We start from the raw sequence: 144,179 nt of genomic DNA on the forward strand, positions 1-144,179 counted from the left end.
TGCAATTTGGGAAGAAGAATAGAAGCATGAACTATTTTTTAAATGGGGAGAAAATTCAGAAATCTGAAGCACAGAAGACTTGGGCGTTCTAGTCCAGGATATTCTCAAGGCAAACTAGCAAGTTGAGTCAGTAGTTAGGAAGGCAAATGCAATGTTAGCATTTATTTTGAGAGGATTTTACTAAAAAAAAGGGATGTACTTCTGAGGCTCAATTCGGGTCTGGTCAGGCCATATTTGGAGTATTGTGCATAGTTTTGAGCCCCTTATCTGAGGAGGATGTATTGGTCCTGGAGTGGGTTCAGAGGAGGTACATAAGAGTGCTCCCAAGAATGAATAGCTTAACGTATGAGGAACATTTGTGGACTCTGGGTCTATACTTGATGGAGTTTAGAAGGATGAGGGGGAATCGAATTGAAATATACAGAATACTGAATGATCTGAACAGAGTGGATGTTGGAAAGATGTTTCCATTGGTAGGATTGACTAGGACCGGATGGCACAGCCTTAGAATGAAGGGAAGACCATTTAGAATGGAAATAAGGAAAACCTTCTTTGGCCAGAGAGTAGTGAATCTGTGGATTTCACTGCTACAGATGGCTGTGGAGGCCAGATCATTGAATATATATAAGACAGAGATAGATAGGCTCTGATTGTCAAGGGGATCAAGGGTTATGGGGAGAAAACGGGAGAATGGGTTTGAGAAACTTATCAGCCACGGTTGAATGATGGAGCAGACTCAATGGGCTGAATGGCCTAGTTTCTGCTCCTAGGTCTTATAATATTTTCCCTCTTTTGTGTTCTTCATGGAGGATGGTATTCCTATTAAACTTGAATTTTGATCCATCACCATACTTGGAGAACCTCTGTGATGAAATGTATGTGACTTTGTATATATATATATATGTATATATATGTATATAAAAGATTGCTTTAGAGTTTGGATTTATATCTGATGGAATACAGGTGTTGGAGTGTTAATGAAAGTTTGTTTATCTTGTCAGGGTGTCTGACAGGAAGAAGAAAGCATTGAACAATATTAGCTTGCTTTTTGGGCTGGAATAATCACAGATTGATTTTAACTCAGAAAATCTAGAGATTGGGAAGATTTTAGGCAGGTTGAAAGAGTTATGACCGAATCAGATGTCAGTATAGTCTCTTCTAGAAAAAGGGATTGACCAGAGCAATCAAGGAAATAAGTTAAATCAGTGAAATAGTGTAGTTTGTATGAAAGGCAGGAGTGTTTGGTTAGAAATCTGTATGCTATTCAAAGCGACTGGTAAGAAATTATTTATATGAGGAAACAACTTTACAACTCACAGGACAGGAACTGAGGAAAAATAATTTAAGTGAAAATTACAGATTTAATAGGGAAAGGAAATGTTGCTGGTTTCTATGTAACTGTAAAATATTGATGCTGGGAATAGATGAGTTTTTGTTTTGTCACTTCTTTTAAAGTCTTTCAAACTGTGTTATGTTTAGAAACATTGATTTATTTTTAGTTTGTTTGTCATAAACTTCTGTTTGAAATCTGGATTCACTGAGTTTAAGAGGGATCCTAGTCTATTTGAACCATTTGGGTGCACAGATGTTCTGGACATAAAATAATTGTCCTGTGATGAAGTTTATTTTCAAAAGTTTGAAATGGCTTTCATTGTAACGAACAAGAAAAATCTGTGAATAGAAGACATAATAGTCAATTGCTTGAAATCTTTGACTAATGCTAAACTGAGAGAGTGAGCAGATAAATTGCAAGTATAAGTAAATATACAATCTAAAAAGAGTAGATGCTTAGGGTCTTTTGCCCGAAATGTCGTTTTTCATGCTCCTCGGATGCTGCCTGACCTGCTGTGCTTTTCCAGCACCACTCTAATCGAGACTCCAACCTCCAGCATCTGCAGTACCCACTTCCGCTTAGTGTAATTATACAGCATTTAGAACTGGAAGAAGAGAAATCTGAAATTGAGATGTAACAGCAAGAACTAGCTGGGAAACAGAGGGAAATGAAAGACTTAAGCTAGAAGAAAAAAGAGAAAGTGGGGGAGCACTTTGGGGCCAGCTACCATAATTCTATTCGTTTTAAAATAGTGATGGAAAAGGATAGACCAGACCTAAAAGTTGAAGTTCTAAACTGGAGAAAGGCCAATGTTGACAGTATCAGGCAAGAACTTTCAAAAGCTGATTGCAGGCAGATGTTCGCAGGTAAAGGGACGGCTGGAAAAAGGGAAGCCTTCAGAAATGAGATAACAAGAATCCAGAGAAAGTATATTCCTGTCAGGGTGAAAGGGAAGGCTGGTAGGTATAGGGAATGCTGGATGACTAAAGAAATTGAGGGTTTGGTTCAGAAAAAGAAGGAAGCATATGTCGGGTATAGACAGGAGAGATCGAGTGAATCCTTAGAAGAGTATAAAGAAAGTAGGAGTATAGTTAAGAGGGGAATCAGGAGGGCAAAAACAGGACATGAGATAGCTTTGGCAAATAGAATTAAGGAGAATCCAAAGGGTTTTTACAAATATATTAAGGACAAAAGGGTAACTAGGGAGAGAATAGGACCCCTCAAAAATCAGCAAGGTGGCCTTTGTGTGGAGCCACAGAAAATGGGGGACATACTAAATGAGTATTTTGCATCAGTATTTACTGTGGAAAAGGATATAGAAGATACAGACTGTAGGGAAATAGATGGTGACATCTTGCAAAATGTCCAGATTACAGAGGAGCAAGTTCTGGATGTCTTGAAATGGGTAAAGGTGGATAAATCCCCAGGACCTGATCAGGTGTACCCGAGAACTCTGTGGGAAGCTAGAGAAGTGATTGCTGGGCCTCTAGCTGAGATATTTGTATCATTGATAGTCACCCGGTGAGGTGCCGGAAGACTGGAGGTTGGGAAACGTGGTGCCATTGTTTAAGAAGGGTGGTAAGGACAAGCCAGGGAACTATAGACCGGTGAGCCTGACCTTGGTGATGGGCAAGTTGTTGGAGGTAATCCTGAGGGACAGAATGTACATGTATTTGGAAAGGCAAGGACTGATTAGGGATAGTCAACATGGCTTTGTGCGCGGGAAATCATGTTTCACAAACTTGATTGAGTTTTTGAAGAAGTCACAAAGAGGATTGATGAGGGCAGAGCAGTAGCTGTGATCTACATGGACTTCAGTAAGGCGTTCGACAAGGTTCCCCATGAGAGACTGATAAGCAAGGTTAGATCTCATGGAATATAGGGAGAACTAGCCATTTGGATACAGAACTGGCTCAAAGGTAGAAGACAGAGGGTGGTGATGGAGGGTTGTTTTTCAGACTGGAGGCCTGTGACCAGTGGAGTGCCACAAGGATCGGTGCTGGGTCCTCTACTTTTTGTCATTTACATAAATGATTTGGATGCGAGCATAAGTGGTACAGTTAGTTAAGTTTGCAGGTGAGACCAAAATTGGACGTGTAGTGGACAGCGAAGAGGGTTACCTCAGATTACAATAGGATCTTGACCAGATGGGCCATTGGGCTGAGAAGTGGCAGATGGATGTTTAATTCAGATAAATGCGAGGTGCTGCATTTTGGGAAAGCAAATCTTAGCAGAACATATACACTTAATGGTAAGATCCTAGGGAGTGTTTCTGAACAGAGACCTTGGAGTGCAGGTTCATAGCTCCTTGAAAGTGGAGTCGCAGGCAGATAGGATAATGAAGAAGGCATTTGGTATGCTTTCCTTTATTGGTCAGAGTATTGAGTATAAGATTTGGGAGGTCATGTTGCGGCTGTACAGGACATTGGTTAAGCCACTGTTGGAATATTGCATGCAATTCTGGTCTCCTTCCAATCGGAAAAATGTTGTGAAACTTGAAAAGGTTCAGAAAAGATTTACAAGGATGTTGCCAAGGTTGGAGGATTTGAGTTATAGGGAGAGACTGAACAGGCTGGGGCTGTTTTCCCTATAGCGTCGGAGGCTGAGGGGTGACCTTATAGAGGTTTACAAAATTATAATGAGCATGGGTAGGGTAAATAGGCAAAGTCTTTTCCCTGGGGTTGGGGAGTCCAGAATTAGAGGGCATAGGTTTAGGGTGAGAGGGGAAAGATATAAAAGAGACCTAAGGGGAAACTTTTTCACGCAGAGGGTGGCACGTGTATGGAATGAGCTGCCAGACGAAGTGGTGGAGGCTGGTACAATTGCAACATTTAAGAGGCATTTGGATGAGTATATGAATAGGAAGGGTTTGGAGGGATATGGGCCGGGTGCTGGCAGGTGGGACTAGATTGGGTTGGGATAACTGGTCGGTATGGATGGGTTGAACCGAAGGGTTTGTTTCAATGCTGTACATCTCTATGACTCTAAAAGCCATGGAAAGGGACATAGAGTAAGGAAAACGCAATTTGGAAAGTTGATTTTCAACAGAAAAAAATAGACAAAAATGAAAAGTGACAGATAGGTAAACAGAGACTAATGGAAAAGAAGATGGAATTAAAAAAACTTGAGTTCCAAAGGGATAGGGAAATTGGATAATATGACTCAAACATAGAGAATCTTGGAAAATAATAAGGAAAGAATGGGTACTAGCTCAGAAGATGATTCTGATTCCAATGGCGAATTTGCTAAAATTAAAAACCTACAATTAGTGGTAGAATTTACTGAGGATGAATTTGAAAGGTATTTCACCCTATTTGAGAATGTAGTCAGACAGATGAAATGGCCAAAGAGTGTTTCACCACTAATTGTGCATTAATTAAACATTTAATTAACTACAGCTGTGTACACGTTTGTCCGAACAACAATGTACAGATTATGAAAGTGTTAAAAAAGCAATACTCGATACCCATGAGTTTTTCCCTGAAGGTTCACAATTAAAATTAGACCCCAAAAAAATCTGATCAGAAGTTTGTAGAATTTACAAGGGAAAAATAAATAATTTAGATTAGATTCCCTATAGTGTGGAAACAGGCCCTTTGGCCCAACCAGTCCACACTGACTCTCCGAAGACTAATGCACCTATTCCTATGGGCAATTTAGCGTGGCCAATTCACCTGACCTGCTCATTTATTTTGGACTGTGGGAGGAAACCCACACAGACATGGGGAGAATGTGCAAACTCCACCCAGACAGTCACCCGAGGCTGGAATCACAACTTGGGACCCTGGTGCTATGAGGCAGCAGTGCTAACCACCGAGCCACCCCTAGGATCAGTAGTTTCAATTCGGAATGCTAGAGAGCATTTTGAGAACATGAATGAAATTATAATTATGATAGAATTCAGAAATAACTTCCCTTCAAGACTAAAACTTATCCAGATATGCATCAAGCATTAAAGCTAGAGAAGCAACATTTCTTGTATATATTTCTGTTAGCTCACATAGTTATAAATGGGGAGATTGCCATACAGGAATCCACAAGGTTTATAAGGAAATTAAAGCTATGAACTAAATATTCAAGGATCTATGTAGATTTTCAGAGGGATAGACAGGAAGGAATGGGTAGTGCATAATTTTCTTAGTTTGAGAGGGAATGAGTACAATGACAAGAAATGATCTTAGGATCGGAAGAAATAGAAATCAAAAGAATAGAAGGAGTTAAGAAAAAACAAGTGGAGGAAGAAACTGATGGGAGTAGTCACCACGCCCTCGAACTGTATCTATAGTGTTAGAGAATAAAGAGTCAGTAATGAGGGCGTGTACAAAGGCCAATACATTAATCATAGGTGATCTCAATCTTCACTAGATTGGGTAAATAAAATCTGTGGACGTAGCCATAAGGAAGAGTTCATTTGGGACAATTTCCTTGAACAGTATGTTGTGGATCCAATCAGGGTATTTTAGAGATGGTAGTGTGTAAGTAAGCAAGTGAATAAAGAATCTTAGAGTGGAAGATCACTCAGGAAATAGTAAATATAATATGCTAGACTTTAGTATTCAGTTTCAAAGTGAGAAATTTGGATCAGAAACAACTGTGTTAAACTTAAATAATTACATGGAAATGAAGGCAGATTTAACTGGAGTAGTCTAGTGAAGGAGCTTAGTAGAAAAGACGGTTAATGATAAATGGCAGGCATTTAAGAAGATAACTGATGACTCCCAACAAAGGTACATCTCAGTGAGGTAGAAGCATCCAGAAAGGAGATAATCCAACCACGTTGAAAGCAAGTTAAGGGAAGTATCAAATTTAAAGAAAGAAAAAATGCAGCAAATATTAGTGGTAAGCCAGAGGATTAGTAAAGTTTATAAACCAACAAAAGATGACCAAAATGAGTAAGGAAAATCACCATTCAAGTAAACTAATAAACAATATCAAAATGGGTGATAATATATTCGTAAATATTTCAATGGAAGCGAGAAGCCAGCATGAACATAATGCCCTTAGAGAATGAGGCTGGGAGATAATAATGGGGACCCAGAAAATAACAGAGGAGTTGAATAAATATTTTCCATGGTAAAAGATACTAGTAATATTCCAAATGTACTAAATGTAAAGGTCAAAATTGAGAAGAAATAAATACAATAATCATCACTAGAAAAAGGGTACTAGGGAAAGGTGTGTTATACACTGAACCACAGCTAATATGTGCAAAGACAACATCAGGTTTCCATTACTTTTGTGATATCTGTACTATCTTGTAATCATGTTTCCTCTGATAATGTGCCTCTGGTTTCACTCTGAAGCAAAATCCACCTAGTTCCTGTTTTGGATTTATTTGATTTTGATGAAATGCTGACTATCTTTCAGACTTGAAAGCCACTATTATTGCAATGGTTTGTATTGCTTGATTATATTAATGTATACCGTGGAGTGTCAGAGGCTGAGGAGTGACCTTATAGAGGTTTATAAAATCATGAGGGGCATGGAGAGGGTAAATAGACAAGGTCTTTTCCCCAGGGTATCCCCGAGTCCAAGACTAGAGGGCATGAATTTAGGGTGAGAGGGGAAAGATGCAAAAGGGATTGAAGGAGCATTTTTTTCACACAGACGGTGGTGAATGTATGGAATGAGCTGCCAGAGGAAGTGGTGGAGGTTGGTACAATTGCAACATGTGAAAGCATCTGGGTAGGTAGATAAATAGGAAGGGTTTAGAGAGGTGTGGGCCAAATGCTGGCAAACGGACTGGACTAATTTAGCCTATCTGATCAGCATGGACATGTTGGATCAAAGAGTCTGTTTCCATGCTGTACAACTCTACGGCTGTATGTGGATTCAAGACCAGACAGATGGTGTACCTTTAAGACAGTTACACGAGTTTCAGACACGTGATGGTCTGGTATAAAGGTTCTCAGTTTTCGTTAGTTCTGACAGAGTACAATGGAATCAGAGTTGTATGCTCAGTCAGTCAGTAATGAATATTTAATGGAATGGTCAAGGTCATTAAGCATAGAACTAAGACTATTTGCAAATCTGAGACAGTGTAATAGAATAAATGGTTAATGTTGTTAATAAACTTCAAGACATCTGCCTCATCAAGCACTGAATCTTTGTGGGATATGTCCCATGATCTAACATATGGGGAAGCAAAAGCACCTAATCAAGAAAACACTTCAGAAACAATGGAAGGTGTACTTTGTGTGAATAACTGGGATGAAATCACAAACAGGTTTCTTAGGTAGATATATCAATATAACAATGACTTGTGTCTCTGTAGTGTCCTTAATGTTTTAAATGTCAAAAGGCATTTTGCAGCAAAGTATGAAGTCAGTAACTTCGCACTGAATCATGTTTGGATTGATGACCAAAAAAAATTGGTCAAAGAGTCAAATTCTAAGGACAACCCTCAAAGAGAAAGGGAGAGGTAGAGATGTGGAGAAGTTGTCAAACTGAAAGAGATTGTAGAGATAGAGAATGGGGAGCCATGAAAGGATTTAAAAACAAGGTTTTTTTTTCGTAGAAATGAGGAATTGATACCTGGAACACTATTGATGAGGACAAGAGATGATGAGCAAGTGGAAATTGGGATGAATTAAGGTATGGGCACAGAGTTTTCAACAAACAGAACGTTTGCAAAGTATTGCTGTGAAATACACTTGGAAATTGTTGCGACATTTAATTTTACTGCAGACTACTGGTCACTCTGCAAAAATTTTAAATTGTAGATATTTTGTAATCGAGTGCGTTCTGTCTGGATGTATCATTACCTGGTATAGCAACTGTACATTCAAAATCAGAGACGGTTACAGAGAGTGGTGAACTTGGCCCAGACAGTCACAAAGGCCAACCTCCCATCTATAGAATCCATCTACCAGGCCCACTGTCAAGGAAAGGCCGCCAGCATCCTCAAAGATCCATTCCACCCTGGGAATGTTTTTCTACAACCTCTACCATCGGGGAGAAAGTACAGAAGCCTGAACACACGCACCAGCCAGTTTCGAAACAGTTTCTACCCTACTGTAGTTAGAATATTGAATGGACTCACAAACTCTTAGCATTCGCCTGTACCTTTGTTTTGGTTTTTGCCGCTGTTTACTTTTCATTTACTTATCTATGCCATTTAATGATGTGATCTGCCTGTATTGTTTGCAAGACAAAGCTTTTCACTGTGCCTCGGTACATGTGACAATAAATTCAATTCAATTCAATCTGAAACTGAAACACAAGAGTGGAAACATTGAATATTATGTTGGCATCCTGACATGGCTTGCTGCTTAACAACTTCCTTTGTGCTCTGCTTCCTGCAATTGTTAATAGATTTCATTACTGGCCCCATTGAAGTAGCTCAGCAAAATAGAACTTTACATAAAAACTACCAGAGGAAATTAACACCTTAAACAATTTTGCTGTTTTGCTTTTACATATTCTTTACCTCAGAAGCAATTAATCAACATGGCACTCACTGCTTGGATGATAGTCTGTTCTATTCTGTGGGGGGATTAGAATGTCTTTTAATCTCTGTGGTTGCTTAAGGCTCATACATTTTATATACATGTTCTCTGGTCCTTAATGCACAGTTCAAGTTGGATAGCTCCCCCTGCACCTATGTTATCCATTTCTCTCAGGATATTAAAAGATCTTGAATGTGCCTCATTACAACAAGCATGCAGTATGTTTAGCTTTACCTCTTCTCGGTACAGTGACTGTGAGGTTATTTTGCTGGACGAGTAATCCAGAGGCCTGGATTAATAAAATGGAGGTGTGAGTTCAAATCCTATCATGGCAACTATGGAATTTAAATTCAGTTAACTTAATAAATCATAACTAAAAGCTTTTTATCAATAATAGTGAAACTATAAGGTTGTTGTACAAACCATTAATTCTCTATCAACTTTTAGGAAGGGAAATGTGCTGCTGCCAACTGCCTGGGCCTACATATGACTCCAGACCCCCAGTCATGTGGTTGGCTCTTAATTATCCTCCTAAACGATCTCCTACTAGATTCTCTGCAGGAAGGTAGTTCACCACTAACTTCTCAAGGGCAATTATTGGTGGGCAATAAATATTTTTCTTACCAATAAAAATAATCCCACAAAAAAGTCAAAACAAACTTTGGAGCTCAAAATCCTGCATCTTCCTCTTACCTCACTCCATTCCCTCTTCTACCTACTCGTGACTCTTTGAAATACCCAAATTGGTCATACTGGTTCAAACAATGGAGCAGACCGTAATCCATTTAATCTGTAGTTTTTGATAGTTCTTTGAATTTCCAGGATTTAGGAAATAGAGTCTTTATTTTCTCAATGTATATTAAGGCTAACTTTAATAATATGTAGGAGTTGAATCAGAAAAAGAATCTCTAAAGAGCTGAGTGATTTGTCACAGGAGTTGTACTTTGGCACCAGAATCTTACCTTCACTACACTTTTAAGGTCATTAGACCATCATCTCTGTTGCTTTGTTGCTGGCCTTTCTCACCAAAGATCTCCCAGGAATCTGATGGTTAAATTATGAAGAGATGTTATATATGGGATGCATGTAATTTAAAGAACACAGATGATTAAAGGGTGTTTTGATTGAGTTTGTTTTGTATTTGTTTCAATTTTGAAGGAACGTGTCAAGTAAATAGAGAAAGAAAAGTTTGTTGATGGTTGATGGAGAGTCAAGAACCAGAGAACATAACCTTAAAATCAGAGCCAGATCATTCAGGAAATAAATCAGGAAACAAATTGTCATACAAAGAGTGCTGGAAAAGTGAATGCTTTTCCACTGAAAGCAGTAACTGTGAGCTAAACCAACAATTTTAACTCTAGGATTGATATAGATTTTCACTAGACATGTCTATAACAAAAATGTGGAGCCAAGGCAGCTAAATGGATACTGAGCAGCTATGGGGGAAATATACTTGAAGAGATGAATGATCTTAATCCTGATCCTATGCTTCTTCAGTGCCAGCAGTTTTGCCTTTTGTGAACCTGATTTCTTGCAAGGGTTTCTTGAGAAATCTGAGAACCACGAAGCCCTTCCAGTTCCTGATCTTTCCTATCCCTCATGAGTGAACCACTGCTGCATTGAAGATATTTGTTATCTTTTTCTTTCTCTCCGGTTCTGAGAGACTGATGTCGGACTGAATCATTCCTCCAAGTTGTCTTTCCTTTTACTTCTGCTGTGTGTCAGGATATTGCTGGCTTTAATGCCACTAGAGCAAAATAAAAATCTACTGGTTATATCACATCCTGTCTGCTTTAAAGATGCAACAAAGGCGTGATTAATCTTCCCCACTCCCCACTCCTACATTTAACTTTAGCTGTCTCTATTGTCTTCCACATCTCATCAGTGATTGATGAACTGATCTGAGTCAGCCCAGAGGCTAGCGAGTAATGCTCTGTCTAAATTGGAGCATGTGATTTGCAAAAAGTTTTGCAGTTTAACCTGTTCTGCAGCAAAAAATATTATTCGTTTTGTGATCGCCAGTTATGTAATGTAGAGCACTTAAAGCTGAATGGGAGAAGTACTTAAGCAAGTTCCTCTTTCTAGGTGTCAGGTAGGCAATTTCAAGGAACCTCTGGGAATCCAGAGAAAGCAACATTTGCTGAGTAACTTAGGGATGGATCATTCAGAGAGATGGTTTTCATCCCTGGAGCCACTTGCCTTTGTGTGAAATATAGATTGGCATAACTGCATTCGCTGCAAATATATCCCCGAGCTCAGCAAAAACTAGAAGATGGTTGATTTGACTTGCTGGATTTCTCAGGAGATCTTTTGTTTTACTTTGAAGAATGAAGCTTTTTGTTTGGGAAAAAAAAAATTCCGATGCCTGACAGCAGTTTTGGTTACTCTGACACACCAAATGTAAAATGAGTTTGCACTCGTTTATAGCAACTGATGGGAGATGCAAGGTCAGATGTGGAGAGGAAATATTTTAATACCAATTCAAAAATTGCTTACCACTTTGACCTTCTGCTGAAATCAGTACAATGGAATCTGTGAATCAAATCACCAAAATGGAATGGGTGCAATGTCCTACAGATCCGCAACTTTGAAAGCAGAAACTTTCTTCAGTCACAATTTTATCATCCAAATGTTAGTTGCATTATTTATGAATAACCCCAAGATGTTGCTGCAAAATGTGTTAGGAGCTTTAAAATGTTATTTATTTTCATTTATTATTTACTCCCAATTTGGTCTATCAGATAAATTTTGTATGCCAAATCACTAAAAGGCTCCTCGCCTGATTTCAATAATGTGGGATTCCCATTTTCTGTACAGAGCAAACCTCAACAAAATTAGAAGTGGGATTCAGTTGTTTCAAATGAACAATAGATGGCACTAGAATACCAAAAATAACTTTTTCTATGACAGACCAACATACAGCTGTTATCACCCGCCAGATGGTGCAAATCCAGTTTCTTTGCATATAATTGCAAAATTTTGTCAACCATTTATCAATAAAGGTTTGCATTTAAATAGCACCTTTCATGACCTTTAGGATGCCCTAAAGTACTTTACAGCCAACCTTTGAAGTGCACTGGCATTTGTCTATCTTGGAGACAATGGACAGGGCCCAGGATGTGTGTGCGGCTGGACTAGTAACCCTGAAACCAGGCTAATGCTCTGTAGACAGGTTCAAATCCCATCGTGGCCGATGGTGACATTTGAATTTAATAAAAAGGTGATCGTGCAGCCACTATTGATTGTTATAAAACCAATCTGGGTCACTGATGTTCTTTAAGGAAGGAGATCTGTCATCTTTTCCTTGTCTGACCAACATGAGACTCCAGGCCCACAGAAAAGACCCACAGTAATGTAGTTGATACTTAAATCCCTTCTCGACAGTCAGGGACAAGAAATAATTGCTGGCTGAACCAGTGATGTCAAAATATCATGAACGGCTAAAACATTCTTCTGGTTGAATCACGTTTTATTAACCATTCATCAGTAAGGTTTGCATTTGTATAGCATCTTTCATTACCTTGTGGTTCTAGAATGGAATTTGTGGGAAAATGCAGTAAAATGGCACTAAGCTTTGTTGAACATTGAGACCAAATGGGCTCCTTCCGTGCTGTAATTCTCTGTGAATCAGAAGAAAGGAGTAAACTCTACATCAACATTTCTCTGGTTGACTCCTTTCCCTGTAAAGTTACTCTCTCCAATTCTCTGCTGAAGAGCAGGAAAACACCTCTTAGAGAACCGGAATGAAATAATTCTAAATTCAAAGGAAAAGGATATGATCCATGTTAACCAATTAGTCAGTGAACCAAAGACTGTAAAGTGATCATCCACTGTACAGATAATATCGTGTTTTCATTGAAGGGTCAAAAAGATTGAGTCAACCCATCCAGTTTTATGATCTGTACTGGTGATTCAGAACTGTGTTTCCCTGGTTATATTTTTCCCTCATCCCTAATATTTGTCTCTTGTCTGTTACTCACGGTGTGTCTGTTTGGGAAAAAAGGGTAAAGTTTAAAAATGTATTATCAGAAATTAACAATTCATTTTTACTTTTCTGCCATTGATTAAGAAGATAAGTTTGGTTGTTATAAGTAATTATTTTCTAGTCAATGACAAAAAAAAATCAGGTATGTATTTCTTTTAATGTGAATCTAACAGTATGGTAATTTGGGATGTTTGATTATTTTAACTATGTTTTCACAATTGGGGAGCTTGATATCAGTTCGAACTCCCAAATGAGTCATAGCAATTAAAAAACAAAATCATGTGAGGAGACATTTAGACAGATGACTGAATGCTTGGCCAAACAGACAACTTTCCTAAAAGGAAAGTGACAAGGTAACAAAGACGTTTACAGAAGGAATTCCACAGCTTAGCATCTAAGTAGTAGAAGGCATAGATTTTAAAGCAACTTAAAATTTGAGAAACATCAGTTCTGAAGAGTCCAGAGATGTCAGAGGGTTGTGTGGCTGAAGGATATCAGAGTGATAGAATGAGGCATGGCCATAGAGATATTTGAAAACAAGGGTAAGATTTTTACAGATTGAGGTGGACCCAAACTCTAAAAACTGATAAAGGGCACAGAACAAGGAGGTGATGGATGAATAGAACGAGGTGTGAATTAGGATACAGGCAGCAGAATCTTCATTGAGTTCAAGTTAATGGAGGGATGCAACCTTAACCAAGGAGTTTTACCTCAGTTGCAAATATATAATTTAGAAAATCTCACTATCCATGAATTAACCACAATATGTTTGTACAAATCTATTTAAAATGCAAATAACAGAATCATTGGAGGGTGCCCTTTGTCATACCCCTTTCCTAATGCTTCCTGAGCTGGTTGAAAGTGTGAAGATGGCAATCTGTTCAGAAGGTACTGCCAAGTGACACAATTCATGGGTTGTTAGAGGTAACAGGAGGGTAACTGAATGAAGGCTGCGTGGCAACAGTGAAGCTGAATTCAGGGAATCATCAACTCCTCTCTTTGCTGGATGAACAGGGAAAGCTTTTTCTAAAACAGACTTTTAAAGTATATGTTGGCAATAACACGATTACATTGCCAATACTTTAAGTGTATTTGTATTGCACGATTTTTGAACAGCGCGGGGTCGCACAGGGATATAACTAATGCGTAATAGCAGAACCACCAATGCACAGGCACCATTGCAATTCGGAGTCTGAGTAATTATCTCTAAGGTGTGTTACAATTGTACGTGGCCATTCAAAACCCAGATCTCAGATTTTAAATAAACTACTTACTGAAGTTAAATACTAGCCTCTCTGCAATGTAAGGAGAGCTCATTGCTATTGCTTAGTGGCTGTTTTGTGTTATTGTCAAATGTCCCATGTAGTTGTGTGCTAGTGCCTTGATAGCGGCAAGGTTTTCTCTACTTCATTTTCAATCAGAAAATCAGAAGTTGCCTACCAGAATAGAAATACATTTCTACCTGTGGGGGTTTTGCAGCAAGAATATTAGGTGGCAAAGCTCATTTGCATTCATTGAATAATCTGAGTCATCCATTTCTGCTTAGGTACTGCTACACTTTGTGATTATTTTTGCAATTGCTCTACTGATTGTGATTGAGTACAATTCCGAACAACATGATGTCAATAGTTAAAGTGGAGTAAATGCATGACACTGTGGTATTAAACGTGGTGGGATGTGGCGTTGGAGTGGATGACACTAATTGGATAGTTCTGACAAAAAGATAGTATGCTGACCTTCTTCTCTCTATGAATATCTGACACTGCTAAAACATTACCAATTATTATAAACCCAGCCTGAATGTAAGAACTAAAGCTTTCCCCTTGACCAATAAATATTTAACGTGTCATATCATTAAGAAAGAAAAAAACAAAATCAATCCAAATGGGATAGTTCCCATTGAGATTTTCTGAGAGACAGAACAGCTCTCAAGTCAAAGAAGATGTATTAAAACTGGATCAGAATAAGTACTTTAGAGGAAATAACTTTGATCTTATAGAATGAATCAGATTTATTTCATCGTATAAAGCATGCAACAGAATTCTACATGCAAAGCTTTCACTTCTGCTTGAAGGATCAATGAAGAATACCCATTTCTGCATTATGCTGTACTTGTTGCTTTTTTGGAGTTTTCTATCCGAACCTCAATACATGCTGGCAAGAAAGATTGCTGATTTGACAGAATTTCCTGAATCCTGTTTCAAACGATGAAGTGAGACAGGAATATTAGCTTTCCAGATATTTAAAAAGCTTTTCAGAAGGGAAAGAGTCACATTGGACTTGAAACGTTAACTCTGAGTGTGATCTGAAAGGGGCCTGAATGGTGAGGGCTTGGAGAAATCTGGGGAAATGCATGAAATGTCATGTGAGGTTTCTTCAACGTTGGGAGGAACTTGTTGCATTGTCAAACAGACTCCTTGGCGTCAAGGTGAGATTCTCACTTGGCAGTGAGATGACCAGAAATGATTGGTTGTTAATAGCCTAATTAATTACAAATATTGCCTCAATAATATACAATATCCTATCTTAGCACCTGCAACCTGTGTCAGCAGCTTATGTGATAAACACATTATATGTGCTTCAAGCCAATGGTCATGTCTTAAAAGTCTAAGGGAAGTAGCTCCAAATGAAATCTGTGAAGGTACTCATCAGTCAGTGGGTTCTGGCACAAGGGGTCAAAGATACTAGTGCAAAGGATTGGCCACTGGTTTGGTGTGCAGTTTGGGTGCTCTGGGGAGTCGGTCACTGTCAGCACCATGACTCCTTAGCAGTGATGTTGAGAGTTAGTATGATCAAAATCAGAATATCTACAGGTATTAGTCAGGGGTCCAGGCACTCTTCACTGTGACTATCACTTAGATTGCTCAAAGGCGTGGGCCACAGTCAGTCCTTTGGATCTGTCCAGTACAGACAAAGGGTAAGGGGGATGAGGATTAAAAGGGGCATCTGCTGCATTTATATAAACAAAGGGAACCTATTTGTGGGAATTGGGGACTGCAGGCTGGTAGACAGGGGAAATAACAGGGAGGGATGGGTGGCGAGCGCATGGTAAGGATGCGTTGGAACAAGGGATTATAGGAAGGGTGTTCATCCACAGAGTGAAGCATTATGCCTTCCAGAGGGGACCAGTGGCAGGTTCCTCAGCCCTGACATGTTCCACACCTAAGGCATGGTCACCTCATATGCTGGCTGAGGGGAGTTGGTAGGCAGGTATAGGCTACTGCAGATAGGTTAGGAGGAACCCAAGATAGCGTGAAGTGTATCACATTGATAATGTATATTTTCAGGAAAGGATTTAATGTGAAGGGTCTCACTGATACATAAGGAAGGAGCTTAGACATTACTTTCTGAGCATCAGGAATAATTGGGGACCTGCAAGAATGTGTAGGTCTACAGGGAAAAGAGGTGAATTCCCCATTCTAAGAGCTGGCCCAGATTAATTAAGCCAAATGGTCTCCCACTGTGCTGTAACAACTCTACAATTCTGTGAAATGTCAGCCAGAACATTGCAGACATCTCTCATCTTCAAACTTGTGATATATTTTCATTCATATTTATCTGAGAAACAGATGGAGTCTTGGTTTAACATCTCCAAAGTCAGCATTTCTGTGAGTGCAGCACTGTCCCAGTACTACGCTGCAAGTGTTGGAGAAGATTATTTGTTCCAGATTAGACTTGAATTGATAACTTTCTAACGCAGTAGCAGGATAATTACATACGCAGCGAGTGCTGGTATCTGACAAAACGGATCACATTCTGTTCTCTGAAGAAATTGGATCTTGCCTGGTAAGGTCTCAATTCCAAAACCTGAGGACATTTCACCACAAAGCACGATGATTAATCAAAACGCAAAACATGTGATTTAAGTCTAATGTCAATAACAATTCAAGGTAGAAACATATTGAAGAGCCAGTTAAGTTTTGGAAAAAACAGCGGAAAGGCAAGTGAAAGAAGGTGAGAATAATTTGGTGTAGGTACTGAGGATGATTGAATGCTGTGAATAACATTAAAAGCACAGATATTGCTAGAGAAATTCAGCAGGTCTGGCAGCACATGTGGAGAGAAAATGGAGTTCACCACCATCTGCAGTTCTTTGTTTATATTTTTAAAAATGAGCCAGCAATTGAGGACACTAATTGGTCCATTGATCTAAAAACAATGGATTTCCCCATTTTCTTCTGCCTGCCTTGCTCACAGTAACAGACCAACAACAAAGTTCTGAGCTCAGTAGCATGTGGTTTTGTAATCTTCTGGTTACAGAACAATAACATCACACAGAATGACCAAGTAAGCAATTCTGAGGTTCCTTCAGGAAATAAAAACTATATTGAACAGGAAAGGTTGAGAGGGATATAGGCTAAACATAGGCAAATGGGACTAGTTCGGTTTCTGATACTTGCTCAGTATATTGGATTGAAGGGTCTGTTTCCGTGCTGTATAGATTGTATAACTCTATGATTCTATTGTGTATTGTGGGAGAGCCTTTAAAAGGTCAGGTATCTAGTACATCACTCTTTTGTGTCATAAGTCCTGATTTGGGCATTTGACAATGGGGTGGATTTTAACTTCTGAGAAAAAAAAGGCATTCCACACCATGGCCATCCTGTCTTTTCTGATGGTCAGTGTTCAGGCAGATAGTCTGGATGTTACCTGGTTTGATTACTGTATTAATTGGCTACACATCTGATAATTGGACAAGTTACCTCACTGAAGCCCCAGCTGGAGCCTGGAGGAACTCCACTGTGCTTTTGGTGCCTAGTTTCTACCTACAATCCCCTCTGGTACGCCTCTATGAATCCCCGAGAGGGAAGACGTCACTGTGCAGCCTGGTTTCTACAGTAATAATTACCTCAGACATTGAAAATAAAAATAACAGAAATACAGAACTCCATCGTAAGAGTAATTGCTTACTTGGTCGTGATTTTGTGAGTCAGAGAAAAAGTATTTTATACTTATGGTGCCCTGTGTAACTGGATGCCCAGAGTACGTCCTAACCAGTGAAAGATTTCCAAGAGGCGAAGAACTGGTGTAATGTAGTAAAAGCAGCCACTAAAGTGTGCAGATTGCGGGCCAACAAACCGACAGTAAAAACATCATCTACTTCCACTGATATTGGTTGAGGGACAAATATTGGCATTGTGGATTAATTATGGACCCATTCACTGCACTGGCACCGATATCTGGAAATAAGACTCTTGCAACCAACCCCATCTGCCACGCATCCACAGAATAGGATCTCTTTCTGTTAATTAAAATGGTAAAACTCTTTGTAGACTTGCAGTCGAGCATTGACAATTGAAATCAAACTCCTGAAAGCTGGCAGTAACAAATTATTGTTCTGTCGTTCTCACTGATTGCTGCTTATCGATGGTGGGTGCAAAACGAAAGAGTGATGCTTCCAAAAAAAAAGAAGCAACTTGGCAAATGGCTTTGCATATCAATGATTGATTAATGGTTACACTAGCTTTATGTGTATTTGGTAGCGGTGGCAGTAAGGGAAGATTGTGTGCACTATGTCAGTGTGATTGAAGCAGAGAACAATTGGGACACTTACTCAGCACCAGAATATACATGGAATGTAGAGCAAGGAAGAGGACATTTGGCCCAACAGATATATGCTGTGGCAAGAACAAATGCTGTGGATGGTGGAAATCTGAAGTGTCAACAGAAGATGCCAGAAATGCTCAGCAGGTTTGGCAACATCTTTGGAGGGAGAGACAGTCACAATTTAATCCAGGTGAGAGGTGTCTCAAACATTGGCTGAAGGGCTGGGAAGAGCTCTGGGTCACTTCTCCATGGGGAGGATTGCAGCAGTGCGCCCATCAAACACAACAGGCCAACAGCAAGCCTTCCCCGTCTCAAGGATTCTGAAGATGGATGGTCAAGAATTCCAAGGGGGATTGGCCAGAGGCTGGCTGCTTTCCATTGCTCAGCAGTGCTATTGGGAATAGTGGCTGCTGCTGGTAATGCACCCACCTGAGGCCCACAATCACCTGGGTTCATAGGAGTAATGGAAGTGGTGGGGATCATGGGGGAAGGTTGTGCTTCTTAGTGGCTCCTACTTCATGATGCCATCAATCAGGCACTGAGAGCCTTTGAATGAGAAACCCCTTCCCCCAAACCTGTAACTGCTTGCCAAACAATGAGTCCCCCAACTACCACTGACTTAATATCAATGACTGCAGTTTAAGGCTCTTAACTGGGGATTACTTGGCAGTTTAAGGGTCTGACTTGGTGGCGGGGTAGGAAAGCCATTCATACCAATCCTACCATGACTTATGAAGGCAGAACCTGTAAGATGTAAGCCATTACATGTCATATCGTGTATAGAGATTTGCAGTGCAGCTAAACTTCCTTCAACCCATTATATCTGCACTGGTCAGAAACAATCACCCACCAATTCTAATCCCATTTTCCAGTACTTGGCCCATAGCATTGTATGTCTTAGCGTTACAAGTACATATCTAAATACTTCTTTAAAGTTATGAGAGCTTCTGCCTTTATTACCTTTACGGGCAGTGAATTTCAGATTCCTACCATCGACTAATTGAAAAATGTTTCCCTCACATCTCCTCTAAACCTTCTGCCCCTTACTTTAAACCTGTGCCATGGTCATTGATTCTTCTACTAAAGGAAAAAGGTTTCTTCCTGTTTATCGTATCTATGCCCCTCATAATTTTGTACGTTTCAATCATGTCCCCTCTCAATTTTCTCTGCTCTAAGGAAAACAACCCCAGTCTGTCTGATCTCTCTTCACAATTGAAACTCTCTAGCCCAGGCATCTTCCTGGTAAATCTCCTCTACACTCACTCCAATGCTATTGCATCCCTGCTATGCTGTGGGTGTCAGTATTGCACACTCTAGTTAGGGTGTAATCAATGTTTTACATATTTCCAATATAACCTCCCAGCTCTTATACTCTACGCCATGACTAATAAAGGCAAATATACTATATGTCATCTTAACCACTTTATCCACTTGCCCTGATACATTAAGGGACAGTACTTCTCAATTTCTTACCATTCATCATGTATTCTCTTGCCTTGTTTGTCCTGTTCAAGTGCATCTCCTCACATTTTTCTGGACTGAATTCTATTAACCACTACTCAGTCCATCTGACCAGCCTGCCTATATTCTCTTGAAGTTTGAGGCTATTCTCCTCACTAAATACCACCTGACCAATTTTTTTTATCATCTGCGAACTCATTAATTGACCCTCCTGCATTCATTTATATAAACCACAAGCAGCAAGGGCCCCTTGTTCAACTCCACTGGACACAGACTTCCATTTGGAAAAAGCACCCCTCAATCATTACCCACCTCTTCTGCCAATCAGCTAATGGTGGATCTAAATTGCTCAATTTCCTTGGATCCCATTGTCTCTTACTTTTGTTATCAGTCTCCCACACGGCACCTTATCAAAAACCTTGCTGAAGTCCAAGTAGACTACATCAAAAGCATTGCCCTCATCTGCACACATGGTTATTAGATTAGATTCCCTACAGTATGGAAACAGGACCTTTGGCCCAACCAGTCCACACCAACCCCCCAAAGCACCTATCACTTTGGGCAATATAAATGGCCAGTTCACCTGACCTGCACATCTCTGGAATGTGGGAGGAAACCAGTGAACCTGGAGGAAGCCCACACAGACAAGGGGAGAATGTGCAAACGTCACACAGACAGTCGCCCGAGGCTAGAATCGAAGCTGGGACCATGGTGCTGTGAGGCAGCAGTGCTAACCACTGAGCCACCATGCCACCCCTATCTCTTAGAAAAATTCAACCAAGTTGGTCACATGACCTCGGCTTAACAAAACCATACTGACTGTTCTCAATTGATCCCTGCCTCTCCAAATGCAGATTAATTCTGTTCCTCTGAATTGCTTTCAATAGTTTCTCCACAACGGCGGTTAGACTGACCTGTCTGTAGTTTCCTGGTTTATTCTTCACTCCCTTCTTGAATCCCTGCCCTACCTAAGAATTGACCTAACCTAAATAAATAATCTAAGAAATAACCCTAAATATGACCATATTGCATTTGGGAAAACAAATTCCTGGAACTCATTGTGAGTTGAGTTTACACTGTTGCTTTGCATGTAGTGGGGGAGGAGAACTAAGAAACCATGGCACCAATACATGTCTGCAGAGTGACATACATCCAGCAATAAATAGCTGATTGGTTTGCGCGGTTGTCACCAGTTTTTCTTTAGATTAGATTCCCTATAGTGTGGAGTCAGGCCCTTCGGCCCAACAAGTCCATACCGACATAACAAGAGCAACTCACCCAGACCCATTCCCCTACATTTACCCCTGACTAATGCACCTAACACCTACAGGCAATTTAGCATGGCCAATTCACTTGACCTTGCTCATCTTTGGACTATGGGAGGAAACCGGAGCACCCGAAGAAAACCCACGCAGACACAGGGAAAATGTGCAAACTCCACACAGACAGTTGCCCGAAGCAGGAATTGAACCCAGGTCCCTGGTGCTATGAGGCAGCAGTGCTAACCACTGTGCCACCGTGCAAAGTCATCAGTCTGATGACCATTACCAGTTGGCTCTTGGGCTGGTGACTAGCTCATGGTAGAAGGGGAGAAGCCTCTGGATTAAAGAAAGTGAATTATTTTTTCCTGCCCATTACTGCAAGCTATTGCCTTTAACTAGTTACAAAATCATTATAGTTAGTGTACCAACTCTCCCTTGTCCCATGTAGAAGTGAAAGAATCCCAAAAATAGTTCAGACAACAGAAAATCTCGGAAAGAAAGGGCAACATCTCATCAAATTCTGTGGACTGGTGCAATTGAACTGTATTTCTCCAGTAACATTTCCTCCACCCATAACATCATTTTTGTTTGATTGTGCCTGTCTGTGTGTCTGTAGGGAGTTTAAATGAGGGTTAAAGTTCCATCTAGTGAAGTTATATGTAAACAATTCACATTTTGTTCTGCCTGTGGTTAGCATTTTCTTCATTTGTTAAAAACATGGCAGTTCTTATTAGATACAGGAACCTTGTCAGTGTTTTCTGTTAAGCTGAAAGGCAAATTAGGACCTTCATATAGTTTGAATACATCATTTTCTCTTGTGGTGAGCCCAGATATAGTGGGGCTTGAGTATCAGTGCACTTTTCCAAGTGCATCATTGCAACGCAAAGTAACTGGTCCTGTGCTCAGAAAGGAAGAATGATTTGACATGCTGCATAATGATAAGTAATGCCACAGCGACACTCTTAAGGTCAACAAACAATGTAAATGTACACCGGTGGAGGGCTGTCATACAGGAGACTGGGCTGCAGGCCTTACTATCAGATGGAACATGCAGACTGAATGTATGGGAGCCATTTCACACTGTGGATTTCTACAGACTGGCATGGAAATCAAACAATCATTGAGAGAGCTCAGGAGCTGTCACAGTCATGCATGTTTCTTATGGTTAAGTGTACATTCTATATTAATCTAGCGGAGTATTTAGAAGTGCATGGTCAAAAAGGACTGAGTCGGCACAGCTTCATTAAGGGGAGGTCAAGCCTGACAGATCTCTTAGACTTCTTTGAGGAGGTATGGTATCACAGTGATTAGCATTGCTGCCTCACAGCACTAAGGACTTGGTTCGACTCCTGCTTCGGGTGACTGTGTGGAGTTTGCGCATTCTCCCTGTGTTTGCGTGGGTTTCCTCTGGGTGCTCTGGTTTCCTCCCACAATCCAAAGATGTGCAGGTTAGGTGGGTTGGCCATGTTAAATTACCCATAGTGTTAGGTGCATTAGTCAGGGGTAAATGTAGGGTAGGGGAATGGGTCTGAGTGGGTTACTCTTCGAAGGGTTGGTGTAGACTTGTTACACCAAATGGCCTGTTTCTACACTGCAGGGAATCAAATCTAATCAGGTAACATGCAGTTTAGACAAAGGAGAGCCAGTGGATGTGATTCATTTGAATTTCCCAAAGGCCTTTGACAAGGTGTCATTGGGAATAAAGTAAGACCAAGGATTTGGCATAGGTAAAGGATTGGCTGATAGGCAGAAAGCAGAGAGTAGGTACCAAGGAGTCTTTTTCAGGATGGCAGGTGGTGACTAATGGAGTTTTGGGAAGGTCTGTTTTGAGATTACAACTACTCAAGTTTTATGTTAACAAAATGGATGAAGAAACCGAGTGTATTATTGCTCAGTTTGCAGATGACACAAAGACAAGTGAGGGACAGGTAGCGCTGAGGAAGTGGGGAGACTGTAGAAGGACTTGGAAGGCTAGAAGAGTGGGAAAACAGGTGGCAGAGGAATAAAATGTGGGAAAATGTGAGGTTATGCACTTTGGTAAGAAGAATAAAGGCATGGACTATTGTATGAATGGGAAAAGGTGATGAAACTCTGAAGGAAAAGGAACTTGGGAATCCTTGTTCAGGATTCTCTTAAGGTGAACATGCAGGTTCAGTTGACAGTTAGGAAGGCAAATGCAATGTTTGCACTGACTTCAAGAGGGCTAGAATACATGAGTAGAGATGTAATGCGAAGGCTGTATAAGGATCTGGTCAGACATGTTTGGAATATTGTGAGCAGATTTGGGCCTTATATCTAAGGAAGGATGTGTTGGTGTTGGAGGGGGCCTGGAGGAGGTTTACAAGAATGATCCCAGGAATGAATGGTCTGTGACATGAGGAGTGATTGAGGACTCTGGATCTGTACTTGATGGAGTTTAGAACAATGTAGGGGAAATCTGATTGGCATCTACATTGGCTTGGTCCATGGAGGAATCGTCATGGTGGGGGCATCGGTGGAGGCGAGGTTGGGACCTTAGCCACAAGGCCCATGGCCCATGGTGGAGCACTTAACGAGAAGGACTGTAAAGTCAGACACTTTTTTCTTCCATATTTCTTTATTTTTCTGCCTTTATATTCTATGCTTTTGTTTATTTTTCTGTGTTTTAAGATGGCTCCGGACAGTGACTACATTGTTATAACAAGGCACACTTGACAGCAAATGAATCAAATCAAATTATTTCTGGTGCCGTTTTTTCATCCGCAGGGAGTACACATCAAGAATTGTGTTAATTTTTCAAACATGCATTTTGCAGGTAGTTGGTCAGAAAATCATGCACAGCCGAATATCTTTAATGTGACCCCAGTAGGTGATCTGCCAGAGGGGTAAATTATCCTTGAAAAGTTTCCATTTCTAATTTCCACCTATACTTGTAATTTATGTACTAATTTTAGTAGCCTTGGGTTAAAAATTGCAATTATAAACATATCAGACTTACGCAGGAATGATTTATTGTTGCGACATTCATGTTATTTCCAGCATCACAGTCAGTGAATTAAACAAAGTATTGAGTAACATTTGCAGCACATCTAGTGCCAACTTGTGTGGGAGCAATAGTGACCTTCAAGAAGGAAAAGGACTGGTTCCTGACTGGGGCAGAGATTATGTCGTATGGGAAGATTTATAGATCACATTTGGTTTGTGTCATCTCCCAACCTGGTTTCGATCCCATGAGGCGGTTAAGAGAGCAATTTTGGTGCTCTTGGTGACTTTAGTGAAGCTATCATCGGGAACTCCGTGCTACCATTGTTATGTTGAATGTTTCCGTGACTCGCTACTCAAAGCTAAAGTGCCCAGCCTGGGCACTCTATAAAAACTCCTCCTTGGAGACTTGCATGATTCAACGCAGCAGTGTGATGTCCTGCTCATTATCCATCTGGATGGACACTCATGGAAGAAGCTCAACGCTGGCCGAGACAGAAGTGTTTGACCCTAAACTGAACATGCATCTCATTCCACCACTTTCCACCTCCTTCAACTATCCAAGCAATGTGGCTGCAATATCTGTACCTAAAGCAAAAGGTCCCACGGTGGTCCACAGACTTTGCTTCCTTCGCACCACTATCTTTCCTCTTTCTTCTCTCGGTTAGTGTTGTCCTTTACTGTGGTTTCTCTGTGCTCATGTTCTCACAGTGCTCCTGCTCTCTCTTTTTGTCCTAGAATCTTCACATTTGATCCAGAGTCCAGCTTTTCAGTTATCCTTGAAGAAGAGAAGGTGGAGAGGAGATTTGGTAAAACCATTCAAGAGCTTTATTGGTCAGAGTATTGAGTACAGGAGTTGGGAGATCATGTAGCGGCTATACAGGACATTGGTTAGGCCACTGTTGGAATATTGCGTGCAATTCTGGTCTCCTTCATATCGGAAAAGATGTTGTGAAACTTGAAAGGTTCAGAAAAGATTTACAAGGATGTTGCCAGGGTTGGAGGATTTGAGCTACAGGGCGAGGCTGAACAGGCTGAGGCTGTTTTCTGGAGCATCGGAGGCTGAGAGGTGACCTTATAGAGGTTTACAAAATTGTGAGGGGCATGGATAGGGTAAATAGGCAAAGTCTTTTCCCTGGGGTTGGGGAGTCCAGAACTGGAAGGCATAGGTTTAGGGTGAGAGGGGAAAGATATAGAAGAGACCTAAGGGGCAATTCTTTCACACAGAGGGTGATACATGTATGGAATGAGCTGACAGAGGAAGTGGTAGAGGCTGGTACAATTGCAAAATTTTAAGAGGCATTTGGATGGGTATATGAATAGGAAGGGTATGGAATGATATTGGCCGGGTGCTGGCAGGTGGGACTAGATTGGGTTAGGATATCTGGTCAGCATGGACGTTGGACCGAAGGGTCTGTTTCCATGCTGTACATCTCTATGAGTCTATCTGGATAGAGTAGGAAGGGAGAAATTGTGCTCTCTGGTACATTGAGGAGACAGGATACAGATTTAGAGTAAATGGAAAACGAAGGAATGATGACAAGAAGAGAAATATTTTCAGACATCACGTAGTTAGGATCTAGAATGCATTGCCTGAAAGAATGGTAGACAAACAGGAGGCTGGAAGAACACAGCAAACCAGGCAGCATCAGGAGGTGCAGAAGTCAACGTTTTAGGTGTAACCCTTCTTCAGGACTTTGGGTGGGTGTAAGGGGAGCTGCAGATAAAGGGATGGAGTAGAGTTGGGATAGTGAGGTGGGGAAAGGTGAACACAGGTAGAGGGTAGGACTTGGTTGGTCAATGGAAGGGAAGAATCTGGTTAGTAGCTGGATGGAAGGGTCGATCAGAGGAACGGAAGGGAGGGAGAGGGACTGGGATGTTATCTGAAATTAGAGAACTCAATGTTGAGTTCTCAGCCGAGCCCTCAGGGGCTGACCTGACCTCCAGGTCACTGCCCATTTTAATTCCCCTTCCAACTCCCTTTCCAACATGACTATCGTTGGCTTCCTCCATTGACACAGCGAATCAGACTGCAATTTGGAGGAACAGCACCTCATCTTCCACCTGGGCAACCTACACCCCAGATGACTTAACAATGAGTTCTCCAATTTCAAATAACCCCCTTTCCCATCCCTGACTCCCTTCCCAGCCCCTCCCCTTCCATTCATTCCTCTGATCGACCCTTCATTTCAGCTACCAACCGGATTCTTTCCTCCTATCAACCAACCAGGCCATACTCTTTACCTGTGTTCATCTATCCCCACCTCACCACCCAACGACCCCTTCCCCAATACTCTCCCTTTATCTGTAGCTCCCCTTACACCTACTGTGAGCCCTCAAGAAGGGTTACACCTAAAATGTTGACTTCTCCACCCCCTGATGCTGTCTGGCTTGCTGTGTTCTTCCAACCTCCTGCCTGCCTGCCTTGGATTCTAGCATCTGAGGTTTTTTTGTCTCTGAAAGAATGTTGGAGGCAGGTTCAATTAAAGCATCAAGAGTAGTCAGTCAAGAGAAAAATTGGATCATTGTTCGAAAAGGAAGAATGTGCAAGGTTATGGAGAGAAGTCAGAAGCTCATGGTGACTTGCTGGACTGGAGAGCCAGAACAGATGAAGGAACAAATGGCTTCCTTCTGTGTTGTAAGAATTTCACACTTTTATGAAATGCTTCACCCCATGAAAAGGTATTAAAAATGTGGAACTGTCTCCCACAAAAAGCAGTAGATGACAGCTTAAATATTGTCAACATATCTTTGCTAGCTATGAATATGGTGGGGGGGTTAAAGTTCCTATAGATCAGCCATGATCTTATTGAATGGGAAAAAAGAAAGTTTGAGGGACTGAATGGCCTCTTCCTGTTCCAATGTGATTAACAAATCAATGTGGCATCTCTTTAACAAAATCATAAATTGCTGGACAAACTCAGCAAGTCAGGCAGCATCTGAGGAGAGAAAACAGTTGCTGCTTGACCTGATGAACTTTTCCAGGAATGTGTGATTTTATTTCTGATTTCCAGCATCCACAGTTCTTTAGTTATTTGTTCAGTGACATCTCTAGAGTGGTTCATCTTTTGCCATTTTCTAACATGACTTCAAGACTAAATGGCACCTTGCTTTGGAGTAAAGAAGGAATTCATTGCTAATGTTCACTTTATTGCTTAAATTGACCTTAAACCGCTGGGGGTTGAACAACATAGACTGTAAAACCAGTTTTCTGTGAACTGAATTGCAGTGTGTGACAAAGTATCTAATTTAAGATGGGGAAAACTGCACTCTGTACATTGTACATTAAATAATAAGAAATAACATGCATTGCTTTAAATTACAGAGCATGGAGTGAATTTACTGCATAAAATCTCAAGCAATTTATTGCACCAGTTTCAAAAAACTCGAGCATTTTTGCATTCATACACTATTCCCATAGCCTTTGCTTGTCAAGTTTCAATTGTACCTTCTCCATTTCTTCCCATTGCTGAGCAGGTTTACTTAGAATATGTATCATAGAGCTAATATAGATGGCACACTAAATGATGATAGGCAATAAGACCATGGCTTATTGTGTGAATTGCTTTAGGTTTCTCAATCAATTTTCTTTGCAATATAGAGGATATTCTTTTGCAGGTCACTGATGATGGAATTTATCCAATACACCAGAAAGATCAAATTGCTCTCAGGGACAAGCAAGTCTTCACTGGTGGAATAAATTTCAAACTCAGTAACTTACCATTCAACATTCTGATTGCAAAAAAAAAGTGAACAGTTATCTTAGAAGAAAATGCCAGTTTGTGTCATTTGTCATATATAGTGACTTCACTGTGTTCTGGCCTTATGCAAACATGGCAAGTTTAGCAATATCTCCCATGAGGAACAAAGGCATAGTGGTAATCTATGGGGCCAGTCTACTGAGTGACTTCAATCCAAATCCGGCCATAGCAACTGATAGCGCTTTAATACAAATTAACCAATGCACCTGAAATATAAAACTAGTGTCAGTAATGATTTATGATTGTAAAAGCCCAGTGTTGTCTTTCAGGGAATGAAATCTGTCATCCTTACTTTTTTCTGACTCACACTCATGTTGTTGATCCTTAATTGCCCTCTGGACTGACTGAGCAAACCGTTCAGTTCAAAGGTTAGTGTGGATGAAGGGATGAGTAACAAACGCTGGTCTTATCAGTAATACCTGTATCCTATGAAAGAAGCAAGGAACCATTGGCCTGCATCCACTTTGGAGGAGTTTCCTAGGCTTGAAGGTTTATCATCTGAAGCAGTCTAGTCCAGTCAACAAATCCAAATCGATAGCAGCAGATTGATTCAACGCTTAAACCATGTCCTCTTTTTCAGTAACAAAAGCAGAAATTGCTGGAAAAGCTCAGCAGGTCTGGCAGCATCTGTGGAGAGAAATCAGAGTTAACATTTCGGGTCGAGTGACCTGCATTCTGTGATTTAAATATGATTGACAGATTTGACAGCTACTTAGAAAAGCCAAGCGTGCGACGAAAATGAGAGGACAGGCTGATAGGAATGGGTAAGATGGAAGTGTGCTGTGTCATGAGGTATCAGGTGGGTGACAAGGTCCAGATGCCAGGAGAGTGAGGTGACAGTGTGACAGATGTGTAGTAGCAAGATGGCAAATTGGAAAGGGTCAGGGTGGCAGGTGGTTAATGTTTAGATATTAGCTCATGTGATATCAGGGTTGCTGGGTAGACAATGGGTCTAGAGTCATAAGTAGGCCAGATAGGGTAAGGATGACAGATTTTCTCCCCTGAAGGTTACGTTAATGAACCAGAAGGAGTTTTACAACAGTAGACAGCAATTGTACGCTTACCATTAGGCAATGGGTGCAGATAACTGGTGACTGTAGAGGTACAAGTGAAATATAAGTAATTTGGTGGGGTGCCAGGTAGATGGGGTCACAGCTGCTTAGTGAGTGGGTGTAGGGTGCCAAGTTGTTTGGAGACACAGGGTGGCAAGTAAATGGGTGATACCTTTGGGTAGCTCTGGAGGGAAAGAGTGCAGTTTTTGAGCTGCCAAGGGAGGTCTGTGTGGGCTGGGAGTCAGGGGGTCAGATCCGTGGGATTTGGGAAAATTGGTTGCCCTATGGTGGATTCAGGGATTCAAGGGGAAGGAATGTGGTGAGTGGTGGTCAGTCATCAGTCGAGGTGGGGGAAGGTTAGTTAGCTTAAATCTTAGCCAGGAGTTAGCAGAGATTTTAATTCCTCTACAATTGTCTTGCTAGCTATTCAGGTAAGTAAGTCAGAACTTTCCAAACTCTCTGACTCTAACTCAAGGTTGGGATTTTTTTTGGAGGGTTCCAGATACTGGGGAATTGCTCATCAGAAATTTCAAAGTTTTGGGCAATTTCTTCAGAGTCAGATGAACTGGGACTTCTGCATGCTTCTATGCGGAGCTCTAACTCATCAGCTTCAGCATGTCTATCTTCCTATCACTGTATATTGGCTGATGTCTTTCTGAGAAGCGTCTGTGCAGTAGTTTTGTACTAGTTGACAAAGAAATTGTGCTGAATCTCGCTAAAGAATTTATAACAAAATTTACACTGATCTCCCAGTCAATAAGGTTCACCATAATTTCTTACTGACAGTCACTAGAATCTTTTAACAATCAGCATTTTAAACAAAAGGTTTTCATTTTTATTATATCTTGCATGACCTCAGAACAGCCCAAAGTGCTTTAAGCCAATGAAATACTTGATGAAGTATAGTCACTGTTCCAATGTGTAACAGCCACTTTATGTTCAACAAGCTCTCACAAATAGTATTGTAACAAAGACCGGAACATCTCTTTTTAATGATGTTGGTTGATTGATAAATATCGGTCTGGATATCAGGAAGAAGAATGCTATAGCTCCTCTTTGAAATAGTGGCGAAAGAATCTCTTACAGAAATCAGACAGACCCTGGGTTTAACATCTGAATAGCACAGACAGTACAGGACTTTTTAATTAGATTTCCAGTGTGGAAACAGGCCCTTCGGCCCAACCAGTCCACACTGACCCTCTGAAGAGTAATCCACCCACATTTTCCTCTGACTAATGCGCCTAACACTATGGACAATTTAGCATGGCCAAATCACATGACCTGCACATATTTGGACTGTGGGAGGAAACCCACACAGACACGGGGAGAATGTGCACGCTCCACACAGACTGTTGCCCAAGGCTGGAACTGAACCTGGGAACCTGGTGCAGTGAGGCAGCAGTGCTAACCAATGAGATACCCCACCACTCCTTTCTCTTGACTGTACTAGGAATGCCAGCCTGGGCTTTGTTTTCCAGTCCTTGGAAAATGGGACTCAAAGAAAAACAACAAGGAGCTGAGGGAAACACAAACTGACACTATTTTTTTTTAAATAGTCCATGAGCTTGGAAATTAATGTTTGAAGCCATCTGATTTGGCAAGTCAAAAACAACAAATGCTATTTGTGAAAATATTTCAATTTTCACTCCAGATCTTTCTAATACTTTCAAAAATATTTGTTAAGAGAGAGTAATAAATAATGTAAACCTGAAAACGTAAAATGCCAGAAATGTAATGTGCTTAAAATAATAGGTGCATGTCCACAGTATAGTCAATTTTGGCATAAATTAAATTTGGTAGTGTGAACCACAAGACATGAGAATAGGGTGGTATCAGCACACAGTGGGAAGTATCAAATAATTGCTTTGCAGATTTAGAACAAACAGAGTTAGAACAACAGTAAATAAAGTTCTAGTAGAACTGGGCACAAATCACTTAAACTTTAATCTTCTCAACCTTTTTTATGCCAAAAGCTGGAAACAAAATATTCCTTCTTAAAAACACTAAATTCGCACAATCTCTAGAAGTGAAATGCCTAATACAAGAAGGCATGCATTTAAGGTAAGAGAGGGAAAGTTCAAAGGAGATGTGAGAGGCAAGTTTTTTTTTCAAAAAGACTGGTAGGTATCTGGAATACACTGGCAGGGGTAGTGGACCAGGCATATACAATAGGGGAGTTTGAGGGACTTTTAGATAAGCATATGAATAAGCAAGGAATGGATGGATAAGGACCATGGGGAGGCAGAAGGGATTAGATTAACTTGGCATCATGTTCAACACAACATCGTGAGCCGAAGGGCCTGTTTCGTGCTGTAATGTTCTATGTAATATTTACTCCCTATCTAGCTCTATCTGTCTGAGAAAGGATATTACCCACAATGATCCACATGTTTGCACTGGGCTGTTGAAATTTCCTTGCTCTTTGGCATAGGACTGGCTGTCTTCCACAAAGGTGGGTCTTGCAAGTTGACAGATCTTCTCCTGGGTCTTCTTGGGTCATCCCCAGGATAAAGAAGGATACTAAAGGGAGTTTGAGGCAACCATAGCTGACAAGGGATGTTGGGACAGCATAAAAGCAAAAGAGAAAGCAAACTGCATGGCGAAGGGCACTGGTAAGCCAGGGCATTGGGAAGCCCTACAGAGACCAACAGAGGACAATGGCAAAAGAAATAAAGGGGGAGAAGATTAAATATGAGGGTAAGCTAGCCAGTAATATGAAAGAAGATTGCAAGAGTTTCTTTAGATATATAAAGGGCAAAAGAGAGGCAAAAGCGGATAATGGACCATTGGAAAGTGATGCTGGAGAAGTAGTAATGGGGAACAAAGAAAGATCCGAGGAACTGAATAAGTACTTTGTGTCAGTCTTCACGGTGGAAGACACGAGTAATATCTCAAATATTCAAGAGACTCAGGGGGCAGAACGGAGTATGGTGGCAAGGAGAAGGTGCTAGAAAAACTGAAAGGTCTGAGGTGGATAAATCACCTGGACCAGATGGACTATACCCCAGAGGTTGGAAAGACTTGGCTGAAGAGATAGTGAAGGCATTAACAGTGATCTTTCAGGAGTCACTGGAGCCAAGGAAAGTCCCAGACGACTGGAAAATTGCTAATATAATCCCCCTGTTTAAGAAGGGAGTAGGCAAAAGATGGGAAATTCAGGCTAATTAGCCTGATCTTGGTTGTTGGTAAGATTGTGAAGGATGAGATTTCTGAATATTTGGAAGTGCATGGTAAAATAGATCAAATTCAGCGTGGTTCCCTCAAGGAGTGGTCATGCCTGTTAGAATTCTTTGAGGGGGTAACGAGCAGGTTAGATCAAGGAGAGCCAATGGATGTAATCTACTTGGACTTCCAAAAGGCCTTTGACAAGGTGCTGCACAGGAGTTTGTTGAGTAAGGTAAGGGCCCACGGTGTTAGAAGCAAGGTACTAGCATGGATAGAAGTTTGGCATCTGGCAGAAATAAGAAAGTGGGAATAAAAGGCTCCTTCTGAGGATGGCAGCCGGTGACAAAGCGGTGTTCTGCAAGAGTCAGTGTTGGGACCACAACTATACATTAATGATCTAGATGAAGGAACTGGGGGCATTCTAGCTAAGTTTGCAGATGATACAGAGATAGGTGCAGGGACAGATAACATTGAGGAGGAGGAAAGTTGCAGAAGGATTTGGACAAGTTAGGAGAGGGGGCAAAGAAATCGCTGATGGAATACAACGAGGGAAAATGTAAGGTCATGTACTTTGGTAGGAAGAATAGAGTCATGGACTATTTTCTAAGTGGGAGAAAATTCAGAAATCTGAAGTGCAAAGGGACTTGGGAATTGTAGTCCAGGATTTTCTCAAGGCAAACAAGTTGGGTCAGTTGTTAGGAAGGCAAAGGAGAAAGTGAGGACTGCAGATGCTGGCAATCAGAGTCGAAAAGTGTGGCACTGGAAAAGCACAGCCAGTCAGGCTATCAGGCTGAGAACCGACATTTCAGGCATAAGCCCTTCATCAGTTAGGAAGGCTAATATAATGTTGGCATTTATTTCAAGAGAACTTGAATATAAAATCAGGTATGAACTTCTGAGGCTTTATGAAGCTGCAGTCAGACCACGTTTAGAGCATTGTGAGCAAGTTTGGGCCCTAAGCCGCGGGAAGGATATACTAAGCCCTGGAGCAGGTGCAGAGGAGGTTCATGAAAAGCTTAATAACAGATGAGAAATGTTTGAGTTCTCATGGTCTATACTCGATGGAGTTTAGAAAGATGAGTAGGGATCTAATTGAAACTTATAGAATACTGAATGACTTGGACAGAGTGGACATTGGAAAGATGTTTCCATTGGTAGGAGAGATAAGGACGTGAGGGCACAGCCTTAGAGTAAAGGGAAGACTCTTTAGAACAGAGATAAGGAGTAACTTTTTCAGGCAGAGAATGGTGAAGGTGCAGAATTCAGAGCCACAGAAGGCTGTAGAAACCAGGTCATTGAGTATATTTAGAGCAGAAATAGATAGGTTCTTGATTGTCAAGAGGGTCAAGAGGTACAAGGAGAAAGTGGGAGAATAGGATTGAGAAACTTATCAGCCATGATTCAATGGTAGAGCAGATTCAATGAGCTGAATGGCCTAATTTCCACTCCGATACCTTATGGTGTGCTGTCTTATGATTTACTGCACGATCTTCTGTCATGAGTCTTGCTGCGAGTCTTCTCTGGCATGTCTTTGCTGAAGGGATGGCTTCCAGATGTGTGCCGTCTCACCCCGATCTTCCAGAATGTTCTGTGGCCTCTGGCCAGTGAGGTCATGAGCTAAGTCAAAATAAATCAATGGGGCCACACAACACCTATCACTGTTGCCATACCAGGATGTGTAATGTGCATATTGTTAGATAGTCAAAATGCCAGAAGGTCAGATTGATACTTCTCCGATACACAGCACTTGGGTTGGTTTGATCTGGTTCCCTCTGGACCTTTGATATCCCTTTGATCTTGGTTTCAACTAATCTCTGTAGCTGATAGCTGCTGACAGCTGGTTAATTTTGTTTGGCCCAATTTCTATTAGGCCTGATTTCTCTGGATGTGGGTCAATTTAGAATATCCAATTTTAAATCTGTGGTCGCTCAAGCAAACTCTGTTCGAGACCATGTTTGACTCATATTTAGGAAACTATATTATCATCAATGTAAGATTTATTGAGCACTTCCACAGTTTGAATCTTACTCATCTCACCATTCTAGTTGAATTGTTTGAAGAAATCATAAATATGGTGGACATGGAGGTTTCAATGGAAGGTAACTGCATGGACTCCCAGAAATCTCCAACACAAGTAGTTATTCATAAAATTGGAAGCAGATTGAGTTGGTCGCAACATTGTGACATGAATTAATAACTGGAAAAGGTCAAGGCTTTGTAAAGAGAAGTAACAGAAAGGCTATACTTTTTAAAACAAAGAATGACCAAAGATGCACGTGGTAATGTTGCTTGCGAGTGAAAGGAGCTTAAAAATAACACATTATTTTCCAAACAGAACTTTAATTAACTACTGATAAAATGAGCTCTCAAAACCTGGCAAAGTCTTGCAATCTATATAATTTCTGAATGTTAATACTTAATCTAAAATACAACATGTGATGGTGCAAATTCTTGAAATCACGGAAAGGTGCAGCATGAAGCATCTGCTTAACCCATTGTGCATGCACTGGTTATTGAAAGAGCTACAAGGTATAGGTCCAATTTCTTGCCCTTCCCCTTCCCCACATAGACCCCAAATATTTTCTCCTCATGAATCACAAACATGAAAGAATGAAATGTTTTTGCTGCAGTAATTTGTGAAATGAATAAGTAGTCACACATATAAATGAGTGAACATCTCTTGTGTCTAATTGGTGATAGCATTTTCCCTTACTGGCCTGTCTTAAGGCCAAACTAGCATGGAGGGAAGCAGCTCAAAGATTAGCAGCTGCTGAAGTGTAACAGGAGAAAATACTAATGGCCCACAAAAGGCACATGGTGCAGGCCATTGGAATGGAGCCAATGAAGGCTTGGATTTGAAAGATATTGGGCATACTGACAGACCACCTGTCACCACACTAAACAGAGCTTACTGTAGACTCGTCATGACTGGTGTTAGGAATTGTCGAATTACAACAAAAAAAACACAAAGAAACTGAGAACTGTGATTGTTGATCTGAAACAAAAACAGAAAGTGCTGGAGAGAATAAGCAGGGTCTGGAGAGAAAATAGAGTTAGTATTTCAGGTCCAGTGACCCTTCTACAGAACTGAGATGCTGGCAGACCTGTTGAGTTCTCCAGAAATTTCTGTTTTTGTTGTCGAATCAGTGAATGGTTACATCACAGGAGGCCATTCAGCCCACTGTGTCTGCATTGCTTCTTTGAAGGGATAATACATCTAGAGCCACTGCCTAGCCTTTTCAAAGTAGCCTTGCATGTTTTTCTTTTTCAGATAATAATCTCGATCCCCCCTGAATTCCTCAATTAAACCTACATCCATCATACTCTCAGGCAGCACATTCCCGATCCTGTTCACTTGTCTCCATTGCTTCTCCATTGCTTCTTTTGCCTATTGTCTTAAATCTGTCCTGAGCCTTCTACTAATGAGAAAATGTTTTCGTTATTTACTGTGTCCAGAACCCTGATGATTTTGAATAACCCGAATAAATCTCCTCTCAATCTTATCTTTCCCGAACTTTCAATTGACAGGATGGGCGTTGTGTTGTATAGGCCAGCATTTATAATTGTCCTTAGTGTTGATGAGCTGAGTTTCTCTGTAGTGAATGTATTCCAAGTACCCCACCTTTCTAATGCTTAACATTATAAATTATTTAACCAGACAATGAAGTTCAGAGGTGTTTATTGGCTTACAGAGGAACCAAGCATACAATGATTACTATCACTAATAAGTGCACATATACTTATGCTCATATGTACAATACAATACCAAAGCATCCAGTGTATTACATGTTGACAGCTTGAGAGCCAAGACTTATCCAATTTTGTTCTAACAATCCTATTTATTGGCAGCATTGGCTCATCGTCAAGCACCATTTTAAAATTAAAATTTTTATCTTTGTTTCCAGTTCTCTCTATGGTCTTGCCACACCTAGGCTTGACTGATATTGTGCTATGGGATCTGTTTATCCACTTCAGAGGACATTAGTTTTACATCTTCTCCAAATATGCCACCTCTGACAGTGCAGTGATGCCTTAGTACTGCACTGGAGCTTCAACCTAGATTAGTTGCTCAAATACATTCAATTAGATATGGAGCCACATAAGATCATAATGGACCAGATGGTCCACAGATTGGTAGGAAGTTGAAGAGATAGAATACATAAGAAAATAAATGGGAATACCAACAGCTACAAGTTCCTCTCCAAGCCAGTCACCATCCTGACTTGGAAATGTATCGCTGTTCCTTCACTGTTGCCGGGTCAAAATCTGCTGGAATTCCCTTCCTAATGACATTGTGTGTACCTACAGCACATGGACTGCAATGGTTCAAGGCAGCTCACAACCACCTCCTCAAAAAGGCAATTAGGGATAGTCAATAAATGCTTGCTGGACAGTTTTGTCCAATAAAAAATATCCCTACTGAGGGACTTGAACCTTTCAAACTCAGTGATACCAACTGAGCTGCTGCTGTAACGATTTCACTGTGCACCACTCTCTAACACTGATCAAAACATTCACCAAGAAACAGTTGCATGGGTTTGATAATCATCACTTGAGCAAATTTCTCAACAATGTTTCCTAAGGAGTTGGCCTTGCTTATCGCTGGAATATGTGGCACCAGTAACCTGTCGACTATCTCACTGCTGCCTGCCTTATGGAAGTGATACTGCAATCTCAGCTAACAAAGAGCAGCTTGATTTTTACTTCTCCTGAACTCTTATCAGCTAAAACATGGCTTGATTTCCTATTTCCAGTGAAATGATAACTGACATTTCCTACCCGCAACAGAAACTCACTTAAAAGCTGAAAGCCAAAAATTAATAGAAAATAAATCAATATTAACCCTTTTCCTAAACTAGGAATCATTTTACAAGAGCAGTCTGTGCTCAGTGTCGTCTATCAGCTGGACACACACATTGGGAAATAATCTTCAGAGAGCCATGATTTCTTCAGATGTGTTTCCAGCGGGTTGAGCCTACAAGGTAATGATAATAACAATCTATATATATATATATATATATATATAGCATCTTTCATGTTATATAATAATAGAACATGCTTCTCAGGAAAGATGTGGTATGGAGTGACAGAAGTCATTCTCGGCCAGATGGCCCACAGATTGGTCAAGGGCGTAGATTTTAGGAGGCATCTTTAAGTAAGAAGGATGGGTAAGGAATTGAAGAGGTTGAGGGAGGAAATTCCAGAACTTAATTTTTATTAGCAGCTAAAGGCAAGGCCACCAATGGGGGAGCAATCAAAATCAGAGATGTTCAAGTGACCAGACAGTTTGTCAGTTGTCATGAAGGATTAACTCTATTTCTCTTCACGTATGCTATCAGGCCTGCTGAGTATTTTCAGCATTTTCTGTTTTTATACAGTATCTGAAATGGTAACTCTGTCTCTTCCTTTGCAGAAACTGTCAGACTGACTGAGTACTTCCAACATATTTTGTTTCTATTTCAGATTTCCAGAATATGCAGCATGTTGCTTTTATATCAAGACAGATTCTTGACTTGAAGTCTGAAGGTGCAGTGGACACTGCTCCTGGCTCTGAGTTAGAAGCTCTAGTCTCAGGTTCCACCCTAGGACTTTTTGGTCAATGAATATATACTCATAACACAGCCAATAAGCTTGAATATCAATCTTCAAACATGCCAATTTATGCATGTGGCAGGCAGTAGGAGAGACTCCTTTTCAGGCATGTGATGGCATGGAGCTTGACAGAGAGAGAGAGAGAGAGAGAGAGAGACTTTTACTTGTCATTTCTACCATATATAATTGATACAGTAAGAATGAGACAACATTCCTTTAGGATCAAGGTGCTACATGGACAACACAAACTACACAGGGCGGCATAGAGTGCAGAGAAGTGCAAAACTCACAACTTACACTGTAATAAAGGAATGATAATTCATGAACATTGTTCTAGCAGCAATTTCGGAGTTATGCAAAGAATTTCAAATGGAAAAGAGTCCAATCATACAGTATTAAGGAGCTTGATGGCTTGGGGGAAGATACTGTTGCACAGTCTGGCCGTGAGAGATAGCTTTATCCATAGCGCCTCACTACAACATGCACGTTGTCATAGCAACCTGGAGTTCCTGAGAGATCTGCAGCACATAATTACCAGATATTTAACTTAGGAAGCCTTCGCATTCCATTCTTTGTGTTTGTCCACCAAGAAAAGACTTAAATCCTTTGCAACATTTATAGATATTTTCCAGTCAAGCTGTTCAGAGATATTATTACATACCTTTGAAGCTGGTAGCATTTAAACCTGGGCCTCCTAGCTCAAAAATAGGGACACTACTGCTGTGCTACAACAGCCCTTTTAGCAACGTTTATAAATAATTATAGTTTAACTTCACAAATGGATGTCCTATTCCCCCAATGTTTAATTACATTGCCCAATTTACCTAGGCATCCTGTGCTGCTTGAGATCTGAGGGAAAAGTTTGAGTTGCGGACTTTTTAAAAGACCCATTAAGGTCTGTTAACATGCATTGTGACCCAGACAAAGTCATTTGTTTCACCGCTGCCAAGGTAGTAATGATCTGTTCAGCTGCCATGGCCCCTATTGCTTTCCTAAATGGAGGTACTAATGGGAGATAAAGTTTATCACCCTCGTGGTTTTCAGATCCAAGTGACAGATAGATTTGGAATTCAAGCCCAAGTCTCATTCAATAAAGCTGTTCTGTGGCACAATGGCAACTGCAATAAGGTAGATACCTTCCAGCTCCTGTTTGACCAGCTGTCAAGGGAGTCATTGATTCAAATTAATCCATGAGACAGACACTCAGCAAAGGATCTACATTTTAGCGGCGAGCCCAACATTTTCCATTCCACAGGCTTAGTTGAGTAATGTCCTCTGGCTGTGAAATCTAAACAATAAAATTAGGACTAGCTCAGGTATTTAGGCTGATTACACAGCTTTATATTCTATAAGCACAGTTCAAATGAATCAGAAAGTGCATGAGGCTTAATAATGGGTAAACAGCAAGCAGCCTGACTGAATCTGGTGCAATTAGAATCCATTGCCGAGCTCATTTTAAACTGCTCAATTAATCCACAGCTGGAAGTCAGTCAATGGCATTGATATTGCAGTAAAATGAGGTACAAATCTTTCATTAGTTTAATAATCCATCTTTTGGATGGGATTTTGAAACCAAGGATCCATCTCCATTCTGCTGTGAATATAACAGATTCTACAACACACATGTATACGTGCACACACACATATATAATATACATATGCAACAGATAGTAGCAGGTGTATACCATGTAGCCTGTCAAATCTGATCTGCCATTCATTATGATCATGGCTAATCTCACTCTTCAAATCCACTTTCTTGGCCACATCTCATAACACTTTCTACCCTGTAAGACCAAACGTCTGTCCATCCGAGACTTAAATTTATTCAACAATGCAATGTTCATAACCCTCTGTGATGGAGAATTCCAAAAATACACAGTCATTTGAGTAAAGGAACTTTTCCTCACCACAATCCCAAGTGATCGTCTTCTCGTATTAAAACCTTGCCCCATGTCCTGACTCTCACAGCCAGCAGAATCAAGCTCTCCGTATCTGCTCTGACAGCCCCTTCAGAATTTTGAATGTTTCAATGAGACTGCCATTCATTCTTCTAAATTCCAAAAACTATAGGCCCAATTCAGTTAACTTTTTGTTGTAAGATAACCCCATCACTCCAGGGATCAATCTAGTGAACCTTCGTCGCACTGTCTGCCAAAGCAAGTCAAGCTTTTCTTAAACATCGAGACCAAAATTGCATTCTAAATTTGGTCTCACCAAAGCTCTGTAAATTGTAACAAGACTTTTTGTTCCTGCTTATTATATCAATTTTGAACAAAAACAAGCATGTTCTCCCAGTGTCTGGACAACATTTAACCTGCAGCCAACATAATTAAAGTAGATTATCTGAACATTATCACACTGCTGTTTTTTTGGCATTATGCATATGTGCTCAGGGACAGCTACATTTTCTATAGTGGCTTCCCTTCAAAACTCTCTCATTGGCTGTAAAACACTTTGGGATGTCCTAATGTAGTGAGCTGTGGTAATGCAAATTCTTTCTTCTTTTCCTTTCACTAAATATTTTGGCAAATCTGCACCTGAAAAAAATTATCTAACCTATGAAGAAAATTGTTGTTTACTGTTTATTTTCTTCATGGCCTGTGTGAAAAAAGAATTGCTTGTAGGTGAGAATTTTAACTGGGTGCAATCAATATTTACTGACTTTCGGATTTTCCAATCAGATTGTATCTCAGTACTTTCCTGATGAAGGGGTTATGCCCAAAACGTCGACTCTCCTGATCCTTGGATGCTGCTTGAGCTGCTGTGCTTTTCCAGCACTACACATTTCAACTCAGACTCCTCCAGTATCTGTGGTCTCTCAGTCCTAACTCCTGACAAATGTTTGCAAGGTCTAGTCGGGAATAGTATTCTTGTATTTGTTTTTTGACTGAACAGAGGATATTAAGAACTGTAACTCCCTTTGAGCTAAATGCATAGCTCCTATTGGATGTTCAGATATTCAGTTCGCAATGATGTCAACAGAGTAGGTCTGATTAGATTAGATTACCTACAGTGTGGAAACAGGCCCTTTGGCCCAACAAATCCACACCGACCGTCCAAAGAACAACCCACCCTGACCCATTCCCCTACATTCACTCCTGACTAACACTACAGGCAATTTAGCATGGCCAATTCACCTAACCTGCACATCTTTCTGACTGTGGGAGGAAACCGGAGCACCTGGAGGAAACCCACGCAGACATGGGGAGAACGTGCAAACTCCACACAGACAGTTGCCCGAGGCAGGAATTGAACCAGGGTCCCTGGTGCTGTGAGGCAGCCGTGCTAACTACTGAGCCACTGTGCCACTATTATAGACAGAAACAGTAGAATCCGATAGCTTGGATGCCTATATGTATAGCTCCTGTTGGGAGTTAAGACGTTTGCCCCACTTGGATGCAGAGCTGATGTTATTTCTGCTAAAGGATCAAAAGGTAGGGAGAAAAGATTCATAATAGAATTAGAATGGATGGCAAATATTAACTTCAAAGCAATTTATGAAAAATCTATAGCATAATAGCTGAAATACAGAAGTGATTACATTCTTATCTACGTATCGCTGTCAGAAATGTGTAAGTTATTACTGCCAAAGTCAAGACATTTGCACATAACAATGTTTTCTTGATCTTTCCATTTTGTCCTTCTTGACATTGTCATGGACTGAAGGTATTTCTGAGCAAATGTGGTAAATTATTACAGAGTGCTCTAGATTGTAAAATTCTTTTATTCAGCAAGTTATGATGATTCAGAATGCACTACCTGAAATGGAGGTGCAAACAGCTTTAATAGTAACTTTCAAAAAGAAATTGGGTCTCTAAACAATTTGCTGGACAGTGGTGAAAGAACAGAGTGGCAGGGGAGATTGCCATTATTGGATAATTCTCTCAGAGGGTCAGCAGGAGCATGATGGGCTGAATCACCTCTACCCGTGCTCAAGGATTCTATAAAACATGAGCTGACAAAAGATGACTATCTCTATGTGATATCCTGTTGCCCAATTTCCCAGAACTATTTTTTTTCTGAGTAATGTAATGTACCTTTCACTTTAGCTTTGCACTGGGATAAAGTTGGCAATGAAAAATCCTTTGTCACAGAAATGAACAGATGGACAATTTGCAAGCAGATTTATCTAGACAATATGAAAAAGTATCTGTCCATTTCTTTAGAGACTAGCTGAAGCATAGTTCACTGGAATGTATTAGTCCAACAGTGAAATAATAAATAATGGGTAAAGATTACTCACATTTGAGCTTGCAGAGACTACATCTGGCTCTTCTCCAATTTTGTAGACAATGAAAAATGCAACATTCAAAAATACACCAGGCTGCAAGATGAATATCTAACAATAACAGTTCCTCGTTATGAATAAATAAATGTGGCTTTGATCAGTGTGAAGACATGGTAGTCGCAGAGATACCAACACACAGTCTGGGGAGATGGTAGCATTCTAATCAATAATTAATAATCCCATGACACAAATAATGCTCAGTTAGTTTTAAAAATAAATTAAAAGCTAATCTAATGATTTGACCACAAAATTATACAATTGCCTAAAAACCCATCTGGTTTACTAATTTCTTTAAGTGAGGAAAATATGCTGTTTTCACCTAGACTGGATTATAGATAACTCCAGATCCGAAGCGATGTGACTGACCCTCAAATGCTCTCTGCCTTTGCCTAGTGCTGCTACGTAGTTTGATAAGAGGAAGGAAATTAGACTGACCACTCAACATTGATGATGACACTGCAAACACAGTCTTGTTGACCCTTCAAAGTCCCCCTTACAAAGAAGTGGGAGAATGGTCCACAGACTAGTCAAGCAACAGCCTGACATATCCATTGTCACAGAATCATATGTTACAGAAAATGTCTCAGACACAACCATTGCTGTTACAGAAGTGATGTTACAGTTGGAAGGAAGTTGCCCTTGGAATTCTTAATATGAACTGTGAGAAAGTGAAGACTGCAGATGCTGGAGATCAGAGTCAAAACATGTGGTGCTGGAAAAGCACAGCCAGTCAGGCAGCATCCGAGGAGCAGGAGAGTTGGCTTTTCAAGCATAAGCTCTTCATCAGGAAATATGACATCGATTCTCCTGCTCCTCGGATGCTGCCTAACCAGCCGTGCTTTTGCAGCACATTTTTCAACATGAACTGTGGAAGCCATGAAGTTTCATGGTATCAGGTCAAACATGGGCAAGGAAACTTCCTGTTGACCATCACCTATTCCCCCACAACCCCGTCCATTAATATTCTTCCTTGTCAAACAACACTCTGAAGAAGCACTGAGGGTATCAAGTGCACAAAATGTACTCTGGGTCAGGGACATCAATGTCTGCCTGTCACCAAGAGTGACTCAGTAGCACCACCACTGAATGGGCTTGTCTAGCCCTGTAGGACATTACTGCTAAACTGAGTGATGAGAGAACCAACAAGAGGGACAAACATATTTGACTTGTCCTCACCAATTTACCTGTTGTAGGTGCATCTGTCCATGTACTGTTAGGAGTGATGACTGCACAGTATCTATGAAAATGAAATCATATTGTGGATATCCTTCATTGTGTTATTTGCATGACCACCACATTAAATTGGATACATTTCAAGCAGAAATTCTAAGACTAGCAAATCCAAGATTGTGAACCATCAACAGTATATATTCAACCATGACCTATAACTTTTTGATGTAGCATATTTCCAACTCTGCCTTTACCATCCAGTCAGAGGATCAATCCTAGTTTAATGAGGAATGCAGGAGGGTATGCCAGGAGCAGCACCAGGCATACCTCAAAATGAGGTGTCCACCTGGTGAAGTCACAACACAGGTCTATTTGCATTCCCAGGAGATAAATATCGTGTGATATACTGAGGGAGAGATCCCATAATCAATAAATCACATTGAAGCTCTGCAGTCCTGCTATATCCAGTTGTGAATTGTGGCAGACCATTAAACAACTCACTGGAGAAAGAGACTCCACAAATACCCCATCCTCATTTCAGTCACCCCCTGAGATCCCCAGCATTATTAATAGCTGTCTTCAGCCAATTTGATAGAGTCCGCATGATATCAAGCTGAAGACACCGGGCACAGGAGGCTCCTGATTTACAAATATCTGACTGATGAACACTTGTATTTACAATGTGATCTCTTAAAGACCTGGCATACAAACATTTTGTGTACTTACAAATGGCTCCTTTATATTCTCCTGCACTGTGTTCAGACTTACATACAAATTTACTTGCGAATGGACCCCAGAATAGAACTTGTTCGCAACCCAAAGACTGCCTGTACTACAAAGACTATAAAGCCTGGCTACTTTCCAGCAATAATATTGAAGAGTTGTGCTCCAGAACTTGGCACATCCCTAGCCAAGCAGCTCCAGTACAATAACAACACTGGCATCTACCTGACAATGAGGAAAATTGTCCAGGTACGTCTGATCCACAAAAACCAGGAAATATCTAACCCTGCAAATTATGACCCGAACAATCTACTCTTAGTTATCAATAACGTATTGGAAGGGGTAATCAACAGTCCTATAAAGCACACTTACTCAATAATAACCCAGTCACTGAGACTCAGTTTGGGTTCAAGCAGGGCCACTCAGGAACTCCTGACCTCATCAGGGCCTAGGGTTCAAACATGGATAAAAGAGCTGAATTCCAGACCTGAAGTGAGAGTGGCTGCTCTTGACATCAAGGCCTGACAAATTTGACAAAGTGTGGCATCAAGGAGCCCTAGCAAAATCAGAGTCAATGGGAATCAGGGGGACAAATTCTCTGTGAGTTGGAGTCATACCTGGCACACAGGAAGATGGTTGTGGTTGTTGGAGGTCAGTCATCTCAGTTCCAGCATATCACTGAAGCAGTGCTTCAGAATAGTGACTTTGGCAGTAGATGCATGAGAACATCATCACCTGCAAGTCCCCCTTCAAACAACTCATTATCCTGACTTGGAATCATATAACCATTCTTATACTATCACTGGGACAAAATCCTCAAGCTTCTTTCAACTCAGCACTGCACCCCATCTTCTGCAGTGGTTCCAGAAGTCAGCTCAGTCCCTGCTTTCTCAGGGCAATTAGGAATGCTAGCCTAACCACTGCTGCCCACATCCCTTGAATACATGTTTGAAAGCTGCTTCATCGTTGACGTCTTCTGCTGCTTCATCGTTGACCTTCATCATAAGTTCAGAGTTGGGGATATTCACTAATGATTGCAGAAAGTAAGAGCCTAAAACCAGAGGAAATAAGAACAGGAGCAGGCAGTTCTGCCTCTTGAACTTCCTCCGCCATTCCATCAGATCATAGCTGATCCAATATTCATCATGTCTATTTTCCTGTGCTTTCCCTGTAAGCCTTGATTTCCCATAATGGTCAGGAATCTATGCCTCTCAGCCTTAAGTATGCACAAGATTCTGCCCAACAGGTCTCTGTGACAAGGAGGTCTAAAGACTCACAACCCTCAGAGAATTGGAGGATTGAGCCCTCCACTAATCATCTGATGAAGGAGCGTCGCTCCAAAAGCTAGTGTGCTTCCAATTAAACCTGTTGGACTATAACCTGGTGTTGTGTGATTTTTAACTTTGTAAGCCCTCAGAGAAGAAATTCCTCTTAACTCAGTCTTAAATTGGTGCCCCTTTAATCTGAGACTGTGCCCTCTGGTCCTAATCTCACTCATGAGAGGAAACATCCTCTCAGCATTTACCCTGTCAAGCCCCTTAAGAACCCTAAATAATGCATTAAGATCGCCTCTCATTCTTCTAAACTCTGGAGAGTAGGATCCCAGCTTATTTAGTTTTTGGTCATAAGACAATCCCTCCATATCTGATATCATTCTTGTGAACCATCTCTGAACTGTCATTAATGATATTATATCTTTCCTTAAATAAGTGGACCAAAGCTGCTCACAGTGTTCCAGATGTTGTCTTACCAGCACCTTGTGCAGTTTAGTAAAACATCCCCACTCTTATAATCCAATCTCCTTGAAATGAAGGCCAACATTCCATTAGCCTTCCTGATTACTTGCTGCACCTGCATGCTAGCTTTCTATGTTTTGTGCTCAAGTCCCCTCAAGTCCCTTTGTGTTGCAGCCTTCTGCAGTTTTTCCACATTTAAATCATTTTCCAAATGAACAACTTCATATTTTCCACATTATAATCCATATGTAATTTTTTTGCAATTCCTTTAACCTCAATTTCTCTCTGTAAACTGTACCTCTTTTATAACCTGCTTTGCCACCTATTTTTGTGTCATCTACGATTTGACTACAGCACATTTGCTTCCTTCCTCCAAGTCATTTATATACATTGTAAACAGTTGTGGTCCAGCATTTGTCCCTGTGGAACTCTACTGGTCGCAGGCCACCAATCCAAAAAAGAACCCCTTACCCCATCTTGCTGTTTCCTGCCCATGAGCCAATTCTTTATCTACGCCAATATATTATCCTAACTCCAACACCATGAGCTCTTTATTCAAAGCTATTAACCATTCCTCAGATACTAAGGTAGTCCATATCCAAATGAAGTCAGACCTGGACAGTGCTCAGGCTTGGGCTGATAAGTGTCATTTAGCATTTGAACAACTCAAGTGCCAGGCCATGACCATTGCTGACAAGAGAGAATCCATCTTCTCCACATCATTTTTAACAGCATTACTATTGCTGAATCCCCAACACTTAGACCCTAGGCAGATGTAACCACTGATCTGGGATTGGACTAAACCAGCCATATCAGTACTGTGGGTACATGAACAGGTCAGTGACTGGGAATTCTGTGGCTGGACTCTAAGCTCTGAAACTCCTTCCCTTAAACCTCTCTGCCCTTCCAGGTCACTTTCCTCTTTTTAAAACATTCCTAAACATTCCTAAATGCCTATTTTCTTTCTGCTCAAATATTTAATATCATTATATTGCTTGTTGTTGGATTTTGTTCAAGACTTTTCCTGTGAAGTACTTTGTGACATTTTACTCTGTTACAAGTGCAAGATGTTGTTGATCCATACTCTTTGTAGCCTTGGTGGATTGTAATCCCAAGCAAGCCCTGACACTGTGTCTACTACGCCATGAAAATGCTGACATTGTGAGGGGGTTTGATAGTCTAAGTAAGTAGAACCCATTCCTTATTCAATCCCCTAAATGAATTAGACTGAGACTGAGAAGATCTGTGTTAAGTACAAATGACAAGAGTCACAAATCTGGAAATAAGTATAGTTAGTAAATTGCTGAATTGTTGCCAAATTGAAGAAACTTGGGCATATCAGAGTCCATTAATAAAATGTAGTTGAACAACTCAATTAGCCAATATCTATTGGCTGACTACAACATCAATTCTATAAATCAACACTCAACATCTCATTTGCAGTTTGTTTTCAGTAATAGATTAGATTCCCTACAGTCTGGAAACAGGCTCTGAAGTGCAACCCACCCAGACCCATTCCCCTACACAACAGGCAGTTTAGCATGGCCAATTTACCTGACCTGCACATCTTTTGGACTATGGGAGGAAACCGGAGCAAACCCACTCAGACACAGGGACAATGTGAAAACTCCACACAGGCAGTTGCCCAAGGCACGAATTGAACCCGGGCCCCTGGTGCTGTGAGGCAGCAGTGCCAACCACTGAGCCACCATGTCAAAAAACAGTAGCGTTTTAGCCATTATTTATTGTTTGCCTTTAGTAATTGGATTAACCTGGTCACAATAGACAAACAACTCAGGCCAATATATAATATATAGCGCTCTCCACCATAAACTCCCTAATGTGTAACTGCCTCTGTCAAAAGCAGTTTGTATTTTCTTCCAGTGACATGCTCCATATATTTTACATTATTTTGAATTCCAAAATATAAATTTACACAAGTGCACTCTAATACTCTCACACAGGATGGAATCCTTTAAGTGTTTGCTATGACAATACCTAAGGCATTCTTGAAATAGGTCTGATGGCATTAAAACAGTGGGAATAGTATTTTTTACAGAATGTTTTTTCTACCTGAATATCATTATTTGTGTATTCAGAAAACCTGAAGCCAGGTATTTTGACTTGATTGTGTCACTGTTTTTGGTGTCACAGGTACCAGAATGGCAGGGGCTTGCTCCCGATGATTCAACAGCTTTTGGGAATATGAAATCATAAATGTATATGGGGAAATTTGGAAGACTAGTGGAAGGAAAAAAAACATAGGATCACCTCATTGCCCATTACACAGTTACAGGAATAGGATGAAATGAGGTTTGAGTTGGTGCACAAGACGAGAACATTGTGTGGCTTCAGCAATGTCGGCTGTGGAAGATTTGCTGTAATTTTGAACATTGTCTCCTCCAAGAGGGAGAGGAGTTCGAGGCATCCCATAGACAAATTACTGCTCCATGCTGATATGGGCCACTTTATTTTCAAGGGATAGAGAACGACGCTAGTGAGTGCATTGCACTGTGCTTGAGTGATCTGCCTTTCTTAGATGAACAACTGGAAATATGAGATGTCTATAGGATATGGGTACTTGAAGCAGAAGTGAATGTATTAAGGTGAATTGCAGCATCTGAGTGTTCGGCTTGAATCATGGAAGATTATTGATGGGGTCTGGTGAATCGAGCATTGACAATGTGGTAACTAGTGCACTGAGTCGCAGATGCATTTTAAAATGTTTTTACTTACCTCCAACAATCTTATGAGGTCATTGAGCTTTACACAGAAGTGCACTGTGTCTTTGGGGTTACAGATCTCAAGAATGTCTGTGGCTTTCTGCCTTTGCAGTGTGTGTCTGAAAGGACTCCATGGCCTTTGTAGAATGGATCTTTATTCAATGTGCTAACCAAGCTGGCCAGCACTTCCTCAGAGAACATACACGTCCCCTGTCTGGCCTGTCTTTCCATTTTCCCTCGCTCTTCCTGTGGACAATCTCTTCCAGACATTTCTAGCCTCTGATGCAGTCAGAATTCTTCTTAAAAATGCACAATAGTTTTAAGAGATTAGTTCATTCACTTAAGCCTCTGCCCAGTGGATGTGCAAGCACATGGCAGTAGGTGACATCCCAGGGTCTTGGAAATGACTAGCGAGTGTGAAGGGCATGTGCTGGATTAGGATAGTTCACCTTGCCTACGATTGGGCTTTAACAGACCTTTGCCTTAGGTTTACAGTTATCTTGTAAACCTTCTAATGCAAAAATCTTAACTCCATGACCTTAGCCATTTCACTGTCACAGCAAGGTCTCAGAGAAATGCAACTTATATAAGTAGATCAATGTTCAATCTATTTATTTATTGGGAAATTAAGAGGCAGAGCTCAACACCCCTAAGGGGTCATTCATAATTCACAACAGGGGGAACTGCATAATTCAGCAATATCCTAATTTGTTTTTAAAAAAGTCATACACCTCAACAAGCGAGCAGTTCCTTCAGATCGTCTGATTCAGTTTCCTATGAGTAGAAATATATTTCCCTCGCCTCATTAAATTCAGCTGCTGCCTCTGCAGATTGCCTCACCTTTCAATCCAGTGGAACTTTTCCACTCTTTGCCAAACAAAATCAAATCTAGCAACTCAGAGCCTCCTTCTGCTGACAGTGGCACTCTTCAGCTCTGGTCACTGTCAGAGGCTGAATGAGACTATTTACAATTTTGGCACCTTATTCGATCCTGAGATGACTTTATAAATTCGTAGCCGCTTCTCCATCAATGCCTTCTAATTTCCAGCCCTGTAACAGCTCTCATCCCATCCCCCTCCCCCAATACCCCTTCTCAGCAGATCCACTGCAAAAGCCCTCAATCGGGTGTTGTTTATTCCTCAACTCTTCAATACTCCTGTCGTTCACCTCCCACCCTATTGATGAAAATTTAATTGCCTATAAAATCAGTAAGTGCTGGAAAAGCTCAGCAGGTGCAGCAGCACATGTGGAGTAAGAAACAGAGTCATCATTTTCATCTAATATATGACTCTTTGGGACTGTTTTTTTTAAATTCAATCATTACTGGGATTTGGATGGTCACTGGCTAGACTAGCATTTATTGCCCAGAGGGCAGTTTAGTGTCCACCACGTTGCTGTGGATCTGTTGTCATAAGTAGGCTGTGGATCTAGAGTCATAAGTAGGCCAGTCCAGGTAAGGATGGCCGTTTCCTTCCCTTAAGGACATTAGTGAACCAGGTGGGGGTTTTCCAATAATCAACAACAGACTCATGGTCGTCATTAGACTGTTCATTCCGAATGTTTTGTTTTTTATTGAATTCAGATTTCACCATCTGCCATGGATTCAAACTCGGCTCCCCAGAACATTACCTGGGTCTCTGGATTAACAGTCCATTGATAATACCCCTCGGCCGTTGTCTTCCTATTAATGCTGAGGATCCAGGGAAAGGGGAGGTAGACAAAAAGAGAAGATCTGGAATAGACAGGGGAAAACTGAGAGAGATTAAATAACCAAGATGGCAAGAAACAAAAGGCAAAAGCCCTTTCCTAATGGCTGCAGGAAAGAAAAGAATGTTTATTTCAGTGTAAGTGTAAATGGCAGAATAACAAACAGTTCTATCTGAAAACAAAAATGTGAAAACAGAGTCTATAGATTGGCGATTGCAAAAAAAAGGCAGTGTTTGTTGGCTCTGGCAATTGTGGTAAATTCCATATGTGCGATTTAAAACAAAACATGAATCAAAATGGAGGAAAGAGGTCATGCGCTGAAGTTGTTAATCTCAATGTTGAGTGCTGGAGGTCCAGGATAAAGTCAAGAAGTGTGGCGCTGGAAAAGCACAGCAGGTCAGGCAGCAACCCAGGAACAGGAGAGTCGACGTTTCGGGCATAAGCCTTTCATCAGGAATGTTGGGGGAGGGGGGGGGTGGCCTAAGGGGCTGAGAGATAAATAGGAGGGGGGGGGGGTGGAGCTGGGGGAAGTTAGCTGGGAAGGCGATAGGTGGAATAAGGTGGGGGTGATGGTGATAGGTTGGACCGGAGGATGGAGTGGATTGGTGGGAAAGAAGATGGACAAGTAGGACAGTTCAAGAGGGTGGTGCTGAGTTGGAGGTTTGGATCTGGGATAAGGTGGGGGAAGGGGAAATGAGGAAACTGGTGAAATCGACATTGATGCCATGTGGTTGGAGGGCCCCAAGGCAGAAGATGGTGACCTATCACAAGCACCCCCCACCTTCATCTACCTATTGCCTTCCCAGCTACCTTACCCCCAGCCCCACACCCCTCCCCATTTATCTCTCAGCCCCCTTGCCCTCCCCCATTTCTGATGAAGGGCATATGCCCGAAATATTGAGTCTCCTGCTCCTCGGATGGTGCCTGACCTGTTTTGTTTTTTCAGTGCTACACGTTTTGACTCTGACTCTCCAGCATTTGCAGGCCTCACTTTCTCCTAGTCCAGGATAAAGTGCCTGTTTGAAGATGAGGTGCTGCTCATCAATCTTGTGTTAAGCTTCTCTGGAACACTGAGGTCGGCCAAGAGCAGAAATCCGAGTGTCATGGCAAAATGGTGATTGAGCATGATGAGCAACTGGAAGATGAGGATTACGCTTGTGGACTGAGTGAGGGTTCTACAAAGTGATTACTGAGTCTGGAGATGAGACTGCATTATGAGCAGTGAAGACTGTTTGTTGCATGTACCTTAATACACATTGAACTCTGTGCTTATTGACCTATGTTAGCTCCTAGCTGCCAATGATGTGACTTTAAGATCCTTATGTTTGGTTTTCAATCTCTTTAAGGCTCAACTTTCCTAATGTCTGCAAACATCTCCAGCCCTACAACTCTTTGAGATCTCTGCACTCCTGTAATACTCCTGCATTTTAATACATGGTAGCTAATTCACACTCAGCAAGGATCAATAAACAGCAGTGATAACGATTAAATGATATGCTTTTGAGGGACAAATATTGGAGAGACCTGCTTTGCTTTCCTTCAAAATAATCAGGTAGGATCTTTAAGTCCCAACTTTAGCATCTCATTCAAAGATCAAGACTCCCCTCCATTACTGCACTTCAGCACTAGCATAGCTTTTGTGCTCAAATCTCCTGAAGTAGACCTTGAACCCCTAATTATGACTCAAAACCCATTTTGCCATAGATATATCAAAACCCAAAGGGTTAAGCTAAATTATGAACTGAATGACCACTATTCTGCAGTAACTTTATTTATCTGATACTGTTCCATTTGCAGGCTGGGGTGAAGAGGAGTTAAACCATTTCCTATCATCCTGAGCTTTATCAACCAGTTTTTATGCAGCATGACAGCTTCCTGATGGGTGTCTGTGAAGAGTGAATCACACTTTAAATTGACTTCTTGTGACAAATATTGAATCATCCTGGTTGGTCACAAAATAGGAAAAGGTTATTTGTGAAAAAAAAATCAAGGATAAAAGCAATTGTACTTTCTGCATCCAAATTCAGAACTTGCTTTTTGAAAACTTGACAATGGTTAATTCATTCAGTCTAAGCTCAGTGTAGGAATATCATTAGTGCAGTATGTGGGAAATCTATGATAATTAGGGACAATCATATCAGCAACCTCACGATGATCTCAGAATGCAAAGGAACTGGGATCCGTATGTGAAGGGGCTTCGACATGCTCTCTCCTCTCCTAAATTCTGATGCACTATATTATGTTCAGGAAAACCATTAAATATTAAACTTTCCTGAACACAGACATCATCTCACCTAATGGCGGCATCAGATCGGGGACCAAGGCTATCCCAGCAGCCTTCAGGAATGGAAAGAAAGGAACTGCCTGGAAGCACTCTACAGCAGGAGTGAGAAATGACAACAATAAGGATAGGCCCTGATTCAAAACAAAAGACGTTGCAGCAGGCACAGTAGGTTTATAGATAAAAACACCTTCACTCAATCTACAATCATGATCTGGGCAGCACGATGGCTCAGTGATTAGTACTGCTGCCTCACAGTACCAGGGTCCCAGGTTCAATTTCAGCCTTGGGCGACTGTCTGTGTAGAGTTTGCACATTCTCCCCGCTTGTGTGTGTGTGTGGGTTTCCTCCCACAGTCCAAAGATGTGCAGGTCAGGTGAACTGGCCGTGCTAAATTGCCCGTAGTGTTAGGTGCATTAGTCAGATGGAAATGGGACTGGGTGGGTTACTCTTTGGAGGGTCACTCTTCGGAGGGCCGGTGTGGACTTGTTGGGCCAAAGGGCCTGTTTCCACACTGTAGGGAATCTAATCTAATTCTCATCTTGCAGTTGCTTGTCATGTTCATTCACCATCTTGCCATGATGCTCATATTTCACAGTTCAGAAGATAGGAAAATACCTGCAGCAGGCTCAGGAAGAAAACTCAGAGGGAGGCAGGCAGCACTTCTCAGGGTCACAGGCCTAAATGAAGGGGAGAACCTCCAAGCTCAGTCAGTCTGCAATTAGTGCCTGGGAAAGACCTGCAGTGCAGTAGAGCAATGGCACCAGTCAGTCAGACAATGGAAGAAGAGATGATAGCAGGCTAACAAACTCTGGAGACAATCCACAGGGCATTTAGGGAGCAAAAGGCAAACAAAAAAAGAGCCTCCAGAAGTAGACAGTAAGACAAACTTGAAAATCAGTCAGCAACAGCAACTAGAGATCAAGCAGCATCCGAGGAGCAGGAAAATTGACGTTTTGGGCAAAAGTCCTTCATCAGGAATGAGGATGAAGGGCTCTTTCCCAAAATATTGATTTTCCTGCTCCTCGGATGCTGCCTGACCTGCTGTGCTTTTCCAGCACCACTCTAATCTTGACTCTGATCTCCAGTATCTGCAGTCCTCACTTTCGCCTAGCAACTGCAACTAGACAATTATATAAAAAAACACAGCTGTACACAGAGGTGGGAAATAAAGATTTGGAGGTGTCAGTGTTGGACTGGGATGTACAAAGTTAAAAATCACATAACACCACGTTATAGTTCAACAGGTTTATTTGGAAGCACTACCTTTCAGAGCACAGCTCCTTCAGCTGGTTGTAGAAGCACACAAAGAAAGTTGCCAGTAGAAAGCACAAGAATGAATTGAGTGCAGTCATTGAAGGACACCATTAGTGGCAGTTTGTCTGGCCAGTATTAATACGGGTCGTGATTACCTGAAGACAGGCCATTTCAAAATAACTTTAACAGCATGAAAACAGACACTACAGTCACCAAAGGCCCAAAGGCTGAGGAACAGGACTTACAATACCCTGATGTAACAAAACCACTGCTTGTGGATTGCTGCTACTCAGATATAACAGACCCAATATGAGACTTTAGGTCTTCTGATTTCACAGACAAACAGATGGATCCTGGTTTGCTGACATCATGGTTAATGTTGAGGAAACGGGGTTCATTATGAACAAACTGCAGTGTTTGGTCTTTCAGATTCCACGCCAAGGCTGAAGTATAAGCTTCTTCAGCCGTTTAATATTCAGCTTCAGGTTCCAGGATCTATTCCAGTTAGAGTGTAAAGGCCAATGTGGGACATATCATGGCTACAGTTTATGTGATTCCTCATCTTCATTGTTCCACATTGAAAGGAAACACTCATACAGCTTTGATCCATCTTTATTCAGTAGCACGAGAGGAAGCTAACATTACTTCATTACGTTGTGAACTATTTGTTGTGGATGAATATCAATCCCTAGGACCACAGATGGATTCGCACATTTTTTAAGAAGTGTAAATTTTTTTATGCAAGGATGGTAGGTGCCCAGAATATGCTGCCAAGAGAGGTGGTGGAAACAGATACGATAGCAATGGTGAAAAGGCATTTAGACAGACACATGAACAAGCAGGAAATAGTAGAAAAGGGACCATGTGCAGGCAGATGGGATTAGTTTAGAATGGCATCAGGGTGAGCACAGAAATGGTGGGCCGAAGGGCCTGCTCCTGTGTTGTACTGTTCCCTGGTCTATGAATGAGCAATTAAATTCTAAGTGTACATCGCAAAGACAAGGTCTGGAAAAGGAAATCCCAGTGACTAAAAAGGACAAGTTTCTTAGAAAAATCAAATGTTTGCAGCAGCTAATTCATAAGGTAATAAAATAAATCAATGACCTTTGTCAAGAATTAACTGGGAACAGTGCATCATTAATCACATAGCACTGTTCCACTAATTGTCAAAAAATGGATAAATGAATAAAATCTCAATGAGACCACCAAAATAACCAATTTGCCTGACTGACTGCTACTCAGAACAAAAGCAATTCACACCAGATTTTCTCCAGTAACAGAAAAATACTCTATTCACTGTAATACACCTAACTTTATTAAGACCAGTGAAAAGAAACCATTTCCAATTTACACAAATTAAACTGTACCCTTTCAAAACCCCAACTCCACACAGGCATTAAATTACAATTAAAAAAGACAAAAAAAAAGATTTAATACAGACACTGAGAGAATATGGACATAGTAAATAAAATTCCAAAAGTCAAAAACCAAGATCACAGGCTGTAAAGCTTTTTTATTCTCTCATTCCTTTTGATTTTTGCAATTATGATTTGCCTTTGGGGTGGCATGGTGACTCAGTGGTTAGTACTGCTGCCTCACAGTGTCTGGGATCTGGGTATGATTCCAGCCTTGGGTGATTATCTATGTGGAATTTGTATATTCTCCCTGTATCTGTGTGGGGTTTCACTGGGTGCTTCTCCCACAGTCCAAAGATGTGCAGGTTGAGACTTTAACCATGGGAAATGCACGGTTACAGGGATAGGGGAGGAGGTTGGGGTTGGGTGGGATTTTCTTTGGAGGGTTGGTGCAGATTTCATGGGCTGAACAGCCTCTTGCTGCCCTGTAGGGATTGTATATTGTATATAATGTGATGATCATCCTTCAATCCCATGATTGGTTATGTAAACTTAGATCATTCCTGGTGTGCTTTCTTTGATTGTCTGTCTTTGCATGCACACAGACACAAACACACACACGCACCTCTGCAGCTCATGGCACATATAGCCGTTTAATACCCAGCAGCCCAACCAGACAATATTTCCTTTATTTGAAAGATTCTCTGTGCAGCTCGGTTTCAAATTTTCCCTTTTACTGATTCCAAAAAAACATTGGATTCACAACACTTCATTTTCATGTTGCAAAACAACTTCCTTGGGTATTCAAGTTATAGCACTCCAAGTTGCATTCAGTATATATGTTCCAAAAAAATATTGTGGTGTCTTAGACTTCCAAGTCTCACATTCCAACTTAAGTGAGCATCTGGGAAAAGTTCAGATGAACAGTAAGATTATAGAATATGAATGAACATAACTGCATCAGCAATCAGAGGAATTTTTATTAGTCTACAACTTAGCGCAATTTGTAGACTTCCTGCCTCTTCCTTCTCTATTATAGCATATTGATGTCTGGTTTCAGCGAGAACTCCAATAAACCAGTCTTCTTACCCCATGATGCTGGATCAGGAATAGGCTTACCCCATTCTCTGAATGACATCTCTGCTGCTATAATAGTTTGAAGTTTGGGAATATAATGTGCTTGGACATCTGATGACATGAACATTTCATTGATCCCACCTGATTCACCAATATACATAAATATTTAGTGTTCTGGTAGGTGGTAATTCCTGAATGTTTTTTGACTTTTCGGGTCTGCTGTGACATCCGTACTTTGAAATTTCTCACTTGTCATTGAGTGTCAATGCAGCACTCATAATGGTTCCAAGAATTCCACTATATTTTTTCATTTTGTTCTTCAGTGGATCTGTAGCTGCAAATGTCATCAATATAGCATACCTTCCATACCTTCAAATACGATGGACCTCATCCACAGGAAAGTCTCAGGTGGGGATGCAATTCCAAAATGTAGGCAATAATATTCAGACAATGTTACGAACATGCAATGACTAGAAATTTGGACTCCTCACTTCATCAAAGTTGCCCAGACTCACTGTTTTCAACCATCTTGGTGAAGATTATGCTATTTGCAAGTTTAGCTGGGCTATTGTCTTTACTCACCATTTGGTGTATTTCTTTTGTGATATCACCTTATTAAACGTGTTAAATCAGTACAAATTCTAATTGGTCTATTTTGTCTGGGAACTGGCACCATGGTAGAATCCTAAATGGTCAGTTCAGTGAGTAGTGAAATAGCTTCCCATGGAGCATGGTCTCAATCCTTCCCCTTTTAAGAAGTGCAATGGGACCTTCCTGAACACAAGCATGCAGCTGAGTTGGGCAACTGCTTTCAATGTGAAATGGTCCTAGGCCTTTGAGAATTTTGGAAACTATTGTTCAAACTCCTCCTTGTTGGTGACATCGTCTACTTTAACGATAAAGTTGAGACCCATCCATGCTTTCCTACTTTGTTATGAACATGATTGGTTATGGATAATATACAATGTTTCTGACATTTCTGTGCCTTTGTGTCCTAATATTAACTGAATCTGACCTTTAATGTTGAGGTTAATTCCTTCGGGGTCTTGCAATGTATTAGATGAAGACTGCGGTGTAATGTTTTGCAGTCATTTAAGTCCATCAGCCAAAACACTAACTCCTGCACTTGTGTCCAATTTAAAGTCTGTGTGATATGCATTTACAGTGATGTTTACTCTCCAATGATGATCTTCATTGCCCGTGACTTCAGTAGGAAAAGTGATTTCTTGTGAAAGGTTTCTATTAAAGTTATCTTTCATGTGTCTTGTAAATGTTAGCATTTTTAAATGACCTCTCCTCTCATATTAACAATTGTTATTTCAGCTATGGCTTTCAATGGAGGCCTTCTTCCTAATATAAACCACTTTCCGGAGATATTGTGAAATATCAGTTGGCACCATTTCTGTGTACTTTCCTTGTTGCTGATATGGTGCACTTTCAATTCGGCACCCTCCAAGAAGAGTGGCATGAAAGGACTTACACTCACTCTACATTTGCTCAGCCTGCCTGGTGAATTTTGCATTCCAGAAAGCTGTTGGGAGAGGTAGGGCAGAATTCATTGCTCACCTGAGTTGAAGGCAATGTTTCACTTGGTGCTGTCTGTGCTAGTCGCTGGACTGTCCTGATAGTTTTGTTCGCAGGTTTCTAGCCTGCCCTTAAAGTCCTTCATCTGCTACTCTCTGGTGTGACTGGATTTCTCTTCACGTCTTTTTCTTGTTACTTACCACCACTTTTCTGGGTCTGGTCACCATATAGGAACATCATTAGGAGCTTAAGACTGATGAAGCCTGAAGAGAAGGCTGGTGCAAACTATTAACCTTTATCACCAAAATTTTCATACATAAGCAAGTTAGAACAGGGCTTCTCCAGCAGCTTGTTCCATCAGGTCTCAATCCATTGGACCTGACATCATCATGAAATAGCTCCTAACGCATGTTTAGAGTAATCGTTTAGTTAACCCTTTGCTCCATGATCTGAACACTTTTTTTTGAGAACAGAGCCACCCGAATTGGAGATAATGATAGTATTGTTAAGCATTACTTGAGCTTATTTGTGGAGCATATACAAAGACAATGTACTTTGGAAGAAAGTCTTCATTTCTCCATGCAGTGCTTACCATAACATTCAAATCCACACATCTCTTCTCTTGGATGGCTGTTTTTTTAAATACATTTTCATCCAATTTCAAACAGGTCCCCAACACATGTTTTTCTTGTTGCATTTAATTCCAAGGTATTGAGTATCCTATTAACAAATTTAGATGCTAACAAGTATTGAAATAGTATGTGTTTACATGATTAGACTGATTAGCATGAGATAAACACAATTGAGACAAAGGGCTAAATTTTACATTCACCAATGAAGGAGCAGCACCCACCAATGGGCTTACAGAAGGTTATACATGAAGACCTGATGATCTCTGTCAGATTCCTAACAGTTGTTTGAATCTGGCTAAGCCATGTGGAGATTCAAGCTTCTCAACAGTGATGATGTAGGCAAGCATCTTCAGTCAGAATGCCAAGTGGACGGTACATCTCGGCTTGCCCCTGAGGGCCCCAGTATCACAGATGCTAGTCTTTATCCTATTTGATTCACTTAAGTAATGGTTGAAGGTACTGGATACAGCATAGGGTATGGAGGAATATCTAGCACTATTCATAACACTTACTGAAATGAGGCCAATCCAGATTTCATCTTTGGCTGATATGTGTCATGCAAAACTCATTCCAGACATTTATAATTATCATCTCCAACTACGGAGAGTCTAACCACCTCTGCTTGCCCTTCAATGCATTAGCATCACTGAATTTCCTGGCGTCAAATCCAGTGGTTACCATTGTTACGACATAGGTAAACTCTCCTGTTTAAATTAAACCAGCAACGCAGAAAATATTTATCCTGTGCAGTAATCTGTGAAAATTCAAGAGGCCAAGAACAAAAGTAAAAGTAATAACTCTATTTCTTAAAGTATAACACAGAATAGTTAACTAACAGCTATTTACAACTCCTTCCTCTAACCTACCTTTCACTTTCCCTTCTAGAATAGTAGTCCGATAAAACTCCCTTGATTAAGATTTACCAAAATTCAACTTTTGAAAAAAAACCGCCAGATGTCAAATCTTCTTTTCTTCTTCTTAGGGATTTCTGCTTCACAGGTTACTGATTGATAAAGGTACTTTTAAGAGAGCTGTTTTTTGGGCAGTCTCGAATGCTGAAGGAATGGCAGTTCTCCTCCCAACTGTTCAACTTTTTCTGGTCTTATATCCCCAAAGCATTGGATGTGTCACTGGTTTTTAAGGTTGTCAATATACTAAATTCAAACTTGTTTGGAATTTGGTATTTTTGGGGGGTATAACTTAACCTTATTGGCCTAATTCAAATCTGCTCTTATCTCCAGGCAACCAGCTATCCTAGCGTTCGACCCAGTGTTACATTGTGACCTTATTCAGAACACTTAGTGCTAGCTTTTAACTCTCTTAAAGGTACAGTACCCCCACATCTTCATAACACCATTGACCAGAAATGTAACTAGACCAGCCACATTAATGTCATACTTGCAACAGCAGGCTTGAGGCTTGAAGTCTTGCCAAAGACTGTTCACTATTTATAAGGCACAAATCAAAAATGTGACTGAACACTCTTTATTTACATGGATGAGTGCAGCTCCACCAACATCCAAGAAGATTGACATCATCCAGGTCAAACAGCTATTTGATTGGCTCTCTAACTGAAACCATAAACATTACCATCACTGATTCATAGCGACATCACTCGATACCATTGTCAAGATGCACAGCAGGAATTTGCCCAGGCTCCTATGACAGCAACTTGCAAACCAATAAACTATACCATCTTGAAGAACATGGGCAACAGAAATATAACAACACCACTGCCTGCATATTCCCCTCCAGGCCACACATCAACTTGACTTGGAACTAAATAGATGTTCCTTTAGTGGCATTTGGTCAAAATCATGCAACTTCCTTGATGCAACAATATAATAAACTACACAATATGGACTGCAGCAGTTCAAAAAGGTGGCTCAGCAAGGGAAATTTGGGGTGGACAATAAATGTTAACCTTGCCAGTGATGTCCAGATCTCCTAAAATAGTGACCAGTCAATCCCATTGAGGTATTCTCTCAGAGAATAAAAAAGCACATCATCCTTTATTTTTAATATAAATTTTCCAATCACCAAATAAATTATGATATTATTTGGATAGAAGCTAAAAACATATTAATATTCCTATTTTAGGACTATACAAATGTTTATATGATTATGGAGTAAAGTGACATTCCACAATTACAAAATTAGCTTTCATAAACGTAGTAAGTTGCTGAGGACTCAGTTACACCTCATTCAACAAAGTATAGCTTGTTCAAAGGTTTTTACAATGTGGCAAACAGTGTAAATTGGAAGAAAGCATCAATTTATTGATTGTTAGAGTTTGCTCTTTGCAGAACCTCACCAGTGCAGAACTCCCTGTACAAGTTAAGAGCCACTGACAGCTACATTTGTATTTTATGTTTTTTTTGTGAAAGTAGAGAATCCAGACATTACTGCCAGTTTCAGTAGAGGAATGAAGGTGAGCGTGATCAATTCCATCATCATCATCATCAGTACCTCGACAAAATCTCGGCTAGCATTCTATTGGAAGAGACTCGCTTAACTCCATTAAAGTTATTTTAGAAATGCAACGGTTGCCAAAAAAAAGCAGTATATAATCCAGTAGCTTTAGCAGTGATAACCTGCAACATGCTGTAAATTGACTATATGTACTTTTTAGTCAAAGCTGTTAACCTGTCAACAATAGAAAGATTCCAGTTTTAAAATATCATGGCGGATGTTACATTAATTTTGGGCACTGTGTGTAATTTTATCCTATGTGAAGCAGACCTCAGTTGATTCCAGCAAAGTTTCGAACATATTTTCAGTTAACTATATCTGTACGCTGCATCTTTTTGTGACTTCTGCCAGCAGATGGAGCAAAGAGCGTGCACGTACAGGGACAGAGCGTTGTAGTGTGAGGCCACTACCCAATGATAGAGTGGCACTCTGTTGAGATGTCACACATCCGCCTGTTCAGCATGGATATGTAATTTCATTTCAACATATGCGTACTTTTCTTCCTGTACTGTGGTAACACTCATTCCGCTAGACGAATGAAGCGGATCCAGAGATAATTAAATCAATTAGATCACCTATTGATTCGAGTTTGGTTGATCACATGAAATGAAAGTGGGACAGGCTGGGAGCATGAGCTGCGTCACTGTGAATGAAATGTGTTGACTTCAGCACTGCAGGCATGGATGAATCCTAAAGCCTGACATTGCGAGCTGATGTCATTAACTTCATTTGCGCAAACATCGTGACCATGTTATCAGCCATTTTTTGCCTTCAGATTATTCATCCTGATGTTGGCCTATACTCCTTAGTCTTTTGAAAGTATTAATTATGCTACTGTAAACACATTAATTTAGTGAAGTTAATTAACAAATTCCTGTTCGGAGTCCATCCCTGATGGCTTTTGATGAGGTGAAATTAACTAATTTATGTCTTACTGTACTGTATTTCAAATGAAATCATTTGTATTTAATAACATATTCTGAGAACGTTACCAAAAAAGTATATCAAACTTATGAGTGGCCTTGAGGATGAATGCAAAAGTTCAACTAACTACACTTTTTCAGATATTTTTATGAAAACTTCTTCATAGTTTATATATGTACCTGGTTGCTTCACTATGGCAACGTCAATTCCTGTTCTCTAGATCATGCAGCCTCTTCTCAGAGCCATCTCTCATGGATTTTGTAAATCTTATGTTTTTGCTATCAGTTGTCCTAATTATGCAATGAACTATTCCTGAACTGTTCGTCTCTCAACAGATTATGGTTTTTTTTAATTCCTTTTCATCGCACATAGAATAAAAAAAAATGGAATATGCTCCCATCATGCTCAGAAGGTAGGAAAGGATAGACAGTTTTAAAAAATATATTCAATCTATCCTGTTTCATTTTCCTTTTTTAAAGTTGACTTTTACTGGATTTTAAATGGCTGCTATTGAACCCAAAGTGGCACATTGACTATTTCTCAGCAATCACCGGGAGATAAACAAGCTCAGAATTTTTCTGAAATGCTACACTTGACAGTTATATGAACATTCTCATCACCCAATGCAAAGGAACCCTAGATAATGTGACTCCAGAGCTGGGTTGTTTAAAAGAAAGTGATCAAAATCCATTATGCTTCACTTGGTGCGAACATCTGTTTGCTTATCTTCTATATCACACAATATCTTTGGACAAGATGTCAGCAATGCATTCCCATTAACAGAGATGTTTTAACCCAAATTGGCAGGTTTGAAGACGAATCATATTGAACTTGAAACATTAACTCTATTTCTTTCTCCACAAATGCTACCAGACCAGCTAAATTTCTTCAGTATTATAGAACATAGAACATAGAACATTACAGCACAGTACAGGCCCTTCGGCCCTCGATGTTGCGCCGACCTGTCATACCAAGCTGAAGCCCATCTAACTTACACTATCCCATGTGCGTCCATATGCTTGTCCAATGACGACTCAATATACTTAAAGTTGGCGAATCTACTACCATTCAGGCAAAGCATTCCATACCCTTACTACTCTCTGAGTAAAGAAACTACCTCTGACATCTGTCCTATACCTATCACCCCTCAATTTAAAGCTATGCCCCCTCGTGCTGGCCATCACCAGTTTTGGAAAAAGGCTCTCCCTGTCCACCCTATCTAACCCTCTGATTATCTTATATGACACTATTAAGTCAACTCTCAACCTTCTTCTCTCTAACGAAAACAACCTCAAGTCCCTCAGCCTTTTCTCATAAGACCTTCCCTCCATACCAGGCAACATCCTAATAAATCTCCTCTGCACCCTTTCCAAAGCTTCCACATCCTTCTTATAATGCGGTGACCAGAACTGTACACAATACTCCAAGTGCGGCCGCACCAGAGTTTTGTACAGCTGTAGCATAACCTCATGGTTCCGGAACTTGATCCCTCTTTTAATAAAAGCTAAAACACTGTATGCCTTCTTAACAACCCCGTCAACCTGGGTGGCAACTTTCAAGGATCTGTGTACCTGGATACCGAGATCTCTCTGCTCATCTACACTACCAAGAATCTTACCATTAGCCCAGTACTTTGCATTCCGGTTACTCCGACCAAAGTGAATCACCTCACACTTGTCTGCATTAAACTCCATTTGCCACCTCTCAGCCCAGCTCTGCAGTTTATCTATGTCTCTCTGTAACATACTACATCCTTCGTCACTATCGACAACTCCACCGACCTTAGTGTCGTCTGCAAATTTACTAACCGTTCTACACCCTCATCCAGGTTGTTTATAGTGGACCCAACACCGACCCTTGCGGTACATCACTAGTAACTGGATTCCAGGATGAACATTTACCATCAACCGCCACCCTCTGTCTTCTTTCAGCAAGCCAATTACTGATCCAAACTGCTATATCGCCCATAATCACATTCCTCCTCATTTTGTACAGTAGCCTACTGTGTGGAACCTTATCGAACGCCTTGCTGAAATCCATATACACCACATCAACCGGTTTACTCTCATCTACCTGTTTGGTCACCTTCTCAAAGAACTCAAAAAAGTTTGTGAAGGCACGACCTACCCCTCACATAACCATGCTGACTATCCCTAATCAAATATTATTTTTGAGATAATTATAAATCCTATCTCTTATAACCTTTTCCAACACTTTACCAACAACTGAAGTGAGGCTCACTGGTCTATAATTACTAGGGTTGTCTCTACTCCCCTTCTTGAACAAGGGAACCACATTTGCTATCCTCCAGTCTTCTGGCACTATTCCTGTAGACAATGACGATTTAAAGATCAATGCCAAAGGCTTGGTAATCTCCTCCCTGGCTTCCCAAAGGATCCTAGGATAAATCCCATCCAGCCCAGGGGACTTATCTATTTTTACACTCTGCAGGATTTCTAATACCTCCTCCTTGTGAACCTCAATCACACCCCCAATCTAGTAGCCTGTATCTCAGTATTCTCCTCGACAACATTGTCATTTTCTAGAGTGAATACTGTTGAAAAATATTCATTTAGTGCTTCCCCTATCTCCTCTGACTCCACACACAACTTCCCATTACTATCCTTGATTGGCCCTAATCTTACTTCGTCATTCCTTTATTCCTTAAATACCTATGAAAGCCTTAGGGTTTACCCTGATCCTATCCACCAACAACTTCTCATGTCTCCTCCTGGCTCTTCTGAGTTCTCTCTTTAGGTCTTTCCTGGCTACCTTGTAACCCTCAAGCGCCCTAACTGAGCCTTCACCTCTCATCCTAACATAAGCCTTCTTCTTCCTCTTGACCACTTCCTTCATAAATCACAGCTCTCGCACTCTACAGCTTCCTCCCTGCCTGATAGGTACATACTTATCTAGGACACACAGTAGCTTTTCCTTGAATAAGCTCCACATTTCTAATGTGCCTATCCCCTGCAGTTTCCTTCTTCATCCTATGCTTCCTAAATCTTGCCTAATCACCTCATAATTGCCTTTCCTGCAGCTGTAACTCTTGCCCAGTGGTATACACCTATCCCTTTCCATCACTAAAGTAAACATAACAGAATTGTGATCACTATTACCAAAGTGCTCACCTACTTCCAAGTCTAACACCTGGCCGGGCTCATTACCCAGTACCAAATCAAATGTGGCATCGCCCCTTGTTGGCCTGTCTACATACTGTGTCAGGAAGCCCTCCTGCACACACTGGACAAAAACTGACCCATCTATAGTACTCGTACTATAGTGTTCCCAGTCAATATTTGGAAAGTTGAAGTCCCCCATGACAACTACCCTGTTTCTCTCACTCCTATCGAGAATCATCTTTGCTATCCTTTCCTCTACATCTCTGGAACTATTTGGAGGCCTATAGAAAACTCCCAACAGGGTGACCTCTCCTTTCCTGTTTCTAACTTCAGCCCATACTACCTCAGTTGACGAGTCCCCAAACATCCTTTCTGAAACTGTAATATTGTCCTTGACCAACAATGCCACACCTCCCCCTCTTTTACCATCTTCTCTGTTCTTACTGAAACATCTAAATCCTGGAACCTGCAACAACCATTCCTGTCCCTGCTCTATCCATGTCTCTGAAATTGCCACAACTTCGAAGTCCCAGGTACCAACCCATGCTGCAAGTTCACCCACCTTATTCACACACTTCAAACCAACTTCTTGCATCCTTGAAACTTGACTTTGGGCCTCCCTACTTTCAACCTTTTCTATACTTGAACTACAATTTTGGTTCCCATCCCCCTGCTGGATTAGTTTAAACCCACCCCAACAGCCTTAGCGAATGTCCCCCCCAGGATATTTGTACCCCTCTGGTTCAGATGAAGACCATCCTGCTTGTAGACATCCCACCTACCCCAGAAAGAGCCCCAATTATCCAAGAATCCAAAACCCTCCCTCCTGCACCATCCCTGTATCCATGTGCTCAATTCCTCTATCTCCCTATTCCTTGCCTCACTAGCCCGTGGCACGGGCAACAGAGACAACAACTCTGTTCGTCCTAGCTCTAAGCTTCCATCCTAGCTCCCTGAATTTCTGCCTTAAATCCCCATCTCTCTTCCTACCTATGTCGTTGATGCCTTTGTGGACTACGACATGGGACTGCTCCCCTTCCCCCTTAAGGATCCCAAAAACACGATCAGAGACATCACGAATCCTAGCACCTGGGAGGCAACACACCAACCGTGAGTCTCTCTCATCCCCACAGAACCTCATATCTGTACCCCTAACTATGGAGTCCTCAATGACTACTGCTCTGCTCCTCTTCCCCTTTCCCTTCTGAGCAGCAGGGACAGACTCTGTTCCAGAGCCCTGTACCCCACTGCTTTCCCCTGGTAAGTCATCCCCCCAACAGTATCCAAAACGGTATACTTATTGTTGACGGGAATGGCCACAGGGGTTCCCGGCACTGCCCTGACTGTAACCCATTTGCCTTTTTCTTGTACCTTAGAAGTGACTTCCTCCCTGTAACCCCTCTCAATAACCCCCTCTGCCTCCCGAATGATCTAAAGTTCATCCAGCTCCAGCTCCAGCTCCCTAATGCGGTTTTCGAGGAGCTGGAGTTGGGTGCACTTCCAACAGATGTAGTCAGCAGGGACATTAATGGTGACCCTTACCTCCCACATTCTGCAGGAGGAACATTCAACTGCCCTAACCTCCATTCCCACTATTCTAAATTCCCAAAGAGACAGATGAAAAAATAAGGAATTAAAAAAAACTCGTTACCTTTCCAATCTGGCGCACAGGTCCTTTTTTTTTTGGTTATTCTCTGATTTTATTTCAGAGTTCCAATATCTGTAGTATTTTCCTTTTATTACCACCGTCATGTGATTGCAAAGACGTGATTGAAAAGACATGATTTTGGACCACTTTAGTCATGCAACTTTGTTTTCTTTTTGTTCATCAGCTTTTAAGACCAAAATAAATTATTGCATAAGCAGCTCATGTTTAACTAACACTTTCTGTTTTCAATATCTCTCAGAAATGTGATTTCTAGAAAAAAAAGTATTTTCACATACAAAGCGAATCAACGACCAATTTAAAACAGTTACAACTTCAAGTGTCATTCAAGCATATCTGACACGAGCTACGCAAATTATGAGATAAATGTACAGATACTCAATGTGTAAGGATCATAGATGACAAATACTAATCACCAAGTGCTTAAACTCTCAAATAGTTCATTGCATTTGAATGTCATAATCAGAAATAACTGATTGTTCTTGTAAGGTACGATCCTTGGTATTGTTGGTTGACGTGCTATTTTCCCCTGGTTATAGACTCTAGAACAAGGTATCATAGATTCTGGAGAAGAGGTCAATCATTTAGGACTGAGTGAAAGAGAAATTTCTTCATTCAAATGATTATCAAACATTAGAAGTCTCACAGAAAGCTCCAAGTGGCTGATTCAAGTTTGAGAATCATAGATTTTAGGGGAAAATGAACTCAAAGGATACAAAGAATGGATAGGGAAATGAAGTTGGGGAAGAAGATCACCCATGATCTTGAATGGCAGAGACAGGCTCAAGGACAGTTGGGAAAAGGAACGAGTCAAACAGTTAGGGCAGGCAGGAATAAAGCAGAGAACAAGGTAGGACTGATGAATTAAACTGCATTTATTTCAATGCAAGAGGCCAAACAGGGAAGGCAGATGAACTCAGGACATGGTTAGGAACATGGGACTGGGGTATCATAACAATTACAGAAATGTGGCTCAGGAATGGACAGGTCTGGTAGCTTAATGTTCCAGGATACAAATGCTATAGGAAGGTGGGGGGAGCGAGAGAGGAGGGGGAGTGGTGTTTTTCATAACGAATAGCTTTAAGTGAGGGAGCACTTTTGGGCCAGCGACCATAATTCTATTAGTTTTAAAATAGTGATAGAAAAGGATAGACCAGATCTAAAAATTGAAGTTCTAACTTGGAGGAAGGGTAATTTAGACGATATTAGGCAAGAACTTTCAAAAGCTGTTTGGGGGCAGATGTTCACAGGTAAAGGGGTGGTGGGAAAATGGGAAGCCTTCAGGAATGAGATAACGAGACTCCACAGACAGTATATTCTGTTAAGGTGAAAGGAAAGGCTGGTAGGTATAGGGAATGCTGGATGACTAAAGAAATTGAGATTTTGGTTAAGGAAAAGAATGAAGCGTAGTCAAGTATAGAAAGGAGAGATCGAGTGAATCCTTAGAAGATAGTGTAGGTGGGATGGGCTTCAGATTAGTATGAGAGGGCGGCGCAACATCGAGAGGCGAAGGCCCTGTACTGCGCAGTAATGTTCTATGTTCTATATTCTAAGACTATAAAGACAGTAGCAGTATACTTAAGAGGGAAATCAGGAGAGCAAAAAGAGGACATGAGATAGCTTTGGCAAATAGGCTTAAAGAGAAACCAAAAGGATTTCATGAATACATTAAGGACAAAAGGGTAGCAAGGGAGAGAATTGGGCCCCTCAAAGATCAGCAAGGCAGCCTTTGTGTGGAGCTGCAGGAGATGGGGGAGATATTAAATGAGTATTTTACATCAGTGTTTACTGTGGAGAAGGACAAGGAAGATATACAATGTGGGAAAATAGATGGTGACATTTTGAAAAATGTCCATATTACAGAGGAGGAATTGCTGGATGTCTTGTAATACATAAAAGTGGGTAAATCCCCAGGACCTGGTCAGATATACCCTAGAACTCTGAGGGAAGCGAGGGAAGTGATTGCTGGGCCCCTTGTTGATATATTTGTATCATCGATAGTCACAGGTGAGGTGTTGGAAGACTGGAGGGTGGCTAACATGGTACCACTATCTATGAAAAGTGGTAAGGAAAAGCTAGATAACTATACACCAGTGAGCCTGATATCGGTGGTAGGCAAGTTGTTGGAGGGAATCTTGAGGGACAGGATGTACATGTATTTGGAAAGGCAAGGACTGATTCGGGATAGTCACCATGGCTTTCGGCATGGAAAAATCATGTCTCACAAACTTGACTGAGTTTTTTGAAGAAGTAACAAAGAGGATTGCTGAGGGCAGAGTAGTAGACGTGATCTATATGGACTTCAGTAAGGCATTCGTCAAGATTCCTCATGGGAGGCTGGTTAGCAAAGTTAGATCTCATGGAATACAGGGAAAATTAGCCATTTGGATACAGAACTGGCTCGAAGGTAAAAGATAGAGGGTGGTGGTGAAGAGATGCTTTTAAGACTAGAGGTCTGTGACCAGTGATATGCCATTAGGATTGGTGTTGGGTCCACTGCTTTTTGTCATTTATATAAATGGTTTAGATGTGAACATAGGAGGTATGGTTAGTAAGTTTGTAGATGACACTAAAATTGGAGGTGTAGTGGACAGCAAAGAAGGTTACCTCAGAGTACAATGAGATCTTGATCAGATGGACCAATGGGCTGAGGAGAGGCAGATGGAGTTTAGTTTAGATAAATGCGAGGTCCTGCATTTTGAAAAAACAAATCAGAGCAGGACTTTTGCACTTAATGCTAAGGTTCTGGGGAGTGTTGCTGAACAAAGAGACCTTGGAGTGCAGGTTCATAGCTCCTTGAAAGTAGAATCGCAGGTAGATAGGATAGTGAAGAAGGTGTTTGGTATGCTTTCCTTTATTGGTCAGAGCATTGAGTACAGGAGTTGGGAGGTCATGTTGTGGCTGTACAAGACATTGGTTAGGCCACTTTTGGGATGTTGCATGCAACTCTGGTCTCCTTTCTATCGGAAGGATGTTGTGAATGGGTTCAGACAAGATTTACAGGGATATTGCCAGGGTTGGAGGATTTGAGCTATCGGAGAGTTTGAATAGACTGGGGTTGTTTTCCCTGGAGCATCGGAGGTTGAAGGGTGACCTTATAGAGGTTTATAAAATTATGAGGGGCATGGATAGGATAAAAAGATAAAGTCTTTTCCTTGGGATGGGCAAGTCCAGAACTAGAGGGTATAGGTTTAAAGTGAGAGAGGAAAGATATAAAAGAGACCTAAGGGGCAACATTTTAATGCACACGATGATGTGTGTATGGAATGAACTGCCAGAGGAAGTGGTGGAGGCAGGTACAATCACAGCATTTGAAAGGCATCTGGATGGGTATATGAATAGGAAGGGTTTAGCGGGATGGGGGCAAGTGCTGGAAAATGGGACTAGGTTAGGGTAGGATATCTGGTCGGCCTGGACGAGGTGTTCTGAAGGGTTTCTGTGGTGTACATCTCTATGACTCTCTCTATACAGGCCACTTCTAAAGCATGACCATTTTGGCCTGAAGTCTCAGCTGTTTACATATAAACAAAAGACCTCTGAAAGTCCTTTTCATCTCTGTACCAAACCAGACTGATTGGAGCCCGGCCCGGTTTATTGCCTCCCTGAAAAAAATCAAGGACAGAGTCTCCTTGAGCCAAGGAACAGCTTTTAGCAAAAAAGGGGCTAACTTTGTGACAAAACTTATGTATAATGTTGTAAATTGGTGCTGTAATTAATTTTTAATCACATTGTTTTTGATGTTTTATATGTTTTAATTGAATATATCATGCTGTATATTTTAAAATGAATCTTGCTCCCTCAGTTGTTGCTGCACTGATCTTTATATATACTCTGCACAGAATTTTGTAAACTGTTGCAAGCACCAACAATCATTGTTAAGTTACACATTAACAAGTGGCTCCTGTAGCTAAAATGTATTAATAGACTCTTGAACCCCTCAGAACACAAAGATATATCAATCAGACATCTGAGATAATATTAATTATTTGGACATAGCACCACAGATCCTATAAGGAAGATGTAAATTTTTCCATGTTGCACCATTATCTCAGAAACAGATAAACACAGTAAATTAAGAGGGAAAGCAGTGTTGAAAAGGATGCACCCACGAGTGACTGATATCATAGGGTACTAGTCATGAGATAACAAGAAGTAATGTCAGCAAGCTGATCATTTCCCTTAAGAAACGAATCAGAAATTGGGTATGATGCCATTCACAAATCTGAGGCTGTGTGTGTGCTGTTCATGCAAAGCAGTTAGAGCCCAGGGATACCACTGACCATGAACAGAAACAGTGGCTAGCAAGGATTATTGAGCAGGAACTCTTATCAATCAGGATTGCAACAATAAGAAAAACTTCAACCAACTAAACAGAACAAGACAAGCCACTGCTTGACTCTATGTCACAAGCTGATGTCCTAAATTGACTGAGTGAGTGCTCTGCCTACAATAAGTATAACTGTTTTGTGCTTTTGGTGATAAATGTAATAACTTCCATAACACTTGTGAAAATATATTTAGGGTGGTTTTGTCATTAGTGAGGACTGGAAGACCTTTTGGAATTCAGTTTTTCTTTGTAATTGACTTAAATCTTATAATTCAAATTAAATTTGACACTCGTGACAATTACAGACCCTATGGTTTATGCTTGCTACTTTTTCTTATGTTCTGGTGTGTATCATAAACTATCTGCACACAAATGTATAGAAACCTTTTGAATATGAGTAATTCATGGGGATTTAATGCTGGGTTCCTCAGTTTATATATTTAGTGATGCTCAACATTTTTGGCACAATAGAGAATTGTTGTATTTTTCTGGAATTTCTGTTCCCACCTCTACAGAAATGTATAAACCTAGAGTACCCCTCTCACAAAGTGTGTCAATCACAACTCTAATGCAGTACATAATCTTAGTCTGTACATCCCTAAGTTATTGTCAGGCAATTATAATGAGCCAAATGCAAGAAATTGAAAAACACATCTGACCTTCACATTGTTTGGTGATATGGACAAGTTCTGCTCGTACAGTAAGTCTTGAACCACCTACAATTATTTAATGCAGTTCAATAATTGCGTCCATGAAGAATATCTGCCAACCTCTATAATAGCATCACCTTTGACCGTTTGTCTCTGTGCCCTCTCCCTGATAGAAACAAGACTGATGAGGGCCTCAAGGCTTCCACAGATCTTCTCAAGCCACCAGAAAATATCTGAATAAGACACAAGGCTGATAAAAGAATCCCTACTGTCTACTTGTGAAAGTTTCAAAGCCCTATTTACTGATTGTTCTGTTCATTCTTATTGAAAAGTATGAGTCACAAGAATATGAGAAGGTCAGTTTACTTACTAAGCTTGGCAAAAGTATATTTGTTCTTAGTGCCAATCCTGCAATCATTTCAAGCCACACCTTTTAAGCAATCAAAGATGACATTTTCTCCTGCTCTGATAAAATCTCCCATCACTTAATGTACTTATTTTCAGAAGATTATACCTGTGCCAGAAATTAGTAAACTCTGTCAGAAAGTCTTAAATCCTTAAACAGTGGACAGAGACAGACAGAAGATGAACAACTTCTCAAACAAAAATCCTGAAATAGCTGTCCTGTTTTACTTGGTTTAAGTGACCCCTTTGTAATTGGTGCTTATAGTGATGGAATAGTCAGCACCTAGTATAGGTGACAAACGCTGAAAGAACTGCAGATATAGAGGAAGGGTCACCAGACCCGAAGTGTTAACTTTGATTTCTCTTCACATCTGCTGCCAGACCTGTTGAGCTTTTCCCAGTATAGGTGGTTGGCTGGTTTAAATGGAACTGGTGTAACTGACTTTTTAAATTCATTCATGGGATATAGATACCATACCATGTGAACAAGGGAATATGTGATGAATGGTAGGACCCTAGGAAGTACTGAGGATTAGGAGAACCTTGGTGGGCATGTCTGTCAGAGGTACCAGGACATGGCACATTTGTCTTTATCAGCTGAAGGCAGGTTTAATAGCTGGGGGATGATGTTAGAACTGTTACAATACAAGTAACCCCCCTCCCCCGGCTGTGGTGTAATCTGTTAAAATTCGAGATGCAAGGAACTATTCCCAAAAGTCATGACCTAAAGTAAAAATTAACAACTCTATTTTTAAAGTCTAACAGAGAATAATTAATTAACAGCTATTTACAGCTCCTTTCTCTAACCTATCTTTTACCCTCTACAATACTAGTCCGATAAAGCCCCCGATTAAGATTTACCAAAAAATTCAAATTTCAAAACCAGCCTGCTGTCAAATCTTCTTTTTGTGTTTTCCTCTGTAGATTTGCTCTTCAAGTTGGTGTTGATATTTTTTCTCTGTGCAAACTCCTCTCTAGATAGGTACCTCTCAGAGATTTGTTAGTCTTTTGACAGTTCTCCTCCAACTGTTCAACTTTTTTTCAGTTTTATATCCTAAAGCAACGGATCATTTCATTGGTGTTAATATTGTCAAAATACTAAATTCAAACTTGATTGGAGTTTGGTCTTTTGGGGCATAATTTAAACTAATTAGCCGAATTTGTGCATGTTTTAACTCCAGGCAACCCAGCTACTCTAGCTGTTCAACCAAATGTTACATTGTTACCTTGTTCAGAGCACTTGGTGTTGTGCCAGGTAATTCCGCTAACTTTTAACTCTCTTGAAAGTACAGTACCCCTCACACCTTCATAACAGAACTGTATTGAGCATGCATGTGTAGGAAATCTGGTTTCAACATCAAGGCAGACTCTAAAACAAAACACTGGAGACCACCAACGTTGTAAAATACCACAACATTGGCAGACAGGAAGGTATCAAGTAGGTTCACAATTGCAAATACATGCATGAGATTAAACAAACAAAAGGCAGATTACAGAAAATGACAAAGCTTTCCATAATGTTAATGTCACACAGCATGTTGACAATATAAAAGTGGCAGGCAGAAGTGGGTACTGCAGATGCTGGAGATTAGAATCAAGATTAGAGTGGTGCTGGAAAAGCACAGCAGGTCAGGCAGCATCTGAGGAACAGGAAAATCGATGTTTCCGGCAATTCCTGATGAAGGGCTTTTGCCCGAAACATTGATTTTCCTGCTCCTCGGATGCTGCCTGATCTGCTGTGCTTTTCCAGCACCACTCTAATCTTGAATATAAGAGTGGCAATTGTGTTATTCAAACACTTACACTGAACAGGTTGAAGAGGTATCTTGCACACAATGGAATAGAAATCCTGGTCACAAACAATCTTGACCATGCCATTGATCATTACAGATAGGTCATGGTCATCTCAAAGAAACAGATATAATCACATGTGACCTTACAACTCCCAGCAGCCATGACAATTTACAAAGACATTCCAAGGTCTCATAGGCTGGAGAAGGGCATGGAACTGATTTCCTCTCACTTGATGCATGGTATTTGACAACATGAGCGTATGTGCAACTTGTCCATTCTGGATTGTTGTAGGGGTGAGGGTGTTGTTTGCAGGGAGGGCTGACAAGTTTTCAGTGATCCTACACATTTGCAATCTAAAACTCTATTTGGTTTGTGGTGCATACATCAGTATAGAGGTCCATGTTGAGACATTCCACAACCCTCCTTGTCAGAGTCCTCCATGTCTCACTGAACTGAGGGCCATTCTAAACCATCTTTGATGAATTGCCTGAAAGCTGACTGCACACATTGCTATTCTGTTTCTGATATTCCTCAGTCAGCTTTATTTGATCCTTTACCACTGGATTCAGCCATGGCAGGGATAGTTGTCACTGACCTTGGGGCTACACAGCTGCAGAGAAATGGAGGAGGAAGATGCACCAACAAGACCAGGACTGGCAGCAAACCCAGTTACAGCCTCCACATGATGTAATTGTAGGTGACGGTCCCCTCAGTATATGAGGAAGTACAGGAGGCATTGAGTCTATTGTCCTTGATGCTAATTCCTCCAGATGAGTGAGGTGCACAGCTACATAGACTGAGGATATCCCAGCGCACCATCATTAATCTACGCTGACCTCTGGAGCAGGTCCTATGACATGACGCGGTTGGTGGCCATCCTAACTCAGTCAAGGTGACGGCTGCACTGAATCTTTCTGCAACTTGATGCTTCAGCCAGGATCCACTGGTGACTATATCTCAATACTCAGCCCAGGCATATATCAAGCAGTTACCGCGATGCAGTTTGTGTGAGAGCACAGAGCTTCATCTTGTTTCCCTGTGACATGCTCAGGGCTACAGTCCAGGCAGAAGATTTTGCCAACATAGTTGGTGTCCCCCAGGTAGGGGTCATTATAGACTGTATACATATTACTTAGGGTGTGCCATGTGATAATGCAGCAGAGAGGAACACAATGGAGAAGGAAAGAGAGAATTACACTGATAGAACTAGATGAGGGAGAGTGGGTGGAGGCTCAAATAGAGAATAAACACTGCCCATAGGTTGGATGGCTTCTTCATGTGTTGTATACATTCCTGACGAAGGTCTCATGTCTGAAAGTCGATTCTCCTGCTCCTCGGATGCTGCCTGACCTGCTGTACTTTTCCAACACCACACTTTTCGACTCTGATCACTATCATCTGCAATCCTCACTTTCTCCTGTATATTCTATGTGAACTAATGACATATGCTTTGTCCAGGAGCAGGTCCTTGTTTCATTATCTGCAGAAGTTTAAAGCCAGGCTAGTTTCTTTTCTAGTTGTTTGTCATTGCCATTTTCTTGCTACAAGACAGGGTGTGAATGCAAGTCAAAAGTCTGACTCAGTAAAACAGCAATTGAACCCTGTGCTCTCCATATTATTCTGAGTCATGCTAACATTCTATTGAACTGAACTAATCAGCTCCCATAGACAGTATAATGCCATGTAACTCTTAGAGCCCAGATGTGGTACAAGCACATACTGACTTTGTTATAGCACTGGAACCTCATCATCTATTGCAGAAAAAAAGTCGGAAATAAGATAGTATTACTTTATGAAATCTTACTGAGAAACCTGTTTCAATCTGCTTGAAAGGACGAATCTTGAGCTGGATGTGTGAATAGTGTGTGACTATATGTAAGACAGTCTGTACGTCAGCAAACAATATGCTGGAAATTACCATACTGTAGTCAAACTCTTAAGAGAAAAACAATCATGTCAGCAAATGGGACTGTGGCCTCAGCAAAGGGAGGCAAAAGAGAATACATTTGGCTGCAATGTAATGCAGCTTAAAGGCAAGCACATAATTGCACAGTAATAGTCCACCTTGGACTCCTCGGGGTTTCTTCCATTTAACACCACAAGCTGATGTGTGCCTTGTGCTGTGCTAGTTCATCCATTGATTCAGAGTGTTTATCTTTTAGATGGCTGCACAGAAGACACCCACAGGCTAAACTGTTCTCCTCCACGAATCTAGTAAAGGCAACTTCAAGTAATAAAAACAAAACCCTTTTTGTAATACATCCTGCTGAATTAATTCTGGCTTTCAATCACTGGGGTGGTTTGAACTGGACAACCAGAGGCTATTTTCCTAATGTTTCAATCATAACCTGATGTTCTTCTAAAGTTACCTTGTGGTTACCTTCAAATATTATGGTTAATGTTTTACTTGCCGAACGAAGAAACTTTCCAAAATGGTTTCAATGATGTTAGTGAACAGTTTCCAAACCAGGATTACAATGTCTGTCAAACGCCATCAGTACTAAAGGTGCTATCTTCTTCTTCTCAAGGATCTTAAATGCATTTGAACATTTCAAACATTTTGGGTTCAGTTTCAGGTCAATAAAACCTTTCTTCTTTAATGTATTTAAGTATTGTGCAATTATTGAGATAAAATTGGTGATTTTAACCACCTGAAAAATGTCAAACTATTTTTAATGCTTTTGAATTAAAGGATTTGATACTTGGGTTTTGCACAATCTATCTGAACATTTAGCAGAGTTCAAGAAATATGACCTATCTAGATTAGCTCTGACTTCATAAAGTACATTTCTCCATTTGAAAGGCCAATTCTTAGTTTAGCAAACTTTTCCTTATATAATTTGTGGCCAGTACTCAACTTTATATAAGAAGAACATCATCAAATAGATCAGGCCCACCATACATTGTGGACGTATAGGATTATTAAACTTTGAAAAGCTCACATAGCACCACATTAAAATGCAAACCAAACTAAACTGCAAAATTTGGTCTGCTCAATATTTATTCCACAGTCAATTTCACTAGGTCACTAACCTGTCAGTTATCATGCTGCTGTTGTGGAAGCTTGTTATGCATGTGTTGGCTTTTGCATTACAGCATTGGGACTTCAAACAATACTGAATTAGCTGCACAGCAACTTGGGATATATAGAGGCAATGAAGTTGCTAACAAAATGCAAGCCCTCTCTTATATTTTGCGGCTAAGTTTGGCAAACCAGTAGTTTGCTTTAAATCCCCCAGTAACCTTTTCTCTGCAGCAATTGGTGCACAGTCAACCATAATAGATATTCAGGGTGTCATCGAGACTGGTAGAGGCAGTTAAATCAATGGCTGTGTGATCTGCAAATTCTAAACTGTTCAGTTGCAAACACTTGTGACATGACAAAGTTCCATGGGTCAATACGCAATGGTGTCAGGTGTAAGGTACGTCATTTTGAATGACAAAAGAAGGCATTGAATCTTGCAGTGTGACGATACAAGATGTTGTTGTCCAAAGGCAACAGTAACAGAAAGTGGCACTATCCGATCTCTGACACCCAATTCCCATTTGCTTCATGTAGAATTGGATATGTTCGTTCCTTAAGGTCATGATCTCTTCAATGATAACACAGAAGAGTTACAAATGCAACCAACTAAACTGGCATTAACAAATACATGTGCTTACAGTTCAGACATCGCAGATTAGTCACACAAAATACTAGCGTGTTTGTGCCATTTGACTGACTGACCATCAGCTTCTTAAACATGCTAAAAATGGACCAACTGAAAGAAACATTTCTCCTTGTTATACCTTGCTACCATTTCCACATCTGATTGTCACATGTTGGTAATTAAACTTGCGGGGGAGGGCTTACACATAATTATGATTAAAAATGATCAAAATCATTGGCACGTGATCTTCACTAACTGCTATGTAAAGTTACTCATGTTCAATGTTTTTCATGATTGGCAGTTACATAAATATATTCAATTTGATACATTGATATGCAAATATATTAGCAACCATAGGAAGACCTGTGTAATAAACTCAAAACCAGTTTTGAAATCTCTTCCTCTTCTAATTTTCTTCATAGTTTAGCAATAGAACATGTACAAGCAATAGTCAGATATTTCAGAATAACATGATTAAATACACATCTTTGAAGATTTACACCTGCAATCCTTAGCCTTTTCCAATAGTCTGGCACTGAGCATTTAATTTCTTCCTCATATTCTCTGTCCAGAATTGTAAATTATGAATTACTGGAAAGCTTCAGTTGGAACAATAATTTCTGGAGAAACTCAATTGGTCTGGCAGAATCTGTGGAATGAAAACAGAATTAACATTTCAACTCCAATATAACTCTTCTTCAATTCCAAAGCAAACTACTGGAGTTGAAATATAAACTCTGTTTCTTGTTCCAGAACAGTTCTCTCCAGCATTTTCTCTGTTCTTATTCCCAATTTCCATAGTCTTTGTTTTTGATTAGTTAGAATTGTTTTGTTTTATTGACCATTAATTGGATATGAACTTAGCCAACATTGCAAGTCCCTAATTGTCCTTGAGAAGGTGATTGAGGGCTGCCTCAAGATGTAGTAGCTACACCCACAATGCTGTTAGGAAGTTGCAGGATCTTGACCAAGTGTTGATGAAAAAAATAACAATACATTTGTTTAAATATTGCATGTAGTTTTGAGTTATCCATGGAGAAAGGTCATAGTGTCGATCTATTAGGGCAATTCCTGGCTTTGGATGATGTGATTGGATAGAATATTGGCGAATCAAAACCATTTGAAAACAGAAGTCTACAATGCATTTTGATAGAGATTATTAAAATTGTGAAGAGTTTTGAAAGACTAAATAGAAGTGACTACTTTTGGTTTTTTTGGCTTTTAAAAACACATGTCTATCCAGCAGAAATTGCTGAACAGGCACAGATTTTAAATATGTATACATTAACCTGAGTAGAAACATATTTATGTGCTGGCTTCACTTAATATACTTCAAATGATGACTTATTGAAAATACACCTGTTATGTGTTGTGGTACAATCTGAGATGCCTCGGGTAGATTCACAGTCACCATTCCTTCTTGGTATTCATGGACTTTACCATATAATAGAATCCCTACAGTATGGAAGCAAGCCATTCAGCCCATCCAGTCAATACTGACCCTCCAAGAAGCATCCTATACCCAGATCAACCCCACCCTGTAACCCTGCATTTCCTATGGCTAATCCACCTAGCCTGTACATCACTGGGCCCAATAGCATGACTAATCCATCTAACGCATCTATGGACTGTAGGAGAAAATGAGAGCACCTGTCAGAAATCCACGCAGACAAAGGGAGAATGTACAAACTCCACACAGACAGTTACCCAAGGTTGGAATTGAACGATAGTCCCTAGCACTGTGAAGCAGCTGTACTAACCACTGAACCATTGTGTCGCCCTTACTGTTCATGGGGAAGGATGCCCACAGAAGGTCTTTGGCGGAAGAGAGATTCGATTTTTTCTAATGATCTAGGTTACTACATTGTACCTAATAGTGAATTGCATGACATTTGAGTTACAAGATAGTCTTTTGTGAGATCTCAGATAAAGTGTAAATATAGATTACTGTTTAGCAACATGGAACTTAGTATTAGAACAACTTCACCTAAACCAGTAGCAATTGTCTAGCTCCTTCTGGGAGCAGTCCTTTACGTTCTGGTCAGCAGAGCTTTTCTCATGATATCAGTTTACCTTTTCAGGTATTAACTGCCTTATACAACAATATCTGCTACCATTCAAAAGATAAAGAATGAAAGCCTTCGCAAAGACGAAGAGAAAAATCTTATGCCCTTCATTCTTCTGTTTGCTTTTTACCAACAAAGATTAATGTTCACATACAAATACTGTAAAAATTTGGGTATAGATATCCCTGATCCAATATCCAATATTGGTGCAAAAGGAACAAAAAGAATATGGTCTGGAAAGAAATAAGTGTCATCTCACCATCGTGGACCAGGTTTTATATGGCTGTGGATGCATGGTGCTGTTTGCTCTGGAACATAAAGTATCACTGTGCTCGCCAGAATGTGGAATTGGTACTTTGGGTTCAGGGAAAAGTAGACCATTCCATGTATCTAACCTACTCATGCAACACATGCTTAACTGAAATCCTTACAGGAAAGCCAAAATTTGAATTGCTTTTTATTTGTTGGGAATAAGTCAGCAACTAATTTTTATGTTGACTATCAGTGAAATTTTAAGACTCTACAAACCAGGAACTATACTTCTTTTTGTTACAAAGCTGTCAAGTGAAAACAATTACACTCATTGCTAATTTTGCCAATCTATAGCTTCAGAGGGTTTATGGAAAGCCAGCATACAATAGCACCAGCCTGGAGGATGTTGAAAGATGTAGTTACTCATCTTCCTGATAACTGAAACTAGGGAAGTCGGTATTGTATACCTCAAAGTCTGCTTTTTAACAAGATGCTGTGAAGGAACAGAGGTTTCAATGAGACCAATATAACTTTGTACAGGAGAACTATAATAATGTCTTGACAGAAAATTAAGAGAGTGTGCTTCTAATGTTTTGCATCATTACATTCAGCTTCAAGTCCATAATGTTAATATTAATCTGAAGGAGGCTTCTGCTGATGTGGGCGCCAGAATCTGTAACTGTATTAATGTTATAAATATTGATTTCCAACTTCGCATCTCCAAGAAGTGCATGGTGTGATCACAACTCTACCTAAAGTAAAGTGTAGAAATTGAATTTGGACCAGCTCGCAGGTATTTAGGTTAATGCATGGAGAGAAAGAGACACCAGGTTGACTTACACTTCACAGTAATGCTTGCTGGCTGCAGCTTGGAAGAATAGGGATATGTCTTTGCCTAGTAATGGGAGAAAGCATTTGTGACTCTTATCAAGAAGTTGTGGTTTGAATTATCTGAGAACGTGACTAGCAGCAACATTGCACCCCAGTCTTGGATATCTCCCAGAAAGCAATTTAATAGTTCAATAGGAATGATAAGTACATTTGCTGATTTGACTACACTCTGTGTTGCTGTCACCAATGCCCTTTCACTCTTCCCTGTTAAGCAGCATCTATCCTCAGATTCAGTGAACTTTCATCATACCCAGCCTTCATGTTTGTCAGTTCCCTGTTGCCATTTTCTCCCAGTTCTTCTGAAATCTGATGGAATGGTCTCACACACAGAAAACACACTGCATCCATTGGAGTGTACTGAACCCTCATCACACACAGGTCTGCTGGTTTAGTCACTTGTAGGAGAAAACAGCTCAAAAGGGAGTAGGAAAGGACTAGAAGGTGGTCCACCACAAATAGTCCAGCTCTCCAATGCGGAAGGATACTAAATACTAATACTATAATATTTTCAGACATAATAGAGAATCTGTCAATGAGGCACTGCACAATATATTTTTCAAGAAAAATAGTAAAAGATATTCTGAAGAATCCATAGAAAATTGAAGAAGGTGGCTGTCGGGATAATAGATGACTTAGTCAACATCTTTCAAAATTCTAGAGATTCTGCAATTTTTCCTGAAATTTGAAAGTTAACAAATATAACCCCACTGTTTCATAAAGAAGAGAAAGAGTGAGTGGGCAACTGCATACCTGTTATCTAACTTCAGTCATAAGTAACTGCTGGAATCTACAAAAATGGGTGTGAGTACAGGACATTTAGAAAATGAGAGTATGATTATTTGGAGTAAATATGAAACTGTGAAAGGGAAAAGAAATCTTGCTTAACAAAAGCAGTTTGGGGTTATGGTCAGCATGGACTAATTGGGCTGAAGGGTTTGTTTCAGTGCTCTATGATTCTAAAACCAGGTGACTGATTCTCTGCATGGCTTTGAGCTATCAGAAGATACTGACCAGACACAAATAGTCCAAATGTTGTATTTCTGTCCTGGAAACTTTTCTGTCATTGTGGATTGAGGATTCTTTAGTCTAAATACCTGCTGTGTGCAGAATTTCCCAGCATAAATGAATATGATTTTTAAAATTAATGTAGAAATAAGTATGTTTCCATCCTATTTCATGATTTATAAGTTGAAAGCAAATGGGCTGTCAATTTTTTAAAAAGTACATTAATGTAACGTTTCACATATCAACTGATTTTATCTGTTTATTTCTTATTTCAAGTGAAGCTTATTCAGGGAGAGAAAGAGAAAATTGAATGTCGACAACAAATATTTCCTTTGTTTTAGATGAGTATATCAAATTAATTATTATTCCCAAAAATGTACTTATTCATATGAGTGTAACATTTTAAAGGATGTTGAATAAAATATCTCTTGGAAAATATTTGTGGAAAAGTATCTTTGCTTCTCTCTAAATTTTCATCTCTGTTTTTCCTTTGATCTCTTCAAGTTCCTCATATCATTCTTTGTCCATCTGTTGCTCCTTCTAATAAGCAGCAATTGAAACTTCACATTGATATCAGTGAAACAAAGTGATTAATTCAGATACAGAGGAAAGCTTTCTGTTTTCTTTCCAATTCAATCTAATTTATTGAAATGAAACTCAAATTAGAATGATGAAAGGAACTCTGCTGTGCTATGTATATCTCCCTCAGCTGATTACTTTCTTGCATTTTCTTGAATACTTACAAAATTAAAACCAGCTAAACTTAAATAAGGCACATAACATTACTTTTTCTTGTTTATGCAATTTATTTAGATTCGTAGAATCCCTACAGTGCAGAAGGAGGGCATTTGGCCCATCGAATTCACACCGCCCCTCTGGATAGCCTCCCACCCAAACATAGTCCACTTGGAGGTCATGTTGCGGCTGTACAGGACATTGGTTAGGCCACTGTTGGAATATTGCGTGCAATTCTGATTTCCTTCCTATCGGAAAGATGTTATGAAACTTGAAAGAGTTCAGAAAAGATTTACAAGGATATTGCCAGGGTTGGAGGATTTGAGCTATAGGGAGAGGCTGAATAGGCTGGGGCTGTCTTCCCTGGAGCATTGGAGGCTGAGGGGTGACCTTATAGAGGTTTACAAAATTATGAGGGGCATGGATAGGATAAATAGACAAAGTCTTTTCCCTGGGGTGGGGGAGTCCAGAACTGGAGGGCATAGGTTTAGGGTGAGAGGGGAAAGATATAAAAGAGACCTAAGGGGCAACTTTTTCACGCAGAGGGTGGTACGTGTATGGAATGAGCTGCCAGAGGATGTGGTGGAGGCTGGTACAATTGCAACATTTAAGAGGCATTTGGATGGGTATATGAATAGGAAGGGTTAGGAGGGATATGGGCCGGGTGCTGGCAGGTGGGACTAGATTGGGTTAGGATATCTGGTCAACATGGACAGGTACATCTCTATGACTCTATGACTCTACCTCATCCCTGTAACCCTGCATTTGTATTGCTAATCCACGTAGCCTGCACCTCCTGGACACTATAGGGCAATTTAGCATGGCCAATCCACCTGACCTGCACATTTTTGGACTATGAGAGGAAACTAGAGCACCCAGAGGAAATCCACACAGATACAGGGAAAATGTGCAGGCTCCACACAGACAGCCACCCAAAGCTGGAATTGAGCCTGGGTCCCTGGTGCTGTGCAGTAGCAGTGCTAATCACTGAGCCACCATTCCATCCAAAAAGGAGTGGAATTTCACATATTATTTCAAGTTTCACCTTAATGATTGAAATAACTACTGGAAAATTACATTTCTCCTTTATGCTAATATTACTTTTTGAAAAATAGGTTCAATTAAAATGAAAAATAATGCTGAAAAACAGTCGTCTAATCTGGTTAATGAGTGAGAGCAGCCATTCTGTCAGTGGCTTATTTAAATGTTGTAGAAACTTCTTAATAAATTCAGCATATAATGTAGAAGAGAGTGCTTCCTGTAGATATTCAAAGAAATACAAGTTTTTGATGTAAAAATTGGAAAGAAAATACTTTCACCAGCACAAGGGTGAAAGTATTATAGTAATACTTTCACTATTATATTATAGTATTATAGTAATATAGTAAGTTATAGTAATTTGCAAAATAACCTGTGGGGATATGAGGGGACTACTTTTCATGAACTGGAACAGAGAGATGTTATGATCCAGAATTCACTGCTTGAATGGGAGCTAGAAGGAGATTTATGAATAACTTACACGAAAATGGTTATGTACTTGAAAGGGAAAAAATTCAGGGCAAAGGGAAAAGAGCGATTTGAGGCAGCCTGATTGGATAACTCTTTCAAAGATAGGGCACAGGCTTGATGGGCGAAATGACATTTTTATGTGCTGCACCTTCTGCTTGGATTGACTGTAAAATCAGGCAAAGTAAGTCTAAAGGGTTGAAACTTACAAGAAATCAGGTAAGTGCCACTTAGTCATTGTCATTGAGTCATACAGCACAGAAACAGGTCCTTTGATTCAACTAGTCCATGCCGAACATTATCCCAAACTAAATTAGTCCCACTTGCCTGCTCCTGGCTCATATCCCTCCAAACCCTCCCTATTCGTGTACTTTCCTAAGTGTCTTTTAAATGTTTTAAATGTGCCCACATCCAGCACATCCTCAGGATTTTCACTCCACGCACGAACCACCCGCTATGTAAAATTTTGCCCCCAGGTCTTTTTTAAATCTCTCTCCTCTCATCTTAAAAATATGCCCCCTAATCATGAAATCCCCCATCCTAGGAAAAAGCCAGCTGCCATTAACCCTATCTATGCCCCTCTTAATTTTATAAACCTCTATAAGGTCACCTCTCAACCTTCCACAGTCCAGTGAAAAAAGTCCCAGTCTATCCAGCCATTCTTTATAAATTCAAACCTTCCATACCCGACAACATCATTGTAAATCTCTTCTGAACCTTCTCCACCTTAATAATAGCCTTCATATAGCTTCTGAAACAAGAGCAGAAATTGTTGGAGAATTTCAACAGGTCTGTGGAGAGAAAGCAGAATTAACTTTTTGAGTCCAGTGATGCTTCTTTCTACCTGGGGTGAGTCTGAGCTGGTCCCAGTCACAAGGGAATGAGATGTGGCTGCAGAAGTGAATTTTGCCAAACACTAGATGTGAAAACACAAGTAATGCTGATGAACAAGAAGAAAAATTACAATGGAAATCCCGTCAGAGAGAGGAGAAAAACTTCTTCAAGTTGGGCATACTTGGAAGAGATGTCACAGTGAGGCAAACACTAAAACAAAACCAAGAACTGTGAACACTGAAAATCTAAAACAAAAACAGAAATTGCTGGAAAAACTCAGCAGGTCAGGTAGCACCTGTAGAGAGCAGGTAGAGTTAATGTTTCAGGTCCAGTGTTGCTTCTTCAGTGCCAGGAATGGAAAACTGCAAATTAATGAGGTGAGTTTAAGTAATAGTAAGACTGTTAATAGACCATTCGCTGCTCACTAGTTAGGAACTTGCCATGCTGTTCAACACTTGGTTGGAAATTAGGACTTCTGGGTCTCATGTTGAGAAGGTCCTCATTGGACATCTTACCTGATTTCCCCACATTACTCACCACGGCACATTTCATTTAGGAGCTGGTATGATTTTGTCTTAAATGTCAAAATCTGAAGTTTTAAGACAAAGCTAAGAAAATAAAAAAAAACTTTAAAGCAGTCACAAAAGACAGAAAGTAAAATTCCGTCGAGAGAAAAAAAATGTCATGTTAATGTAAATTTCTGAAAGCTTTGCTTTAAACAGAATGCATAACGGATATTAATAATTTGTGTTAATGAAAATAAAGTGAATTCAGTTTGAGTTGACTCATAAATAAATTATAAATGTGAAATACTTATATAAAGAATCCATTATAAATGTTTATTCGGGGGATTTTTCATTCAGAATATTCACAAAAAAAGGTATCACAGAAAATAACATTTGTGAACATGATGTGTGCACAATGCACAAGTTGTTTTTAAAGACAGATAGATGTTTTCCAAAAGGTTATGGCAGCTGCATTTCTTATTCATGTGTATACAAAAATATGTTTTAATATTGAAAACAATCAGTTGCAATTTCTGGAAAGTTTGTATTATTATCACTCATGAATAGAAGTTTCTTTTAATGTTTATTTAGTTTTATTTTGGTCACATAGTGTTCTGTTGTGCGGATATTGCAAATTAGTTTAGCCTTTTGTTAATCCTGCCTTAGAAAGGACATACTTTGCATAACAAAATTAGCTGTATAAGTAAGAATCATAAAATTATATATCATAGAAGGAGAACATCCGGATCATTAATCTTGTGCTGGCTCTATGCATTCTATTTAGTCTCTTTTTCCCACTCTTCCATCTGCAAATATTTTCTTTTTGAGAATTTAGCTAATTTAATTTTGCAAGTTATTAGTTAAACTGTTTATATTTCCCTTTACGCCACTGCGTGGCAGATTACAATTATCTACTGCCTAAAAAAGGTTGTCACGTAATCCTTGTAGTTCTTTGGCCCATTATTTTAAACCTAGAGTTTTTGGGTTAGAGGGTTGTAGGCTCAAATCCCTTGCTGGATGATTTAGCACAAAATTGAGGCAAAGCCATCCTCTGTGGATTTACTGCTGGAGGTGCATTCTTTTAGTTGAGATTTTAAAATGAGTCCCTGTTTGCCATCTGAAGTGGACAGATGAAAGATCGGTGACCATGACTTTGGAGGACTATTTTTCCTGGGGCCAATATTAATCCCTCACGAACATCACCAAAAATGGGTTATCAAGTCTTTACCACAATTCCATTATTGATAGTTGCTTTGCATAAATCAGCTGCCCTTTCTTCCTATGATATAGCTTGACTGCATGAATAGCATTCTGAACTGGCTATAGAACAAGATTGTGAAAAGCACTACATAAATGCAAATCTTTCATTTTTGCTCCCTTAGCCTTTGTTTAAGTCTGCTTTATTGAATATACTCAAAAAGAGTTTGCCTTCACTTGTTCCAGGTGAAACACATCAAATATTCCTGACTTGTCCTTGAGAGGTATAGGTTATGTGGGACTGAACTTTTACTTTTCTCTCCATACAACATCCAGCCCCTGGTCCAATGCACTATGAGCTTTAGCTTAAATTCATCTCATCAATAGGGTGAGATATGTTTAGAAACTACCCTGGGATTGGAAAGAGGCCACCATTAGTAGTCCATTCCCCAAACTGGCACCTCCTCACACCTTCTATGTGGTGGCCCCAGGTAAAGATATTAAGTGCAACCTTGGAAAGAAAGGAGAAGCCCTGGATGCCCAGCCCTTGATACCTGCTGGGGTATCAATGGCAATTAAAGAAAAGTGTTGCTAAATCTGCAATCAGTCGACAATAAATGAGTAAGCTGCAACATTTGGTGGCAGATATACTGCGAGCATTTACTTGATTTATGACACTATTAGTTTGCAGCAGCTTGGACAACCTCATGAACGATACCATTGGCCTGTAGGTGACATGTAAATATTAATCTTGGCTGGCCTCTCATTCAATAAAAGAAGATTGGATAGAATATTAAAAACAGCAAGTACAGAGGAACCTTGATTAACCGACTACCAATTATCTGAAAATCGGATTATCTGAAGGAGATCTTGAGGTCCCGACAGAAACATTACATCAAAGACGTGTGTCCAACACTGATTGCGTCTTATGTTTGCAGTGATTAAAAGTGCTGCTGAGAACAGTCATGGACTGATGGGAGCGCAGACATCATCCCTAAATGACTGACCTCCCACACACCCCCCCAACCCTCCCTCTCTTTTCCCAATCTTTCCCTGGAGTTCTACACAGGGATGTATCCCTGATAATCTCTCCAACATTATCCTGTACAAGACAAAGGTGGAACCTGTCAAAACATTGCAGTAATAAGCGTGTGTGTGTGTTTGCTATTTGGAAACTCACCCCCTAAAGGTCAGTAGCAGCAGCAGTGTTGTTTTTGTGTCCAGTCCGGCTGCCCCAGAGAAGGGGCTGGGGGCGGACGGGGGACGGGGGGGGGGGGGGGGGGGGGCGTGTGGGGAGTGGTGGTGGGGTGGGGGGGGCAGTGTTGGACGGAATGGGGGAGCGGGATTGGACAGGGTTGGGGCAGGTTGGCGGGGGGCAGTGCTGGGCGGTTTTTGAGGGCAGGTAGGGGGCAATGTTGAATGGGGTTGGGGGGTGAGAGGGGGTGCAGGGGCTCATGCGCACTGTGATGCTGCCTTATCTACTGAACAGGGAGCAGACTTTACAGAAGATTCAGAGCCCTAGATGAAAGGCATTGAATTGATTCACTGAATAATCAATTATCCGAACGAAATAATGCCCGCCATCTGGATAGGTATATGAATAAGAAGGGTCTAGAGGAATATTTGTCAATTGCTGGCAAATGGGACTAGATGAGTTGAGGACAATCTGGTCAGCATGGACGAGTTGGACTGAAGGGTCTGTTTCTGTGCTATACATTGCTATGGCTCCAAGACCAAAATAATAAAAGTGTGAAAAATGATAGCTTAAGTGAACGTTAGTCAGAAACATAAAATCAGATCTTAGGATTTTAGTAAGTATGAGAAAATGTTGGAAAGGCTGGACTTGTATTCGCTTGAGTTTAGAAGAGTAAGAGGTAACTTGGTTGAAATATATAAGAAACTAAAGAGTCTTCGGGATAGATGTGGAAAGAATGTTTCCCCTAATGGATGAATCCAGAACTTGAGGTTACTGTTTAAAAATCAGGAGTTTGCCCATTAAATTCGATATTAGGTGAAATCTTTTCTCTTGAAGAGCTCTTAGATTTGGAAATCTCTTCCTGAAATGTTGGCAGGAGCAAAGTCCTACAATATTTATAAAGGCAGAAGTAGAAAGAGTCTTGTTAAATAAGGGAATGAATGGTTATCAGAGATAGGCAGCACTGCAGATTTGATGTTACAGTCAAATCAGCTGTGATCTTATTGAATGGCAAAATCGGACTCAAGGGATTGAATGATATATTTCTGCTCTTTATTCGTATATAGGTATGTTTTCCAGACACCTTTACTGCACTGACCTTTTTTGGCAATCATATCCTGCAAAAATAGCAATCTTATCTGAGTTCATTTTACCCAGCCATATTTTCACTTTGACTTACCATGTTGACTTGGAAATATATCGTCATTCCTTCAGTGTCGCTGGGTCAATATCCTGGGACTCCTTCCCTAATAGCACTGTGGGTGTACCTACACCGAATGAACTGCTGTGGTTCAAATAAGCAGCTCACCACCACCTTCTCAAGGACATCTAGGCTTGCCCAGAAATGCTGGCCTAGCTAGTGACAATGACATTCCATGCAGGAATTTTAAAGATAATGTTCACATTGTTAAGCAGAGACTTTTTCTTGCATTAGAAAGTCAGAATGTTTTTTTGCATTAGAAACACAGAAAAGTCTGACACCTCGATTTTCATGCATTTTTGCTTCATTCAAATTTTCACCCTCCACAGAGGCAACATCCCTTTGAAAGGGCACCTCACTTTAATCGACTGCTTCTCCTTCATTGACCACTGGAGATTTGGTGGTGATCTAAGCTGCCTGCCCCTTTGAGAAAAGGGCATCTATCCAGGAATTGACAGTGCACTTTATGTCAGCAGAAGCAAATAAGATTTGAATTGCAAACCATCAGTCCTCTTTACTCCTGCAATATAAATTGTTGTGACTGTACAAAATTTGGCACTCGTACATCTATCCTGATGAGTGTAGGATGGCAAGTTTCAATGTCATATCTCTCTTTTCATCAATAACTCGATTCATAATTCATAACCTGAGCCCTGGCACCAGAGAATCTAGCCCCACTTCCCAGCCTTTCTGAACTCACACTATTGATAAAAAAAGTATAAGTAAACTAGAGAACATAATACATTGTCGTAAAAACTTGATGAAGATAATAGTCTGTATCTAACAGATGAATTTGTACTTTTGAGAGGCACCAATTAATCTTCTGGAAGTGTTTAAAAATATATAGATAGCTCACACTGTGATTATCAAATCAACTGTTGTTGAGTTTAAATAACTGAGATTTGAATGGAGATGTGAATAATTTGATAGAGGTCATTCTTAAGTGGGCAGGGCACAACTGAGTAATTAAATGACTTCTAATTAATAATGCACAATTATTAAAGTAACTGCATTTTAATTATAGCACCATCCCTTCTATATGTGATAGAATCAAGACATTTCCTTAATGAAACTGTATCTTTGCTTATTAAAATTTTAATTCTTTCACTGACAAACTATTTCCATGTGAGATGCAGTCAGACACAATGGCAGCTCTTGTGACACCACATTGGAGATGAGGTCAGTATCATCCATTGGCAGTCAATATGCTACTCTGTTTGCAGAGTTTGCACTCCTGATTGAACTGAAGTCTGTTGACAGTATTGTGTAATTGTGAGAGGCAAACTGTAATGGACTCACCGATGTTCTGCAGGCAATTACCATTGTAGTTGGCTTTCATGTCATGTCTTGCAAGCAATTATTGGAATTAAATGAGAAAATTGGATGGATGTGTCATTGATGACACCGGTTCAAAAATATTATGCATAGTTTATGAATAGAATGCCAACACATTTCAGTTTTGATTGCTAAGAAATCGTTGTGACAGTCAGTCAACAGCTTTGCTGAAATGCTGTTTTTGCAGTGTTCTAAAGACAATCATTCTTGCAGTGTAATGAACACTCTTTATTTTCCACAAAATGTTGACAATACATTTTCAAGGATTCAGTTGAACCTTTCCCTGTCCTTCCTCATCCTGCTCAATTAGTGTAACCCTCTATTGCCTTTTCTCTTCCCTGCTTATCTAACTCATCTTTCATGCATCTCACTCCACATACTCATTGTGGAGGTCTAATTATTTGGGTAGAACCTATCAGCATAGGGGTCTCAAGAGGGACAATGGTTTGCAAGCTCTGTTCATTTCCCTTAAAGCTGCCAACTTCTGAAACAATCTGATTATCAAATTCCCAATAGCTTTAAAATTATATTTTGCTTAAGGTAGAGAAAATTCTGAGAACCCAAACCTTGTGAAACAACAGAAGAAAATGTCTTAAGAAACCATCCTATCCCCTCCTATATTGACAAGGAACTGCTACAACCTTTTATCATTGTGGCCAATATTAATTCTGTGCTTATTAGAAATCTGACAGGAAACAGAATGAACTTTTTTTTTGTTCATTTAGAGGATGTGGATGTTGCTGGCTAGTTCAGCATTTACTGCCCATTCCTAATTGCCCAGAGGTCAGATAAGAGTCAACCACATTGCTGTGGGTCTGGAGTCATATATAGGGTGTACGAGGTAAGGATGGCAGATTTCTTCCCTGAAGGACATGAGTGAGACAGTTGGATTTTTCTTGACCATTGACACTGCTTTCATGATCACCATTAAACTCTTAATTCCAGATTTTTAATTGAATCTAAATTCCACCATCTGCCATGGCAAGATTCAAACATTCCCAGTCAATGACCAATTGTGTTGAAACAGTCTGAATATATTTTAAAAAGTTTGGAATGTTTTATTAGAATTTTATTTTTACGCAGAAACATAGAAAATAAAAGCAGAGTGGGCTATTTAGCCCTTCGAATGTGATTTGATATTTATTATTGTCATGCTGATCATTCAACTCAATCCTTTTTTTCCAGCTTTCGATCCCTAACCTTTGAGTCCTTCTGTCCCAAGTGCTATATCCACTTCTTCTTGAAATCATACAATGTTTGGCCTTGACCACTTGCTGGTGTAGCAAGTTCCACTGACTCACTACTCTCTGGATGAAGAAATTTCTCCTCATCTCAGTCCTAAATGGTTTGCCCTGTATCCTGAGACTGTGGCCCATGGTTCTGGACTCCTCTGAACAAAACATTGGGCAGAATTTTCCCATTTTAATTTGAACTGTTTTGTTCAATATGATTCATGACACCCAGTCTGCCGTGACTTTTCTCACATAAGCTTTCACTCTTCATGTCATTATTACATAACTGGGCTCTTGGGCATCATGCAGTTGGAGAGATAGAAGAGCTGCATTAGCTCCTGCACACATGCCTCTGGGCCCATATTTAAAGCCCAGCTGCATATTTCTCCAGAAGTCTGTTCTTACTCTGTGGTACTGCACCATAATAGCTCAGGAAGAAAAGAAAAGCTCTCTCCCTACTTTGAGAGATTCTGGAGATATTGGTGCATAGGGTGATGGAGAGGAGACAATCTTTTCATCAGCTGACTACATTCGAGCAGCAGATAAGTGCTATGTCCTGGATTAGGTAGAACAGCAAGCAGTGTGTAAGGATCTGCACTCCACAAAGCTAAGTACCACTATCTTCTCTTTGCTATATCATACTCACAGAGCCACCATTCATTCTAACTCTGCTGTTGCACACACATCTCGTAGAAGGTTCTTGCAATATAACACTCATTATTGCACACTTTATATCCATTCAACGTTGTCATCCATCTTATCTTCCAGTTTTCTGCTATCTACCCTTCTTACTCACTCAGTGAGGACACTTTCCCACCTCTCCTGCTTGTGCATTACCACCAACTGCTTTTCTGTACACTTTCATCATGCTAGTACCATCCTTTTGTTTCATTCCAAGAAATATTGGGCCATAAATGGAGCAAAGGGCCAAAGAATAGAAAGGATTCATCAATTTAGCTAATGTTGCTCTACAATTTACCAAAGGTCCTTTGACAGCACCTTCCAAATCTGTCACTTTGAATAACAGAACGGCTGACATTTGGGAATGTTGCCATTTGCAAATTTCACTCCAACTAACACAACATCTTGATTTGGAAATATCATAGAATCCCTACAGTGTCAAAGCAGATCAATTGTCCCAACAAGTCCATACCAACCCTCCGAAGAGTAACCCACCCAGACCCATTCCCCTACCTTGTTACTCTGCATTTATCCCTGACGAACGCACCTACCTAACCTACACATCCCTGTGGGCAATTTAGCATGGCCAATTCACCTGACCTGCATGTCTTTGGATTGTGGGAGGAAACTGGAGTACCCAGAGGAAACCCACACAGACACGGGGCGATTGTGCAAACTCCACACAGACAGTCACCCAAGCCTGGCATCGAACCTGGGTCCCTTGTGTTCTGAGGCAGCAGTGCTAATCACTGAGACACTGTGCCACCATTATACACCATTCTTTTACTGCTGATGGGTCAAAATCCTGAAACCCCTTCTTTAACAGTATTGTAGAAGCAGCAATGCCACATGGACGGCAGCAGCTTAAGAAGGCGAATTTGAAGATGAACTTTCACTGCTGCTCATCATGTATGTGCTTTCTGATAGATTTTATGCTACCATCCTCTTTCCTGATAGAGATTGAGAGGGCGGCTTGGTCTGGTGTGGTAGGTAGTCTAACGAGAACAGAATCTTGTCTTTAACAAGATGGAATTTGTTGCATGACAACAACTATGTAGATTTTTCGTTGATGTGACACACACTGTTACAGAGACAATAATGAAGATCTGGATGATAGATCTTAGTCCTTCAAGGTCTTATACAGTTCTCCAACCAAGTCTGTCTGACATCACCACAGTTGGTGTCTCTCAGAGCACACTTACACTTAGTATCTGAGACAACTGGTGGCTCAAAACACAAAGAACAATAAGAAATGGGCAATGAAACCTGACTTTTCCTGCTGCACCCACATTTCAATAACAAGTGGTTGAAACAGAACTTAAAATTAAAGGGATGTGCACTCTGATATTGTCATGGTTGAAGTGACTTGAAGTCTTGACCATGTGCTTGATAATATATTGGAGCACAGCTTTCTGCTAGAATTATTTTTCTGTAATATTATTTGCTTTGATCAAATGTTGATAAATAAAAACCTTGCGGTCTAAAGTTTTGTATTTAGTTAGCAGCCAATCTTACTCAAATACAACAATGTCCTTTGTGCTTTTATTAGAATTCAACTTTATGAATCGCATTTGTTAGTGGAGTAATGGATTTATTTGCATTTTTTTAACATGAGCAGTGTGCTGAGACTCATTTATTCATAATTTATTCAGGTACAGGGATGGAAACAGCTTTTTGGTACAAGTCCCAAGCTCCTAAAAGTACTGAGCACGTGCAATATTTCAGAGTTATATCTTGTACAAGGTCTCTTTTAAATTTTTACCTGTGGGTTTTAGACCTGCGAGCACCAGATTGCAAAACAGAAGCATGTTTTACCCGTCATATCTCTCTGTTACATTTTAAAAAATGCTGATACATATGGAATTGAAGCAGAGATTATGCGTTTGATTTCAGTGTTCACAGTGGTATAATATTTATTTTGCTAATGAGTCTGTATGGAACTGTTTGAAGCTATATGGAATTTATTCCATAAAAGGCTGCAGGTCTTTATTTTTCTTTTAGTTCTTTTACTTGTTTCCATTTAGGGAATTTATAAAAATACACACTGGATAAATGAGCGATAAAACATGAACAAATAGAACAATGAGAAGCCTTAAGCTTCTCAATGCTTCCAATAGTCCCTAATGTTGCTGTTGTGTTAATAAAGCATAGTGCAGAATTCAAAGACTGGTTAAACAATGGTGAATCATCCACACACAAAAGAAATTTCCCTGATCATGGAATCTAACCACCGTGTAGCTTTCTGAAGAAATATCAGCAAAGTTGCTCCTTGCAGGGGGTAAAATAAATCATGCAAAACTCCGAGATATCTGAATTTCCAAGATAGTTATTTTATAAATTCAATAGGGAATTCAGGAGAGACCTTGTTATTCAGAGAGTAGCAAGAATGTGGGATTCACGAGCATGAGGTACATAGTGTAGGCTCATTTAAGATGAAGATAGGTAAGTACTTGAGAGGGAAAAAAAGTTGAAGGCTATGTTAGCAGGGTCAGATGAGATAACTAAAAGAAGCTTGTGTGGAGTATTAACACTGAGAATCTGATGGACCAAAAGACTGGTTCTCTGCTGAAAATTCTATGTAGTCCAATATAACTTTACACTCTACATTTATCATCCTTGAATGAGGCCTAACCAAGTCCCTTATACCAGCAACCTCCTCCACCAGGCTCAACATGTTCTCACACTAAAGAAATAATAGCTACACAAAGAGGCAAATTCAAGTAGTAGTCATGCTCTTAGCATGGCTCATTTATGCTTGCCAGAAGAGTTATGAAGTTGTAGGTGTGTACTGTACCTTTAAGAGAGAGTGAAAGCTGGCAAGGACTTAAAAAGCACAGAGTGTGCTGAGAAAAAATTAAAAATGCAACATTTAGCTGTGAAACAACTAGCTGAACTGTCACTATTGCACACAACAAATTCAAATTTGGCCAACCAATTTAAATTATGCCCCAAGTTACAAAAATCCAATTGAATTTGAATTTTACTGTTTTGATGACATCAATCCAATGAGACAATACAAACTTTTAGGGTATAAAAGCTGGGCATTTTGAACAGCTTGCCAGAATGGAGAAGAACACCAACAAATACAGATGGCTCACAGAATCACTCTCTGCAAGGTTCCTGTTCATATGAAATCTGTGCAGCAGAAGACTGAAGAAAAGACCCAGAAAAATCTACAGAGAAAGATGCAGAGGAGAATCGACACAGCTGACTGGTTATGAAATTTGAATTTTTTGTAAATATTAATTAGGGGGTTTTATCGAATCAGTATCGTGCTGTAGAGTGGGACGTAGATAAATTGATCTGACAAAGGAGACTGTTTCTCCTTGACAGAGTAGATTGTTGTTGTTTAATGTTCTTTTTCTCTTGAAGGTAAAGAATAACTCATTAATTTTTTTTCTTTAAATAGTGGGATCTGGTAGTTCTTTGTCACGCACTTTTACAGATTACAAGGCGAGGTGAGCTTTTCTGTTTGTCTGGGTTAAAATAGCAGGAGGGATTACCCCGTGTCATAACAGAAGTAAATTACTTACACAGGGAATGATTTGCTAAAAAACAAAAGGGATATATTCTAGGTTTTCTTACTGAATTACTGGAAACTTGTGGAATGTAGAGCTCCCAGTTGCTTACTCTATGGCAACATCTCACTTAACCTTGGGTTAACTTGTCAATCCATCAGCATCCTCTTGCTGCAGTATAAATTATTGTGATTGATTGATGTATTGTGTTTGTGCTGATGAGTGCAAGAATCACATTTTCAGCAACATGTCTCTTTGATCAACAATGTTAAAAAACTTTCACAACTCTCTGTACCTCCTCCAAATAAAAGGGTTTGGTATGGACACCCTCATAGAGCTTCACTTTGTCTGCATTTGTGGGATATATTGAATTTTCTTTTTTTCAGACCTACTGAGTTTGCCCTTACTCACTGCTTTCTGTCTTGATGACTTTACAAAAATGGTTTCCAGCATTCACCCTGAACTGCAAAATTTCATTGACTTTGCTTCAAATGTCCACCCTTGGTTTGGTTTCACATAATTCATCTTAGGCTCTTCCCTTCCCTTCCCAGCCCTTTCCTTCCCTTCCCTTCCCTTCTCATCCCATCCTTTCCCTTCCCTTCCCTTCCCTTCCCTTCCCTTCCCTTCCCTTCCCTTCCCTACCCTTCCCTTCCCATCCTTTCCCTTCCCTTCCCTTCCCTTCCCTTTCCTTCCCATCCTTTCCCTTTCCTTTCTTTCCCTTCCCTTTTTTGATGTCTTTGCTTCAATTTCTGGGAATAGATCATGAACAAGTATTCAATAGAAATATATCGACACTTACAGCTAACTTGAATACAATTCTATGCAATTGCTTCCAGTAAGGGCTCTATTCCATCCTCTCAGTTTTTATGTCATTGTCAAATTTGTTCTGATGGTGCAACCTTCCTGAACATGGTTTTTGACATGTCTTCCTCCTTTCTTAACTGATAATTCAGTCTTGATTATGGTTTACAGGGCCCTTGCTATATTCTATTCATGTATTTTTCCATTCACTCCCCTCCATCCCTCTCTCCTCAAAAAATAATAAGCGTCCCCTTGTCGTTACTTTCAATGAATATTTAACAGATCATCCTTCACCACTTCTACCACCTCCAGCATAATTTTGCCAAAAATTATGTCTTCTCCTCCCCTCACCTTTCAACATTGCGAACAGATTATACCCTCTGCCAATACCTTCTACTTTTGTTACAGCACCAGAAATGTACACCTGCCCCGTCACCTCCTTCCTTTTTACCATCAAAGACTTCTTCCATGTGAAATGACAGTTTGTTAGCAAACTGTATTCATTAGTCAAGACGTGGATTCCTCTTCCTAGGAGGTCGGACGCAGATTCGGTTACCACTTTGTGGAATGCCTCTGTTCTGCTGCAAGTGTGAGCCAGAGCTTCTGGTTCCTTCCCATTTTAATTCTTCACCTTGTTCCTACCTTGATGTTTCTGAGGGAAGGAAATCTGCCACCTTCATCTGGTCTGGCCCACATGTGATTCCAGACCCATGGCAAGATGGTTGACTCTTAACCACCCTCTGAAATAATCTAGTTAACCACTCAGTTCAAGGCAATTACAGATGGGCCTGCTCCAATGAGGTTTAGTGCAGGTTCAAGGGAAAAACAAAACACCTCATTGTTCAACAAGGCACTTTAAAGCCTGCTGCATATCTCATAGTATTGTTTAGGGGTGTAGGTTTGCTCGCTGAGCTGTAGGTTTGATATCCAGATGTTTCAATACCTGGTTAGGTAACATCATCAGTGGCGACCTCCAAGTGAAGCGAAGCTGTTGTCTCCTGCTTTCTATTTATATCTTTCTCCTGGATGGGGTTCCTGGGGTTTGTGGTGATGTCATTTCCTGTTCGTTTTCTGAGGGGTTGATAGGTGGCATCTAGATCTATGTGCTTGTTTATGGCATTGTGGTTGGAGTGCCAGTCCTCTAGGAATTCTCTGGCATGTCTTTGCTTAGCCTGTCCCAGGATAGATGTGTTGTTCCAGTCGAAATGGTGTTTTTTTTTCATCCGTGTGTAGGGCTATGAGGGAGAGGGGGTTGTGTCTTTTTGTGGCTCGCTGGTGTTCATGAATCCTGGTGGCTAACTTTCTTCCTGTTTGTCCTACGTAGTGTTTGTGGCAGTCCTTGCATGGAATTTTGTAGATGACGATGGTTTTGTCCATGGGTTGTACTGGGTCTTTTAAGTTTGTTAGTTTTTGTTTGAGAGTGTTGGTGGGTTTGTGTGCTACTAGGATTCGGAGGGGTCTCAGTAGTCTGGCAGTCATTTCTGAAACTTCTTTGATATATGGTAAGGTGGTTAGGGTTTCTGGCTGTGTTTGGTCTGCTTGTCGTGGTTTGTTCTTGAGGAATCTGCGCACTGTGTTTTTTGAGTATCCGTTCTTTTTGAATATGTCGTATAGGTGGTTCTCCTCTGTTTTTCGAAGTTCGTCTGTGCTGCAGTGTGTGGTCGCTCGTTGGAATAGTGTTCTGATGCAGCTTCGTTTGTGTGTGTTGGGATGGTTGCTGGTGTAGTTAAGTATTGGGTCAGTGTTTGTCGGTTTTCTGTATACGCAGGTTTGTAATTCTCCCTTGTCCTTTCTTTCTACTGTGATGTCCAGGAATGCGAGTTTGTTGTTGGTTTCTTCCTCCTTGGTGAACTTTATGCCTGTGAGGGTGTTGTTGATAATGTTAAATGTCTCTTCTATCTTGTTTCGTTTTGTGATGACAAAGGTGTCATCTACGTAGCGAACCCAGATTTTTGGTTTGATGATTGGTAGGGCAGTTTGTTCTAGCCTTTGTATTACTGCTTCTGCTATGAATCCTGATAGCGGAGATCCCATGGGTGTGCCGTTGGTTTGTTTGTAGATTATGTTGTTGAAAGTGAAGTGGGTGGTGAGGCACAGGTCCACTAGCTTCATGATGTTTTCGTTAGTAATGTGATTGATCGTGGTTGGTGTGTGTGTGTGATGGTCTGTTCTAAAAGTGTGGCAAGTGTTTCCTTTGCTAGGTCGATGTTGATGGAGGTGAACAGTGCTGTTACGTCGAATGAGATTATTGCTTCGTCTTCCTCTATTTTGGTGTTTTTGATGATTTTTAAGAATTCCTGGGAGGCGTGGATGGAATGCTGTGACTCTTCTACTAGGTACTTCAGTCTTGCGTGTAGTTCTTTGGCCAGTCTGTAAGTTGGTGTTCCAGGTAGTGAGACTATAGGTCTGAGGGGGGGCTCCTGGTTTATGGATTTTTGGTAGTCCGTAGAATCGTGGGATGTTGGTCCCGTCGGGTTTCATTTTCTGGAATTCTGTCTTGTTTGATTGTCCGGAATTGTGTAATTTTCTTAGGAGATATGTAATTTTGTTTCCTAGTTGTGGGGTCGGGTCTAGCGCCACCTTTTGGTAGGTGTTGGTGTCTGCGAGTAGTGCATTGCCTTTCTCTATGTAGTCCCTTCTGTTCAGGATGACTGTGAGCCGACCCTTGTCTGCAGGTAATATAACGATGTTTTTGTCTTTTTTGAGGTTTTCTAGGGCTATCTTTTCTTGTGTGTTCAGTTTGTTTCCTTCCCTCTTTCACCACAGAATAGGTGCAACTGTCTGTCTGATTGTTTGTTGTGATTCTTCCGTGAGTTTGTTGTTCTTCAATGTGGTTTCTAATGCCGCTAGGAAATCCTTCTAGTCAGCGTCTCGGTAATTGAAATTTAATCCTTTGACTAGTACCGCTTGTTCTGTGTCTGATCGGGTCCGGTCTGATAAGTTCTTTATCCATGCCCCTGTGTTATCGGTTTTGTCTTTGTTTGTGAGTTTGTCAAGTTTTTTCTTCAGGTCCCGATTTTTCTTTATCTGTGTTTATCGTTGTTTGGTGTTTATGGCTCGCTCTACCGCGTCTGTCCATTCTTGATTTGTTGCTTGTTTGAATAACGGTTTTTGGCGCGCAATTTCCCGGTTGTATTTTCGGAGTCTGTGGTGGGCGTCATTGATGAGTTCTCGGAGCATTCTGCGGCCATTTTGTTCTGATAAATATTGTGACAGTTGTCCAGCGATAATGTTACTATGGTTTGCAAACCAGAGGACCAGGTTAGTGCTCGAATTCCAACAATACAGCTCTTGGAAATTAAAATCAATTCTTAAAATTTGGAAGTGAAATCTCATCTCTGGTAATGGTGACCATGAACTTATTATTAATTATCACAAAAGCCCATTTAGCACTTACGTCCTTAAGGGAAAGAAATCTGCCCTCCTTCCCTAGTCTGGCCTGCATGTGACTCCAGACCCACACAAAGCTGTTGACTTTTAATTTCCCTCTGAAATAATCTCATTCATCACTCAGTTCAGGGCAATTTGGGACAGATAACAAATACTGGTTTTGTCAGTGATCCCCACATCATATTAAAAAATATTCATGAATATCTCTCAATATTTTCAGTAGCTTTCTTTTTTGCATTTTTACCCTGATACTTAATTTGTGCATTGCAAAATGTTCTGAATAATGATTATGCGCATTATTCACAAAAGAATTGAATTTCATTTGATTAAAATTAATCTCTTTACTCAGACCTGTTTATCTGGATCTGTTTACCAGATGCTAATCTGAAGCATCAATCCTTGCTTGACAAACGCAGTAGGAAGATGACTGCCTGTAATTAATAGCCGAAAGTTTTATTTAAAGATCAGAGGAAAAAATCCTTAGCAACAACATGCATTAGCTATCTTTAGTCCACTGTAATAAGTGTGTTTTATTTTAAGGTAATCAGACTTAATGGCAGTGCAGAAAATGTCACTGCAATATTTTTAAACAGTTTTTAAGAAAAGATAAAGAAACAATTGGATTTTGGATAAGAATTGGATAAGAACCAGAAGTGAAATGGAATTTGCAAGGCTAAGGAGAAAGGTTCAGGAAGTGGGACAAATTGAACTGCTCATGCACCGAGCCAGATTGGACACAACACGCTGAATAGCCTCCTTCAGTGCAGTTGATATACTTTGATTCTATAGGATTTCAAAAAGAGGAAATTGCAGTAACATTTGGCCCATATTGTGGTGCCAAAATAACAATGATGTTAATACACTTCTAACTCTTGTACAAATGGTATGGCAACTTCAGGTGTGGGTGAGGGCATGGTTGAATGTAAAATCCAAAAGTTGCTGATTTAAATATGCCACTCTTCGATGAGCTTTGTGAAAATGGCAGCTCATTGGCAGGGCCATCATTCATGTGCTTTGGGCAATGCAAAGTTACTGTACCTGCTCCACATGTACAAACTAAATATATATAGAAAATAAAATAATCATTTCACCTTAGGTGTCGCTTTAACAGTGTAATAACTATCAATTATTGCCAGTGAATGTTTCAGGAAATAAACGCTAAATGCGCAAAGTATGAAGTCTCATTCCTTTCGGGAATGATTATTGTTGGAGATTTAAACAATGTCAAGATTAACAATTTTTTAAAATATCACTTTTCCTTCTGTTCCTTTTTTCGTTAATCCGATTTTACTTTTCCTCTTATTATTTCTCTCTGTAAATGATTGATATTGAACTCATCACCTCTACTTGACACTTTCTTCTTCGTCTTTGTCTTGTTTTTCTCTCACTATTTCTATTTGTTTGGTTAAGGGTATATACTGTTGCTTGAGCCATCATTCAGTTTTCAGATGCTTGGATCCTCCGTTGCTGTGGTTGAGAGTTTGTGGTGAATGATGCTGCGCACGGTTATGAAAGTGGTGGATCATGAGTCTTAGTGGGAGGTGGCTGCAGCCACTGAGGAGGCAGATATGGCTGTAGTCACTGAGTTGATGTGTGAGGAGGCAGATAGAAATGGTGGCATTTCCCCTGATGGTGAGAAGTCATTAACCTTCTTAGAATGTTGCTGAGCATTTCTCCAGATTGAGTGACCTGAGTGGCAAATTCAGATCAAGCTAGCAAGGTCAGCTGTCCTGCTTTCCTCTGCCAGTCTGAGAGAAAGAGGTTGACACTCTTCTGTACCACCTCACCCACAAGGACTTCCAGGTCCTATCAGCAAAGTGGAGAGCAAACTTTCTTTCTCAGTACTTTGTAGGAAAATTCTTCATTCAGGAAACATGAAGGGTGGCACTGACAGCACTTGGCCTGCATAACTGCATTTCAAATACAGAGCAAGCGCCGGGAATTTCAAGAAATCCTGGGAAATACTTGCGCCATTGGTGAACATGATCAAGGAACCTGAGAAACTTGGTGAATGTTTCTTGAGGATAGCTGCAGAGAATAGCTTTGCTAGGTATCACGGAAAGAAACCATCAATGATACTTGGCTAAATTCTGGTAAAATTCAGCCCATCAACGTTCAATGGCAACTAGAGCTCAGGTATTCTGGAGTGAATGTTGAGTAATAATACAGAGCAAGTTAATAATCTTGCTGAAAAGAACGTTTGGGAAAATAGTGACCATAATATGACAGAGTTTTGAATTTATTTTTACTAAATTAAGACCATTCTGAAACTAAGGTCTTAAATATGAAGAAGGGAAACCATGAAGGTATCAGATACAAATGGCTACGATGGATTGAGAAAATAGCCAAGATGATTTATAGTAGACAGGCAATGGCAAATATTGGAAGAAATACTACAAGATCCACAACAGGTATATATTTCTTGAAGACACAAACACCTAATGGGAAAGGTATATAAAAATAATTTAAATATTATGTTAGATCAAAGGAGGTGGCTTCAAGGATGCTTGAGGATTGGGAACAATTTGGAACCCAGTAAAGAAAGATCAAGGAACTGATTAAGAAAGGGATAAGAGAAGGGACTAGAGTCATAGAGTCATCGAGATGTACAGCATGGAAACATACCCTTCGGTTCAACTCGTCTTTGCCGACCAGATATCTCAACCTAATCTAGTCCCACCTGCCAGCACCCAGCTCATATCCCTCCAAACCCTTCCTCTTCATGTACCCATCCACATGCCTTTTAAATGTTGCAATTGTACCAGCCTCCACCACATCCTCTGGCAGCTCATTCCATACACGTACCACCCTCTGAATGAAAACGTTGCCCCTTGGGTCTCTTTTATATCTTTCCACTCTCACCCTAAACCTATGTCCTCTAGTTCTCGACTCCTCCCACCCCAGGGAAAAGACTTTGTCTATTTATCCTATCCATGCCCCTCATGATTTTATAAACTTCTATAAGGTCACCCCCAGCCTCTGATGCTCCAGGGAAAACAGCCCCAGTCTATTCAACCTCTCCCTAAAGCTCAAATCCTCCAATCCAGGCAACATCCTTGCAGATCTTTTCTGAACCCTTTCAAGTTTCACAACATCCTTTCAATAGGAAGGAGACCAGAATTGCACACAATATTCCAAAAGTGGCCGAACCAATGCATTACAGCTGCAACATGACCTCCCAACTCCTGTATTCAATACTCTGACCAATAAAGGAAAACATACAGATGCCTTCTTCACTACCTTATCAATCTGCAACTCTACTTTCAAGGAGCTATGAACCTGCACTCCAAGGTCTCTTTGTTCAGCAACACTCCCTAGGACCTTACCATTAAGTGTATAAGTCCTGCTAAGATTTGCTTTCCCAAAATGCAGCACCTCACATTTATCTAAATTAAACTCCACATGCTACTTCTCAGCCCATTACCCCATCTGATCAAGATCCTATTGTAATCTGAGGTAACCTTTTTTGTTGTCCACTATACCTCCAATTTTGGAGTCATCTGCAAACTTACTAACTATACCTGTCATGTTCACATCCAAATCATTTATATAAAAGTTGAAAAGTAGTGGATCCAGCACTGATCCTTGTGGCACAACACTGGTCACAGGCCTCCAGTCTGGAAAACAACCCTCCACCACCACTCTCTGTCTTCTACCTTTGAGCCAGTTCTGTAACCAAATGGCTAGTTCACCATGTATTCCATGAGATCTAACCTTGCTAATCAGTCTCCCAAGGGGAACTTGTCAAATACCTTACTGAAATTCATATCAATCATGTCTACCGCTCTACCCTCATCAATCCTTTTTGTTACTTCTTCAAAAATCTCAATCAAGGTTGTGAGACATGATTTCCCACACACAAAGCCATGTTGACTATCCCTAATCAGTTCTTGCCTTTCCAAAAATGTGTAAATTCTGTCTCTCAGGATTCCCTCCAACAACTTGCCCACCAACATCATCAGGCTCACCAGTCTATAGTTCCCTGGTTGTCCTTACCACCCTTCTTAAGTATTGGCACCACATTAGCCAACCTCCAGTGTTCCAGCACCTCACCTGTGACTATAGATGATGCAAATATCTCAGCAAGGAGCCCAGCAATTACTTCCCTAACTTCCCGAAGAGAAACAGCAGCAAATGTATGGGACCCCCTCCACCTGCAAGTTTATCATCTCTATACCACTCATCATACTGACTTGGAAGTATACAGCACCATTTCTTCACTGTCGTTGGGTCTAAATCCTGGAATTTCTTTCCTAATTGCATTGTGGGTCAACCTACAGTAGGTGGGCCTGTAGCTGTTCAAGAAAGCAGCTCACCACCATCTTCTCAAGGGCAACTAGTGATGGACAAAAAATTCTGGCCAGCCAACGAATTAAAAGCAACGGTTTTCTGTATCCTAATGACATCAAGGCATATGGAAAAAGTGCAGGGTAGCAATAGAGAGGTTGACGATTAGCTATGATCTGACTGAACAGCAGAGGAAGCTCCCCAGGCTAATGTGCCCACTTCTGTTCGCATGTTCCTGTGTCGAACAAATTCTTATAGAAACATTGCCACAGCAAAATCTGATCCACTGAGATGCAAATTATAGAGCAGAAAATTGGTGCAGTATTACCTTTTTACCACAGGAGGTCGATATGTTGCAAAAGATGTATAAAGTCTTGGCCTCAGCATACTTCATTCATTAGAGACCTAATTTTGAAACTATTTACTCCTTACAGCATTTTCTGAACCGAAAATAGAATTTACTGGAGAAACTCAGCAGGTCTGGCAGCACGTGTGGAGAGAGAAATAGAGTTAGCATTTCGAATCCAATGGCTCTTCTTCAAAATAAAGAATAATAGGATGTTATAAAGAGTGTGGGAGAGAGGTAGTGTTACTTCTGCAATCGTAATTACTTATGCAAGGTAAATGCACTCACACCAGTGTATAATTGTTTCAACCCAAGAGCTGAGTCAACAAGAATGAAAACTATGTGGAGGAAATATATAATTGTTTTTGTATTAGCTAAAATGTGCATACAAGAATGAAATGTGCCTGCAAACAATGGTAGATGTTACAGACAAATAGATAAGGTGCTGTGAGAATGTTGGTTAAGCTAGATATGCTTGTACAAGCAGTAGTTATAAGCATCTGTTTCCCACTTTTGCAAAAACACAAAAACAAACTCCAATTAAAAGGTCATAAGGATCAATATGGTTGGGGAAAGGGAGGAAATGTCACAGGTGGGGGAAGTAGATAGTAGTGAAGGAGGATATACCTAACAATGGGCCACAGCAGGATGTGGTGAAATGGCCAAATAAAACTTGTACTTTGTTATGCACAAGGCCGGATACGGCAAGAGATAAACAATAGTAATGGGCACCGGGTTGGGAGTAGTGAATCCTATATAAGATATGTACTTGCTAAACTCTGTGTGCCTTACTTCAGGCACTACACTTGCAAGCATGTAATAAACATACTGATTGCTTCAGATCTTGTCTCGGACTTAAATTATTGAAGTGAGTGAGCTTTGTTTCTCACAAGAGTTACAGAGAATGTACAAAATTGATCCAAGACATTCAACACAACAAGTCTATACCTGTTCTTAGGTTTCACTTAAATCTCCACCAGTTCCTCTGCATCTCACCCGATTAGGAAACTTTTGTTCCTTTCTTCCCAGTGTTTGTGTCTAGCTATTGCTTAACAAATTTTTGTTGTAGCAGTAATTTTTCACCCTCTAACCAGCTTCTGGGGAAGGAAACTTTCCTAAATTCCCATGAACGCAAAATATGGTGATGCTGGAAATGTGTACCAAAACAAAAAACTGTTGGAGAGACTCAGCAGATACGGCAGCACCAATGGCGAGAGAAATAGAGTTAACATTTGAGTCCAGTATGATGTTTCTTCAAGAGCAAATTATTGCAGGTGCTGGAATCTGTACTGAAAACAACAAATGCAGGTTCATAGCTCCTTGAAATGGAGTCGCAGGTAGATGTGATAGTGAAGGCGGCGTTTGGTATGCTTTCCTTAATTGGTCAGAATATTGAGTACAGGAGTTCTTCATTCCTGAAGAAGGGTTCATGCCCGAAACGTCGATTCTCCTGCTCCTTGGATGCTTCCTGACCTGCTGCGCATTTCCAGCAACACATTTTCAGCTCTGATCTCCAGCATTTGCAGTCCTCACTTTCTCCTACAGGAGTTGGGAGGTCATGTTGCAGTTGTACAGGACATTGGTTAGGCGACTGTTGGAATATTGCGTACAATTCTGGTCTCCTTCCTATCGGAAAGATGTTGTGAAACTTGAAAGGGTTCAGAAAAGATTTACGGGGGGATCTAAGATGGCGGCGATCTGAGATGATCACACTGCAGAGCTTCGCAATGCAGCAGGAGCAGGATGGCCCTTTAACCCGCCCAACCCAGGTCATCAGGATTTCTTGGGGCGTTGGAAACATTTAAAAATTGACTTACCTGTATTTTCAGCTGCCCAGAAATGCCTAAAAAGGGAGGAGGACAAAAGATTTACAAGGATGTTGCCAGGGTTGGAGGATTTGAGCTATAAGAAGAGGCTGAACAGGCTGAGACTGTTTTCCCTGGACCATTGGAGGCTGAGGGGTGACCTTATAGAGGTTTACTAAATTATGAGGGGCATGGATAGGATAAATAGACAAAGGCTTTACCCTGAGGTCAGGAAGTCCAGAACTAGAGGGCATAGGTTTAGGGTCAGAAAGGAAAGGTATCAAAGAGACCTAAGGGGCAGCCTTTTCATACAGAGGGTGGTACATGTATGGAATGAGCTGCCAGAGTATGTGGTGAAGTCTGGTTCAATTGCAACATTTAAAAGGCATTTGGATGGGTATATGAATAGGAAGGGTTTGGAGGGATATGGGCCGGGTGCTGGCAGGTGGGACTAGATTGGGTTGGGATATCTGGTCGGCATGGATGGGTTGGACCGAAGGGTCTGTTTCCATGCTGTACATCTCTGTGACTCTATGACTTTATGATTCTATCACAACGTGTCAGACACCATCCATGGAGAGAAAGCATGCTAACATTTTGTGTCTTGATGACTCTTCATCAGATCTGAAGTGAAGTGTGGAGGGGACAGCATTTATGCTGTAGTTGGCAGGGGAGTTTGCTGAGGGTGGTAGGTGTAGGGTGTTGGTGGAGAAAAGATGTTGATAATTCAGATTAAATGATCAGAATGTGAGAATTGACAGAGTAATGGTGTGTTGTCCTGCTGGACTTAAAAGAACAGGCAGGCAAAAGTGAGGACTGCAGATGCTGGAAACCAGAGTTTAGATCAGAGTGTTGCTGGAAAAGCACAGCAGGTCAGTCAGCATCTGAGGAGCAGGAAAATCAATGTTTCAGGCAAAAGCCCTTCATCAGGAATAGAGGCAGGAAGCCTCCAGGGTGGAGAGATAAATGGAGGGGGGGGGGGGGGGGGGGTAGTTGGGGAAAAGATAGAAAATACTACAATAGGTGAATGGGGGTGGGGATAGAGGTGACAGGTCAGAGAGGAGGGTGGAGGAAGATAGCAAAGAAAAGGGAGCCTTCCACATCCATCAAAGGTTTACCTGCACATCCACCAATATCATTTATTGTATCCGTTACTCCCAATGCAATCTCCTCTACATTGGGGAGACTGGACGCCTCCTAGCAGAGCGCTTTAGGGAACATCTCTGGGACACCCACACTATTCAAACCCACTGCCTTATGGCCCAACATTTCAACTCCCCCTCCCACTCTGCTGAGGACGTGCAGGTCCTGGACCTCCTCCACCACCGCTCTCTCACCACCCGACGCCTGGAGGAAGAACGCCTCATCTTCCGCTTCGGAACACTTCAACCCCATGACATCAATGTGGACTTGACCAGTTTCCTCATTTCCCCTCCCCCCCACCTTACCTCAGTTCCAACCTTCCAACTCAACACCGTCCTCATGACCTGTCCTACCTGCCAATCTCCCTTCGCACCTGTCCACTCCACCTTCCCCTCTGACCTATCACCTCCATCCCCACCCCCATTCACCTATTGTACTCTTTGCTATCTTCTCCCTAGCCAACCCCTCCTCCCCCCACTTTTTTTTTTCACCCTGGAGGCTTCCTGCCTCTATTCCTGATGAAGGGCTTTTGCCCAAAACATTGATTTTCCTGCTCCTCAGATGTTGCCTGATCTGCTGTGCTTTTCCAGCACCACTCTGATCTTAAAAGAGCAGGCAGTCCCACTGGAGTGGGGGAAGGGGAGAGGGGACATGATAACAGAAAATGTAACAAGTAAAACTAAAAGAAAGGGAAGGAATATGGGTTGGTTGACAATTTGAAGATGTTGAACTCAATATTATGTCCAGAAAGTTGTAAACTGGACTAGCCTGAAGATGGAATGTTTTACCCCCAGTTTGCACTGTGATTCACTGGAACACTGCAGCATGCTGAGGACAGAGATATGGGCATGTGAGTTGGACGCTGTGCTAAAATGACCGGCTAAGGGAAGGTCAGGGTCATGCTTGTGCACAAATTGGAGGTGTTCCACAAAGCGGTCACCCAGTCTGCATTTGGTTTCTCCAATGTAGAGTAGACCACATTGGATGCAGCGAATACAATACACAAGGTCAGAGGAGGTACAGGTGAAATGCTGCTTCACCTGGAAAGACTGTTCAGACCCTTAGACAGTGAGCAGGGAGGAGGTGAAGGGGCAGGTGTTGCACCTTTTCTGGTTACATGGGAAGGTGCCATGGGATGTGGGGATGGTGTTGGTTGTCATGGAATGGAGTAGGATATTCTGGAGGGAAAGATCCCTGCAAAATGCAGACGGGGGAATAAGGGGAAGAAGAACTCTGCTGGAGTTGTCTGAAATGGCGGAGAATGATCCTTTTAATGTGGAGGTCAGTTTTCTGTTTCTCTTCAGAAATTTCACCCCACCATGTGCTGCCAGACCTGTTAAGTTTCTCCAGCATTCTCAATGTCTTTTCCACAATTCCCAATTGGATTTATGAAAATTATATTGATGACCTTTAATTTTGGTCTCTGTGCTAGTGGAAATAACTTGCCCAAGCCTCTCAAAATTGTTCACAATCTTACAGACTTCTATCAACTAATGTCTCCAATCTCTTATCCTTCCCAATATGTATAATCTCTCAGTTCTGTTGCATGAGTTAATGGTTTTGAAAAGATTAATGTGGAAGACAGCATTAGAGTTTCACACATTGCCAATAAATCTTAGTCAGCTTGTAAACATTTCTTGTTTTAATAAATGTAACCAACTTGCCAAGATATCCATAACCAAACAGGAAAGCTCAGCATAGGGTCCAGACAGTCAAATTGATTTTGAAGGAAAATGTTAACTTTTCTGAAGCCTTGTTACAACTACCAGTTCATCCTATTCCAGAGTGGCTTACTACTATCAGAATTGTTGATGGAGAAAAAAGTGAAGATTCAACTCTCTTACCAAATATGTTGATTCCATAATTGGGTTCTTGAGGTGGTATTTTCCCACATGACCAGTGTTGATACCTTATCATATTTGCCATCCCTGCTGGTATATGATATGGATATTTGAAATAATTTGCTATCACCGATCCTCCTTTGTCTTGGGCTTATCTAGTGGTTAGAGGGACAGGATACACTACAAAGGTACTGTTCTTAGATAAGAAGCAGGTTCACTTTAGCATTCAATCAATGAATACATCTACGATTAGACAGAAATAACTGCTAGAATCTGAGTTAGCTGGCACAAATATTTCTGCACTCTCAGAAAATAGAACAGAGCTCCAGAGCAGAACTCCTTGTCTCTGTTTATAGACTGTGGTGAAGCATCAGTAAAATAGATGACGTGAATGTAACATGGACTGTAACCCCATAAGAGTCTTTGCTTTATATCACGTAGAAGATTATGAAAATGTTTGTAAGTAGGAATAGTTTTATTGGGAGAAGCAGGCTATTCGTCATGATTGACATTACAATGCATGGTGGTTAACACACTTTGTCAAGGTAATGGATGAAGGAGCTAACTGCAATGATGTGCATGATGTTGAGGTGCTGGTAATAGACTGGGGTGGACAAAGTTAAAAATCACCAGGTTATGGCCCAAAGGTTTTATTTGGGAGTACATGCTTTCAGAGCCCTGCTCCTTTGTCAGGTACTATAACCTGGTGTTGTGTGATTTTTAGCAATAGTATGATAATTTAAGAGTCAGTGCATCAGTAGTAATCACAAATTATCCGTGTAGTTGATCGGGTTGTATAAGGAAGTACTGGAACATGGTCTCATTACAGAACAATAGTACACTAATGCTTAACTTAGACCAACACAGTGAGGAATGTCCTGATCATGAACACACATTATTTACAGACTAATCCATGCCAACAGCAGAGTCATGTCATCCACCCTCTTGTCAATGATGTACCAATTCCAAATCTGAAGAGAATGAACTCATTCATTCATGGGACATGGGCTTCACTGTCTGGACAAGTGCTTATTACCGATTCCTGGTTGCACTTGAGATGGCGATGGTGAGATGCGTTCTTGAACTGCTATAGTCCGTTTGGTGGAGGTCGACTGATGACGCTATGAGGGAGGGAGTTCCAGGATTTTGACCCAACAACTATGAAGGAAATATATTTACAAGTCAAGCTGGTGAATGGCTTGAAGGGAACTTGCAGGTAGTGATGTATCTGCTTCCTTTGTCCTTCTAGATGGTAGTGGTTGTGGGTTTGGAAGATTCTGTCTAAGAAGCCTCAGTGAATGTCTGTAGTGCATCTTGTAGATGGTACATACTGCTGCTACTGTGCATCAATGAGATTGTGGTGAATGTTTATAGACGTGATGCCAATCAAGTGAGCTGTGTTCTCCTGAATGGTGTTAGGTTTCTTGAGTGCTTTGAAATTGCACCTAAACCAGACAAGAGGCACGACTGACATGTGACTTGTAGATAGTTGACAGGCTTTGGAGTGGTGAGTTAATTGTTGCTAGATTCCGAGACTCTGGCCTGCTCTTAAGGCCAGAATATTTTAATGGCATATACAGAAGAAACTCAATGATCCGAAGGACATGTGCGGAGAGCATTTTGTTCGGTTAATAGAATTCCGGATAATTGAATGCCGGATAACATAGTGTACCCAAGCAGCAGGACCTTGCACTCATGCCAGATAATCCGATATTCAGATAATTGAATGCCTAATAATCGAGGTTCCTCTGTATACCTATTTGGTCAAGGGCAGCTCCCAGACTGTTGATGGTGGGGTTTCAGTAAATGTAACTCCATTGAATGCCAAGCTGAAATAGTTAGATTCTCTATCACTGGGGATGGTCATTGCCTGTCACTTGACTTGCACAAATGTGACTTACCAATTGTCAGACCAAACCTTAATATTGATCACATCTTGCTGCATTGGACATGAACTGCTTCAGTATCTGAAGAGTCATGAACGGTGCTAAACAGAAAGCTGTCAAGCAGGTACTTTCACTAGCATTGCTGGAATATAATCAAGGCCCATAGCCTTTGCAGTGTCCAGTCCATCCAACCATTTCTTGATATCACGAAGAATTAACTGAATTGACTGAAGACTAGTATCTGTGATACTGGGGACCCCAAAAGACTCCAAGGGTGATTTATCCGCTTGGCACTTCTGGCTGAAGATTGTTGTAAATATGTCAGCATTATCTGTGTGCAAATATTAACAAGGGAGAAGAAAAGATTGGGGTGAGATGTCATTTGTAGTAATGGTTCTGAAATGTTCGAAACTGCACTATCCCTCTTGCAATCTAATGATGTTAGAATTCCTTGAACAGGGAAAAGAGGACTCTGGTTTGAGAGCCTGATAGAGATAGATATGTCATCATTGTCTTTGTTATCGTATCTGACTAGCCATTTCTACCTAATGTTCTCATGCTACAAACTCTATCTTCTTTGGAGGGTGATAGGTGTCTGTAATGTGCTGCCTGGGGAGGTGGTCGAAGCAGATGTGTTAGGAAGGTTTAAGAGCATGTTAGACAGACACATGAACAGGCAGGGAATAGAGGGATACAGACCATGTGCAGATAAATGGGATTAGTTTAGGATAGCATCATGGTCAGCATAGACATAGTGGGCCGAAGGACCTGTTCCCATCCTGTAGGGTTCAATGCTCTATGTTCTAACTCCTCTTGCATCTCTATGTCACGAAGAGACCAGAATGGTGCAAACCACTCCAAGTGTGGTCTAAGCAGTTTAAGTGCATGATTATCCTGTTGGTAACTTCCCTGTAGCTCAATTCTGCCCCTCGAGAAAGGAACCTCAGGGACGACACTGATAGTTCAGGACAGTTGAACAGACATTTGGAAATTCATCCAGTGTCAGTTGGTGCCACATGCACTAATACTTGACAATATATTGTGTGGTTTATGACTTTACTAAAAAGTGTTAATAAAAATGAAGGTATTTCAATCCTGCAGAGTAAAATATCTGAATATGGCCTGGCAACTGCTTACCCAGAAACTACAATTGTGATCTGTCTCATGTAATCCCAATGTGGTTAATTATCGCTTACTTCTTTGATTCTTTTGGATCTTAAATGCTCAAACTCTCTTGTTACATTTGTACTTTTAGACCAGAATATATGTCTTCGGGAAAAAATAATCTCTGAATAAAAAGGATGATTTAAAAGTAAGTAGTGATGTAAATAGTGGAGAACAACCCATGAGAACTTTGTGTTTATATGTGTGTGCTTTATAATAGATTTTGTTTTTCATGTCTTTATTGCAGTAGTAGTTAATTTCGTTTGTCTGAAGCAAAGAACATCACATTTTTTCCTGAGACATCAAAGTATTTCCATTCATAATTGAGTGGGACAGCTGCAGTCACATAAACTGCAAGGGGAGAGAAATCTCCTTTTGTTCTATAGTTTCCATAGTGCTAATTTTCTTACTTTTCATTTGGCTATGTGTAGGAAACATATTTTGACAGCATTAAGATAAATAATATCTTGGCTCTTGCAGAGTGCATTGTGTTTAAATTTGCTAATAAATCAGACAAGATTGCAAATGCAAGCTAGAGTATACTACTTAGAAATGGCTGAAGAAACTAAGGGTTTTTAAAATGTGTGTGCCTGACAGAGTGGGGAAATGTAGGTCCTTACCTTGGTCATGCACGTTCATCACAGCTTCAACCTTCCAACGAGAGAATTAGAATGTGTTCAGGGCCATTCTGACTTGGTGTACCTTGTGTGTGAGGTGGGTGAATTTTAGAAGAACTGTACAACATGCAAATGCATCCAAACTGATGAGTTGGCTAGTATGAATTGGCTCTTCTGATTTGACCCACTCCACATTAAGGCCATAACACCATATTTTATTCCCTTTGAAACATTGACATTAGTTGGGTTTCCTGTCAGTTGAAAAATGATTAACTTCATCCCCAATACTTCTGATGCATTAACGAGGACATAATATTTATGTCATGATAATATTGGAATACATTGCTGACTGGTGTAGTGAGTTGCTGACTCTTTGTACTGCATTCCAGAGGGAGATGGATCACTCCTTGTCTGGCGAAGATGATGACTTATGTAGAAATAAATTGTCCTTTTGGAGAGCACTTGGCGCATGTGTAATTTTTGCTACTTTAATACAGTGAATACACTTCTAAAGTTATGTATTTTCTAAAAAGTGCTTTGAGATGCACTTATGTAAGGCACAATAAAAATACAAGTCCTTCTTTGATTTACTTTATGTGATCCTCTGGATTAGTTCCAATCTTCTGATGGGGTTAAAGTGGAATTTTCCAGAATATTACTTTACCTGACGGGTTGTGGAGATTTTGGAGCTGGTGTGGGAGGGGGTGGGTGGGAGATGTTAGAAGGGTGAGAAGAGTTTACTTCATGATGCTTCAGCCACAGTGAGCGTGGGACAGGCTTGACCAAAGAAGTGTCAAAATGGTGGCAGGGTAGCAGCACTGCATTAGATCTCCTGGCCCACAACTCGTATACCTCCATTTGCTTTCTTTACTTCTTTGCTTTTTCATTTTACTTTCGTTCTTTTTTTTTACTCGACCTTTTCTTTTTGATCTCTTTAAAATACTTAATTGGCAACTTTTTTGGAGGAAGAGAGGGCCTGGCCTCCATCAACGACATCAACAGGAGAGAATGGGCCAAGCACAGAGGGCTGAGTGAGCCCAGCGTGGAGGAGAGATCAGGCCCAGTGAGGAGGGGAGTTCAGGCCCAGTGTGGAGGAGAGAGCAAGTCCACTGTGGAGGGGAGGGCAGACCTAGTGTGGAGGGGAGAGTGAGCCCAGTGTGGAGGGGAGAGTGGGCCCAATGTGGAGGGGAGAGTGGGCCCAGTGCAGAGGGGACAGTAGGCCCAGTGTGATGGGGAAAGTGAGCCCAGTGCGGAGGGGAGATTGGGCCCAGTGTGGAGGGGAGAGTGGGCCCAGTGCAGAGGGGACAGTAGGCCCATTGTGAAGGGGAGAGTGAGCCCAGTGCAGAGGGGAGAGTGAGCCCAGTGTGAAGGGGAGAGCTGGCCCAGTGTGGAGGGGAGAGTGGGCCTAGTTTGGAGGGGAGATCTGGCCCAGTGCAGAGGGGAGAGCAGGCCCACTGTGGAGGGGAGAGTGGGCGCAGTGTGAAGGGGAGAGTGGGCCTAGTTTGGAGGGGAGATCTGGCCCAGTGCAGAGGGGAGAGCAGGCCCACTTTGGAAGGGAGAGCAGGCCCAGTACAGAGGAGAGAACGGACCTAGTGTGGAGGGGAGAGCTGGCCCAGTGTGAAGGGGAGAGTGGGCTCTGTGTGGAAGGGAGAGTGGGCCCAGGCTGAAGGGGAGAGTGGGCCCAGTGTGGAGGGGAGAGTGGGCCGAGTGCAAAGGGGAGAGCGGCCCAGTGCAGAGGGGAGAGTGAGCCCAGTGCAGAGGAGAGAGCAGGCCCAGTGCGGAGGAGAGAGCGGGCATAACTATTTAAGATGGCGGCACTGGCACGGTAGGTCCATCAGCTCCAGGCATTCGTTTTTTTCTCTCTCTTTTTTGTTTTTTATCTTTTTCAGCTGCTTTTCTTCATTTTTATGATGTTGTAGGGAGGTCAGAGCATTGTCAGTGGACAAGGAGAAATTCCTCCTGGCTTTGTAGGCCTGATGTGTGCACTCCTGGAAATGGTGTCGAGTTGTCAGCTGCAGAGATAGTGGAGTGGGGGCTCCTAACTGTGTTAGGCCTGAAATGTGAACCTTGCAGAGACCTTGCATAAACCTTGGAGCCGTGTTTGGGATCCCGGCTGACGAAAATTAACTCTATTTAAGTACTTCCTTTTTATTCTTTTGTACCTCAAAATGTCACTGGGTTGTGGCAATAAAACACTATTCATTGTACCTCCCTCGATACACATGACAATAAATCATTCATTCATTCAGTTGGCCTTTCATTGCCTCTCAATTTTGTATGTTCGTAAATCAAAGTCAGTTTGCTATTTCTGCAGATTGTGCTGTGCTGAACTGACATAAAAAGGCAGCAAGTGGTTGAGAAACTCAGCAGGTCTGGAACCTTCCCTGGAGAGGAAAACAGAATGTTTCAAGTCTTCTTTGGAGCTGGTTCAGAAGAGTAATTTCATTTGAAGTGTTAACTCTGCTTTTCTCTCCACAGACGCTGCCACACATGCTGAGTTTCTTGAGCACTTTCTATTTTTAACTCAGATCCCCAGCATCTGCAGGCTTGCTTTTATTTGAGTGTTAACGTGACACTGCACTGGGCTCCAATGTGTATCATTGTATAGACATCCATTGGATTAACTGCACACTTCTATGGACGTGAAAGGCTCATTCACAAAGGCAAGGGTTTCCATGGACACAGAAGTCTGTATTGATCCATAGCTCTTCACAGTCTTTTGTCATTTAATACTGTCAGAAGACTGTGAGAATGATGGATGAAACATTTGGGAAAGTAGTTTACCACTGACCTGTAATTCAACCTGCCCTCTACAATTCATTGTTCCTTAAAGATTTTGAATTTTCCCATATTCTTTCAGCATCATTCCATTACTCTGGAGTGCATCGGTGGGAAGGTTTCATTAATAGGCTTTCGGCTGAGTAGTCCAATTACAGTAGATTGCAGTCTGATGCAATTCTCTTGACTCCACTATTGTTTTTGTAGATTATTATTTTAAAACCTGCAGGATGTGAGACAGTGTTCACCAAAGGGCATATTGCTTTGTGTTAATCAGTGAAAGCTATTTTGGGAATGCATAGCAGGCCACAAATACGTTGTCATGTACAAAATTCCACGCTAGATATTAAGGAGGTTTCATTTTTTATGTCACTGTGAACAGCCAGGCCGATCATGAAATTGAGTCAGCATCAAGCAAACACACAGGGAAGGCGGACTGACGACAAAGTGTATGCTTCAGTTCATGGCAAATGTGTAACTTTAAAGCTACATTGTTTGGAAATTGGATCTCACAGAGTCTAATGTATTGGTGTGAACTGGTTGCAAGACCAATTCTGAGGACCAATTTCAATTACAATCAGTGCGGAATTTTGGTACCAATTTTGGATTTTCAAATCAAATTTATCCATGGGATGAGGGCATCACTGGCTCAGTCAGCATTGAATGCCCATCCCTATTTGCCCAGTGGGCAGTTAGGTGTAAACTGCATTGCTGTGGGTCACATGTAGGCCAGACCTGGTAAGGATGACAGTTTCCTTCCCAGAAGGACATTAGTGAACCAGATGTGTTTTTAGAGTCATAGAGTCATAGAGATGTACAGCATGGAAACAGACTCTTTGGTATAACCCGTCCATGCCGACCAGATATCCCAACCTAATCTAGTCCCACCTGCCAGCACCCGGCCCATATCCCTCCAAACCCTTCCTATTCATATACCCATCCAGATGCCTTTAAATGTTGCAATTGTACCAGCCTCCACCACTTCCTCTGGCAGCTCATTCCATAAATGTATCACCTTTTGAGAGAAAACGTTGTCCCTTAGGTCTCTTTGATATCTTTCCCTTCTCACCCTAAACCTATGCCCTCTAGTTCTGGACTCCTCCACCCCAGGCAAAAGACTTTGTCTATTTATCCTATCTATGCTCCTCATGATTTTATAAACCTATATAAGGTCACCCCTCAGCCTCTGATGGTTAAGGGAAAACAGCCCCAACCTATTCAACCTCTCCCTATAGCTCAAATCCTCCAACCCTGGCAACATCCTTGGAAATCTTTTCTGAACCCTTTCAAGTTTCACAACATCCTTCCAATAGGAAGGAGACCAGAATTGCATGCAAATGCTAAAAGTTGTCTAACCAATATCCTGTACTATATGACCTCCCAACTCTTGTACTCAATACTCTGACTTATAAAGGAACGTATACTAAATATCTTCTTCACTATCCTATCTACCTGAGACTCTCAAGGAGCTATGAACCTGCACTCCAAAGCCTCTTTGTTCAGCAACACTCCCGAGGACCTTACCATTAAGTGTATAAGTCCTGTTAAGATTTGCTTTCCCAAAATTTCTGAAAATCTACAATAATCATTAGCTGACTCTTAATTCCAGATGTTTATTGGATTCACAATCCACAATCTGCCATGTAGGATTCAAACCTAGGATCCGAGAACATCACCAGGGTCTCTGAATTAACAATCCAGTGATAATACCACCAGCCATCACCTCCCCTTTACTAAAAGGATATTAAGATCAAGACTGTTTCTATGTAGAGGGAGAGTGTTTTTTATGCAGGTAGAGTATGTTAGGGTGTAATTATAGAATGCTCACATAGAGATGGAGAGTTTTCACATGTAGGTGCAGTGTCCGCATGTTAATGAAGTGTGGTGATCACTAAGGTTGGTAGGTGCTACTTAAAATCTCACCTTTGGATCCAATTCTGATCAGAAGCTGATCGATTGCAGAGGTTTGGGGACTGAAATTTAGTGACAGAAACTGAATTAGCTTCTGCAAAGCTGCTGAAGCTGTTAGCCACTGAAGGGCGGCTTGAGTTGCAAAATGTTGGTGAAAGGTAACGCAATACATATTGATCTTTGCTTAATAGGGAATGGTATTGAGAGTGGCACTTCTTTTTATTGTACCTCTTTAGGAGCAGAAGATGTGATTTATTGCCAAGATGGTGACCTGCTGGAGAGCAAATGGAACTACAGTAAATTGTCTTAAAACCTGAGACGGGGTAAGATGTTATTATGAGCTCCATGGTTTGGTCAGTGTTTCTGATGTCACAGCCAGGTGAGATTTCCTGATGAAGGGCTTATGTCCGAAACATCAATTCTCCTGCTGCTTGGATGCTGCCTGACCTGCTGTACTTTTCCAGCACCACACTTTTCGACTCTGACTCTCCAGCATCTGCAGTCCTCACTCTCTCCATACCACTTGAACAACAGATAGCCACATTGGCCGTGCCCAGTTTATTTTGTTTTAAGGTTTGTCCACATCTTTAAGGGGAGTTTGAAGCTTGGTTGCTGAGGTGTTGAGTTGGAGATAATAGGCTGATGCTTGCATTTTTTTTTGCTCATGTGTCAGCTATGTGGAACATTTTTTGCCGCAAGGCTTAGTGTGATTTCTCACCGTATCTTATCAACCTTACCTCATTAAGTACATCCTCCTGCCTATGGCATTCCTCTTGTCTGATTAAAGCTTCATCTTATGACATGTTGTTCCCAGAACAACTCACCACTGAACAGGTATCCACTGAAAGTCCAGCGTTCCTTGTCTTGCACCATATTTAAAAAGCTGAACTGCACCCTGATGAGTTCCAGCATAACACAAGTTCCCTCCTTGGTGGCAGACATTCATTTAGAAGATGTTGGAAGAGAGGATAATGGAGTTGTGACTCTCCATCTGGTGGTCATAGCATAGGAGGTATTACAGAGGAGGCTGTACCACACGACCGTTGGAGCTTGGTCTGAGCTCGCCACTGGGGCCAGTATGGTCTCCATGATCCCGAGGAATGGCTGGTTATGTCGCAAGGTGTTCAGCGACTTTCTGTCCTGCCCCAGAGTAAGTGTTGCTTCCTTTTCTCTGTGACCTCACACTCTCTGTGACACTGCACTCACTTCTCACCAAGGCTGATACTCTGCCCTCCTCATTACTCGTGTTCCCCCACAACCTTCCACAGCACTAACTCTGTAATGGAGTCCATTGGGCCTGGAGTTTGGTTGGGTTACTGTGAGATGTTTGTGCCTGGACCACCTTGACATGCTGAAGTTCTTCTTGTCAGAGATATGGACTTGCCTCGCTGTGAACTTCTGAGATTCAGTCAGCAGCAAGCAGGGTGAAGATGGGGGGCCCGGATTCCTCGGAGTAGTCCTGAGAGGAGATTTCTGAGGTACTTGTTATGTGGTTCCTCCTCCTGTCTCCTTGTGAGGAAGCGGGTCAGGTACCATGTCCCCTTATCTCCCTGCTGTGGGTCATGCCAAAAAACTGGAGTTGACATAGGCCATACGACAGACAGAGACAAAAAAAAACTGAAGATGCTGGAATCCAAAGTAGACAGACAGGGGGCTGGAAGAACACAGCAAGCCAGGCAGCATCAGGAGGTGGAGAATTCAATGTTTCGGGTGTAATCCTACCTCAGGACTGAAGAAGGCTATGCTACAGCACGATATCACAGGCAAGTCATCAGTTGATGTTGAGATCTCTCTGTGAAACTGTGCACGTATAGCTGAGGAGGCTGCTGACCTTGAAGAGTCAGTTGAATCCTGGCCAGCCACCTGGCTGTTCCCTGACTGAAGCTGGAAATGCCATAGAGACGCTCTGCAGTATGAAAATACAGACATGATGCAGACTGACTGCAGTAAAGTTATGGAGGACTGTATCACACTCATCAGAAGCTAGCATTCTGAGCAGAAAAGGTTTAATGAGTTTGCGCAGAACTATCGCCCAACATTTTTCAATGCTTTTCACTGCAAAGAGTCTAGAGCCTAGTATGAACAAATTGAAAAAAAAAACGTTTTGCACATATTTTGCGCATATTGCCACTGTATTTTCAGCTGTTTGTTTTGACATGTAGCATGTTTGTGGGCAAAACTGGATTGTAACTTGATGTGAATTTGTGGGCAGAGCCTTGCCATTTGACTTACTGCCATTTTACCAGTCACCTGCAGCAATCAATGAATATTCTCTGTGGCTCTCATGATCTCCACTATAAGACTTGTTGACGCAGAAGTCTCAATGCAGTCAAAAGCGACTGAGGAGTCGTTGATGTTTAACTGAAAAGCAACAGTTCAAATACAACTCACAATTGGGATAGACACTGTACATTGATCCTAAGAGCTGAGGATGGTTTACTGGTTGAAAAACAGGCAGATGGATTACAGAGAAAAACAATTTGATTTTTGTAGCTTGTCTTGATCATTTCTTGTTTTGTTGAACTGACACAGACATTAAACTGACATTGACATGGATTCATCTGGAGGAGCAATATTTTGTCTGTCTGGCCTCCAAAACATCCTGCTTTTTGTTCCTTATTGTAATGGTTGATGAATATCTCACATTAATCACTTGTTTAATTAACTTTACCCAGCCAATTACTGGTGAACAACTCCTAATGGTGGACTCCTCCAGCCTGGCTCCAGTTCAATAAAATTATTTTTCTTTTTCTCACATAAGAGTATCCATTGCATTCATTCAGACTTCATCTTTATTTATGCAGGCTGTGACTCCTGCTCTCACCCCTCTTATCAGATCCAGGCAAAGCCCTGTTTCTGTGTTAGCTCCTCGATCAGATAATAGCTGTCATTGCAAAAACCTTATTCATCATGGCTAACATTGCTCTGTGTCAGCTGAAAGCAATTGCAGGAAGGACCTCTAACGATGAGAGAAAGAGAGAGATCTTTTCTTTCAAAATGCTAAATTTTGAATTATCTTTTAAGGCCATCAGACTATCATTTCTGACACCACTTTGAAATTTCTCAAATATACGTTTTTGCCAGACGGTCCAAGTGTCAGTTTCTTAAAATTTCTCCAAACAGTGCACGGAGGAAAACTCGATCAATTCACGCTGTTAGCAAACATTCATGGTGCAGTGGCTGAAGAATTTGGCTATTTTTGCTCATCAATCTTTTTAACGACGAGGAATGTAATCACAAGTGATGGACCTTTTGGTCTTGTTGCTGCCCTCTGCATAACAATTAGCTCACTATCTGAATAAGAAACAGTAAACAATCACTTCAGGTCCATATAAACGGAATGGAACTATAGATGGGTAAATTGCAGATGCTGGGATTGTTTCCCTGACAGCAAAGGTGTTCAAAATTGTAAGGGATTTTGACAGAGCCAGTTGGGATAGATATACAGACATTTCAATGTTCAGATAATGATTTCTGCAGTGTAGACTGAAGTTGTATTTCAGGACCGTATGGAATTCCGGATAAAGCAACTCTGAGAGAATTACTCCAATGGGCATTTCTCCTACATCTGTAACCTTCCAAAAAACTTCTGAAAGTTTCAGAATTTGGAAGGTTCTGACTTAGTTCATGGTGACCTAGAAAAAGTTAGAGGATTAAAAGAATTACTGTAACTTCTGGTAATTGCAAACAAAAGCGACAACACTTTTCATTATCAAGATGGTGGCCGAGTAGGGTCCCTGGGCCAGGGCTCATCTGTTCCGATCGCTTTTCTTTTCTTTTTTGCTCTTTTTTTTCTCCTTTCCTTTACTTACCTCTTGTTCTGAGCTCAGGTGGCATAGGCGGCAGCGAGGAATCCTAACGCATTCTCAAGTGGGCCCAGCGCAGACTCAAGTGCAGTGGATGCTGGGACAGAGAGTAAATTTAAGGAGGAGCTAGACAGATTATTAATTGGTAATGGGTTGAAGGGATATGGAGGGAAGGCAGGAAAATGGGGGTGAGGAGCCATGATCGAATGGCGGAGCAGACTCGATGAGCCCAAAGGCCTAATTCTGCTCCTATATCTTATAAGCTTATAAGTGAGCCCAGCACAGACCTCATGGTCCTCGTGTGGAATCCCAGTTTGGACTTGAGTGAGCTCCGTCTTGCTTTTCTGGGGTGTGCATAGGTTCTGGCATCAGAATTGGCGGCTGCTACTTCGGCGAGGTAGGCCCAACGCCAAAGATGGCACCTGAGAATCAGCGACTTAATCGTCAGTTGGGTCTGGCACTGGTGTGGCAAAGCAGGGGCAGAAGGGCATCATGGCGACATTGATGAGGTGGTCCCAATGGCGAGAGTCGTGACTCTGCCATTGGTGAGTCTGCCATAGGCTGTGGTGAGGCGGTGGCATAAGAGAATCAGCCCAAGGGTGAAAGATGGCACCTGAAGAGTGGTGACGTGACATTGGTTGTGTACAGTGTAGATGGCAGCTGTAAATATATTCCTTACTTTAAAAACAGAAGGTGGCTGTGACTCTGGATGGATTCAGCACTCAAAACCCTGTGGTGACTCTGTAACCCAAGCAGGGGGGGGTGGTCACGTGACGTCCCCGTCTCGCACCCGGAAGAGTGCGGGGCGGTCATGTGACGTCCCCATCTCATACCCGGAAGAGTGCGGAGCGGTCACGTGACGTCCCCGTCTCGCACCCGGAAGAGGGCGGGCGATCAGGTGATGTTCCGTTTCGCGCCTCGGAAGTGGGTCGAGGAGGTCACGTGATGCTCCATTTCGCGGGCAAAAGAAGGCCACGTGGGGTCGGACAGCTAGGAATGCGAGGAGGCGGGGAATGGAGTCAGATTAACACCCAATCAGAAGATAATTCTACCTCAGTGTTTATATGACGTTTTTTATTGTATAAAAGACTGGGGCAGGGACAAAACGAGGTCTTACTTTTTGAACTGATACACTTTGTAGTTTGTCAGGGACAAAGCGGTTTAGACCCAGAGCTCTGAATACTTTGTTCACTTACTGTGTAAAATAAATTAAGAGTGTGAGACCGAATATCTTCTCCTATTGCTTCATTTAAAAGAACACGCAGGACTTGGCTCACACATAGAAGAAAGTAAATTTAAATTGGTAGATTGAGCCAAAGTCCAACAATTTGGTGACCCCGACGTGATGAAGACGGAGAAGTGACGGAAAGAGAGAAAAATAGAAACAACGGACAACTAACGTTTGATGACAACAACAAGCGGCGCCGCATAAAAAAAGGTGAGCAGACGCCTGTTTACATCAAAGTTCTGCAATTGGAGATACTAAATTGATTGTTGTCATTATACTGCAAGTGTCCTAGTAATAGTAAGTGGACAAAGCCTTGATAAGGTACGTACAGGTTTAAAGTCCCTTGGGGTTAGAGTCCCCATAAAAGCAACAAGGTACGTAAATGTGAGGAGGTTTAAAGTCCATTGAGCAGGATCTCATAAAAGCAACGCTCACAAATTTTGATGTATGATTGATGTTTTGTAAGTTTTAGAAATTAGATTGGGGAATGTATGGAGGGTGGTAGAAAAGTCAGCAGCGTTTTGAAAACCAAGACGGTGGTGTTTCAGTGAGAGAGAGTTGGTAGTGGAGAGACCAAAAACTACTGATAAAGCTCGCTGAAAGGGTCAGTCGCTTGGGTGTATTTCATCCTAACTGACCAGCCACCAGCTTTGTCTTTGATTGGGTTGGTTGTTTGGTTATATTTATATCTAAACTAACTGACTACTGGACGGGAGGATTAAAATAAAAATACATAAAATGGAAGGGGAGTTTGATAAAGAGTGTGAAGAATAAGGAGGATGTTCTTCCGATTTAATGTTGCCCATAAAACAGCAGTGGGGTAAAGCCAGAAGTCAGTTAGTCAGTGGGCTTGCAAAGAATAAACAAAAAGCAATGATGGAGAAATATGATAAGATTTGGGAGGACTTACAGAAACAAGGCAAAGACCCTAAAGATGAGGAGAAGAAGAAAGTGTCACTGTTTTTAGGAAAAGCAGAAGAACAAGCTAAATTAGAAGTAGAAGAGCACATGAAGGGAAAGAAAGGGTCAATATTAGTTAGAAGAAAGTGGACAAAAGAAGGCGGGGAGAAAGAAGAGAGGAGGATTCATCTGCACAACATGACGTTAGCCTGTATGGCGGTAGAAACATTACAAAAGGGAGTAGGTGGTACTTTTACAACAGATTTGACAAAGGAGATAGGAAAGGCAGGACCGTCTGCGCCATTATATCCTAAATTGCCTGTGGTACAATCACCGCCTCCATATCCTGTAATACAAATGCCACTTATGTATGTTCAAGAAGGGGTGTTAGACATGCGAGAAGTAGGAACAAGAGAATACAATGTAGTAAAACAGAGACTGGCGGAGGCTGTAGAAGAAAGCATTAGAAAAGTAGAAACATTAACATTAGAAGTTGATCAGAGGGTTAAGGAAGCGGAGGAAGCAAATAGGGCGACAATGATGCACAGTAGGAATAAAGAACAGCTAAAACAGGGGAGATGTTTTCCAGTGCAGGAGCCAGATGCTCATTCAACACCATATAGTGCTGAGAATGAAAAGAGGGGAAGATTACATGATTCAGGTCAGTTATTGGATGATGGGTTCTCAGACAGAAGGAGGAGAGATTTGAGGGAAGAAAAGGATAGAGAGAAATTGGATGAGGAGGAGTCTAAAAGTAGTATAGATATTGAGGACGAAGAATCCCTGACAGACAATGATCCAAACACCTACCCGGTCACCTTGAAAGGCTCACTCACAATGCATACTGAATATGGCCCTCCACTGAAGCCCCTCCCTGAACTAAGTTACGACTTGCGTCAAAGAGACACATTACGACAACCTATAAAGTATCAGCACCACCAAATGCCATTAATTTACAGAGGCTCTTATCTGGGGACTGTCTATCAGCCTTTTACATTTACTGACATGAACTGGATCCTGGATAAAATGCCCCCACCCATGGAGAGGGGTGGGCCCTGGATGGTAAAGTTTTCTCAATATACACTAGGGTACAAGTTAGCCATGGGCGATTGGACAGCATTGCTGGGTAAGCAATTGAATATGTGGGAAATACAGCAGATTGAAGCGTCTGCGGGGACCACCTTATTACCTGATTCAGAACCGTTTGTGCAGCATGCCACCCGTGTGGGAAGGGCAATGAGGGATAGGTTTCCGATTCCACCGGGAGCGATGCACTCACTCACCTTCACAATGAAGGAGGGTGAGGATATGTCTGTCTTTTTGGCTAGGTGTAAGGACACATGGGCAGATACTGCAGGGAGCCATCCAGGGTCAGGTCAGCTACAGACCACGTTATTTAGGAATGCCGTCATGACAGGGATGCCAAAGGAAGTAAAAGAGGCAATGGAGAGTAATCCTGACATCCCAGGTTGTACTACAGAACAGTGGGAAAAACATTTGACGCATCACATGAAGCGTTACAGGACAAAACAGGATGAGGATAAACAGAGTAATGAGTCAGCTAAAGTGCAGTTGCTGAAGTTACAGCTCGATGAGGCTAGAAGGAAGGCTAATGATACAAAGAAGGCCTCCCAAAAGACGACTAATCAGATGGTTCAGCGGCCGTTGCCACAAAACAATCCGCCAAGTTTAGATCCAACACCTGATTGGATGCCAATATGGGGGCAGACCAATAGGTGTACCGGGAGGAATGCGTGGTAGAGGAAGGGGCCGCGGAGGATTTAGAGGTCAGCCACTCAACACTTGTTTTGAATGTGGCCAACCCAGGCATTGGAGAAGGGATTGTCCCATGTTCTGGGGAACCCAGAGAGGCCAGGGATCGATCCGAGGACGGTATCTCCGTGCAAGTCAGCCTCCTTTTCAACAGGCTGCTCAGCCTTACCAAGTCCCAAATGCAGCTGCAGCCCCGGTGCAAGGACAGTACCCCCAAACTATGCTGGAAGGGCAGGGGTATGAATATTGACGGGGCCCGAGAACCCGGGGGCATGTGGGGTTGGCAGACCCCTATATGCAAATGAGGGTAATGGACAAGAATCTGTCTTTTTTGGTTGACACGGGTGCAAGATTTTCTACCATCACTTGTGATATACCTCGGTCAAGCATGTCATCCTCTAGCGTCCAGTTAGTAGGGTTCTCGGGTAAACCAGAAAATCTGCCTTTGACATCGCCACTGATCACATCAGTGGCCGGACAGACTTTTCGTCACCAGTATATTTCATCACCTGCATGCCCCGTGAATTTGATGGGACGTGACTTGCTGGTGAGATGCGGGGTTTCGGTTTTGTGCGGACCAGACGGACTGGTGGTGACCTTTCCAAATGGCCATTCCGTCAACTGTTCTATGACAATGATTCACTCTGGATCCCAAATGATGTTATCACCGGACACATCACCAACGGCAGAAGGGCAGTGGGCAGATATATACTGGGGACTTCTCGAACCCGAAAACAAGCAAAACAACGGCATACAGTCTTTATACAGTCAATGGCTACCCTGGGTTCAGATGTTGCATCCCTATGCTCCTCCTGCAGATCCCCTTCATGTTACTTTATATTATGATAGAGATGATAATGAAATTTATCAGCATGCATTCTATCAGCACTTAGAAGGGACTCAATGGGATATTTCTTCCAGTTGCATTCTGCTCGGAGAAGAAGGTGTGGCGGGTGTTGTTGAATTAACTGCAGAACAGTTGGAATGGTATGAGATGTCTGAAGAAGCTATACCCCATCTCACATTGGCCGTGCATGCTGAACATCAGACCAAGGATCTGGGACCTATGTCCAAACGCTTGATGGTGCTAACGGACTGGGTGTGGACTCAGTTACCCGGTTTACAATATTCACCATTGGAGGAAGCCTGTAGAATTATGTACAGGACAACTGACAAGGTACTGCTGGAACATAGGCAGATTGAACGGTTTCATGGTAGGGAGAAAACAGACCATTCACAGGCTGCAGCGATGCTTGACTCTCTACCAGATACCTTGTGGTCAGCAAGTTCAACGGACGTTGGTTACTGCAAACACGTCACACCAATCACATTTGATTTAATAGACCACACTCCGATTTGGCAGAGACAATATTCACACAAACCAGAGGCTGAAGCCGGCATTGCCGACACAATCGAAGGATTGTTAGCAGCAGGGGTGCTAGAACCCTCCCAGTCAGCTTGGAACACCCCTATCTTACCCGTAGAGAAGCAGAATACAGGCAGATATAGGATGGCGCATGATCTTTGACGGATTAATAGTGTCGTTTCTACTCCAACAGTTCCAGTTCCAAACCCCTACACTGCAATGTCTGTGCTGACCCCTGACCATAAGTGGTTCTCGTGCATTGATCTCGCCAACGCGTTCTTTTGTTTGCCCTTAGCTGATCATTTGAGGGACATTTTTTCGTTTACCTATAAAGGCCAACGATTACGTTATACAAGGGTCCCTCAAGGGTTTATTTTGTCACCTGGGGTGTTTAATCAGGTACTGAAACAGCAGCTGAAGGATCTGACGCTCCCAAAGGGGGTGGTATTGATCCAGTATGTGGATGACATTCTTTTGGCAGCACCCGATCATGTTTCTTGTTTGGAAGCCACAAAGTCGTTGCTGTTTCACCTGTATAGTGTCGGTTTTAAAGTTTCACGGGTTAAATTGTAATGCTGCAGACAAACGGTGTCTTTTCTGGGTAGAGTTATTTCTGCTAAGGGAACAGGTGTGTCTCCGTCCCATAGATCCTCCATTCTGCATCATACCAAACCAGTCACTGTAAAAGACATGCTCTCATTTCTTGGGTTGGCAGACAAAAGTTTCATATCTCTTAAACAGGCTTTAACGCGGGCTGCTGATTTAGCGGTCCCAGATTACAAAGAGCCATTTTTCCTTGATATTTCTGAAAAATTACACACAATAAATGGTGTTCTTTTTCAGAAAAAAGGGGGAGGCAGGCAGGTGTTGATGTACGTAAGTGTTACTCTTGACCCAGTGGAGGACAGACACCCGCCATGTACAAGACATGCAGCAGGGGTAGCAAAAATTCTCCAAAAGGTAGCACATATAGTCATGGGCCATTCATTAACAGTACTGACGACACATAGTATAGTGGCCTATGTGAACTCAACAGCTTTTACAATGACATCATTGCGGCAAACTAGGTTAGAGAAAATCTTGAATGCACCACATATAATTTTTACACATGAAGGAATTAACATGGCTGATAATATGGGAGAAGGAGAGCCACACATCTGTGAGGAAAGGTTACAGAGAGATACCAAAGTTAGGGCAGATTTACAGGCAATTCCATTAGTAGACCCAGAAGAAGTGCTGTTCACAGATGGTTGCTGTTACAGACATCCAACTGAAGGACTTAAAGCAGCCTATGCAGTGGTACGACAGACAAGTGAGGGATTTGAGGAACTGTTGACAGGAAAAGTGACAGGTAAAGAATCAGCTCAGTTGGCTGAACTACAGGCAATGATAGCTGCGTTAGAATGGTCAGAGGGAAAAAGAGTAAATATCTATACCGACTCTGCATATGTGGCAGGGGCTATACAGGTAGAACTTAGTCAATGGATCAGGGCAGGATTCTTAACAGCAGCAAAAACCCCAATTAAACATGAAAAAGATATGAAAAGATTAGCGGAGGCCCTGATGAAACCTGCAGAAGTGGCGGTGGTCAAGTGTAGAGGACATGATAAAGCAGATACAGTAGTAGCGAAGGGCAATCAGGAAGCAGACTCAGCAGCAAAGAAAGCAGCAGGGTATACACCACAGTATATAATGATGCAAACAGAGAGAACAGTGTATGACCTGCTGCCCGCTTGCGATGCGAATGTGTTAATAAAAGAGCAGCAGAAAGCCTCTCCTCATGAACTGACAGTATGGAGAGAGAGAGGGGCCACAAAGTCAGAAGGGATTTGGAGGTCACCGGATGGTAGACCAATGCTACCCCCAGGTTTGATAGCTTCTATGCTTCAGGAAGCACATGGGCTCACACATTGTGGAAAAACACAGATGCAGAGGTATCTGACACATTGGTGGCATCCGTTCTTGCCAGCGATGATTGAAAATTATATCAGGGAATGTAGAACGTGTACAGAATACAACGTGAGAGCAACAGTGAAACCACACGAGGGAAAATTCCCTCTCCCAAGAATGCCAGGTCAGGAAATAGTGATTGACTACACTGATATGACAGAGAGAGTAAACGGATATCGGTACCTTCTGGTAGCAGTGGATGTATACACTGGTTGGCCAGAAGCAATACCTGCGAAAAAGGAAGATGCAAAGACAGTGCTCAAATTCTTGATAAACCAATATATTCCAACGCATGGGTTTCCAAAGAAAGTCAGGTCAGATAATGGCACACATTTTAAGAATAAAGACCTACAAGAAGTTGAAGCAGCTTTAGGACTGAAACATGCGTTTGGAACAGTGTACCATCCTCAGTCACAGGGAAAAGTGGAAAGAATGAATCAGTCCATAAAAGGAAAAATAGGAAAAGTGTGTGCACAAACAAAGTTAAGCTGGGTGGATGCCCTACCTTTAGCTTTAATGTCCATTAGAAGCTCAGTAAACTCTATTACAGGGTTCACCCCGTATGAGCTGACAACAGGGCAGCAGTTCCCGGGACCAGGAGCTGGAATACAGGTGTTAGAGGGAGGAGGAGCCTCTCTAAGGTACAAACCTTACTATGACCAACTAACAGCTTTGGTGTCAGCTTTCTCCAAACAGGTTGGACCGGAAAAGGGGGAACTACTGAGCCAGGCGCTATCTACTACAGACTGGGTCCTGCTGAAGGTGATCAAACGGAAGTGGTCGGAGCCGAGGTGGACAGGACCTTATAAGGTGGTGGAGAGGACATCTCATGTGGTTAGACTACAGGGCAAAGGAGAAAGCTGGTACCATTGGAGCCAGTGTGCAGCCACGGAACTGCCAACAAGAACTTTAGAACAAATAAGAACAGAAAACGAGTAGAAGGGTCCTAAATGTTTAATGTTTGTACGAAGAAGGTTTTGGAAAAAGGGGGAGAGGTTCTCAAGATTTCTAAGCAAAGCTGTGTAAAGGATATAATGTTTATCTCTGTAAGCAGCCCACATTACCTTAGGCTGTGGAGATTGAGAGTCTTTGCTATTGTCTTATGTATAAGTGTTATGCTGCTGTTAATAGGAGTATTAACCATGAGGGACAAACACACAGGCGAGGGAGGAAGTTCCAGGAACAAAAGAGCAGGAGGACAAGAGGCGAATAAACGTTTAAGGGAGACGAGGAGCCAGGTACACATCAGACACGATAGAAATCATGGTACAACATATCAGTTTGATTTATGCGAAGTAATTGATTGTGGCAAAGATATAGGGAGCTGGAGGGAGTATGATGTATACCTTTGTTTTTATGCCATTTACTATGACCCATGCCCGTCATGGGATAATGTATTAACATGGACTGGGGTACAATGGACCCCCAAGAGGTCGTCACCCTTGGATAATAGATGGAACATTCGAGACCATGTGAGCCTGACAAAGGGACAACTTGATCATTCTTCAGAGTTAAAAAATCCATTTTTGTTAACTCTGACAAAATTTGATATTAATCCTAGTCCAAAGGAGGTACAGAGTTACTGTGAGAGTGATGACAGAAGCTTTTATCTTGTAATAGGTGTAGATCAATCTGGAGTGGATAATATGGGATTATTAAAGGTAACCTTAGTGGACCCTCCTATGAGCCAGCCACAAACTGAAAACACAAGTATGGAGGTAGAACCAAGTTCAGGAGTTGTGGTAATGGACCACAACAACCTTACGAGAAGGGACATTATTAAATTAGCTACCGGGTATGGGGACAAGAACTTATGGCTGGACTGGATGACAGCGACTGCAACCTCAATGAATATGAGTAATTGCGTCGCGTGTTCTTCGGCAAGGCCGACCTATTTACTACCCCAGCCCCATTGTTCCCTAACATAGACCCAATCGGATTTCACTGTATGATGGCCCTCACTATGCAAGCGAATCCTCCAAATTGTACCACATTAAGTGTTATTTTCCCACCTGTAAAGAATTCTGTGTTGCCTCCAGTGTTTACACCAAGAGCCAACAATTACACTTGTTTTGCTCGAAAGTCAAATATTGTCTTGGGAGACATGCCCACTGACTGGTGTCAGGACACAATTAATGTAACTGGCTGGCAGAACGCTAGCACAATGGTTTGGGCCAGAGCTGATCTTTTTTGGTACTGTGGAGATAGAACACTGCATATTAGTCTACCCCCAGATTGGTCTGGAACCTGTGCAATGGTTAGGTTAGGGGTACCCTTATTCCTTTTGGGAGAACAACGACAGGGAATAAATCCGTATACACGAATTCGTAGGGATTTGTTTGATGTCACATCTGGCTCAACCACTTACATAGATGCAATAGGTGTTCCCCGTGATGTACCTGATGAATATAAATTGGCAGACCAGATAGCAGCAGGGTTTGAGAATCTCCCAATTATCGGGGTTTTATTCCCAGTTACGCCGAATAAAAACGTTGACCGAATTAATTATGTACATTACAATGTACTTAGGCTCGCCAATAGAACTAGAGACGCGGTGGCGGGACTTTCTGAACAATTGGCAGAAACCTCATTGATGACAGTACAAAATAGAATGGCCTTAGATATGTTGCTAGCAGAAAAGGGGGGAGTGTGCTCTATGTTTGGAGATCAATGTTGTACGTTCATCCCCAACAATACGGCACCTGATGGTTCGGTCACCAGAGCCTTGGAAGGACTAAGAATTTTGTCTGAAGAAATGCATGAACACTCGGGTATTTACAACCCTCTAGGAGCACTGTTCGATTCATGGTTTGGGAAATGGAAGGGATTAATTGCCTCTGTGTTTATGTCCCTCGGCGGTATGATTATTGTGTTAGTGTTGTGCGGATGTTGTTGTATTCCCTGTATTAGATCTTTGTTAAACAGGGTAATTATTACAGCAATTGAAGGAAAGGCTCCCCCGTCTTACCAGATGTCACAGATGGAGACGGAAACCATGGCTTTAGCAAGGAGGGAGGACTATGCATCAGAGAGCGAATATGATGTATAGAACTGGTTGGTTGTAAATATATTCCTTACTTTAAAAACAGAAGGCTGGCTGTGACTCTGGATGGATTTAGCACTCAAAACCCTGTGGTGACTCTGTAACCCAAGCAGGGGGAGTGGTCACGTGACCTCCCCGTTTCGCGCCCCGGAAGAGGGCGGGCGATCACGTGATGTTCCGTTTCGCGCCTCGGAAGTGGGTCGAGGAGGTCACGTGATGCTCCATTTTGCGGGCAAAAGAAGGTCACGTGGGGTCGGACAGCTAGGAATGCGAGGAGGCGGGGAATGGAGTCAGATTAACACCCAATCAGAAGATAATTCTACCTCAATGTTCTCTGACGTTTTTTATGGTATAAAAGACTGGGGCAGGGACAAAACGAGGTCTTACTTTTTGAACTGACACACTTTGTAGTTTGTCAGGGACAAAGAGGTTTAGACCCAGAGCTCTGAATGCTTTGTTCACTTACTGTGTAAAATAAATTAAGAGTGTGAGACCGAATATCTTCTCCTATTGCTTCATTTAAAAGAACACGCAGGACTTGGCTCACACATAGAAGAAAGTAAATTTAAATTGGTAGATTGAGCCAAAGTCCAACACAGCGCAGGCATTGTTGATGATGAGCTGGCTCGGGACTAATACACTCTCTTTAAGCTATATCTTTTGATTTTTTTAAATTCTTAAACTATTCGAAACGTCGCTAGGTTTTGATGACAGTGGAAAATCTTTTCACTGTATTTTACTGGTTTTCTCACTTTAAAATACACATGACAGTAAAATCATTCATTCATTCAGAAACCCACCATTGATGTTTCCTGCGCTACATTCCCCAATGCCTGACACCATTTGACACCCTGATGAAATTTGCATCCCGACATGACCCACAACACCGTCCATTCTAGACTCCACCCTGCTGGACTTGGTATTTTTCTCCCGCTGCTGGAATTACCACTTAACAAGCATACCATGCATTGGGCTTCCCTGGCACCTTAGACTCTCACTTACTGTTCATACTTAGCTTTCCTCAGTCACTGTCAAAATAGTTTCGAGACCTTTAATCCCTGAAACCCAGTCCAATCCATCATGCGAGCCAACCATCCCTCCATTGACTCTATCTATACTTCTCGCTGCCTTGCAATGGCAGCCACCATCATCAAAGACTCCTCCCACCCAGGTAATAATCTCTTTCAACCTCTTCCATTGGGCAGAAGATACAAATGCTTGAACACACGGATCAGCAGATTCAAGAACAGCTTCTTCCCCACCGTTGTTAGACATCTGAATGGACCTCTCAAATTTTAAATTTAACGTTGATCTCGTTGTTTGTGCACCTTCTCTTCAGCCGTAACATTGTGTTCTTCGCTCAGTTCTATGACCCTAATGTACGTTGCATGGTATGATCTGTTGGTACTGCATACAAAACAAAACTTTTCACTGTTCCTAGGTACGTGACAATAATAAATACATCAGATCAAGTGAAGAGCTATACCAGACTCAAAATTCTAACCCTGCTTTGCCGCAGCTAGAGCCGGACCCAACTGACGATTAATTTGCTGATTCTCAGGTGCCATTTTTGGCTGTTGGGCCTACCTCTGTTTCTCTCTCAAAAGGTGCTACCAGACCTATTGAGTTTTTCCAGCATTCCCTGTCTATGTTTGATTATGTAAATCTGTTTACTATTAATTTTTAATTTTTACTGTGCTAGATTAGTAAACCTAGGGAACAGGCCCACACAAAAGCAAGTAACTGTAGAAAGAGCTAGAAGCCTGGAATGAGGCATCTAGTAGACCATTTAAAGTACTGTGAATAAAATGTGTTCCATGCATAGGAACTTGTGTCATCTCTACATAGATGAAAAATGTAAAACTTACAACAGAAAGCTCTTCCAAAGAGATGTCTAATGCATGAGGGACACAATGGCTTTCTGTCGAGCTATGGGTTCCATGAAACAGCGTGCTGACTTTTCTGCTGAGAAGAGCAAGTCAGTAACATTACAAAGAAAGATTGACAATGATGTTGCATTTCTACCTGCTTAAGTGTTCAATGGTAATCAAATCCAATCTGCACTTACTCAAATGGTGGAATGAAATTCTTTGCAAAAGTGCTTATGGCCTTTTCCAGATATTGCACAGAGAAAATCTTTGCCTAAAGTTATTAAAGAATAATAATGAAATGACAATGGTTGAGAAAATTCTAATTTATTTGATACTATCTGTGTTTTTAGTCTTGTGTAATATCTATATCCAGTGGAAGATGGGGTTTTCAGCACAATAGTTTATCATGCAGCAGGGAAAGATACCATTTATTTGCAGACATAGTACACTACCAAAGAATGAACACCTAATGCTAAAACACATCCTCTAGAACATCACAGATGCATTTAAAGGGTGTTAGCTAGGTATACGAGGGAGAGTAGAACATAGAGTTATGCTGCTGGAGTTAGATGAGGCAATATGTTAATAAATTATATATTAGACATAATATTTTAATGGTTCAGGCAGAGAGGCTAAGAGTAATGTATCCAAGTTTCCTAACAATGGAATGTTAGGTGGAAATGTGGAATGTGGAAAGGAAGTCACAAAAAGGCTATGAAGAGACAGTTTTTGACTGATTGGGCATCCAGGTTCCAGACAGAAGTGTTATGTGTGCAAGTGTGAGGTTATTCGCTTTGGCAGGAGGAATAAAAAGAGAATATTTTCTTAAAATTGGTGAAATCTTCAAGTTTTGATGCTCAGAGAGAATTGAATGATCTCATTCAAGGCACAGACAGAGTTAGCATACAGGCATAGCCTGCAATTATAAAGACAAACATGCTTAATTTTATTACCAAGTATTTGGAGCACAAGAGGAAAAAAATGAAGTAAAAATCAAAATTGCTGGAAAAGCTCAGCAAGTCTGGCAGCACCTGTAGAAAAATATCAGAGTTAACATTTCAGATCGAGTGACCCTTCCTCAGAACTGAATAATTTTTTGTGGGCAGCACGGTGGCACAGTGGTTAGCACTGCTGCCTCACAGCGCCAGAGACCTGGGTTCAATTCCCGCCTCAGGCGACCGACTGTGTGGAGTTTGCACATTCTCCCCGTGTCTGCGTGGGTTTCCTCCGGGTGCTCCGGTTTTCTCCCACAGTCCAAAGATGTGCAGGTCAGGTAAATTGGCCATGCTAAATTGCCCGTAGTGTTAGGTAAGGGGTAAATGTAGGGGTATGGGTGGGTTAAGCTTCGGCGGGTCGGTGTGGACTTGTTGGGCGGAAGGGCCTGTTTCCACACTGTAATGTAATCTAATGTAATGTAATCTTAAAAAGTCAGTTGTATAGGACTTGAGTGAGGCCACGTTCAGCAGTACTGTGCACAGTTTTGCTCTAAGGAAAGTTATTCTTACATTGGAAGTGGTGTAGCAAAGAGTCACTGGACTAGTTTCTGGAGAGTGATGAAAGCTGAAGTAAATTAGGTCTACATTTTCTGAAGTTTAGAAGCAAGGGAGTCAATCTCAATAAAACATGCAAGATTCTGAAGAGGCTTAATAGGATAGATACTGAGCTTTTGCTTCCCCTGGGCAGAAAATCCAGAAAACAAGGCCAGAGTCTCAGGATAGGTAAAGGGCCTGAGATAAGGAGAAATTTCTTCTTGCAGAGATTTGTGAACCTTTGGAATTTTTTCCCTCAAAGCTTTGAGAGAGAAAGCAGTGATCAAGTGGGAAGTGAAACAGGCAGAGAAATGAACCTGCACAGCTGCCTGACCAGGGGGTAAACCTACATAGCTGGCTGCCTCTGCAGTTTGGTTTCAACAATCTCTGGATGGAATGAGTTGCCAGAGGAAGTGGTGGATGCTGGTACAATTGCAACATTTAAAAGGCATCTGGATGGCTACATGATTAGCAAGTATTTAGGGGGATATGGGCCAAATCCTGACAAATAGGACTTGATTTTTTAGGATATCTGGTCGGCATGGATGAATTGGACTGAAGGGTCTGTTACCAAGCTGTACTGCTCTATCCTTCAGAGCAGCTGCAAAATTGAGGGCCTGTCTGTTATCTCAGGTGGACATTGAAGATGTCAAGATACTCTGTCAAACTGACCTGACCAATATTTATCCATCATCAACCAACATCAGTTAAACAGACTATCTGGTAATTACCACATTCTGGTTTGTGGGATCTTGAGTGTGAATTGGTGGTATATTTCTCTGTTTGAGTGTAGTGACTACACTTTCACAAGATTTCATTCGTTGCAAACTTGTGATGCCATGAATTTGTGAAAAGTGCATCAGAAGCTGACTATTTTTAAAACTAGTTCAGGAGTTGATATTAATTAGGATTTCAATCAAAATGTATTTAATTCAATTTGTTCCTGGATCAATTCATATTTCAACAATGTGTTGCACTCACCAGGAAAATGTGGCTCATCCACAGCTGCCTGCACTAATACTTATATTTTTTATCACTTTGTTTCGGTTTAACAATTCTATTAAACAATTAATAATCAAAACCTTCAATTGATTGCACTTGCAATTAAAAGTTCCTTCTCATTTAATCTTGATTTTAATTCCACTTTTATAAATTACAACAGCTTCACCTATGGGTCCATGTGATGTCACAAGCCAATTAAATTGGATTCTGTGGTTTCACTTTCACTTTTTACTTTTTTTTTAACTCTTTCCCTATTTTTTAAAGGGAGGGCCTTTGCATCCATAGTCATAAGCACTAACTCTCCTTGCCACCCAATTATATCTGGTGTCTTTCTGGCTACCAGAGGCAGAATGGCATCCCTCCATCCACCTACCATACAGTAGCAGGGGCTATTGGTCCTTGTTCTCCAGATCACACACATTTCACCACAATGGGGAAGATGGGTGGGAAACAGAAGAGATGGGGACAGGCACTAAGATCACTCTATATCAGGAAAATAAATGGAAATGATTTCCTTATCACTTGTAAAGACAAGGCAAAGGGCAGCTGTGGATTGTTCACTTGGAGCGATATACTTCAAAGAACAAATGATTGCCTGCTAATGTGTGTGAGTTTGACACGATTTTTGAATCTGTTTTATTTCTAGCTCAGCTCTGTGTAGCTTTTGAGATTAATGCTTTGAGAAACATTAGTCGCTGAAGAAGATTGACTGAATAATTTCAAAAATGAACTGACAGCCTGAGTTCAAAAAACTGTCTTATTCAATATTTATTAAAAAGTTTCAGCATACCAGGTTATAGATGTCATTTCAATACAGTTGAGTCATTGAGAAATTTTATTCCAGGAAAAATATGTACTGAAAGAAAATGACTAGATCCAATAGCTGTAACTCATTAAATTATTGATGCCGGCATTCTCTTGTGTAGTGCATTCAGTTATGGTTTTTGAGAATGTGATCTACAGCAGCAGTCATGGGTTAACTTGCAGAACTTGATAACACATGACTGTATTTATAGACGGTAGTCTTTAGGAGACATTGGGGAATAAGGTGATGTCTTTTTTTCCCAATTCACAGATGTTTTGCTAATTGGATCAAATTCTAAGAAGAACTTATTTGTTCCATTACTGCAAAATAAATAATTGAAGGTACAAAACATCATAAATGTTGTTTAATCAAGAAATCTCACTAGAGTTTTGAAGTCCAGAGAGTTTGAAGCCAATATTTTGTGTTTTCCCATCTTTGAATCTCTTAGGTCTCAAGACAGGAACAAAAGTACACTTCTGTTAGCCTGGATGAATCCATCAGTAATGTGAGTGTGAGATGTATTATTTATCTAGACAAATATCATCCACTGTTCCATAATATGGTCAGCTAAATTCATCAAAGGATTAACCAGAGATCTTCCTCTTGTCTTCTCTTCTCTATACATGATGGCACCTCATATCCAATGCAACATTGTAATACTTAAGCATTTCTATCTCTTTTGAGGTCTTGCAATGTTTATAAAACTAATACATTGTCGAGCATTGTCTGTCTCACAGTGATTCAGTGGAATGATTCCCTTAATAACTCTGAAATCAACCACTAAATACTAAAAACAAAAACATGCTAATTTCTGAAATTCACAAAGTGCAGTTCATAGTATCATACAGTACAGAAGAGGACTTTTGGCTCACCAAGTCTGTGCTGACAAAAAAAGACTACTCTACATCTTCACTTTCTTACACTTGGCTCATAGCCTTGAATGTGACTCTCAACTCTGATGCAAAATCAATTGGACAGAGTCTGCTGTTGGACATAAGTTCAATTCACCTTCTTACAGAGGGTTCCTTTGAAAATATCCATCAGTTATCTCTGGATATTAAACAGATTCATGCATGGTAGTTTGATTCAGCTCAAACAGTGTAAATTACTCACTGAAATTCAAAAGCACGTGTAACTTGTTGAATTGTCTGTTTGCATACACAAATTTTACAAAACTATACATTTTTAAAATGCTTTGTTCCCTCTCGCTTTCCATTTTGCTACAGCAAATTTTATATGAAATAATAGAAAAACCCATTAAAATGGCTGGTGAAAATTTGCTTTGCACATGCTCCTTGCCGATATAGCTGCCAATTCTTCTTTGCTGTGTAATATTAAGCATAAACTTTCAGATGAGTTTCGATGATTTCCATGTGCATACCTATCAGCCTTTTCCTGTATGCCACCCCAACAAAGTCCTCATTCGAGACCCTGGATCAGAATTAATGTATAAATGCACCTTCAGCAAAGTTGATACCTGAGCTACCCTTACCCCCATGTCCTGACTGTGGGCTACATGTGCTACATATGAAGCCCCTCCCCATGCCCGCCTTTAAAGTAGGCACAATATCCATATCTCAGCTGGTGGCCGCAAGTATGAGAGTGCATGACAGCATTTCATCTTCATTGCCATCCCCCAACACTTCCAGCTCTTTCTCTATCACCACCAGCTGCTCAGGCTGTTCTTGGGTCACTGAAAGGAGAAAAGAACACAGCTAAGATTGTACTGATGCTGATTGGCCATAGTGTTAGGTGCATTAGTCAGAGAGAAATGGGTCTGGGTAGGTTACTCTTCGGAGGGTCACTCTTTGGAGGGTCGGTGTGGACTGGTTGGGCCGAAGGGACTGTTTCCACACTGCAGGGAATCTAATCTAGTCTTATCAAGGAGAGCCAAAGGATACATGCTTGCCACCACCGCAGTTTGTACATCAGAAGAGATTGTACAGTGAGACAGCCTAATGCTTGGAGCAATCAGGGAGGCAGAATCAGGCAAGGCCACTGTTGGCATTTCATCTATGATGCTCAGAGGGGATGGAAACTAGATAAAACTTCTCAGGCCATATGCTTGATATGAAGCAAATATTGTAAGTGCTGACTATATGTATAAATGTAATGAGTAATGTACGGCATTGATAGAAACTTATTTGATTTGACACCTTATGTACTTTGAACGTTGTAGTGTACTTTTATGAAGAGATATGCTTTTGAAAAAAAACTCAAGGATTTAAGAGGTATGGGGATATGAGGAAAGTTAGATATGACTATGCCATATCTACAATGTTTTGAGCCCCCCCCCCCATTGTTGGCCCATTAACCCATCTCATTTACATTTGCCTGTTTTACATATCCATGATCCTGACACTTAGAAGATTTGTTGTATCAGTGAATGGGAGCAAGCATTCTTCCCGTCTGCATAGTGGTCCAGCAAAAATGAAAATATTGTTTTAATTAATCTGTTTTGAAATGGCATTTAGTATTCATGTATTTGTATCCCCTCCTCACCCCTTTTTCCCATCAACTGCCTTCTTTACAGTCCGTGAAAATTAATCTGAGTCCGTCTGCTCCTTAAAATATAACTGCTGACTTTTCATTTCAAATTTCTTTAAAAACATTCAATGGAAAATTCAATGACGCTTAGTTAAATCTCAGGAAAGCAAAAGTGAGGACTGCAGATGCTGGAAACCAGAGTTAAGATTAGAGTGGTGCTGGAAATGCACAGCAGGTTAGGCAGCATCCGAGGAGCAGGAAAATCGACATTTCGGGCATAGAATAGGAATAGAATATTTCTGATGAAGAGCTTTTGCCCGAAACGTCGATTTTCCAGCTCCTTGGATGCTGCCTGATTTGCTGTGCTTTTCCAGCACCACTCTAATCTAAATCGCCGGCAGATTCGCGACCTCCGCGGCTATGGGGAATAACTCTGTCTCTGCGGTCGCCGCAGCCACTTCCGCCCCCACTGACGTCACTAACCTACACGCCCACAACGCCGCATGTGTCTCCGCCCCCACGCCGATCTCCATGCCTCAGTCCTCAGCAGAGGCCTCACCTTCATTCCCCTACGCTCCCGGATTGATGAATTCAACACGCGGCGTGACATCGAACAATGCTTCCGCCGCCTTCGCCTCCTTGCCTATTTCTTTAACCAAGACTCCCGCCCACCCTCTGACGACCCCTTCTCCCACCTCCAGCACACCCCATCCACCTGGACAGCCCGTGCTGGCCTCCTACCTGCCCTCGACCTCTGCATAGCCAACTGCCGCCGCGATATTAACCGCCACCTGAACTCCCCCACCCCTCTCACCCACTCCAACCTCTCACCCTCGGAACGCGCAGCCCTCCACTCACTCCGTTGCAACCCCAACCTCACTATCAAACCAGCAGACAAGGGAGGCGCTGTAGTAGTTTGGCGCACCGACCTCTACACCGCTGAGGCCAAACGCCAGCTCGCAGATACCTCCTCCTACTGTCCCCTTGACCATGACCCCACCCCCCACCACCAAACCATCATCTCCCAGACCGTCCATAACCTCATCACCTCGGGGGATCTCCCATCCACCGCCTCCAACCTCATAGTCCCACAACCCCGCACCTCCCGCTTCTACCTCCTGCCCAAAATCCACAAACCTGACTGCCCCGGCCGACCCATTGTCTCCGCCTGCTCCTGCCCAACCGAACTCATCTCCGCATACCTTGACACCGTCCTGTCCCCCTTAGTCCAAGAACTCCCCACCTACGTTCGGGACACCACCCATGCCCTCCACCTGCTCCATGATTTTCGCTTCCCCGGTCCCCAACGCCTTATTTTCACCATGGACATCCAGTCCCTGTACACCTCCATCCCCCATCACGAAGGACTCAAAGCCCTCCGCTTCTTTCTTTCCCGCCGTACCGACCAGTACCCTTCCACAGACACCCTCCTTCGACTGACTGAACTGGTCCTCACCCTGAACAACTTCTCTTTCCAATCCTCCCACTTCCTCCAAACAAAAGGAGTAGCCATGGGCACCCGCATGGGCCCCAGCTATGCCTGCCTCTTCGTAGGATATGTGGAACAATCCATCTTCCGCAATTACACTGGCCCCACCCCCCACCTTTTCCTCCGCTACATCGATGACTGTATCGGCGCCGCCTCGTGCTCCCACGAGGAGGTTGAACAGTTCATCCACTTCACCAACACCTTCCACCCCGACCTCAAATTCACCTGGACAGTCTCAGATTCCTCCCTCCCCTTCCTCGACCTTTCTATTTCTATCTCAGGCGACCGAATCAACACGGACATCTACTACAAACCGACCGACTCCCACAGCTACCTGGACTACACCTCCTCCCATCCTGCCCCCTGTAAAAACGCCATCCCATTCTCCCAATGCCTTCGACTCCGTCGCATCTGCTCCCAGGAGGACCAGTTCCAAAAACGCACATCCCAGATGGCCTCCTTCTTCAAGGACCGCAATTTCCCCCCCGACGTGGTCGACGATGCCCTCCACCGCATCTCTTCCACTTCCCGATCCTCCGCCCTTGAACCCCGCCCCTCCAACCGCCACCAGGACAGAACCCCACTGGTCCTCACCTACCACCCCACTAACCTCCATGTACAGCGCATCATCCGCCATCATTTCCGCCACCTCCAAACGGACCCCACCACCAAGGATATATTTCCCTCCCCTCCCCTATCAGCATTCCGTAAAGACCACTCCCTCCGTGACTCCCTCGTCAGATCCACACCCCCCACCAACCCAACCTCCACTCCCGGCACCTTCCCCTGCAACCGCAGGAGGTGCAAGACTTGCGCCCACACCTCCCCCCTCACCTCCCTCCAAGGCCCCAAAGGAAACTTCCATATCCACCACAGATTCACCTGTACCTCCACACATATCATCTATTGCATCCTTTGCACCCGATGTGGCCTCCTCTATATTGGGGAGACAGGCCGCCTACTTGCGGAGCGTTTCAGAGAACACCTCTGGGGACACCCGGATCAACCAACCCAACCACCCTGTAGCTCAACATTTCAATTCCCCCTCCCACTCCACCAAGGATATGCAGGTCTTTGGACTCCTCCATCGTCAGACCACAGCGAAACGACGGTTGGAGGAAGAACGCCTCATCTTCCGGCTAGGAACCCTCCAACCACAAGGGATGAACTCGGATTTCACCAGTTTCCTCATTTCCCCTCCCCCCAGCCTGTCTCAGTCAAATCCATCAAATTCAGCACCGCCTTCCTAACCTGCAATCTTCTTCCCGACCTCTCCGCCCCCACCCCAGTCTGACCTACCACCCTCACCTTGACCTCTTTCCACCTATCACATTTCCGACGCCCCTCCCCCAAGTCCCTCCTCCCTATCTTTTATCTTAGCCTGCTGGACCAACTTTCCTCATTCCTGAAAAAGGGCTAATGCCCGAAACGTCGATTCTCCTGTTCCCTAGATGCTGCCTGACCTGCTGCGCTTTTCCAGCAACACATTTCCATCTCTGATCTCCAGCATCTGCAGACCTCACTTTCTAATCTAAATCTCAGGAAGGTTAGGCTGGAGTTTATGATCAGCTGGATCACTTATTGTGTACTTTATATGTTGCATTTATGTCAGAGCAATGCAGACATGACACTACTTCCTGAGTGTAATGAACTTTAAAACATTCTTATGATATGGTAGATAATGGACTATCAATTCTCAACTTCTGTTTTTGGGCTTTCAACACCTGACACTTTTTTATAAGATGTTTTTTTTTGGAAAATGAAAAGGACGGACTTTAGATGATTATAGTGATCACCTCTCTGAAGGTTGAGCCAATTCATTAGCCTATCAACAAACAAAACACAGCCTGAACTGAAATTTAAACATGTCATCAAAATAACTGAAGTCAGTCACTCGGATCAGCATCTAATTTACATCTTGCTGGAACATTCATATATTGAGATGATAACTGTCTGCATGAATAATAATCATGCTTGAAAAAAACTGAAGCCAAACATGGCAATACAGAAAGGAAGTATATTTCACACAACAGATTCTTAGCACAGAGAGAGAGAGAGACAGAGAGAGAGAAGGATGATACATTCATAACAGTAGATCTGGTCTGCTTATTTTCTTTCTCCCTGCTTCTCACAGCCTCTCGGAAAACAGCGTCCAGTAAGAGAAAAACAAATTGGAGAAACATCCATTCACTGGGAACTTAAGGATTTCAACAAACTTCACACCTGTTCAGGATACAAGTAATCAATTAAACAGCTGACAGCTTCCCATTCTTCAACTTCCTTTTGGTACTAAACAAGTTCCCCTCATTTGGACTTTAAACCTGTTTTTGTGTGTGTTTGATGTTACATTTCATTATTGTTCTTTGCGGGTATTGAGTAACAAAGCTCTTGTTTCTTTTACTCATGGACATCTTGTAATTGAGCCCTAAATTTTGCTAGTACTACATTTTGATTGAAGTGTGATATTGCTGCGTGTTAAGAAATAATTTTTTTTATTGTAGCCAACCAAGGTGTTAAAAAGCAGGGTTCCAAATCACCTCCCTTCAATTGGTCTAACAATATCTCTACAATCACAAAATATAATATTGTGCTTATCCCATATCTAATTTCTAATAGCTTCTACGTGTTGGTTCACTTTACTCCAAGTCATTACCCAAGCTTAATCAATTGAGCATAGTGAGCATAGATCAGTTACCAGACTACCATAATAAAACATTGAACAACCGAACCGATGAATATCTCAGTGTTGACTCCTGACTTGAAAGTAAGTTGCTATCTCTGTGATGTGGATTCCTCTTCTGAGTTTCTTTAGTTTGGATGTGGTACCAAATCAAGGGAGTCTCCAGATATGCAGCGTAGTGATATTATCAATCTGCCAATCCTATTTAAATATTTGCAGGCAGCAGGAAATAAAAACTATTGCATCTCTTCACAATTAACTTTAAAATTTAGAGCTGGAAAAATCAATTAAAGGGGCATCCACATGGGATTGAGGTAGAAACTAAACACATCATAAACAAATGTATTAAATTTATTATAAATAAATTAACATAATATAAGGGTGTATCTTACTTCTGACAAACAGAAAATCACTCTCTCTGGGTAGATGAGGTTTTTCAGTTAGTAATTATGAACTGAGCATGACATGATAAACCCAGTTACACTTTCCTCAACAAGATGAAACATTTTCATGGTATTTTAAGGCAAGACTATTAAAATAAAGGGGAGGTTTCCATCAGCTTAGTGATTCCTAATTGATTAGAAACTTAGAGAACAGTGTACTGTTGATAGTGAGGGATTCAATGATGGTATTGCCACTGAATGTCAAGATTCTCTCTTGTTGGTGATGACCATTGTTTGTCACTTATGCATGTAATGTTATCTATCAACCCAAGCCTGTATGTTGTCCAGGTCTTTGTTGCATACATTCATGAGCTGTTTCAGTATCTGAAGAGATACAAATAGTGTTGACACTGTGTAGTCATCAGTGAGTATTATGAACTGATGATGAAGGGCATGCCATTGGAAGCAGCTGAATAAGGTTGAGCCGACCAGATTATACTGAGTGATCTCCTGAGATGCAAATGGTGAATGTCTAGCAACCATAATCATTCTTCTTTGTGCTAAGTATGCTCAGTTCACTTTGGAAAAATGAATACAAGCATGGACTACTTTCTAAACAGTGAGAAAATTCGTTAAGCCAAAGTACAAAGGGATCTGGGAGTGCTAGTTGAGGATTCTCTAAAGGTAAACATGC

This window comes from Chiloscyllium plagiosum, unplaced genomic scaffold, assembly GCF_037043375.1.
Source record: "Chiloscyllium plagiosum isolate Xiang-an unplaced genomic scaffold, Cpla_swu_hap1 HiC_scaffold_6, whole genome shotgun sequence".
Classification (NCBI taxonomy): domain Eukaryota; kingdom Metazoa; phylum Chordata; class Chondrichthyes; order Orectolobiformes; family Hemiscylliidae; genus Chiloscyllium; species Chiloscyllium plagiosum.